General features: G+C 48.1%; 3 protein-coding genes across 9 annotated transcripts; all 3 read left to right on the forward strand.

The window, feature by feature from the left end:
- Positions 1-9,060: 9,060 nt before the first annotated feature.
- DNMT3B (DNA methyltransferase 3 beta) lies at positions 9,061-43,265 on the forward strand. Of its 6 annotated transcripts, none has more exons than XM_070381578.1 (22): positions 9,061-9,377; positions 21,095-21,275; positions 22,021-22,082; positions 23,531-23,638; positions 24,527-24,652; positions 25,304-25,513; positions 26,503-26,661; positions 28,370-28,477; positions 29,271-29,415; positions 31,034-31,159; positions 31,291-31,335; positions 32,459-32,538; positions 32,834-32,946; positions 33,334-33,517; positions 33,958-34,042; positions 34,941-35,086; positions 35,412-35,502; positions 35,820-35,968; positions 36,985-37,070; positions 39,511-39,580; positions 40,271-40,389; positions 41,715-43,265. In XM_070381578.1, the coding sequence occupies exons 2-22, from the start codon at positions 21,101-21,103 to the stop codon at positions 41,854-41,856; spliced, it is 2,529 nt and encodes an 842-aa protein (XP_070237679.1). In that variant the 5' UTR covers positions 9,061-9,377; positions 21,095-21,100; the 3' UTR covers positions 41,857-43,265. The 6 variants fall into 6 exon arrangements, with proteins under 6 accessions (XP_070237679.1, XP_070237680.1, XP_070237681.1 ...); XM_070381579.1 differs by having other exon boundaries at positions 21,095-21,266; XM_070381580.1 differs by having other exon boundaries at positions 21,095-21,257.
- Positions 43,266-48,853: 5,588 nt separating this feature from the next.
- MAPRE1 (microtubule associated protein RP/EB family member 1) lies at positions 48,854-76,881 on the forward strand. 2 transcript variants are annotated; one of them, XM_070381584.1, is made up of 7 exons: positions 48,854-48,969; positions 53,454-53,577; positions 63,570-63,715; positions 65,384-65,591; positions 68,116-68,237; positions 73,026-73,178; positions 75,175-76,881. In XM_070381584.1, the coding sequence occupies exons 2-7, from the start codon at positions 53,457-53,459 to the stop codon at positions 75,229-75,231; spliced, it is 807 nt and encodes a 268-aa protein (XP_070237685.1). In that variant the 5' UTR covers positions 48,854-48,969; positions 53,454-53,456; the 3' UTR covers positions 75,232-76,881. The 2 variants fall into 2 exon arrangements, with proteins under 2 accessions (XP_070237685.1, XP_070237686.1); XM_070381585.1 differs by having other exon boundaries at positions 48,877-48,935.
- Positions 76,882-87,403: 10,522 nt separating this feature from the next.
- EFCAB8 (EF-hand calcium binding domain 8) lies at positions 87,404-134,657 on the forward strand. Its single transcript, XM_070382025.1, has 26 exons — positions 87,404-87,472; positions 90,003-90,171; positions 95,368-95,486; positions 97,019-97,122; positions 97,593-97,728; positions 100,996-101,101; positions 101,333-101,417; positions 101,978-102,102; positions 104,040-104,113; positions 106,230-106,360; positions 110,524-110,591; positions 110,913-111,064; positions 112,943-113,080; positions 114,432-114,545; positions 115,693-115,920; positions 117,130-117,200; positions 118,237-118,441; positions 119,280-119,492; positions 120,454-120,588; positions 123,721-123,942; positions 124,486-124,623; positions 127,022-127,190; positions 131,050-131,182; positions 132,751-132,960; positions 133,044-133,137; positions 134,361-134,657. Exons 1-26 carry the CDS (start codon positions 87,404-87,406, stop codon positions 134,655-134,657), a joined length of 3,705 nt encoding a protein of 1,234 aa, XP_070238126.1.
- The last annotated feature ends 6,568 nt before the right edge of the window (positions 134,658-141,225 follow it).

Raw genomic sequence — 141,225 nt, forward strand, 5'->3', positions numbered from 1 at the left:
TCTCACACAACAGCATCTTGGTTTCAATTATAAATGCTACAAAAACATCATCATAAAATGCGGCATAATATTCTACTGAGTGAGAATATAATGATGCTCATAAGGAATCCCCATTGGTTGCCCGTTCAGGTCTTTACAATTTTTCAATTTTATTAAGAACTTGGCAACTAACAAAGACAATAGATAAAAATTATCTTTCCAATGGTATCCTTCACAACCCACTCAGACAGAAAGGAGTGGTGATCACTATTAATGAGGTAAGTTTGTAGCAGGAAATGCAGACCTGGGGCCAAGCCTCCTTCTAGAGAACCCCCGCCCCCAGCAGCTCCCATTTCAGCCTTAATGAGGGACCTAGCTCCCTCCATTCACTTTAAAATGTCCCCGCAGAGGGCAAAGGAGGCCCCCAACCCCCACCCCTGCAAGTGAAAGGGGTTCATTAAGAAGTCCTTTCTCAGGCTAGAGGATTCCTGCTGGGAATTTCACCAAGGGGCTAGGTTCTCCCCAGGAGAATGGTTGACACTTTAGGCTCTGATATGTCAAAAGACATCTTTTTTTTTTTTTAATTAAACTTTTTATTTTGACATAATTGTAGATTTACTTGCACTTGTAAGAAATCATGGAGAGAGACCACTGTATTCTTTTTCGAGTTTCTCTCTGTGCACAGATCCCATCTTGCAAAGCTAGAGTGAAATCTCCCAAGCCGGATACTGATGTTGGTGCAAAGATACAGAACATCTCCATCACCACAGGGATCCTGCATTTTAACAGAAGGAACAAACTCCAGATCCTCCTTCTGCCAAAACCTAGGGGGAAAATGCTATGGATATTTTTATGTTTCCATTGGTGATTATCCTCATCATACTTTCAATATTATCTTCTTTATTATAAAAACATGTAACAAAAGTCACAAGATTACAGTTACCCTAGACTCTTCAAAACACCTAAGTTATTAAAGTCATCAACAAAGGAAGGTGAAGGAATTTTTCCATATTAAAAGACACTGAAAAAGACAAAGTGACTACATGAATGCAATGTAAGATCCTGGATGGAGGTAAACGATTGCTATAAAAGATATTATTGGCACAACAATGCGAATATCCTTACTACTACTGAACTGTACACATAGACATGGCTAAGGGAGTTTCCTGGTGCTCCAGTGGTTAGGACTCCAAGCTTTCACTGCCAAGGGCCTGGGGTCAGTCCCTGGTTGGGGAACTAAGATCTCACAAGCTGAATGGCACAGCCAAAAAGTATTTTAAAAGAATGAAAGAAGATGGTAAATTTTATGTGATGTGCTTTTCTTTTAACCATAGTTTTTAAAAATGACATTATTGAGACAATTGATAACATTTGAATACAACTTATAGATTGCATAATAATATTGTATCAATGTTTAATTTCCTGTATTTGATCTTTGTGTTTGATTTATGTAAGAGAATGTCTTTTTTTTCTTAATACAAGCTGAATGTATTAAGGTAAAGAGGGATGAAGTGACTGAAGAAAAGAAATGAGGGGATAGTGCAAATATGTCAAATGTTAACAGTTGGTGACTGGGTAAAGAATATACATGGATTCTTTGTATTATGCTCGCAACTGTTTTGTGAATTTCAGTTTATTTACAGAATATATTTTAAAGGAATTTTTCTCACATCCTGTCACATGATAAATTATTTTCTATTTTAACTAATATATCTTTGAGTACTCATTCTGGGAGAGGTGCCTGGCATTTATGCATTTTCTTCCTTAATCCTCTCAGTAACCCTACCAGGAGGTCTTAACTTAACCTTGGTCTTTTTTTTTTTTTTTTTTTGTAGAAGGGGGGATACACTTAGAGAAGAAAGGAGCTAATCAAGGACATTGCTGATTAAGGGTAGGACTGAGGTTGAAACCTCCCAAAGGTGTTCTCAGGATCCTTCTGGAATGGCCTAATAGAATTCTTTCTCCATATATATTTTTTTGAACCATGGACTCATATATACAGAGCTTGCTAGGTGGTGCAGTGGTAAAGAATCAGAATACCAGAATACCAGGCAACCCACTCTGGTATTCTGGCCTGGGAAATCCCATGGACAGAGGAGCCTGCTGGGCTATATAGTCCATGGGATCACAAGAGTCACAGCTTAGCGACTAAACACACACACACATACACACACACAGTTTATAGCACTTAGCATCTTGCCTTTTCACTTAGCAGTACATCTTGCAGTTCCCTCCACATCAGCATTTACAGACTTGCTATTTCCTTTATAATAGCTGTATAGCCTGGATAAATCCCACCTGATCTAACCAGGCTCCTACTGATGGACACTTACGGTTTATCCACGTTTGCACTATTACAAACTTACGAACAAAGCTAGAGGGGACATTCTTACATATACAGATAGTTGTTCTCTAATGAATGGAATTGCTGGGTCGGTACCTTTTTTTTTTTTGGTCAGGCCACTCATTCCCTGTGACCAGGGATTGAACCTGGACTCTGGCAGTGAAAGGGCCAAGCCCTACCCACTGGACAACTAGGGAATTCTCACTGGGTCAGTAGCTTCCATTTGGGAAGGATTTGCCAAACGCCCAGGAAGATTTGGAGTCAGTTTTGTGAATACGTTTGTCCATTCATGGGACACGTCTTTATTGAACACCTATTATGCAGCATGGTGCTGGATGCTGGGACAAAGCAGTGAGCTAGACAAAAATGCCCTGGTTGGGAGGCTATTAAGGGCAGAGGAAATGAAGAGCTTAAAATAGGAAGATTTAAAAAATAGAAAGATAGTAAATCAGGACCAGGTAGGAAGCAAATTCATGAACACATGGGTCCGTGGAGGCATTACTGATTAGTTTTTAAATGGGCTCTGAGCTTGCTGGAAGCCAGGGGTGCATGCGTGCATGCTGTTACTTGAGTTGTGTCTGTCTCTTTGCGATCCTGTGGACCAAGGAAGAAGAGTCATTCCACTTTTAGTTTATCCTTATGCATGTAAATGAATGCAAACAATCTACTGTTAGACTCCCAGGACAGTTCCAGTTTTTTTACTTTTATATAGGATGTGGTGATGTATTAATACTTATTTGTCTGTTTAATAATATTTCTCTAATAAATCTCAAGATTTTTCCTTGAGACAAATTTGAGAAGTGGAATTCCTGGGGTAAAGTTTAAACCTGTTTAAGATCCTTGGCATTAGCTCCAGTGGACATTTACACTGTCCCCTCCAGAAATTTGCTTCTTAAAGGGCCCTTTGGCACTTCCTAGTTTTGAGGGTGGGGGTGATAATGCCTCTACCCTTTCGGAATCTCACTGCTTATTTCAAATTCAAGGTGGGATTCACTTTGCCTGAGAAAATGAGGCCTTGGATCCCTATTGTCTGCTTTGTTTTTCTCCTCAGGATGATTATAAAGTGAATGCCTGGCTTGGGCCCCAATTTAGGGCTGCAATGCAAATTACTGCTGGGTGTAGTGAACACAACCTGGGTGTAACCTTGGAGGAGTCCCTGGGGAACTTTCTCTTCTAGACCACTTTGATTATCTGAAACCTGGAGGAGCCTACTGATTCTTTGAAGTAGCAGATATTCTTTTTTTTTTTTTTTTTAACTTTTTATTTTATATTGGAGTATAGCCCATTAACAATGTTGTGTTAGTTTTAGGCTGACAGCTAAGGGACTCAGCCATACATATACATGTATCCATTCTCCCCCAAGGCAGCAGATACTTATTGAGCACCTACTCTGTGCCAGGCTCTGTGCTAGGTGCCCCGGACACAGCAGTGAACAAGACAGGCTACTGCACTGCCTCCGTGCAGCTCCCAATCTGATGGAGGAGACATGCTGTATTTTTGAAGAGTCACTTTTTATCCAAGGGTCACATTTATCCAAGAGTCACTTCCTGGATAAATGCCAGGAAGAGAGTAGGAACTTGTGGGCAGGTTCAGTGAGGATAGGGGTAAAAGAAGCCAGGCATGAGCAGACAAATGAAAGTTAAGCAGAGTCCTCAGGCCTTGAACAGATGACTTAAACAACCCGATGGAAGTCCTGGGGCCCTAAGCATGTCACCCAGTCTTTTCCCACTACTCCACAACTCACAGTCACTTTCCAAAGCCCAGCCTGCAGGCAGGGTTATTGCCACCCTGTGTATATGGACTTCCTGCAGATTGGAGGGAGAGGGCCTGCCCAGAAGAGATAAGGGCAGGTCTGGACAAGGGGATTCCATCCCTTCTATGCTTATCCTGAAATAAAAGAGGAGGCAGAGTCCAGATCCGGAGCAAACTCAGGAAGTAGAATCCTTCCTTTCCAATCCCTCAACAACAATTGTTATTATTACTACATATCAGATGGTGATGTTCTATATCTTGATAGGGGATGGGTTACACAGGCATGCGTGCATGTGTGTGTGTGTATGAATGTTCAGCAAATGTACATCTGAGATTTCTGTGTATCAGTGTGTGTAAAATTTATCTTGGAGACAAAGCAACTGTAAACAAAAATAAACTCCAGTTAGTGATATGCAGGTTGAAATATTTAGAGGAAGTACACTGATGTCTGCAACTTATATTTTGAAATGCTTCTAAAAGTAAGATGGATAAAAGTATAGATGTGTAAGCTGGGTGGTGGATATAAGTGAAAGTGAAAGTCACTCAGTCTTGTCTGACTCTTTGCGACCCCCATAGACTATACAGTCAAGGGAATTCTTCAGGCCAGAATACTGGGGTGGGTAGCCTTTCCCTTCTCCAAGGGATCTTCCCAACCCAGGGATTGAACCCAGGTCTCCACATTGCAGGCGGATTCTTTACCAGCTGAGCCACGAGGGAAGCTCGGTGGGTATAAGAGTGTTCTTCATAATCTCTTTCAACTTCATTGAATACTTGAACGTTTTCATAATAAAATGTTGGAACATTATAAAAATAATTAATAAATTGTTATATAGTCAAGTCACTTGTGACAATTTAACAGTAATTCTTAAAACTGAAAATGTCTAGAGCTCTCTGGTAGCAAGTCAACAAGGGCAGAAGTCTGGGTGTTCCTGTTGAAAAGGGAAGGTAAGGAACCCACTTTGCAAATGAACGTGGCCTCTAATGACACTACAATTAAGACTGAGTACTTTTCAATGGGGTTCTTTCACATACATGGGCTCTGTGAAATCCCCGCAGTCACTCCTGGAAGTAGGCATCACTATTATTATTATTCCAATTAGAAGGGGAAGAAGACTGAGGCTCAAACTCCTTAGCATAGCACTCGAGGAGTGGGGGTGGGGGGGGTCACAGCGAGTGGGGGTTGAGCTGGGAGTCTAGTCCTGAGCTGCCACCCACCAGCTGTGGCTCAGCCTAACTGCCTCACTACGCAGAGTTTTGTCTGTAAGATGGAGTTCATCCTACTAGATTCCGCTTGTAGAGGTGAACTGGGCTGGCATCAGCAGCTGGGAGCCTAAGGGACTGGGTTGTGTCACCCTGAGGAGGAAGGGTGGATGTTCATCTCTGTACCAGCCAGGGGCCCAGTGTAGCACATACTCATCATTAATAACAAGGTAGTTTTTTAATTTAACAAGCACTTTTATGGTAGTTTATATGTTCAAAATGCCTTCCATCTATTAACCCATACAGATCTCCCAACAACCCTGTGAAGGAATTACTACTTTCATTTTACAGGTGAAGAAATTAAGGCACACAGAGATGAAGTTACTTGCTCATAAAAATACCGACCATAGGGACTTCCTTGGTGGTCCAATGGCTAAGACTTCGAGCTCCCAATACAGAGGGCCCGGGTTCCATCCTTGATCAGGGAACTAGATCCCGCATGCCGCAACTAAGACCTGGTGCAGCCAAATAGCTAAATAAATAAAAATAATATAAAAAAAAATACCGACCATATACGGAGAGCCTACTGGGCATTAGACACTTTCATGTGTTATTGAAAAGCTGCAGCTGCTCTAAGAGCTGAAAAGAGGATGGTATAATTCCACACATATAGAATATTTAATCTCAACACAGGCAAAAATCCATCATCGGTTGATTTATTAGCATGAGGGCATTAAGGGTGTAATAATGCATGTGTATTTTTTTCTTTTTAATGTTAATTTTTTTAGGAGGAGGTTTTTAAAATTTGAGATAGTTCCTAATTTACGGACAACTTGTAAGACTAGCATAAGGAACTCAAGAATGTCTTTTTAACCAGATTTTCCATTTGTTTACATTTTTGCCCCATTTTCTATCCATTCTCCCTCTGCCATATATATGCATATTATTGTTTCTGAACCATTTTATAGGCAACTTGGTGATAACATTGTGCCCATTTATGCTTTAATACTTTCCTGTTTATTTCCTAAGAGTATTCTCTTTATGTTATTTTGTTGTTGTTTATTTTTTTGACCATGCCTCTTGGCTTGCACGATCTCAATTCTAGGAGCAGGGATTGAACCCAGGCCAAGGCACTGGAAGCATGGCTTTCTAACCACTGGACCACCAGAGTACTCCCTCTTATCTATCTATCTATATATCTTTTTGATAACAAATGTACTTTAATCACAGAATTTTTGTTGTATCCTTAATAAATATTGATTGGCATCATGATTATAATGATTGTGATGTGTCACAGTAAATTTTTAAGTAAACACTGTTGCACCAGTATGCAACCAGAGGAAAATCTGAAATCCTACTCAGGTGTGTTTTAAACATGAGTCAGAACATGGCTTAAATGGGGACATATCCACCATGGCTTGGCCCCTGTTACTTTTTCCCTCCTTACTCCCTGTGCCCTGGCCACATTGGCTTCCTGGCTGTCCCTCCCACATGCCAAGCTGGATCCTGACCTGGGTCTTCCCCTGGCTACATCATTCCAGCCTCCATTTTATCTTCTTCCCAGATTTAGCCACCCTCCCCAACCATCAGGTAAGCTCTGAACCTTCCCTTCTGAATTCCTAGTCAGGTAGCTGCCACATAGCAGGTGCTCAAAGTCAGGCTACATGGTTGACTCACTTCACATAAGTCCTTCTAGTCTCTGGGCCTCAGTCACCTAATCTGAAATGAGCACCCAATTCTCCCTGCCTTGATTTCTCGTGGAGTGGCTGAGAGGCTCAAAGGAGGTAGTGAATATGACCAATGAACTTTGGAAACTACAAAGTTCTGTGCCACAGGGAAACATGCCATTTTTGTTTCACTTCCTTTCCAAATGACAGGACAGAGACCACTTGCTTATTCAGATCTTGTCTGTTTTTCTTCCTGGAGTTAGGCACTTTGATGTCCCCAGAAATGTCTGCCATGTCCCCCCGAACCCTACTCTTTGTCATCTTTACTATACCTTCCAGGCATTCCTGGTGGTATACAGACATCCTTTGACCCATGGAGGTCTTAGAGCTTATGGATCAGAAAACAGAGACCCAGCAGCCCTCCCCACAGACCCACCAGCTTCATATATAATTTCTTTCCTCTGAAGACTTACCCCAGATGGTGAGAACAAGCGGCAGGCCCTCTTCAGAGATCTTCTTGCACCAACTGACTGGAACCCAGTTTTGGATGTTTGTGCCAGAAGGTCAAGGAGTTCCTGCCACTCATTTACATGAGGCTTGCCTGGTCACTGAGCCCATCTCACTTTCACACTTCCAACATCAAATAGCTATACGTGCTACAGAGAGAATGAAATAGGAGTGAAGGAGGGGACTATTCAGGTTGCTTGGTCAGAAAAGTCTGTCCAGAAGGTGACACTTTGGGAGAGAACTGAATGGTATAGAGATCTGGAAAAAGAACACCCAGAACCAAGCTTGATGTATTTGAGGAACAGCAAAGATTAGAAGATTAGAGTGAAGTGAGGGGAGGGGTGAGGATAGGCGGTACCTGGGAAGGCAGGCAGGAACCAGCTCAGCTAGGGCCTTTGCAGCCCATCGTGTCATCATTCATTTGCTCTCATTCATTCAACATTTATTTGGCATCTACTGTGTGCTAAGACATACTGAGACACTGCTCTCACAGTTGGATACATAGACACACAATGTTCTGTGCTCAGTCTCTCAGTCGTTCGTGTCTGACTCTTCTGTGACCCCATGGACTGTAGCCCACCGGGCTCCTCTGTCCATGGGGATTCTCCAGGCAAGAATACTAAAGTGGGTTGCCATGCCCTCCTCTAGGGGATCTTCCCAACCCAGGAATCGAACCCAGGCCTCCTGCCTTGCAGATTGACACAAAAATAAGCAGGTAAGTAAGTGTAGATGCCAGGTATGGGAAATATTAGGAAGTGCTGTTTTCCAATAGTTCAGTGCCCCTTTTGGAGAAAGAAATGGCAACCCACTCCAGTACTCTTGCCTGGAGAATCCCCTGGACAGAGGAGCCTGGCGGGCTACAGTCCATGGGGTCACACAGAGCCGGACACGACAGAGCGACTGACACATAATGTCCCTTAAAGGGCAGAAGCCATCAAGACCTGCTAACAGTGGGGCTTCTCCTTCAAGTAATGCCGACTGTAACCCAGAAGCCAGCCAGGGACCTGACTACCTTGGCTCCTCCGCTCTCCCTCCCATCCGCTCAAGATGGCCGACAAAGGCCCAGCAGGGTGGGAGGAAGGGAGAAAGGACTAGTCCGAGGGTCCAGAGCGAGTTGACTGACCCGCGGGGGCACCGCAGCGCCCAGGTGGCCTTGCGGCTGGGAGTTGGGGTAAAGGGGAGACCCGGCTGCTGTGTGACTCTGGGGCGGGGGACGGGGTTCTTCCTTCCCTGGGCCCCCGGCATCCAGACCAGCCCGTGTGTTCTGGGTCGGGGTGGGGATCGGGGAAGAGGGGCCCCGGGAGGAGTCTCGAGAGTTGGGCGACGTCTGCGGGGTCCCCAAGACGCGCCTGTTATCCGGGTGGAGATTTAACCGACCAGTGTGTGTGTGGGGGTGGGGGGGCGGGAGGCGGCGCCTGTGGAGGAGGGGCGGAGGGGAGGCTCCGGAGCGATTTCAAATTTCCCTCGTCCCCGCCCCCCGCCCCTCGCGCTCGAGGCCCTGCTCTGAGTGGCTGCGGCAGGGGCGCCCCCGGGCGGGGGCGGGGCGAGTGCCGGGCCGGGGTTACAAGGGGACTCGGCACCGCCCCCTCCCCACCCACTCCAGCTGCCAGGTCCTGCCCGCGCCGCTTCCTCGCAGCAGCCGCACCCCCTCCCTAGCCCGGCTGCCGCAGCCTGCGTGGACGCCCCGAGCGCCCCCCGACGGACGCCACCGGCTCACTGGCAGGCAGGCAGGCAGGCAGGCAGGCGAGCGGGCGGCCGCGCCCGGCCGGCAGCGCGGGGGTTAAGTGACCCAAGTAAACGTAGCTCGGCGATCGGCGCCGGAGATTCGCGAGCCGAGCGCCCCGCGCGGCCGCCCGCCGGCCTCCCGCCCGCCTGTCCGAACCCGCGGCTCGACCCGCGGAGCCGCGCCCGAGCCAGGCTCTCGGCAGGTGAGCGCCCCGTGGCCCCCGGGGAGGCTTGCCAGCCCGAGGGCTCCGTGGGCTGGTGGGGGAAGGGACCGTGGAGGGGTCCAGCCACCGCAGGGAGGGAATCCCGTTCCGGGACGTCCTGGGGAGGCGGCTCCCGTACGGCTGGAGACCGGGCATGGTTGGGGAGGAGAAGTCCCTGATCTTATTGCGGGGAAATGGGCAATGAGGATAAAATTGGCGACGGGGAAGGCATGTGTATTACAGGGATACGAGTGAAAGGGATACTTGAGGTGTTCAGGAGACCCAGAGGAGGAGAGAGGATCGTCCCCAGGGAGGGTGCTGGACGGCCTTCCTGGGGTCTAGAGCCGAGGGGAGGAGGTCTCCTACTGGAGAGAACTGGAGTTAGTGAAGCAGGGGTATTTTTACCTGGCCTCGGCTAGAGAGAGAGAGTCTACTTGGGAAGGGGAACGGTACAGAAGAGAGTTCTGTCGAGGAGACGAGCGTCCGTCCTTTACGACTTGGACCCTGGGGGTTCAGCCGAGGGACTTTTTTTTTTTTTTCTTCTCTCCCAGGGACGGGGGAGAGGTAGTGGATGGGCGCGGGAGAACAGGTGGACCGGTATGTGAGCGCTTCCCAGGGGCGTGTGCCAGAGGGGCGGGCTCGCGGGGTCCTCCCTAGGGGACCTACGGAGACCGAGGTGCGGCGGGGTTGCGGGGATGCCCTAAGGAGAGGCTGCCTTTACGCTTGTGCACACCTGGCCGGGGAGGAGCCGGCCCGGTGCGGCGCCTCCCTGCCCAGCCACGCTGCCTGCCCTGGGGCCTCACTTTCCATTTTTCCCCCTCTTCCAAGGGTCAGGCTGGTCCCACTTCGCAAACTTGCAAACTGAGGCCTGAAAACCTCCAGCACTACCTCGGTGCCCAGTGGGATTGTTTGCCGCGGGTGGGTGGGTTTTGAGTCCCACTTTCAAGAAGAGAAAGTGGAAGTTAGGGAAGAGCCGGCAGAGGTAGCAAGTTAGCAACAGAGTTGCTCTTCGGCCGGGGTTTTCCTGCTAGAGTCACTCACCTGTGGCAGGGAAGGGCTGCAGGAGTTCTGGGCTCAGGCCAGGTTGTCCACGCTGCCTCCTTCACTTACCTCCCGGGCGGAAAGAGGCTGACTGGGCCCTAATGCTTCCCCACCCCAAGTTGAGAGGCATATGAATTAAAGAGAATTAAGGACAAGGTTATGACGTGTGACTTTCTGCCTCCTGATTTCTGGATGCTGTGAGTTTTGGCGAACTGGTGGCAGTTGTTTTAGGGAGCCAGATCCCTGCTGGCGCCCACATTTCCAGGATCCAGGACACTGACCTGCCTCTGTTCTCCACCAGGACTGCTGTGATTTCTTGCACCCCAGCCACTGGAATCCCCAGGTGCAGACTTGGTTTTTCCAGCTTTGAGATGATGCTACCTATTTTATAGGGCTGGCATACAGTAATCTCCCAATAAAGTCTTGCCACTCCTTATCTATCATGTGGGATAAGTAGGCTGCTTCCTTTAAGGGGGATGCATAGATCTTTGGCGTGTGTTTAAGTCTATCCATGTTAATCTGTGGCCCTCTGTGCCTTATTACATGTGTGAAATAGGAACAGTCATACTAATAACTCCAAGTTGGGTAAGAAGGAAACCAGTTTTACACAATTTAAACTCTAACCCTCTGTGTTCCTCAGATGATGCGATAATTCCTATCACATTAGGCTTGGGTTAGGAGTCAATACGTTAGTGCTTGGTATAGCAGGTAGTGAATGGTATTGTATTAACCATTAGCCCCTCTTTTTAGGGTGGCCATTAATGAGAATTGGGGAGGATGCAGGCCAACTCTGCCATCCCCTCCTTTCCTCCCACCAAGGTACTCCTCTCAACTATGGAAGGTTTTCCAAATCATTGTCCTCGATTTGGGAGTTGGCAGGAAAGGGTGCCTTTGTTCCTTTTTGAAAGGAGCAGGTTTTTGTTTTATGGATTGTGGTCATTTTTACACCCCCACCCAAGTTTGGGACCTGCCTTGAGGGTGCAGAACTAAGGGAGAGCCTTTACTTTTCTCTGTTAGGGTGGAGAAGGCTGAGACAAAGGGGCTGGGGTTAGGGCTGGCTCCATCCTGCTCCTTAAAGCCATAAGCATTACCTCCAACCCCTGCAGTTTGCAGGGAGGGTAGGAGGGTATTTGGGAGCTGCAGGGGGTGAAGGGGAGGAGCCAGGGAGGTGGGGCTGCCAGAGGTTGCTTCCTCTCCTTCCTTTCCTCCTGCCACGTGGGGCCTGCAACCCAGAGGGGCCTGTCTCCCTTTCTCATACTACAGCCCCAAGCTCCTTGATGGAGGGTTTGGGTAAGTTCTTCCCAGAAAAACTTCCCCGGAACTAACTCCTTTGTCTCAGACCAGCTCTCCTGCCTGCTGTCCCTCCAGGCTCAGATACTTTTCCATTTCACCCAAGATGATCCACGCTAAATCTGAAAGGCCGCTTGGTCTGACACCATGGCAAGTGCTTCTACCCCAACCCTCCAGAAAAGTACAGGTGCACTCTTGGTGTTGAGTTTTAAAATCATGAATTTAGGGTGTTTTTAGTTTAGTTTTTTTTTTTTTTTTTCAGTTTCATGGCAGATCAGGGCTGCAGGAGTACAGAATTCCTCATGTCAGCACCCTCTTTGTAAAACGATGGGCTCATGTTCTCACAGGGTCAAAAATTTGCCGCTGATGGAACTCGGAGAGATGCAGGTACTTCGGTAGCCTGATGATTAGTGCTTTACAGAACTTTCACATCTGCCGCTAAAAGGGAAAAAGCCGAGTCCAGGTGTTCAGATGTATCTGGCTGTGGATGGAGGGAAGTGGCCTGGTAAATGCAGAGGGAGCCTGCCCGTGGAGCCCCTGTGCTGATTAATACCTGTATGTAAAGTGAGTGAAGATGTACATACCCCAGTAGAGTTGGTAGGAGGATGAAATGGAATCCTTTTAGGACTTAGGCATTTTCAAAATAAGTTAGGTGGGGGCCCTGAGATATTGTAAAAAGTCTGGTATGTTGTAGGTCATGTTAGTCACTGGAATCAACATACTCATGCAGCCTGGGCTGCCAAATCAAATCAGGATTTATATCCAACTCACTACATTTATAAGCTAGTGACCTGAGCCTCAGTTGCTCCATCTGTAAAATGGGGATGCGTTGTTGGCCAGTTAAGGGAATGTTGAAGTCAGTTGAGATCCTATTAAAAAGTGCACATAATGAGGATTTAATAAATGTCACATTGTGTAGTCAATATTGAGATGATGGCTAATGGTCATTATTTACTTGCTGAGAGAAACAGTTGGCATTCCTGAGGAAATATGCAAAAAGTGAGGAGGATCTGTTTTGTGTAGGGAATTAGAATATTTTATCAAAAGGATTTCCATTGTGTTTGATACAAATGAAAATCAAATTTGCCATGTTCAGATGCAAAGAAAAAACAGATCACGGCCTGTAATCTCACAGGCCCAAGGTAATCAATGTTTTACTTTCATTTGGGGGCCCTTTCAGTTTCTTCTAGAAGTGGAGAAAGCGTAGAGAGGAGCAGCAGTCCATCCTAAGCAAAAAGACAAGAAGCCAGGGCAAGTGCAGTGTGGTGAGGAAAGGCCCTCCGTTGGCGAGGTTTCCCAGTGCACTGGTCATCTGGGGCCAGCTCCCCACGTGGATGGGAGGACCTTTTACAGAACCATTGGCCTCTGCTCATTGCCCAGCTCAGCCTGACCACGTTTTTCTAAATAACTTCACCTGCAGAGGTTTTTCTCTTTTCAGAGTAATTTTTTCTCCTTCATATATATATATATATAAATTTTATTTTGGTTGTTCTGGGTCCTTGCTGTGTGGGCTTTTCTCTATTGTGGCAAGCAGGCAGTCTTCTCTAGTTGGTGGTGTGTGGGTTTCTCATTTCAGTGGCTCTAGAGAGAGTACGGACTTTAGTAGTAGCAGTAGGGCTTCTGTCTCAATGGCCTTTGATAGTCTATGAAATTTGTGGGTAGAGCATTAGTCATTGAGAAATTATGAGCAGGAAATTAGAAATGCCTTGTTAAGAATTGATGGGTGGGAGAGGTCGTGGGGAAATGTTCTTAACCAATTAATTTCCTCTCGGGGACAGATGATGCTGACCAGGTGTGTATGAGGAGCTGGTACTGGAGGAGAAGGGCTCAGTGTCACTGAGGGTTCCTACCCTAAAGTTGAGGGAATAAATTTCCTTGAGCTATTACACCCCTTGTTTTTTGTACTCTGTACAACTCATCAGATGCGGCACCTCCTGGCCTGGTCAATTTGTCCTTAGTTCTGCTTTCTGGTGTCCTCAGCTTTTCTGCTTTGAAGGGTTCCTGTCTTAAGAATTTCACTTGTAATGGTGTCTTCATCTTGTTTTTGGACACATCCTTTATCCCCTTGTTTTAATTTTAGTGTGTAGAGCTCCATCCAATATTTCTAAGTGTCTTTTTTTTTTTTACTGTTTTTGTTTTTCATATTTTAGTTTTGAACTGTACCTCTGTATTCAGAAGGATTTAAAACTGGAGGCTTACTGTGTGGGACATGGACTGGAACTTGTCTCTGGGTCTCCCAAAATCTGAAGGTAGCTCTCTGATATTGGTATGTCTTATTCCCCATTCCCTGGAGCAGAGGGATCGTCCAATGCCCTGCCCAGTGGTACAGGTCTGGCAGCTAGAAAAGGGACTGGGGAGTTATCAGTCTGGCATTAATTTTTCCCCTGAGTCAGGTCTCTTGTGTTGCAGCCTGGGTGGAGAAGTCATTACCTACCTATTTCTTCATCCTTTCCTGTACTTCCACCTTCTGAGGTTAATGGGGCTTCCTAAGCAGCATTTATTTCCAGTTGCATTTGCTTCCAGTTGCAAATGGGCCTGCTGGGGCCAGAGCCAGGGCCTTCCACTGCCCTTCAGCTCCTGGAGAAGGGATGGTGCCTTCCTGGTGGATGTTCCCAGCGGCCAGCATGGTGCTGGGGTGTGTGAATGTGTGCTGGGTGACACCAAAGCAGGCCTTGGACAAACCTGGGTGTCCTGTGGCTGAAGCACTGGAAGCGGAGGAGATACTGCAGGTGAGTGGAAGGAAGCCTCACCTGGGACACAGATGTGCAGTGTTAGGCAGGATGCCTGGATGGGCAGGTGCTGTCCTCAGGGATTTTCTAGGTTACCAGGGAGGCAGCAATAGGATATGGACAGTTCTGAGCAAATGTGCATACAGGTACGGGTGAAATCAAGAAAATCAATGAAACTTTAAGGTTGGCAGGCGTGTCCAAGCAGATATGAGCATTTATTGTTAATGTATCATGATTAAAAGAGGTGTCAAGGGCTAAATACCAAAAAGAGAAGTGAAACCAGAAACATCCCATGTATATAGGGGACATATATAGAAGAGGTAGAGTTGGGTCATACTAGTCATTGTATGTCTGACTTTCCTTATGGAGAAAATTGAGCATTCTACCTTATACCATTCAAAAAACTTCAGATTGACTAAACTTAAATGATCATTTTCAAAAGTGACATTTTAAAGTTGACTTTTTGATTGTAAAAGTCACATGGGGATAGATATGGTTGTCTATTCTTCCACAAGCTACCTTGCTGAGAAGTTAAAAAATGCTGGAGGAACATGGCTTAATATACACAGTAACCTATTAAACGCGATTGTATTGTTAGGTGGACTTTTTCACTTTACATGGTTTCATCTAGAACCAGCTGCCCTATTCTTTGGCTCTCAGTGGTCTCCCCAGTGTGGCTGCATGTAATTTAGACAGTCTCCCATTGATCATTTGTTGGTAGCTTTTACTTTGACAATGAAGGCAGTGCCAGTCTTGCCCACAGGTTTTGGGAAGAACTTTGCGCTGAGTGGATTCCTAGCAGTAGAATTCCTGTATAACAGGATATGGACACTTGGCACTTGAGGTCATACTGTCAGATTGCCATCTTCAATACTGAATCAGTATCCCCACAGCATTGGTATATAGATGGGCTGAGGTTTTAGGCAATGGCAGTAGCAACAGGTGCAGGCTGCTGCGAGGGGCAGAGCTGAGGGAGTGACTTTGAGAATAGCGGTCTCCTTTCTCCATTCCTGCTGGGAAGAGGGCAGAGGACACTTTGGCTGGATTTTGCCTAGGGGAACAAGGCCGCAGGAGTGGGTATAGCAGCTCCCAAATCCTCAGCCTTAGGATGCCCCACATGGCATTCTGGGTGACCCATGGGTTCCGTGTCTTAATCTGCATGACCTTCCTAGGGCTTCTCAAATAACTTTTAGGCAGAAGGGACTAGTTGCTTGCAACTTGTTTCCATAGGGTAAAAAGTTTGACTCCAAACTCCAGTTGAAGCTCTCATTTCAGATCTTTCTGTAAGTTCCTAGGTTTTCCTGTAAATTATCTAGAAGGTAATGGTATATAATTTTATTGAAGTCTATTGACAAATATCCAGATGTACCAATGTTTCTCTATAATTTTGCTATTAATGAGCAATGTTGCAAGGAACATCTTCATAGCCAGCTTCTCTCATACTTGCCCAGACTGACTACTGGAACATCTTCATAGCCAGCTTTTCTCATACTTGCCCAGACTGACTACTGGAGTCAGTCCTTACTAAGATTCTGATAAATGTGCCCAGGATGAACTATTATCGCACAATGACAGTGGTGCATGTAGCCATGACCCAGAGGCACTGAAAAATTCTCCAAACTTGAGTCATCATGGATGAAGGGATGCATCCCTTTGTGAGCCTAAGCTGGGAAATCTGGCACGACAGCACACGAGACTGTGTAATCTCCAGGTTTTAAGGTTTTGCCATCTGCTTTGGGATCTGTAGCACCAACCACCTAGGGAATTAGATGAGGTCACTTATTGCCTAGGCTGTATGACTGAGGCTTGAGAAGGACAAGGAGGACATTTTCTTCCCGTTTCCCTGTGAACCTGATCTTTTTTATGGAATTCACTGGAGATTCCTGATCAGGCATAGGGAACTGGGACCCTGTGCTCTGTCCCCAGCCAGGGGGACAGCTGTTTCGTCCTCCTTGACTTTGTCTGTACTGTGTCCACTGCCTCCCTTCTCTTCACTCACCCGGGTGAGCTGTCCCTCCCCGGCCGTAAACTTGTTAAACTGTTTAAACTTAAAAACTGTGCTTACTGCATTGTTTTATGATGTCTTTAAGATCTGCCCCCTGGACTAAGGCCTCAGTCTCCATCACTCAGTCACTCTGGGAACCTCATCAAGGAAACTGCTTATCTGTTTCCTCTGAGCTTGTTTCCCCATCTACAGAATGGGGATCATAAGAGTGACTAACTCTTCTGTGGTACATGCTGAGTGCTCTAGCTCAGCCATTTTGGGAAACAGCTAAGAATACTTGAGCAGTTCAAGGGGAGGAGTCAGGAGTCGATTCCCCTCCCACAGGCCAAGGAGGAACTTTTTAAATAGGGGAGGTGGGAATGTCTTTCACCCTCTCCCTCTTTTGCTTTACAAATCTCTAAACCCTGGGTGGACAGAGTCGGTCAGGGATGCCCAAGGTCCTCCCCTGCTAACCTTGCCATCAGGCCCACCATCACCCCCTTCCTGCACTGGAAGTTTAATTAATGCAATTAACATTTACAGGGTGCCAGGAAATAGTTCTGCTGCTGGTACCAGCCTGGAGGAAATGAATGACTTTACTTCTCAGGTTTATAGCTGGGTTGCGGGGAGTCCCTGGGCCGCCTCCTCCCTGAGTCTAATTGGGGGTGCCACCCACCCTTCTGTCTGCCACATTGCATTTGGACACGTCTGACCTGGTTCAGTCAGGACACAAGCATCCTGCACTAATGAGGCAGGGTCTTGCAGGGGGAACCTTGCCTGTGAGCCCACCCAGCACCGCTGACCATCCCGAAGTCACGTGCTGGACCCCAGCCTCTGGGAAAGGGTCAGAGTTCACCTGCATCTCGAGGTTGGACCACCACCTCCTGTGAAGGTGAACAGCTGGTGTAAGTCCCTCAGCCATACAGCTCCCGAAGCTCCTGGAACGAATGGTGCATTGTTCATAACTCATCTCAGGCACAACAGTTCCAGGCACGTGCCCTGGATTGCCTGGGCATGAGTTTGGCACTGCCACTTTGCTGGGTGACTTAATTCATTTGAGCCTGTTGAGAGCAGGTTGATGAGAGGACTTGCCTCGGGTTGGGGTGGGGGTTAAGAGGTGTCAGTTCTGGCTTTAGCAGACAGGAGGGGCCTGGGACATGCTAACAGCCAAGTGGCAAGTGTTCTGGAGCTGGTATGTCAGCCCCTCTGGGAAAATCCCTGGGGAAGATGCCACTGCTCAGGATTGGGATCGCTCTAGATAAAGGAGCTGGCTTGTGCTGGGGGCCACATTATCTGGGAAATGCCAATTTTGATTCATTAGAAACCAAACAACTTAGTGAGGGAGATGTATTATCTACCATTACAAACCAATCCCTAGTGCTAAGATCTTCCTGTTGCCAAAAGCAGCTAGTTAAAATTCACGCCTTCTTGTTTAAGTTCCCTGGGAGCATTCTTTTAAGTGAGTACAAACCATGTTGCCTAACCTCAGTTTGCTCATCTGTTATACAGGGATAACATTAATGGTATGTAAGGATTAAGTGAATTCATACAGGTAAAGCACAAGGGTGCCTGGCATATGGTAGTAAATACTGAGAAAAGTGATCAAGATGTGTGGATCTTCATGAGGAAGCCTTTGAGAGAAGCCCTCCTTGTTTTACCTGTGGTTTCTGAAATCTGAATACGTGATAGGGCTTCTAAGTTGAGGGCCTAACAGTAGCACATGCCTGCAGCTGTTTGGGTCATGTGTATAATGTGGAGGAAATATAATGTGTGTAAAATGTCGAGGAACCGAGCTGGGCATCTTTAAATCTTGCCAGTTCTGGACTCTGGTGTGTGTGTGTTGTAACTAGTGAAGTGAAAGTGAAAGTTGCACAGCCGTATCCGACTCTTTGTGACCCCATGGATTATACAGTCCATGGAATTCTCAGAGTCAGAATACTGGCGTGGGTAGTTGGCTCCCTATTCCAGGAGATCTTCCCAACCCAGGGATTGAACCCAGGTCTCCCGCATTGCAGGTGGATTCTTTAGCAGCTGAGCCACCAGGGAAGCCCAAGAATACTGGAGTGGGCAGCCTAGCCCTTCTCCAGCTGATCTTCCCAACCCAGGAATCTGTCATTGCAAATTCTGGGTGGTGAAAACTACAGGGAAGGAACTTGTAATGAAATCACATTGAATGATGCCACTGGAAGTAAGACTATTTTACCTACCTAGCTCACCCCAGGGCACCCAGGTAGTTGGTCATACAGCAGGTTGGTTTCCTTCCCTGAAATCTTCCTCCAGTCCCTGTGGGCAGAATTTTTCTAGGGGCAGAATTTTTCCTGACTGTTGAGATCTGACTTTGGGAAGGAGCTCTGCTCACATCCCTCTAGCAGGCTGGCAGACAAGTTGGCACTGCTGAGGCCCCAGGGAAGCCTGAGGTGGTTAGTCATAGTTAATCATTGTCTGCTTTGGGCTGCAGGCTCCAAATGGGTCTGTCTAGGAGAGAGATTCCTTTTGACCCAGGTGGGGACTGTCTGAGGGAACTCTGAGCCCCGCATAAGAGGGAAGGAAGCCTTGTCCCTTGATTTCAGCCTCTGACCTGCTACCTCCTCCTGACTGTCTTCAGTCTACCCCTCTCCCCTCCCCAGAGCTCCCGTGGAACCTCCTGGTGTCATGTACCCCATGGCCAAGTCTCCCACCCTCTGCCAGGCCATCCAGGTAACTTAGTTCACTAGTCTGGCCTGAGGCAAAACACTGGAAATTAATGATTACTCTGAACCACACTCCAGCAGTTTTCCTGAGATACTGGCCACTTGGACTCACAGGAACTGGCCGTGGGGTCAGATAACCTGTTCTTCCGGGTCAGGGCTTGAGAGTAAAAGGGCTAGAGAAGCTGCTAATTAGGCTGGGTTAGGCATTCCTTCTTTTCCTTGGGGCTGGTGAGATTCCTTAATACGTATTGAGAGAAAATACACTGGGAGCTGTGAACCTGCACACTCTGGACCACGTGGCTTAGTTAAATGCTCTGTATCAGTGTATGCATTTGTGACCCATGCAGTATTTTTTTTTTTTCCTCCTTTTCATCGAACTGCTCAGAATCCAGCTTGCAGAATCTTGGTCAAACCCTGGGCTCCACAGTGAAATAACTAACCACTGGACTGCCAGGGAATTCCAAGGCAGTGTTTCTTTAACTTGCATATTGGTTACCCAGGGATCCTGTGCAAACGTTGATCCTGATTTAGTAAGTGCCTGAGAATTCTGCAGCATGATTCCATGGTCCCTCTGCCTTGTGGGGAGCATCAGAGGTCTACTTATCACACACCCACACCTGGGGGATGGACTGATGCCCAGGGTGGAATTAAGAATCCATAGGACATTGCATACCTGCCGGGATTGGGGGTGTGGGGGGGTGGGGGGGGTGCGATGAGAAGTTAATCACTGAACCCCACAGCGCCCCCTGGTGGGTATGCTGGCAGCATCCCCACTGCAGCTCACAGCCCTGTAACCTAGATGACGCTTCTAGAAGGTACCCTGGGAGGCTTGCTTGGGTCATTGGGTACTATGTGGTGAGTCTGTCTCCCATGATAGGGAACACGGACCAGGAGTGCTCAGCGCCCATAGGCAGCTGTTTGCTGGGGAAACTTCACAAGCAGGGTTCCTGTGGCACCAAATACTTAACCTCCATTTGGGGCTTCACCCTTCCTCTTACATGTGAGATTTTTATTTTTGATGTTGAAGATTGACCAGGTCTGTGGGTTAGTTTTCCTGTTCTATAAAATGGGCCCACATCACATTAAGAGGAATAAATGAGAGTAAGGTACATGTTCTTGAGGCCAATGTTGCAGGCAGTAGGGCCAGGTCAAAGGTCACACAGCCCTCCAATGCATGCCTGAAGACCCTGGCTGGAGCTGGTCTTAGCTTAATAGCCTAGTGATGATGCAGTTACCAGGGTGGGCAGGGATGGGGAGGCAAAGGCCCAGAGGTGGGGTGGGGTTGGAGCAGATGAGGAACATGTCCCTGGTTAACCCGTCCCAGTCCTTCCCCCTGTGTCTCCTCCATTCGTTCCCTTCTTGGGAACTTGGGACTCTGAGCCCCAGCTGGTAAGGGAGGAGGAGAGTGAGCGACAGGCCTGCAGACCAATGGGCCCCCGAGGTTGTGATGGGGCGGGGCTTGTGCTGCCATGGAGAAGAGAGAAGCTGTTCTGTGGGGGAGGAGGGGACGGTGGGAAGAGGACCTGGAGATTGAGGGGAAGGGAGAGAGCAAACAAAGGGGTCAGGAGGGAAAATAATGCACTGACTTCCCGAGGCCCTGCAGAGACTGGGCAGGGAGAGCGCGCCAGGGGCAGAGGGGACCAAGGCTGGCGGCAGGCAGGCCGGCCTTAGATGGCATTGTTTGAAGTGGCCGGCTAATTGCACAGAGCAGCCTGAGCCTCAGACCACGGCCCAGCCCCCTCCTCTGTCCTGGGTGCTGGCTTCTGAGCCTTCGGGTCGAGTGGCCACATGGAACCAAGTCCTGAGCCTCCGAGTTTGGTGAGGGGGGCAGGCTATGGGGGGCGGCCTGGGTGGGGTCCTGAGAACCACTCCCAGGCCCTCTCTTGGCCTGAGGACTTGGTGACATTGGCAGAGGTTTGGGGGCACACTCCCCCCAGCCACCCTTGCATCTCTGCTACCCTCCTCACTCTGGCCTTCCTACAGGAAACAATGAAGGGAGACACCAGGCAACTCAATGGAGAGGAGGACGCCAGCAGGAGGGAAGACTCCGTCCTCACCAACGGGGGCTGCAGCGACCAGTCTTCCGACTCCAAGGACGCACCCTCACCCCCGATCCTGGAGGCTATCAGCACCCCTGAGATCCGAGGTGGCAGAGGTGGCAGAGGTGGCGTGGCCCGTGGGGAGGAGGGGTGAGGAGGGTGGTCACGGTGGACCACAGCTGGGACACAGGCCCCTGAGCAGGCTCAAGGCAGCTGTGGGAGTCTGGGCTCTGACGACCCCTGCCCCAGCCTCAGGGAAGGGAAGAGCTGCTCCCTTTATCCTGGCACCTCCGCTGGGACAGAGTAGGTGACCCCAAGCCAATGAGCCCTTCTGTTCCAGACAAGGGGGTGGGCACAGCATAAGTAGACTGGGGTCTTTGACACTTCTGAGGGGACACCCTCTCCCCTTGCAGCTGGGCCTGTCATTTTTCTGGGAAGAAATAGAGGCAGTGAGCATATCAGGCTTGCTGCCAGTCCCACCCTCTCTCTTCCCCTCTCCTCTGCTGCTCACATCACCTGGGACCCTCCCTGCTGAGATTTTCTGGCCCAGCTGGTTTGGAAACCCCTGTATTGTCTCATCCTGCTGTCAAGAGAACTCTTCAAGTTACACCTTCCCATAGAACTTTCTAGAGGCTGAAAGTGTTCTCTTTCTGCATTGTTCACATGACCGTGAGGAGCCACACATGAGTACTTAATGTGGCTGCGATGGCAGGCACTGGGTTGCTCCTTTGGTGGAGTTAGTGGCCACTGATTTGGGCAGCATAGGAAGGAACTGTTCAAGGGCTAGGATTTAACCCCTGAGGATGTCAGTGGGTTTAGGGAGACCAGGAGAGCCCCTTCTTCGCAACAGACTCTGGTTCCTCCTTCCAGGCCGCAGATCAAGCTCACGACTGTCCAAGAGGGAGGTCTCCAGCCTGCTAAGTTATACTCAGGTACTGGTTCTGTGGTCACATTTCTGGGATTCAGGGGAACTCTATGGTTTGCATATTAAGTAGGGGACCTGAGGCCCACTTAAACTGATGGCCAGCAAATACTTGCTGAATGAGGAATTTGAACACTGCTAGGTACACAGAAGACTTAGAACAACCTCACTTAGAATGGCATTTGCTGCTCTCACATGCTGAGTTTTTGAAATGAATGTTTTTCTCAATCTGGATGATCAATTGAACTGATAAATTTCTACTGTAACAAGATTTTTTTTTTTATCCCTGAAAGGAATCCAGCTTGCTCATGGTATGTTTTGAATTGGATCTATTTTAGAATTTAACATCTATTCATGAGGAAAATAAATGTATGATTTTATTGCTTGTAATATACCTGTGTCTGGTTTGATAGTAAGACTGTGTGGCCCTGTGGCCTCAAGGATTTTTTTTTTCCTTTTGGAAAGAACTTGCCTGCCTTATTAGGGGATTTTTAACAATCATTGAAGTATCTTTTACCAGTGTTGCAATGTCAGGGTTTCTACTTGATTAGTTTTTTTCCAACTTGTAGCTTTTCCGTGTTTTTTTTACTCATGACGCTATTTATGTCTTCTGTTTTCCTATGAATCATATTAGAGTTTTGTTAATTCAGGTCATTATCAGGCACTGGGGACAAAGTCACGGTTGAAAGTTGTAGACAATGAAAACTCCCCCTCATACGGCTTGTCTTGTCCTTATGGAGGACCACAGGTGCGCACCCAGATAATGAGGATCAGGAGCTGAGGGGACCGGGTAGGGACAGCGCTGGAACAGGCTCAGAACAGCTGTTCTGATCTCTTGGAACCTCCTCTGTGCCTTACGTTGGCAAGCATGCATTACTTGATTCTTACTATAACTCTGTTGTGCTGTAAGGGAAGAACCATTGTGCCAGTTTTAAAGAGAGGAATGGACCCACTCAAGACCTTAGTTGGCAAGGGAAAAGTCAGGTTCTTAACACGCTGGCCAGACATCGGACCACTCCCCACCTCTCTGGCTCTCATGCTGAGTTTTGTTGAGTTCAGTGTGCAGCATGGGATGTGTACTCGACACAGGACTCGTGCCATTTCTTCTGGGTCACTGTATCAGGAAGCATCTTCCTCAAGCCTGTTTTCCCCAGATGCTGTTAATTGTGGAAATTGACCAGGTCTCCCTGCTGGGCATGGCAAGTTAGTCTAACCATGAAATCATGATTTTGAATGCAGGAGAAACCCCAGTGGAATTAGAAAACCAAAGAAAAGGTGTCAATGCAAAGGGCATCTGAAGCCTTTTGTGCTCATACCTGTAAAATCTTTTGAACAATATGAGGTTGCAGATCTTTTAAAGTCACTCAGACCAATATTGTTTTCAATATGACTGACTCTTCATTTTTAAACTATCTTGGTTATATGACATCTAAAATTAATAATTTTTCATTTATAAAGGACCTGACGGGTGATGGAGATGGCGAGGGAGAAGACGGGGATGGCTCCGACACTCCAGTGATGCCAAAGCTCTTCCGAGAAACCAGGACTCGGTCTGAAAGCCCAGCTGTAAGTGTCTACCCCTGAGCTGAGGCACTTCAAGCACACCACGTGCCTGCATTAAAAGCCTTGTCTAGGATCTCCCTGGAGGAACTTTGAACAAATGTCCTGAAATTGGAAAATGACAGCAAACCTCATTAATTATGATTGAGATGGTTTTCACATGGCAGTTCTCTACTTTTCTGGGGAGCATTCTAAGAAGTGCCCAGGGGTACAGTTTACAGGTGGCTGACTCCAGGCCAGCCAGTTACCTTTGGGACCAAGTTGCTTCTGTAGGTGGATTCTATGACTAAAATGTCTGGAAATGAGAAGGCAGTTATTGCTCACAGTCACCCAGCCTGCTGTTAGGAAGCAGACTGACACTTGGTGACCGTGGCATATGCCACTGATAATCCTATCCAGCACATGATGTCTATCATCCTGTTTTCACAGATGACAGAAAATGCCAGTAGTTTACCCATGGTTAAGCATTAACTTCTTGCGTGCAGGATTTGAACACGGTCTGCAACACTCAAGTTCATGCCATTTTGAGAAGAAAGCCTAAGGGAGTTCTCATCTATCTTGAAGAATGCAACAATTGTAATAATGCTTGCAGGAAAGAAGTCTTTGGGAATAAATGTGGATTTTGTCAGTTCAGTTTGCAGGTGCCAGTTTCAGCTGTACCAGGCCAAGTAGGACCTGCTGTGGATTGTCAGGCAGCCCTGCCAGCCACACTGCCCCCTTATTCCGCTCGCACTAGGGAATTCAGGGGTGGGAAGTTAGACCAGAGTGACTCAACCACCGCCTTCACTCCTGTTGGCCTGAGGCGGCCTCTCAAGCGTTGATCTCTGGGCCCTCGGGCTGAGCCTCCAGCCTCCATTCACCAAAGGCCTTGTGCTTGTCCTCTCCTGCTTCCAGGTCCGAACCCGAAATAACAGCAGTACCTCCACCCGGGAGAGGCACAGGCCCTCCCTACGTTCCACCCGAGGCCGGCAGGGCCGCAACCACGTGGATGAATCCCCCGTGGCGTTCTCAACTACCAGGGTTGGTTCCCCGGATGCTCAGATCCCTACCCCCCGCCCAGTCTCTTAACTGGAAGCTCTGCCCCTCTCACCACACCAAGTGGCTGCTCTTTATATAACCTGCTTCCTTTCTTCACCCTCCTCTCCCTTTCAGGTTCCTGCCTTTCCTTTCTCTCCTGGGAGCTAGCTAAGCTCTTCCTAAGCCTGATGACTTCTCTCCTGGCCTAAACCCTAGACGGAACCCTGGTGGGAAGTGCAAGAATTCCCTGTGAACTGGGTCCTTACACTTCCTCAGAATAAGCTCAAACCACTGATTTCAGAACTGTCTTGTCTCCTTAGTATCTTCAGTGACTCTTCTAGAGCCAACCCCATGGGTTACAGCAACTCTCAACTCCTACGGCAAGGCTAGGCACCAGGAAGCCCTCTCTGCGCATCACTTGTTATCCTGTCTTGGTCCTTAATTCTGTCCTTGTTCTTCCGGAAGTTGTTTCTTTCCCCACTTAAGGGACACTCACTTGTTCCTGGAAAACTATCCCTGTTGGTCTCTCTTCCATTACCTTATGTCTCTGCTTCACTTCTGCTTGACTGAGAAGCAGTGGGTGCCCCTCTGCCTCTGGTCGCCACCCCCCGCCCCGGTCTGCTGTGGCCCATGCTATGCGTCCTGTGTTCACAGTCCCTGAGGCGAAGGACGGGATCCTCTGCAGGCACGCCATGGCCGTCCCCCGCCAGCCCCTACCTCACCATCGACCTCACAGACGAGGATGTGGTGCCGCAGAGCAGCAGCACGCCCTACGCCCGCCTGGGCCAGGACAGCCAGCAGGAGAGCATGGAGTCCTCGCAGCTGGACGCAGACGGCAGAGATGCAGACAGCACTGAGTATCAGGTACTGCTGGGAAGGGCTGAATACAGCGAAAAGTTACCCAGAGGTGACTTAAGACTTTTGGTCACTTATATCACAATAATTGATTCATTCTCCAAGTGCGTTTTCCATTTGTCAAGTGTCCCTTCCTGTATCCTTATCTCAACATTGACTCAGGCACCAGATTAGTTTCCCTCCTAAGTTTTTCTGAACATTTTGTACTTAGAAATGTATATATAGATAATCCATAATTCTATTCATCATGTGTGTATATACACGCAGTTTTTGATAATTCTATTCATCATCTGTATATACACGCAGTTTTTGATTGGCTTCTTTAACTGAGGAACTGAAGTTGCCCCACTTTCGTGTCTACCCCATCAGGTTTTGTTCATCACCAACCAGTTGAGCTTGTTGGCTTCACTCAGGCTTTGCTACATATGTATTGCTCTATGTACACATACCGTGTAGAAATCTGTTTTCCGAGTACATGACTTCAGAGTAAATCTTATGCATTTTAATAGCTTGCATGATTCCCTTTTACAGCAAGCTTTTTACGTGCAAATGGCCCAATTTTTTTTTTTTTACATTCTAACGACTTGTACTATCCCATTTGATGGCCTGTGGGAATATCCAGGATTTTTACTCGATTCTTCCCATGAGTTTTCAGTTTTTTGTTTTTGTTTTTTTTTGACTTGGCAGCTTAACATGTTTCCCAGATATTACAGGTGACATACTGTAGATCCAACCTATAAAAGCTCATGTTCTTATCATGCAACCAAACCTGCCTATCCTCTGCTCCTTATTTCAAGCAATTCTCCTGAGTTTTCAACCAGGAAGTGTGTTGGCGGGGGTAGGGAATTTCCTGAGGAACTCTGCCTGCACTTGCAGGAAGCCCTGTGCTGGACTCTTAAGGCAATGGCCATCAGGGTTGGTGGGACAGGGAAGGTTTTTCCTCCGTCCAACCAGTCTGTCTCATTGCGATTTTGTTCATGTGGTTTTTCTTCTTGCAGGATGGGAAGGAGTTTGGAATAGGAGATCTTGTGTGGGGAAAGATCAAGGGTTTCTCCTGGTGGCCTGCCATGGTGGTGTCCTGGAAGGCCACCTCCAAGCGGCAGGCAATGTCTGGCATGCGGTGGGTCCAGTGGTTTGGTGATGGCAAGTTCTCCGAGGTGAGTCCAGGATGAGATGGGCCTTACTTAATGGGCTTATGGACAGAGCCAGGGTTTCCTTCCCTTACTTTTACAGTTGCCCTTTAACATAACAGCCTGCTCTCTGCGATGGATGTGGCTCAGTGACTCCGTGTGTCCAGGGGCTCATACCGCCCAGAGCTCTGATCCATGGTGACTTGGCCTCCAGTTTATTTCTCTGTGGCAGAGTCACCAGTATAGGTTCTGAGGGGTAAGAGTGGCCACCTGGGAAAATACTCTCAAAGTATTCCATTTGAGAAGCCTGAAAGAAGAAGAGAGGGGTCTCTGACTTATCATTTAGCCCTGGGGGCCAGGACATCCCTGGCTGGGCTTAGAGATGAATCCAGGGTTGCTTGGTGACAGTTATGAAAGTTCTTTGGAGATTTCAGCATTTCTTGATTTTGATATTAGCCATTTAAAGCTCATCTTTCTTATTGAGAATCTGTGTTGGGGGTGAATCAGGTTGATTTGATTCTTCCACCTTTGAAGACATCTTCTTAGACTCCAGGTTTTGATTAGAATGCAAGGAACAATACTTTTCCTGTGATGTTGTATTTAGCTCATCCAGAGCTAAAGTGTGTCCAGAGGTTAGGTGAGGAACATCCAGTGTGTTCAGAGGTTAGGTGAGGAACAAGTTGTCAGGTTGGCAGGGATGGAGGCAGGTTTGAGAATGAAGAACCAGCTAGTAAGTTGAGACTCTGATTTTCTCATTGGATCTTTCCCATTAGCAACAATGTTCTCAAAGGGTGACAGTAGTATGACCTGGAGTCTCCGGGATAGGGAGAGTTCACATGTAGAGGTCCTCCCTGGCCAGCAGGGGGCGCCAAAGGACAAATATCTGGGGCCTGTGCGCCCCCAGAAGCATCTAATTACAAGAAAGTGGGCAATGACTTGTGTGAAATGAAATGAAAAGAAACATGGAGGGTTTGTAATTTCTTTGGCGAGTGACATAAAATGTGCTTAGCATAACCGTATCTGATTCTAGTAAGATGCTGTTGTCTTAGCATTACAGGGTGTGATTGCAATATGGGGCCTGGTGCTTAGGCTGTAGGCTGTATTGAAACAGTTTGGCCTTGCGATGGCACCTGCATTTCCATGCACAACTGTTGAACCGCAGTTTCTTTTCATCAGTGGGGATGACACCCCTATGGGTGATCAGGCTTAGAAATGTAAATAGAGGTGATCACGAGTGCCATCACTGGGGAGAATGAGACATTACATGTCACTTGAGCTCTGAAACCTGAATGCCCGGTTTCATCTCATTGGCGGCCTGAATGGTTCATGCATGACCTGGGGACGTGGGAATGAGACTTTTACATCGTTAGCCCCAGTGTAATTCATGTATCAACAAATCATAATTACTAAAAAGAGCTTAACTCTGTGCCATGTACTATTCTCTAATCCCATCCCTTAGCTTACTTAATAAATGGCTGAAATAAATAGTAAATAGTAGTCATAGCTATTTGTTATGCTTAGGAAGGAGGTAAGAACATGTACCAAACCCTTTGAAAGTTGGAGCATCCATGGAAAATTGTAAAACTGAGCTGCAAGGGGGCCACACCAGGGACTATTTAGGTCATTTGCTCTTAAAATATCTGTGAACTTGATCCTCAGAGATAAACTCATTAGAAACCCAGGGTACCCCAGATACAGGCTGTGGGTGGAGGTTGATGATAACTTTCTCTTCTAGATTCCAGCAGATAAGTTGGTGGCATTGGGATTGTTCAGCCAGCACTTTAACTTGGCGACCTTCAATAAGCTGGTCTCTTACAGGAAGGCCATGTACCATGCTCTGGAGGTAACTTGGCAGTGGGTGGCTGAAGGAACATACAGAAAGCCAATTCAATCCACAGTGTGGCCAAGAATGACTCAGAGGGGACCTGGGCAACCAGAGGGAGGAGGTTAAAAGATAGCGGTCTAATAGGCTATGCTGAGAAGGGAAGGAAGGGGTTTGAGACTGTCCATAATTTCCCAGTGCCCCACTGATGTCTGTCTGAATTGCCCTCTGAATGATGAAGGAGGACCCCTGGGAAGTAGGAGGCAGTATCAGCATTAGTGAGCAGCGATATTAGCATTAGTGAGCAAGCTTTTGCAGAGCTTGTGGTTCAAAAGGCCAAGACTATGCAGCTGCTGAGGTCAGCTGCTTCCTCCCCTTGTCCACGGGACCCGTCAGGCTCTGTCCGTCCTCTACCTTCAGTTGGGTTTGCAGTGATTAGTGTCATCTGTCCAGCATGTGTGAGACCAAGCACTAGGCTTAGTTAGACATTAAGCCTTCACCGCCACACCTTCATTAATAACTTGGAGCTTTCTCAGAGCCCATGAGACAATGCTGACTGATCTGACCTGACCACTCCAGTTCTCTACAGGGAAGAGATCACATTTGGTGCCTCTGTGGGGAGACTGAACGCTCCTTCGTGGCCTGTCCCTGCTCCTCCCTCCCTGTCACATACCACAGCTCAGGACAGCTGTCTGGCTATGAAAGGGCCCAGTGCGAAGGGGAATGAGGCCCCAGCAAGGGGAGTCCCTGGGTGGGGCAAGCCAGGCAAATACCCATCCTGCCTATTTATCAGATTCTATCTCTGTCTCGGCAGAAAGCCAGGATCCGGGCTGGCAAGATGTTCCCCAGCAGCCCTGGAGACTCACTGGAGGATCAGCTGAAGCCCATGTTGGAGTGGGCCCATGGAGGCTTTAAGCCCACTGGGGTCGAGGGTCTCAAACCTAACAACAAGCAACCAGGTATGAATGATGCCCTGTGGCACACCCATGCCACACTGCTGGTGAGAGCACCCTTGGGTGGTGCAGCCATGCCTGCTGCCTCTCACCTCACCCCGGCTTTCCAGCAGTCAGTTTTCCCTGGCTGACTAGTTAGTTTTTTCCCAAAAAACAGCCCAAACATTTCTAGTTTCACTGGCCGCTTTTCCTGCTAAACGGTCAAGTACAGATAATTGAGATTGAATCTGTTTCAGAACAGATCAGTAAACAGTCAAGGCGGAATGTACACTAGCACCTTATTTATTTATTTTTTTTAAGGGGAAGAAATTAAGCCCTTAATATTGGAGAAAACTAGGAAAGTGTTAAAAAAAAATCCCTCAAAACAACCAAAATCTAGGTCACCTCCATTTAGAAAGGGGCACCATTCATCCTCAAGTTGACCAATATTGCAGTTCCTCCGTGTTTAGACAGCTGCTTTTCTGTTTCTCTCCAGAAATCCAGAATGTCTTCTCATCCTTCCATTTAACGCAGTGTTTTCTGTTCTGTTTTGTCCCTCCCCCGCAAAAAGTGGTTAATAAATCGAAGGTTCGTCGTACAGGCAGTAGGAACTTAGAAGCCAGGAAACACGGTATTCATTCACCATCTTTTGACTATGCCCTCTTTTCTCTGCACTTTCTTTCAATCTGTTTGCACATAAAGTACCCCGAAAAGAATCAAATCTGTTGAAAAGTCACCCTGAACTCTCACCTTCCCCTTCCCTCCAGCCCTCACGACTGCCTTCCAGGTGACTGGGGTTGGGTGTGCACATCCTTCCAGCTCTTCCTGTACACTGGTTGGATTTCTACTTTCCCTTCATTTCTCAATATTTATGGTATAAGCACTGTAAAATGTCATTTTTTCACTAAAGTGTCCTTATTAATGGCTGTGTAATTTTCTCTCCCAGGGACAGAGTCAAATTAAACCATGTCCCTTAATAGATTATTCTGTGTAGATTGAATAAAAATAGAATTTATAGAAATAAAAACAGTAGCCACCTAACATAATTCAGTATTTATTGGCAGCCACATCAAAAAGCTTAAATTAATATTGATCATACACTTAATCTGTTCCCAGCATTTAGTACAAAAAATGATAGTCCTCTTTTCAATATCTTGCTTTAAGTGTCTTAGAACATCTCAATTGGGACACTAAGTGTTCATTACAAACAGTTGATTGGTGTTTTCACCAACGTCCAGCTTGTTCCCAATGGACTAGTTAATGGGATCTATCAAAAGTTTTAAAATGTGCATCGGAATTAAATTAAAACACAGTCCCTCAGTCACAATGGTGAGAGATTGCTGTTCTCAGTAGCTTCCTGTGGCTTTCAGCTTATCAGAGATCTCAGGCAGAGTTGGTGGCATCTGTAGACTGAGCTGGATCTGGTGGATGCATTTTGCATCTATAGCTGTTTAAGGCCCTGTACATGGGTCAGGCACGTGAGTTTCAGATAACGTCGTCCTCATCCAAGTTGTCCAAAGAGGGGCCATGTGACACCCAGCGGGTCACAGCCAGATGCAGCTGGCACCCAGGCCTAGCACACAGGGTCCTGTGCTCCCAGCACCCTCCTCCCACCCAGCCGCGGCTGCCTTCTCACCTTTCACAGAGAATAAGACGCGGAGACGCACAGCTGACGACTCAGCCACCTCTGACTACTGTCCCCCACCCAAGCGCCTCAAGACAAATTGTTACAACAATGGCAAGGACCGAGGAGAGGAGGACCAGAGTCGAGGTGACTGTGGGGTGGGGAGGGGAGGCTAGGGACCCATGCATCCTCAGTTGGCTGTGGGCAGGTAGGGAGGAACACCCAGCACAAGGCTCTCTGACCTTATCTTTTCTCATCACCTTGTCTTTTCTTAACAGAACAAATGGCTTCGGATGTTGCCAGCAACAAAGGCAATCTGGAAGGTAACGCCCTCTCCCTTGCTGGCTTCCCTTCCTCAGTAGTGCTCCCAGCTAGTGCTCCAGTGCTGCTGGTCTGCCCTGCCCTGCAGAGGTTAACCCCGAACTCTGCCTTGACCTCAGGGTGAGGTGTGGACACCTACCTTACTCAGGTGCTACTTAGAATGAGTCACCTGATTTTCACTGAGGGTGATTCCTAAGGTCAGTGGGCACGAAGGATGCTTGGGGACAGGAAGGAAATGACACTTGGGCCAGGAGAGTCACAAACCTGAAACTACGATCTGTGGCCTCTTTAGCCCCCTGAACAAGCACTGCAACTGCCTCAGAGGTGGAAGACTGTCATTCTCAAACCAGCTCTGGTTCCTTTGCCCTGGCTGGGAACCCAGTACACTTCTAATGGATCTCGGGATGTGTGATGAAGGCTGTCTGTTGCATCCTCAGGCCCATGTCTTTAGTCAAAATATGAAGTGGTTAGTCACTTCAGGGTTGGAAAACGGCACAGCTGCTGACCCAGGGAGCCCACATTTGGAGCAGACCCTGACAATCCTCAGGACATGGACCCATGATCTTCCCCAGCTCTCAAGACTCCTTCAGCCATCTGTCTGCTTCCTGGATGGGCGTGGGGTGAGGGTCCTTGGTATTCGGCCCACTTGGTCAGATCTGTAAGACCCGCTGATGGGACGTGAGGCTGGATAGCCTAATAGGAAAAGGACCCCGGCTCTTGAAATCACAGATTATAGTCTGTGTGTAGGATTGGTCACAGTCAAGTCCTATCCTAGGACGACGGGCAAGTTGGCATGACCACAAATTCCTCAGAAGTGCCAGTCTGTGTAGAGTCTTGAAAGATTTTCATACCAGACTCTCCAAGCATATGCCTCTGCTGGTGCAGCTACTTGTTGCCCCCCTGCACACCTAGGTCCCCCCACCCCCCACCTGCCCCAAGCCCCGCGTTCTTCCTTCTGGGCCAATCCTTTGCCTGTCTTGTGGGACCTTCTGCTTGGAGCTGTTGATTTAACCGTCTCCTTGTGGGATCGAGGATGGTTCCAGAGACAAATCGTTGCATAATCCTAGCATGGAGTAAAGCGCAGTAAGACCCAAGGCTTTAGCAGCGGCCTTGTCTTTCTTACAGATAGCTGTTTGTCCTGTGGTAGGAAAAACCCCGTGTCCTTCCATCCTCTCTTTGAGGGTGGGCTCTGCCAGACATGCCGGGTAAGTCCAATCCCCACCCTGAACTTTCCCGCCCCCTGCCTGCTCCGTGACGTCCCGTACTTCCTCAAAAAAAGCCTCCCAAGTGTAGGCAGCAGGAAAGGTTCTAGGGGGGCTAATCACCCTACCCTTCCCTCCCAAGGGTGCTGGCCTGCAGACCCAGGCCAGTGGTCCCTGTAAAGAGCACCAGGCCACCAGCGACCTGCTGTGTGGCTGTGTCTGAGGGCCGACGAGCCCGATGGACTTGGCTGGCTGTGCCCGGCCTCCGGCTTCACAGGCGTCTCTCTCTGGCTGCCAGGACCGCTTCCTCGAGCTCTTCTACATGTACGACGACGACGGCTACCAGTCGTACTGCACCGTGTGCTGCGAGGGCCGCGAGCTGCTCCTGTGCAGCAACACGAGCTGCTGCCGGTGAGCCGCAGGGCTCCCCGGACGGGTTCCAGGCCTGGGCACTGGCGCCTCGCTGACTGGGAACCAGGGCCCGGAGCCAGAATTATTCTGCGGGGGCCTGTCCTTGAAGTGCTTGTACATCCCTACAGTAGCACTAGGATGTATGGACAAGCTCAGGGCATGAGAGAGGAGGATCCATCACCCCCAGAGCTCAGCCAATTCTGGGCATGGCATGGGTCCCCAAGGAAGAGGTCGGTGTTCCCCAAACACAGGCCTTCCCGCCCTTGGGGAGGGGCAGCTAGGGGCCTGAGAAGGTTTCAGCCAGCACGAGCCATCTCCATGGGGAGGGTTGGGTCACAGGAGAGCCATCGGATGACAGGCACCCTCCTCCCCCGCTGCCTGGCACAGGTGCTTCTGCGTGGAGTGTCTGGAGGTGCTGGTGGGCGCGGGCACGGCGGCAGAGGCCAAGCTGCAGGAGCCCTGGAGTTGCTACATGTGTCTCCCGCAGCGTTGCCACGGCATCCTGCGGCGCCGCAAGGACTGGAGTGTGCGTCTGCAGGCCTTCTTCACCAGCGACCCCGGGCTCGAATATGTAAGCCTGGCATCCGCCCCAGTCTGTCAAACAAAGCTCTGCTGTCCAAAGGAGCATCTGTCTCAGGCTGGAGACCCAGGCGGCTCTGGGGTTCTTCCCTCCCCTCCTTCTTGGCTTGGGTTTTCAAGGGCCTGCTGAAGAAATAAGATGGAACTGACCCAGTCTTAGTTTTAGTAGAACTGCAGGGGGGAGGGAAGCCTTTGACTTACTCTCAGGTCTGGCTGAAAGTGGCTTTTCCTGGGCTGCTTGCTGTTGTTTATGGAGGAACACGTCTGGAGTGGTGTCAAAGTCTCGTTGTTCCATGTCCTCAGGGTAGAAGGGTCATGCTCAGGGCATCCCAGCTCAGAAAGGTTAAAACACATGGCTTGTTGCCCCTCAGGAAGGCCAGCCCCACCTCCGCACCTCCACCTCTATGATCTCTATTTTTATTAACCTGGCAGGAAGCCCCCAAGTTATACCCTGCGATTCCTGCAAACCGAAGGCGGCCTATTCGAGTCTTGTCACTGTTTGATGGAATTGCAACAGGTGAGTTTAGAGCTCACCTAGGGATGCTTACCTGCTTCAGGTATCTGATTTCAATGTTAGGAAAGACCCCTGGGGTTACCCATTGCTCACCTGTTCTGAGAAATCCATTGGTTCCTTGTTTCTCTCCTTGAATCCATCATTTCACATAACTGGTCGTCCTCCTTTAAAGGCATGGATTTTATTTTTTATGTGTAGGAATCTTGGGAAATTATTTGCTGTTTCATATCATAGATATATTGGAGATTAATTCTGAACTCATCACAGTTCCTTCCCATTTCCCCCAGGTTTCCCATGTATAGAATTAGCATAGCCAACATGTGTTGCCTCTGGGGGCTTTGCCTGATTCATTCCTCAGAAGTGCCCTATAATATATTGTTAGGAATATTTCCCTTTTACCAGAGTAGGAAGCAGTGAGAATCAGTTGCTGTGTATTTAGCATCACTTGTATTAATATTTACTTTTGTTCACCAGTGTCCACCTGCCTAAAATACTGATAGCTTTAAAAGACTCCAGGTCATCACCAGTGGCTTGTTTTCCCCTCCCTTTGGGGAAAGTAGGTTCTAAAAAACTATTTGTGTTTGTACAATGGCTTATTCTCACTGTAGCTTGCCAGAAATGTATTTGATTGTCCTGGAGCGGATGGTGCTCAGCATTGGCTATGCACTAGTCAGTTTTGATACATAACGGCCAGTGGACACAGCAGAGAGTCTGGGGAGCCCAGTTTCATTGCTGACAGCATGGCTTCCCTTGAGGACTGCCATGATCTTTATGTCTCTGGTCTGAGTTCTAAAGATTGTCTAGAGATGGCTTCTAGACAATCACTGGAAGGATGGGCCCTGGGCAGGACAATCCTGATAGATTTTCTCTTCCCCTTGACAACCACCCCCACCTCCCATAGGGTACTTGGTCCTCAAAGAACTGGGCATCAAAGTGGAGAAATACGTGGCCTCCGAAGTGTGTGAAGAGTCCATTGCCGTTGGCACCGTTAAGCACGAGGGCAACATCAAATACGTGAATGACGTCAGGAATATCACAAAGAAAAACGTGAGGGCAACACCCACTTCTTCTTCTCCCTGAACCCCATACATCCTTACAACCAACTGGTCACCTACCTGCCCAGGGTTGTGGCAGAAGAACAGCTTTGGTTACATCCATCTGTAGTGTTAAGCTCACAACTTGAAAATCCTTCATATGTAAAGCAATCTCAGAGAAGCTTGAGCTTTTGGATTTCTTGGGTCAAAAGTGAAGCTGGGAAATTTAAATGACCAAGCAAGACTTGGAAGTGGGTTTTCTTCTAGCTAGTTACCTGGAATCCAGGCTGTTCATCTCTCCATCCCCAGCCCCAGCCCTGACTGTTTTTCTCCTGCAGATTGAAGAATGGGGCCCATTTGACTTGGTGATTGGTGGAAGCCCATGCAATGATCTCTCCAATGTGAACCCTGCCAGAAAAGGCCTGTATGGTGAGCATCCCTTCTCACATAGACCCCAAGAGACCCTATGTCCCCTGACTGCTGGCCAGGAAGAGTGCCCTGAGAAGGAGCTGTTATCTTCTGGCCAACTGTACTTGCTGGCTCTGTTCATCCCTCATTGTGACTCCTCATTTTCCAGAGATAAAAATGAATCTCGCATGGCTGATGCCTGGCTTTCTAGATGGTGGCAGGGAGAGGGGACAGTAAGTCATCAGCATAGCTAGTCCTTGGGAATATGTTGGTCTCAATATGGAAGAGTGGGCTGAAGGGTTTGAACCTGGCTTTGCCATTGTCTTTCGTGGGCTCAGAGGGCACAGGCCGGCTCTTCTTTGAGTTCTACCACCTGCTGAATTACACTCGCCCCAAGGAGGGTGAAGACCGGCCTTTCTTCTGGATGTTTGAGAATGTGGTGGCCATGAAGGTTGGCGACAAGCGGGACATCTCTCGGTTTTTGGAGGTGAGGACGTCTGGAGTCTTGATTCTCAGGGTAACACAAATGGGAAGGCTTGCTGGCACTGGGGTGAGGGTTATTTCCAGAGTTGGAATTGATGGTTTTCCCGTGGAGGGCATGGCTAGTTGTGAGAGTATGTGGGAAATGTTTGATCTCTCACCTCACTCTAAACCCACTGAAGTTGAGATGATGAAACTAGCATACTTTTGGAGGCACCATGAGAGCGGACCAGACACTTTTTACTTGAATTTTTCTCACCCTTATGCTCAGAACTTCTGCTTTAGGGACCATAAGAAAGATCATTACCTACTGCTTAGTATGCATCAAGCATGGTAGTAAATACTATGTATTTACATGTATGTATGTATGTATATAAGCTTCCCAAGTTGTGCTAGTGGTAAAGAATCTGCCTGCCAATGCAGGTTTTGATCCCTGGGTCAGGAAGATCTTGAGGAAATGGCAACCCACTCCAGTATTCTTGCCTGGAAAATTCCACGCACAGAGGAGCCTGGCAAGCTACAGTCCATGGGGCCACAAAGAGTAGGACATGACTGAGCACAGATACACACACACACATAGACTTACTTCCCCCCGACTTTAAAGCCTCTGTTCTACTAGGGAGGTTCTGGAACTGGTTGGTCCATTCCTCATGCCTTGTGAACGTTGGCTGATCAGTGACAGAAGTCAGATTTTGCCAGCACTGCATTTGCATAACCAGGACCTCATCCATTTTGCTGGGTTTCAGTTTTGAGCTTCCTTTACCACCCGTACCCAGGGCTTCTGTAATGATTTGACATGCCCAGGGAATACCGCCTCTTAAGCAGCAAGTCTGATCTGGTCTCTTTCCCCACCATTAACAGAGAGACACAGGCTTGGTCCTTCAGACAGATTCTTGCGGGGAATTGGTCAGTCCCTCGCCTGGCAGGAGTCATACCTCCCGCACAGTCAGGGACAGCCATGTCCCCAGTGCCACCTGCATTCTGCCCTGAGCTCCCAGCAGCTGCCCTGTTCTCTCCCCACAGTGTAACCCAGTGATGATTGATGCCATCAAAGTGTCTGCTGCTCACAGAGCCCGATACTTCTGGGGCAACCTGCCCGGGATGAACAGGTAACAAGGGGCTCCTGGTGGGACCGGTAACAGCCGAGTTAAATATAATGGTGTGAGCCGTAACCACCAACTCTTAGGAGAGGGGCACATTGGAACCTTGTATAAAGAGCTGCTCTGCTGAGAAAGGCCTCACCTTCTGCTTCAGACCAACCCTTAGTGTTATGGTTGAAGCTTGTTAGGCTGTATAGCAACTGCCTGAGACTCAGGCCAGGATTCCACAATATACTTTACTCCTGCTCTGCCCACGGACCTGGTGCTTAAACCTGGTACTATGTGCTGGAGCAGGCTTTGTCACAGCCAGGGACATTGACGCTTCTCCACCTCCCTGTTGTGGTCCATTGGGAAATGAACTTTTCCCAGTCTCCTTACCTCCAGGATGAAGTGGTGATCCCTGGACCAGGCCTGAGGTGACCAATCAGGTGGCAGAGCTGAGATAACCGTCAGTAGCCCAAAGCCTGTCTTTGGATTTTCTTAACTGAGTTCTTTACCCAACTTTTCATTAGTCCTGTCATGGTGAAAGCCAAGAAAACAAGTGGTATTACTGATGATTAATTACCTCTTTCATGTGGCTTCAGGGAGAACAACCTGCTAATTAAGATACCAAATGTGATGATAATAGGACTTGCAAATAAGTTAGCTTCAAAAAAAGATTCTTTAAAAGGAAGTGTTGGAATTATAACTTTCAGGCATTTAGCAAAGTGTGGACAGAGGTGAGAAGGTACTGGAATAGTTTGGAATTTTTATTGGGTATCTGACATTTTCGTTTGGCTGATCTGCCTGTCAGATGGAGCAGTGTCCACATCTGGACCTGCTTCTTCGCTCTCGCCCTGCCGGACGCTGCACTCCCTGCTGCCAGCTGTGCTGTGACAATGCCAGTCTTGGCTCTAACAGAGCTGACCCTGCCAGTGGGGTAGGCACAGGAAAGACAGAAATTCAGGGTCAGGGCTGGAGAGGGCACTGGAAAAGTTGATGGGGAGGCTCCTTATTCCAGCAGGACCAGAAGAGAAGGAGCAGAGGCATGAAGTTCAGAGGGAAAAGGTCAGGGGTCATAGTCACAGGGTGTTCACAGAGCAGCTCCAAAAACAGTATTTTAGGAGTCAGGGAGAGGAGCGCGAAATAGGCCAAATTACATGAGGCCTGTGGCCATGGCAACAGTTAAATGTACTCTGGCTCAGGGAGTTCAGGTGAGTTTTTCGTGCATGAGATGTGTTTCTGGTTCTCTGGGATTTTTAGTGGAAGAATAGACATGATGAGATGAGAACAGAAGTGGGGAGGCAGCTCAGATGTGGTTCAGAGGAGGACAACTCTGTGCTTGTGTTGGTACCAAGAGGTAGCATCCACATGCACTGAAAACAATGAGCGTGGTGGCTCCAGGAAGGTGTCCTGTGGAATTGCAAAGAGGGATCAGATTCTAGATACTGGGATTTGCAGAACTTTGTCTGAGTTGGGATGAGAAGTGAGCTGCTACAGTCGGGATCTTAGGATCAGTGACTCAACATCAACCATAGGTCACAGACCAAATCTAGCCCTTAGACTAAACACCTTGGTTTTTAAGATTTCAGTCCTAGAATCAACAGAATGTAGGGCAGGGCTGTGAACCCTTAGTCCATGAAAGAGTTGGGAATGGAGAGAGGGTGAGGTCAGTGTGGTATTTTGTGTTCAGTGGCTCCTCTTGTGGGCACCGTGTCCAATCTGACATCTGATTTCATTTTGGCCTCTGAGTTCCTTACCCAGGGATGCTGTGGTGGTCATCAACCCTGTACATTCAGACCTCTTCCTAGTTTTCTGCTTTGGACCTGCTTAACCACTTCAGTATCTAAAGTTCTATCCATCCTCTTTGTCAAGCATCTGTTTGCCTCTCTCTGCATTTGCAGGTTTCAATGGTGAAAGTTACAAGGGGAATTGTAGCCCTTAATGTGAACCACTTAACTACTGTCCTTAACTGGACCCCACTGTTAGAGCCTCCTGAGGCTGCGTTCCAGCAGTAAGCCACCAAATCATGGATTTGATGTACTACTTGTATTGAGTAGACCCACAAAGACTTAATCCAGGCTCCTGAGGCTCAGAGATGGCAGAATTTGCTCAGGGTCACTCATTCAGCCAGTGAGCAGTGGGGCTAAGACTGAAGTGTCTCCTGACCACTCTAATCATGTGCTTCACCATCCTGCTCTCCTCAGTGAAGGAGCTTTGACTACTGTTAGCATTTGGGTAGGGGGACCATTCACTGCTGCACCTGGGGCTTCCTGCCCCAAGCAGCTAGCCTGTCCCTGACTTGACCCCCAGGCTTATGCTCACGCCTGGGCCCTTTTTATCATATTTCTGTAGCAAGTTCATGGCTAGAGCACATTTTGCAGCTTGGGCTCTCACTCCCAGCCTGGGAGGCACCGAGCCAAGGCCCTTTTCCGGGCAGTAGGAAGTAATGGGTTTTGGATGTTCCCAGGCCTGTGATAGCATCCAAGAATGATAAGCTCGAGCTGCAGGACTGCCTGGAGTTCAATAGGACAGCAAAGGTAAGCGGCGCGCTGCCTGGCCCACCACTTGGTGACCTTCCAATGGGACTGAACCTTGGTGTCCTCACCCCACACGACTCCCTGGTGCTGGGCTTCCTTCCCCACACAGTTGTTCTATCCCATCTTCAAATACAGAGGAGGAGGGGTTCTTGATAAAGAAAGTGAGAGAGGGCAACTAGACTTTCCCATTGTGAATGCACACTCCATGGAGACTCCCAAGTGAGAAATGAGTACACTTTTGCAAGAAAAAAAAAAAAATCTGCTATTAAGTCATAAATAATTTATTAATATCTCCAGAAACTTAATTTTCAAAGCTTCCATTAAGCTAAGTTCCATTCAATCCCTGCTTGACCATCCTCTATAATCTGGGGGAACTTTTCCTTTTGCTTAATCTTGCTTCAGCAATAACTGTTTCCTTGATGCCCATCTGATCTCATTCATGGACACTTTTGTTTATCTCTTGTTCTCTCTGAGGCTGGTCCTTCCTGCTCATTAACTTCTTGGCTTTTGTGGGAAGCACAGAGTGTGTCCTTCCGTCTCTCCTTTTCTCGTTCCCTATCTGAGCCTGGCCCTGCCACCCTCTCTCCCACACCTGCCCTCCCTCCTCCTCCACCTTCCTTAGGTGCTTCTGAGCCTTGACCCAGAACCGTTCATTCTGTGCTCACTCCATGATGTCATTTTGTTCTCCAGTTAAAGAAAGTACAGACAATAACCACCAAGTCGAACTCGATCAGACAGGGGAAAAACCAACTTTTCCCTGTTGTCATGAATGGCAAAGAAGATGTTTTGTGGTGCACTGAGCTAGAAAGGTGAGCAAGGCTGTTCGTGGAAAGGGGAATCAAGCAGACAGAGAGAAAGGGGGTAGAAACCATGGTTAAGGCCAGCAGCATGTTCCACATAGTCTCACTGACCTTCTACGTTAGCAGGGCTGGGAGTAACCTTTCCAGTTGGTGCTTATTTCCTAGCAGAAATGGCAAAAGGGCCGGTGGTGAGGAATCTGAAACCTGAGGCCATGAGACAGCACATCTGTCTCACCTGGCTGTGTTTCCCTGGCATTTGCCTGCCCTGACATGCTGGGACCCTAGGATGTGTGAGGATCCAGCTAAAGGAAACTCTACCGGCAAGCCGTTCCTTCTTTCTCAGGATTCCTCCTGCTGAGTTGCTTGTTCCAAAACTCCTTAGCCAAAGTCTGTCCTGCCCCTTATCCATTTATTTGGCTAAGTCTGGATTTTATCTATTTTGAAGAACCAACTCTTTGATTTAATTTCTCCTGTTCTGCATTTAACTTTTTTTTTTTTCTTGTTTTATTTTGTTATTGTGATGAGACTGTAGTAAGGGTTGTGAACATTCCTCTTTACATTTTTGGCAGTGTCTTAGGGTTATTTTGATAGAGTATTTTCCACTCCAGATAGTTTAGTTCTAAAGCTGGATGTATTTCTTGGTTTAATTCGTAGTATGGACTGTAAACCTGGGAAAGAGTGAGGGCCAGTGTATCTGTAGCCTCTTTCCAGACCTGTACCTCTTCTCCTGTGGTAGAATGCCACTCAGGAGGCTGTTGGTATATTTCGTTGCCATCTGCCATTTAAGTCCAGCTTGGGCCTTGATCCAGCAATTTGCTTTGAAGAGGGAAAGAAAATGCAGGATGCTTCAGTTTACTCATGGTCAATTACCTGAGCATCTGATGATTAGACAAAAGATCTGCTTTGTGAGTGTCCCTATTCCTTAGTATGGCAATGGCTTAACTTTCTAGCCTTTTGTGATGTGAAGATAGGTACTTGTCTGCTGACTGGCTGGCCATCTTGGCATTCATTCAGTCATTCATGCAAGAAAAGTCCAGCGAGCATCATGTGGCAGCAGTACAGTGCAAGCGTGGGGCCGTGCACAAGACAAGTACCCTCAAAAGAGGGACTGTGCCCTCATGACAGGCATCTGTGAGCCGAAGAACTGGTGGACTTGACCTCTGGGGGTCAAGAGGGGGCTCACGGGAAAGCCTGGCGGAAGGGACGGGTCAAAGGGCAGGAAGAGCAGAGCTACATGGGCTGCCTCGGCCAGGAGTCTCCCAGAGGCGCTAAGCATGCTGGTGGGAGCGCATCTGACTCCTTGTCTTTTCACTCTGGTACCCTCCCCGACCCAGGATCTTCGGCTTCCCTGTACACTACACAGACGTCTCCAACATGGGCCGTGTGGCCCGTCAGAAGCTGCTTGGGAGGTCCTGGAGCGTGCCTGTCATCCGACACCTCTTCGCCCCCCTGAAGGACTACTTTGCCTGTGAATAGTCCCCTAGGCACCAGGGCGTGTGGGCAGAGCCACAACCCAGGAGGTGCAGCCCGGCTCTGCCCTTGCCAGCCCAGCTGTGCTTGCGGGGTCTCGCCGAGCACCTCGTTGGGAGCAGAGCTGCCTGTCCCCTCCCTGGGGACCCCGAGGTGCCACCTCCTTGTGCACAACACAGACCCGGCCGCTCGGAGCGGCCAAACACGGTGCTCGTTTTATCTTCTCCTGAAACTTTAAAACTTTAAAACTTGAAATAGGTAGTAAGATGGCTTTTTTTTCCCCCCTCCTTTCTGGGTTTACAGCTCAGAGAAACGATGGCTAAGATACCAAAACCACAGTGCCGACAGCTCTCCAAGACTCAGGTTAATGCTGAAAAATCACCCAAGACAGTTATTGCAAGACTTTAATTTTTTAAAATGTCTGCGGCTCCTTGTTTCCAGGAGTGTGCAGCGGTAGACAGGTAGCTAAGGGACCTTTGAAGGGCCCAGTATGGTTTTTTTCTAGTGCTAGATAAGAGGACATGATGTCCATGTCTGTCTTGAGTTCTTCCCTGGCACGTCGTCGTCCCCACCCGCCCCACCCCGCCCCCACCTCAGTGTAAAGGGCTGGGATCTCTGGCCCATTTAGAGTATTTTCCACAAGGATGATGATTTCAGCAGGGATGACATCATCATCACATTCAGGGCTATGTTTTTCCCATAAATCTGAGGGCAGGGCTACCCTTAGCTAAATCCCTCCCAGTGACTGCAATAGAACCCTCTGGAAACTCAGGAAGGGGTGGGCTGGGTTATAAGCTGCCATATATTGGTATAGACAGGTATGGTTTCTCACTGTCTTCCCCCTTTATACCCATGTGAGAGGAGAGGAGGAGGAAGCTTACATGAGACCCTCCCCCACCCTACCCCACACCCCTCCAGGCTACTCTGCAGGCACAGGTCCCCAGTGTAACACCCCATCTTCTCAGCCAGGGGCAGAAGCACAGTCCTCGCACTTTCCCCTTCTCTAAGAGACTGCAGGGGGAAAACTGCAATAAAAGCTCAACCCTCCCTCCCTCCTGAGATTTTAAAGTCCTTTTTTATTCCATGATGAATCAATAAATCTTTTTTTTTTTAGGGGGAGTGGGAGGTCAGACAAGCTGCATTTCAGAAATGCTGTCGTAATGGTTTTTAACACCTTTTACTCTTACTGGTGCTATTTTGTAGAATAAAGAACAATGTTGACAGGTTTCGTGGGAGGTTTTTTTATATACTTTTTTTTTTAATCTCAGACTTCTATTTTTGTTTAAACATTTTCATAATTTTTTTTGTAACTGGAGCCACAAGTATGGGGAAAAATTGTGCCTTGTTTCAACAGTTTTGCTAATTTTTAGGCTGAAAGATGACAGATGCCTAGAGTTTACCTTATGTTGAATTAAAATCAGTATTTCTCTAACAATCTGGTGTCCCTTTTGTTCTTTTGCAGATCAAATGGGTGGGGTATGTGGGGGAAAGTGGAAAGGTGGATGGTTGAAATAACCCCCCTTCAGTAACCCACCAGTGTGGAAGTTTGCCTCAGTATCGTCCGACTCATTTGCCACCCTATGGACGATAGCCCACCAGGCTTCTCTGTCATGGGATCCTCCAGGCGAAAATACTGAAGTGCTTGCCATTTCTTTCTCCAGGGGATCTTCCCAACCCAGGGGAATGTCTTTTGCATTGAAGGTGGATTCTGAGCCACCTGGGAAGCCCTTTTAAGTACCACAGGTGACCCCCAAGTCTAGTACCATGTTCCCCAAACTCCAATGTATCAGCATCCCCTGTAAGGCTTGTTCAGTGGAGAACAAGCCCTACTGCTAGAGTTTTTGATACATTAACTCTAAAGTGGAGCCTGAGAATTCCTTGATGCTCTTCCAACGACCAATCTGTGATAGTGAATGGATTTCTAAACCTTGTTTCCCCAAATAACAAGTTCATTGAAAGCCTTGATGTCTGGATCAGTCATGTCCAGGTCATTTCTCAAAGCTATTGCATAGCTGGTTGAGATGAGTCAAAAATCCCATGGCTGACCGTCCAGTTCCTTGTCCCTTTGTAGGCTTCTCCTGCACTTTGTTCCACCACTCCTAAGTTGTCATGTCATAACTGAGCCATGGTCAGTGAGGGGACTTGGCTCCAGTGAGGGGAGACTCCTTGGGAAAGACCCAGGATCAATTTTTGACAGCTGCCTGTGGCCCCCCAGTTCTTTGGGTGGACTGTGTTTCTAGCCCTTGGTAAGTTTAATGTTGCAACTCCCTTCAGTAATTCACCTGGGTCCACCCAGCCATGTGGCCCAAAGCCCAGAGTCCATCATGTCATAATTCTGTGTCACTACCTCTAGCCTTTGGTCAGTGAAACGGTGCTGATGAAGAATCTAGTAGCTTTCCAGAGGTTAAGATTGGTCATCTGGTTCCTTTAGGGAGAAGGCAATGGCAATCCACTCCAGTACTCTTGCCCAGAGAATCCCATGGACAGAGGAGCCTCTTAGGCTGCAGTCCCTGGGGTCACTAGGAGTTGGACACGACTGAGCGACTTCACTTTCACTTTTCACTTTCATGCATTGGAGAAGGAAATGGCAACCCATTCCAGTGTTCTTGCCTGGAGAATCCCAGGGACGGGGGAGCCTGGTGGGCTTCCATCTATGGGGTCGCACAGAGTCTGACACGACTGAAGCGACTTAGCAGCAGCAGCAGCAGGCTAGAATAGAACAGCCCAGGTGCAAGTCACCATGGTGAGACATTGGCAATTAGCAAGCCAATCCTGCTGGTGCTCTGCTCAGGTGTTCAGGCCCCAGGGGCCTTGGCTGCCTTATTAAGCCATCTCGTATACAGTGCTGCACCAAGTGCCAGGACAGGATGAAGCGAAATAAACAGCCTCGGCCTCGAAACCCCAGGAGAGGAGATGGACTAGCCATCCAGGTGAGGGGCCCTTGGGTCTTGTGGCCTGCTTGGGAGCAGCCTTAAGGGGAGACCTTGGAGGGTCTGTGGGGGCAGTTCTCTGTTTTCTCAAGATGGGGGCCAGGTGGAGAATGTGATGGACATTCTGATCTTGGCAAAGTAGTTGGGGTTTGTACCTCAAGCAGACCTTTTCTGAAACTATCTTCTGGCTGCCTGGGGCTGTATCTGGGGGCTCACATGTATCACCTTGGAACTTTTCAAAAGTGAGGATCATAAATCCTACCTGCTTCCTAGGGCTGCTGTAAATGTTTAAGGCTCTAACCTGGGTAACTTGTTTTGCCTGGTGCCTGGCACACAGTGAGCCCTCACATGTACTGAATGGCATTGTGATAACAAAACCCTTATAGTGATGGTAACATCCAATATTAATGTGTTAATAAAATCTTAAAAAAGGACAGGTAATTTTCATCTAAGTGTTGCAAAAGAGCTGAGCAACAGCAGTATTTGGTGCTGAAATTGTGTCCATCACCCCATCCACAACATGTTGGGGTCCCCGTGCTCCTTGTTAGGGAGAGTAAGTGTGGGTGGCTTTGGAGTCTGGCACCCCAGAGATCTGTGAAAGGGATTTTCCCTGGTGGTGCTTGACTGACCTCTGAACAGTTCCATGGTTATTTGGTGGGGGATCAGCACTGGACAGAGGGGATCCCCCAGCCTACCTCAGTCAATTGGCTCTTGAGTGATTTTCTGTTCCAGGCTTGTGCTTGGCTGGTCCTTAATTCCTTCCTGCACCCAGACGGTATGCCTCTCCTTGCTTTATCTCCTAGCTTGTGACCTTGAATGTGCTCCGTAGCCACTCTGAGCCTCCATTTATGCAGCTGTAAGGCAAGGATAATAACTTCATAAGGCTGATGTGTGGATCACTCATGCAGAGTGCTTGTGGGTAGTGAGTGCTGAGTACACAACAGCTGCTTTATTGTTTACTGTTTAGAGTCCTCCCAGCAACCCTGAAGTGAGGCAGTGGTTACAGTGATCCCAGGTAAAAGAACTGAGACTCAGATGTGGGTATCCAAGGCCACACAGCCAGTGCAAAGAAGTTGTGAATTGAAATCTGTTTTGTGAATCCATTGGTCTCCCCTGCATCTGTGTATGTGTGTGTGTCTGGATTCTGAAGTTACCTGCTGCCCTTTGCAGCCTATGATAAAATTGACCTTTTTGCTTCCTTCTCTTACTTTTTTTCAACTTACCTTCCTTCTCTCCTTTCTGCCTTCTATCCCTTCTTCTGTTTAACTTTATTACTGGATTTGGTGGCTGCTTAACTGAGTCTTTGTGCATGTTGTTCTCTCCCCAGAACAGCCTTCTCCCTTTTGCCTGGTCCTTCAGTTCTCACCTCTTCCAGGAAGACTTCTTTGCCCCCATTCTAGGCAGCACTAAGAGACATTCTCTAATCTGTCCTTCCCTGTGGACTGATAGGAGAATATCTCAGCACAAAGTACTCTGTATTATTTCTTATTTTTGTACCCATCTCTTTCATGAGCTTGTGAGGTGCTTAAGGCAGATGAGCCCTCCTAACACCAGTTTTTAGTTCAATAAGCTTGTCATACATTTGGAAAACTCAGGTTTGAAGTCATAGTTTTTTATTTGTTTTTGAGGAGGAGACTTACAGTTTAGAGATTATTGCATATATTAAAAGTCACTTAAAAGCACATAGTAAAATCTCCCAACTTTGTCCTACTGGATGGAAATTCTTTTTTCTTTTTACCCTCTGGTCTTTCACAGTTAGAGCTTAATGTGACTCAGACAACCTTGGCTTAACCCCCTTCTCAGAGAGGAGGGTGGAGCCTAAGTAGGTCACATGGCCCTTTCTCATCTCTTTGGGGCACTGTTGCCTGGGAGGGCAGATGAGTTTTATTTCTCAGGCTCTAGCTCAGAGACCTATGATGTCCTGTGTCTCCAGAACCAGGTTCGAATGGTAGTCCGACACCTGAGGCCCTTCTTGACTTGACTTTCATTTCCCACACCCATTCCTCCCCGACCCCAAATGGCTTTCAGGTACTGCTGACAGCATATCAGTTGACAGAAGTTGAATATTGACATCAACTGAAAGGGACTTTGAAACCATTAACATTGATTGAGCACATACTATGTGCTGGGAGTGGTCTAAGAACATTACATACATCTCATTTGATTCTAACCCCTAGCAGAGTCAGGATTTGAACCTAGACCTGGTGGCTTTGCTACTTACAAAATTTACTGAAAGCGTTGGAGACTTAACATCCTTGTGTATAAGTTGGGGGTAATTAACACAAATGCCCAAATCACTATGACTATTCAATTATCCATATAGTGCTGCTATTACTACTATTACTATAATCATTTGTTACAGGGTTCTTTGCTGCATCCTTTTGTTTGTCTTTCTACCCTCTCGCTAGGTTAACATCCTATATTTTAGGGCAAGTATCATCTCTAGGAAGCCTTCCCACACTGTTTAGGTGAGGTCAGGTTTTCTCCTGCTGTATACTCTTGGAGCGGTACTTACCAGCAAGACAACCCAGCAGTACTGGTGGTTAAAATATTGAAATGCCTCCAGACCAGTTGATAAAGAGCTCCTGTCCCAGCTCCCTAACCCATTCTTCCCTGAACATCTCCCCCTGCGTCAGCAACTACTTGGATGAGACCCAGCCCAGAAGAGGCCTCTAGGCCCCTTCTCCTTGCAATGCAGGTGCTATCTTTCCTGCCACAGCCCATTCCTGTCTAACGAAGTCTGGTTTGTAATTAAACATGCTCATTGTGCTTAGTGGTGTCTGACTCTTTGCGACCCTCGGGACCGTAGTCTGCCAGGCTCCTCTTGTCCATCGCATTTTCCAGGCAAGAATACAGGGGTAGATTACCATTTCCTCCTCCAGGGGATCTTCCCAACCTAGGGATCAAACCAGTGTCTCTTATGTCTCCTGCATTGCAGGCTGGTTCTTTACCGCTGAGCCAGCAGGGAAGCCCTTGTAATTAAACAGTGATGTGTAATTAGTTATGTGCTTTGCCTTCCCTGACAGATTGGAAACTTTAAGAGCTCAGAGGGTATGTCTGTTTCTTGGTCACTGCCGAATCCCTAGGGTTTGATTAATCAGGGAAAAGAAATATTTGCTGAACACATGAATCAATGATATTTTGACAAGAAAACCAGCTCAAAACTTGGATCAATCTTTGTGATGCAGGGCAACTGATCTCTCTGACCCTCAGTTTTCTCTTCCATAAAGTGGGTGTAACTCATTCTTTGAACAAGTCTCTGCTGCTGCTGCTAAGTCGCATCAGTCGTGTCCGACTCTGTGCGACCCCATAGACGGCAGCCCATCAGACTTCCCCGTCTCCGGGATTCTCCAGGCAAGAACACTGGAGTGGGTTGCCATTTCCTTCTCCAATGCATGAAACTGAAAAGTGCAAGTGAAGTCGCTCAGTCGGGTACGACTCTTAGCGACCCCATGGACTGTAGCCTACCAGGATCCTCCGTCCATGGGATTTCCCAGGCAAGAGTACTGGAGTGGGATTCCAGGCAACAGTACTGAAGTGGGGTGCCATTGATTATCAGGCTCTTGGACACCGTGGGAACAGGATTGAGAAGATTCTTGCTTCCGTGGAATTTATGGAAAAGCAGACAATAAAGGCATAAACAATTAAACGAGATTACTATGCTAAGAAAAAAACGGATGATGAGATTTACAGGGTCATTCTAGAAAAAAAAGTCGCAGAATATGTCTCTACTGTGACTTTTAAGTCCTTCCTCAAAGCGCCTATCGATTTATTTTTTTATCTAATAATCCATTTTTTTATAGAAATTCATTGTAAAACCAATTTTTTGGCTACTGGGGTGGAGAATTTGTAACTGGATCCCGCCTTCTAGGCGGGGTCACATCTGCCCGAGGTGGGATCTCATTGGTTGCGGCAGACCTCGCGCAGTTGCATTGCCCCGGCAGCCGGCGCCCCGCCCCTAGGGCACTCCAGCCGTCGATCAAGCTTCGGGCTCCGCCCCCAGCGCGCCGCTTCGTCCCTCTCTATAAAAGGAGCCGGCGGGCGATGACGAGCCTTTACGTCGGCGCGTAAGGGGGGGGTGCGTGTGAGGTCATCGCGCGGGCGGGCGGGCGGGGTCAGGCGGTTTGAACGAGACGAAGACGGAACCGGAGCCGGGTACGGGTAGCGGACGCGGTCCAACCGAGAGCCGGTGAGCCGGCCAGCGGGCACGGGGCGGTGGCTGGGGGGCGGCTGGGCGGGCCTCGAGCCGAGCCGAGCGCCAGTGGGCCTCGCGGGCAGTGCTCGGGCCGCTCCCCACGGCGGTGCGGTTCGGGCCGGGTGGGGGAAGGGCGGGGCCATGACCCGGCGCGCGCGGGCTGAGGGGCGCGCGCTCTTCGCTCCGCCGGGGGCGGGTGGGGGAGCGGGGGCGGGACGTCGGGCCGGAAGTGGGGGCTGCCCCTCGGCGGCGTGGGGGCTTATGGGCCGCGGCCTAGGCGTGGAACCAGGACAGGAGGCAGGAGGTTCCGGGGTGGTTGGGCCGGGTAGGGGGCGTGTGTGGAGTTGGAGTGGGCCTGCTGGAAGTTCTGAGGACCCCCCCACTGTAGGAGACGGGGCCGCCTGATGATTTAAGAGTCCAGGTTTTGGAGTCCAATCTGTATTGAATTCCCTGCTGTGCGACCTTGGGCAGGTGCTTTAACCTCTCTGGGCCTCAGTTTCCTCATCTGTAGAACGCGAGAGAAAGATAATACTACAAAGGGCTTGTCCCCGAGTATGGCGAAAAGCAAGCCAACTCCCTGGACTTTTTCCTTTCTTCATCAGTATTTGTTGAGCGTCCACGGAGCGCTAGGCACTGTGTTAAGCACTGGCCATACACCCAGGAGCAGGAGGGCAAAGGCCTGCTTTTTAGTAGTCTACGTTGTGGTGGGGAGACCGAAAATGAAAAAATACATGGAAATGAGAAAATTAATATATGGAAATGAGAAAATTAATATATGGAAAAGAATTTCGTATGATCACTGGCGGGACAGTGTAATATATGAACAGTGCTTTTTCAGTACGTGGTTTCACAGCTGACCTGGGGTGCTGCAGGGCAGAGCTGGGCTTCTACTCCATTTTGGGATTGAAACTCCTGAAGTTCATTGAAGGAAGATGCACCAGGCCTGCCATCCACCTCTCTGATGGGGTATCTGTAAGAGTAGTGGTAATAGCAGCTCTTTGCTAATTGGGCACTTGCTATGTGCCAGGTGTTGTGTGGTTTTATGTCATTTAATATTGCACTTGTCTCTTAACAGATTTTATCTTCATTTTACAAATTAGGGGACCGAGACTCTGAGAGGTTATTTGCTTTATGGTGTCCAGCAAGTGGCTGAACCCAAGTCTGTGACTCTTTGAGTCCAGGCCCTTAATCTCTGTATTACGCTGCTTCCCTGAGGTCCGGATCTAGACAGTGTGTTTCCAGTGTGCCCTTTATGATGGTGTATATATGTATACAGTTTTTGTGGTTAAGAAATGTATAGCGGTTTATGACACATAGGGAAGCTTAGGACATGCTGTGTTTTTCACTTAGAGTCTTAGTTAATCCTCACTGCCTCCTCGGGATGAGCAGATGAGCTATTTGTGATCCGGAAAGGTGAGGTATTTACCTAGGGCCACATTGCTTTTTTTGGGGGGGGTCCCCTCCACCCATTCCATAGTGCTCAGTATGGTACCTTGAAAGTGATAAGTGCTCATCAACCAGCCTTGAATTGGAGTGGGTTTGGGAGCCTTTAGGAGAGGCTATATATGGAGAGGTAAGGGGAGGCTTTTTTAAGGAAGTTTAAATGTGGATCAAGGAAGGGTGAGGTTTATATGGTGATCATGGGGTCTGTCTTCCATTGAGGCCAAGCAGAGGAATCCTTATGGAGGAAGAGAATGAGCTGTCGCTAGCTGTAGCTGAGGCTCTGAGAGCTGGTCTCTTTTGACTGCCTGGAAGAGCAAATTAAATAGTTGAGTCAGTGGATGTTTATTGCACATCCACAGGGTGCCTAGCCCCATGTATTTAGTGGCTTCAGAGTTTGCGGAGCACATGGGGCCAGGTATTAATGTGCTGCTAATGAAAGAGTTTTAAATTTATGATGAGGAAAGGCCATTAAGGTTTTCTGAGCTGAGGTGTGGTCAGGAGACACACGTGGCTTTACCAGCTGCTTACGTTTTATGGTAGCATGATACACACAGTACCGGATGGATGTATGTATGAATATCGCCAAAATAGATTACAGGTGCTCACCCTGGGGCTGTGGTGGTTTTTGTTTGCATGTGTTTCTCTTTGATACCACACAGTCTGCATTTCATTTCTTCCTTTAGGGATTTTAAACACAGAAGTCACTTGGTCTGATTTTTGATTCAGAAAATTCTCCTTGGGTGTTGCATAAAAACAGTTTGAGACAGAGACTAATTTGATGTCTGTTGCAGTGGATGGAGGTGAGAGATGGTAGTGACAGGTCTCAGGTGCTGTTTTTGGCACTGGAGATAGGATAAATGAGACAAGGTCTCTCTCCTGGACTTGTTTGTTTAATACCAAACCATTTTTTGTGCCTTACCTCATTTAAACGTCACCTCAAATAGGGGGCATTCACTCATAAGATGAATGAGGTGTATTGAAGTTAAGTAACTTGCCCAAGTTCATACAACTGAGTGAGAGCCTCATGTTCAAACCCAGGCTTCAAATACTCAGCCCTTTGCATAGAGCAAATTTCCTACTGGTTCAGATCCCATCTGGGAATGATTCAGAAATGAAGAGATAATGACAGTTGTAGAGGTTTGAGTGAAATGCTGTGGGAACATAGGGATTAATTTCCCAGTGGAGTCAGGAACTAAATTGTGTTGACTTCTAGTATAATATGGTTTTATCATCTGAGTTTAGGTAAGAGAGTTGATAATTTGCTTTCTGAGACACATTTTTCTCTGCTTGACACTGTCCTGCCAGCCTGAAGACAGGTAGCCTTTCCTGAGCCCACTGTGTGATATGCTGTGCCAAGTCCTCAGGGGAGGGGGATGTGGGGTGTGAGGGCACAAGCCTGAGACATCAGATAAAGAGGAGCTTGTGTGGTAGATCTCCATCATTTCCGGCCCGTTTGACTTGTGAGGTGTGCTGGAGACGCAAGGGAAGACTAGCTAGTCCCTTGGTGGAGGAATGAAGTGCTCAGAGTCCCATGGTGGTTCCAAATTTCCTGAGTTTTTCTTCCCCCATTGATCATATTGATGTCACATGAAATGAGGAAAATTACAAGTGTTGGTCATTGTGAAATTTAGTATTTTCTAGCAGAAGTCCCCAACCTCCAGGATTTAATGCCTGATGATCTGAGGTGGAGCTGATATAATAATACTAGAAATAAAGTGCGCAATAACATAATGCACTTTGAATCATTTGAAAACCATCCTGCCTGCCTCCTCCCCCCTTTCCCCAGTCTGTCCATGGAAAGACTGCCATCCACAGAACCAGTCCCTGGTGTCAAAAAGGTTGGGGACTGCTGTTGCGTAGTCATGAGTCCTCATGGTAATTGCCCAGGAATCTCATTTAGGTCTGGATCCACCTGCCCTTATCTCATATTGAATCTTCTCTTCCCATTATCTGTTCACCAGCAGTCGGTGACCTTTTTCAAACTTAAATGGTGATTCTCCCCCATTTAAATCCCAGGAAGGGATTCTTGAACAGTTAAGAGATAACATCTGAATTCATCATGCCTGCAGAGTCCTAACAGGATCTGGCTTCTTCACTTTTCCCACTTCTGTTGCTCCTTACCCTCCTGCTTGCGGGGCTGTAGCCACTCTGCTTAAGCTTCTCACTTAGCTTAGCCAAGTGTCTGCTAAGCTCCTGGTGCTTAGTAGGCCTGCAGATGGCCTCCTGTCCTCAGTAGGTTCAGCAGAGAATTTTACTAAGGACTCTTCTCTGTGAGGTCATTTGCCACCACCTCAGTAGTACTTAGGTTATAGAAAAGGTTACTTTTTCTATTGTAAAAGTGGACATAGTCTTTAAGAAAATTCGGAGAACTTCGTAGTGGAAACTATAAAGAGAAATTAATAAAAAGCCCACCATCTGAAGAAAACTGGTGTAAACATTTTGATACATTAATGGATAAATGAATTGATGTTTTCTAAGCACATTTTTATCGGAGAAGGCAATGGCACCCCACTCCAGTACTCTTGCCTGGAAAATCCCTTGGACGGAGGAGCCTGGTAGGCTGCTGTCCATGGGGTTGCTAAGAGTCGGACACGACTGAGCGACTTCACTTTCACTTTTCAGTTTCATGCATTGGAGAAGGAAATGGCAACCCACTCCAGTGTTCTTGCCTGGAGAATCCCAGGGACAGGGGAGCCTGGTAGGCTGCCGTCTATAGGGTCACACAGAGTCGGACACGACTGAAGTGACTTAGCATAGCATAGCATAGCAAGCACATTTTTATACCAGTCACATTAAAATGGGGCCTGAATTTTAGGCTGGCTGGTGTTGAGCCGTTCATTTCAGGTTATGTTTACTCCTGGAAATCTAGGCTTGTGGCTGGAACCCTAGGTCTTTGATTTGGTATCTTGGGGAAGAATGGGGGTGAGGCTTCCAAGTTGAGTGTCCCCATACTTCTGCTCTGGTGACTCCAGGAAATGCTTGCGCTTTCTTGCTGCCCAGTAATGCGATCCCTTCTCTTTTCTCACGTGCTGTAGAAGATGGCAGTGAACGTGTACTCAACGTCGGTCACCAGTGATAACCTCAGTCGACATGACATGCTGGCCTGGATCAATGAGTCTCTGCAGTTGAATCTGACAAAGATCGAACAGTTGTGCTCAGGTAAGAGTTCAGTAGACCCCTTTCCCCAAGTAAGCCTGCGGGTCCTTCAGGGATGCACAGGTCGGTCCATGTCTGATTGCAAAAGCCACAGGTTCGGGTTCTGTGTTAGGGCTGCTCTGTTTGTTTCAGCCTTGCCTTGGTTCCACTTGTGAGTGGGACTGTGCTTGAAAGGAGCCTGCTCTCTTCTGGCCTGTATGTCCACCGTCGCCCGCTATAGTGGCTCCATTCTGAGGCCTGCAGCTTACTTAGCCTCAGCTGCTCCGTCTGCACTCTTTGCATCCAGATTTGAAGTGACTTATATTTGAGGACAATAATTGTAATTGTTCTAGTTCTGTATTAGTTTATCAGTGGCATTTCTTACTTCCACATAACTCAAGACCAAAGTCAGGCCGGTTTGCTATTTCAGCCACAACTTTATTGAACTACTGTTTGTTAAGAATATGACAGAGAAGTGCTGATTTAAAACGAGAACATACATTATGTGTTAGGCTTATTAAAATGGATTTACCCCAGATAGGAGGTGGGGTCAAGAATATGACAGTAGAAGGATGAGCTGTATATCCTGCTGCTACTTGAATTCTTATCTTGATCTTTGGGTAGAGAATTAGAACCTTCAGCTTCTCCTAGTAATCATAACAACAGTTATTTAATTGAACACTTGTGTGCCAGGGTTATGTAAATGCTTTCAAATATCTTTTTATCACTGTACCTCTGTGAGGTGGCCTCTTGATGAAAGTGAAAGAGGAGAGTAAAAAAGTTGGCTTAAAGCTCAACATTCAGAAAACTAAGATCATGGCATCTGGTCCCATCACCTCATGGCAAATAGATGGGGAAACAGTGACAGACTTTATTTTGGGGGGCTCCAAAATCACTGCAGATGGTGACTGCAGCCATGAAATTAAAAGACGCTTACTCCTTGGAAGGAAAGTTATGACCAACCTAGACAACCCATTAAAAAGCAGAGGCATTACTTTTCCAACAAAGGTCTGTCTAGTCAAGGCTATGGTTTTTCCAGCAGTCATGTATGGATGTGAGAGTTGGACTATAAAGAAAGCTGAGTGCTGAAGAATTGATGCTTTTGAACTGCGGTGTTGGAGAATACTCTTGGGAGTCCCTTGGACTGCAAGGAGATCCAACCAGTCCATCCTAAAGGAAATCAGTCCTGAATATTCATTGGAAGGACTGATGTTGAAGCTGAAACTCCAATACTTTGGCCACCTGATGCGAAGAGCTGACTTATTTGCAAAGACCGTGATGCTGGGAAAGATTGAAGGTGGAAGGAGAAGGGGGCGACAGAGGATGAGATGGTTGGATGGCATCACCGACTCAATGGACATGAGTTTGAGTAAACTCCGGGAGTTGCTGATAAACAGGGAGGCCTGGTGTGCTGAAGTCCGTGGGTTGCAGAGTTGGACATGACTGAGTGACTGGACTGAACTGAACTGAACTGTGAGGTGGGGATGTTTATTAACCTTTTTTTTACAGATGAGAAAATGGGCTTAGAGAAATTGAATAATAAGTATAGGTTTAAACAACCCAGAATAGAATTGAGGCTTGAACCATATTTGAAATCAAGAGCCCATGTCCTTCAGCCTCTGTACCATACTTGTTCTTCAGACTTTTCTTTGACCAACTAGTGCCATTCAGATCTCCTTAAAATTATTGCTTTCATTTATATGAAAATTTTCTAAATGAATTCAGCTTCTGTACTTCCTTGTTTTGTAGCTGAGTCTTGGTCTTAGTTTCATTTGCTGGTCTTGTTACTTCCTCTGTGAGATTTAATCCCAGTTCTATAGATGGTCAGAGAGGCTCGTTGTGAAGTCGTACAGTGAGGGGGGGCCCAGGAGTCACGCCTACTAAGCGTCAGTTTCTCTGTGAGTCGTAGGTGCCGTTGGATCTGTGCTGCTTTTCCTCTAGTTTCATTTCACCACCACATCCCCTTTTGTTGGAGGCTTTTAAAGCACTCGTTTGCCCCGTGATTAATGACTAATGGGGGGGATGAGGTCATCTTAATTTTGTTTGGAGCCAGCTTTTTAACCAGCAATTTCTCCCTGAAATTTGTCTTTTTCTATAAATACACTTCAAGATGTATTTCACTTAATTAAAAAATGAGATCTCTTTTCATGTGTAGGTAAGACTGTACGTGTGCTCATCTGGCTCCAGGTTTCTCTCATTCAGTCAGGGAGCTGTCGTTGGTAGTCAGGGCACGAAGAGACCCCAGTCTGCCCTAAGCGTGTGACTTTTGATGGGACCCTGATGTTCTGGTTCTTCATCTGTAAACTGGGATAAGTGAAGCGAAGCGAAGTTGCTCAGTCGTGTCTGACTTTGCGACCCCGTGGACTGTAGCCTACCAGGCTCCTGAATCCACGGAATTCTCCAGGCAAGAATACTGGAGTGGGTTGCCATTTCCTTCTCCAGGGGATCTTCCTGACCCAGGGATCGAACCTGAGTCTCCTGCATTGCAGACAGACGCTTTACCGTTTGAGCCACCAGGGAAGCTCTTAAGATCTGGTTCACCTGTTGGGCTGTTGTGAGACTCACCTGTAAAAATAGCTCTCAGATACTGATTCTGTGCCAGCCCCTGGATGTGAGGCTGGGTTTCTCAAGGGACAGGACACATTGTTGTTTTTCAGAGGAGCCTGCATGGGGCACAGCTTATGCATTATAGAGCCTGATTTTGCATCCAGATCTTTCTGGCCACATAGCCTGTACTCTTTCTGCTGTGTACATGCTTTATCTTTTTATTTTATTTTTTTGACTGCACTGGGTCTTCATTGCTGCCTGTGGGCTTTCTCTCGTTGCAGTGAGTGGGGGCTACTGTAGTTGGGATGCACAGGCTTCTCATTGCCATGGCTTCTCTTGTTGCAGATCATGGGCTCAGTAGTTGTGGCACATGGGCTTTGTTGCCCTTGGCATGTGGGATCTTCCCGGAGCAGGGATTGAACCCATGTCCCCTGTGTTGGCAGGTGGATTCTTAACCACTGGACCACCAGGGAAGTTCATCCATGCTATATCTTTTGAAAAGAAGCATTTGGAAGAGAGTTGAACAAATTAAAATATATTACCAATTACAGCGATATTGTTTCATTAAAAATCTGTAAAGAGTTTGAATTTTGCCTGCTGCCTGCCATTTTTCTTATTATAAAGTGCTTTTTCCCAGTGGAACATTCAGAATACTTTGTGATTTGTAAACAAACTTCTGTTCACAGCTTGTTCCCCCCTTGAGAGTGGTGTGGGGCTTTTCTGAGTATGTAGAGGTTGCATTGTGTGCATGTTGGTGTTTAGGAAATGGGGTCTCAACTTCCAAACAGGATGAACTGTAGACACTGTGTCCCTGAAGAAGGTCTGCTTCCAGGGGATTGGAGTCAGAGAGAAAGCCAGGCTCCTCAGATCCTTGTGTTTACTGAGGCCTCAGGAGAATCCCAGGGACCTTTATCACTGGTGCCTGGTCCCTCCTGATCTTACCTTCGTTAAGCAGAGAGGCAGGCACACCAGAATTCTCTGACCGTGCACAAGCTTTGAGAGGTAGGAATAGGTTTTCCGCTCGAGAGGGCAAAGCCCTGAGGTTCTACACTATTCATGTGCTGGCTGCCTGCAAAGTGGCTGAGTTTATCAGCATTGTGTGCTCCCTGCGTCCAACGGTGAAAGGAACCTCTGCTTGGCTCTTGTAGTGAGATAAGGTGCGGAGGACTTCAGTGATAGGGTTGGCTGGTTGTTTCAAGGTTCATTGTGTTCTGTAGTCTCTCTGTTTTGGAGAGTTAGTCATCAAGTATTTTGGAAAGATAGTTATCAAGAAAAAAGACCCTGGTCACAAAGAGTGATTGCGATGAGGGATTGCTTGTGTCAAAAGGGGGATGCAGGAAAGGAAAGAATAAAAGAAGATTTCCCTGGTAGACTAGTGGTTAGGATTTGGGGCTTTCACTGTTGTGGCCTGGGTTTAATCCCCAGTTGGGAAACTAAGATCTCACCAGCGTGATGGCAAGGCCAAAAAAACAAACAAACTGGAGTTGGGAGAGGGGGTGAAGAATGCTGATTGCTTTCCATTCCATTCCTCTCTCCCTTCGGTTCCAGTCCCTGACCAGGCCCCTCTGCACTTTTCTAAGGGCCCAGCATGGTGCTCTGAGTGTGAATGTCCTCAGAGCTCCCTTCTTTGCCTTCTCTTGTCCAGGCCAGCCAGCTTCACAGTTCCTGTGCTCTGCTGAATGGGAGAGGTGTTCAGATGCTCCCAGGCAAATGCTAGATTTCCTTTCTTCTTAGCTTATTGTGGGGCCGTGGTGCCTTTAGTTTATATAACACAGCTGTCAGTCTTTTTCTGGAGCCGTTCTGAGAGGGAGACCTGCCCCTGACCAGGCCTCTCCCATTTTGTTTTCTCAAGTTGACTCCCTTTTCCATTTTGGACCTGAATTCGGCCATTCTTCCAATGTCTCAGGCCTGAGAAGCATCCTTTGAGGCTAACTCACAGAGTTCTGGGTCTTCTGCAGGGTCTTTTGGCTGTAGCCTTTCTCAGTTTGCAGGCTGCTGCCACAGTGGCCTCTGCACTGGGCCCTACACACCTCTCTGCTTGTCCCATGGTTGTCTACGGCCTTTTGAAGAGACCATTTTTATTGAGTCACTCCTCTGCTCACGAAAGTAGCTCTTTAAATTTTTTTTTGCTTAATTAATTCTTCAAATACCTCTTTGTGTTAATTGAAGCAGAAGACAAACTTATTTTCTTCTGAGTATAAGTAATTAGGTCTTCTTTATAGAAATGTATTAAAAAAGAAAGCTAGCTTAAAGCACAACATTAAAAAACTAACATCTTTGCATCCTGTCCCATTACTTCATGGCAGCTAGAAGGGGAGAGATTGGAAGAGTAACAGATTTTATTTTCTTGGGCTTCAAAATCACTGCAGATAGTGACTGCAGCCACGAGAATAAAAGATGTTTGCTCCTTGGAAGGAAAGCTACAACAAACCTATACAGCATATTAAAGAGCAGAGACATCACTTTGCCGATAAAGGTTCATAGAGTCAAAGCTTTGGTTTTCCCAGGAGTAACGTACGGTATGAGCGTTGGACTGAAAGAACACTGAATGGCGAAGAATTGGTGTTTTGGGAAATGTGCTGGAGAAGACTCTTGATCTGTTGAAGTGCAAAGAGATCCAACCAGTCAATCCTAAAGGAAATCAACCTTGAATACTCATTGGTAGGACTGATGCTGAAGCTGAAGCTCCAATACTTTGGCCACGTGATATGAAGAGCTGACTCATTGGACAAGACCCTGATGCTGGGAAAGATGGAAGGCAAAAAAGAAGTGGGTGGCCGAGGATGAGATGTTTAGATAGCATCACTGACTCAATGGACGTGAATTTGAGCTGGGTGACAGTGAAGGACAGGGAAGCCTGGTGTGCTGCAGTCCACGGGGTTGCATAGAGTCGGATGCGACTTAGCACTGAACAGCAACATAGAAACATTAAGAATAAAACTGTAATCTGTTGTACTGTCACAAGTGATAATCACTGTTATCTTTTAATTGTATTTTGAAGGTAAGGTCTGTCATTCCCATGTTATAGAGAAACTGAGAGAAGTTAACTGACTTGTCCAAGGTTACTCATTTTAGCTGTATTTTCAGTATTTTCCATAATTTTAAAATGTAATTGACATACGTTTTGAATAACCAAGTCTCAAAATGGTTTAGAATTCAAAAGAAACAAAAAGATAAACAGTGGAAAGCCTTCCTGTGAAAAGAGCAGAAGTGACCAGTGTTGTCAGCTGGGTGGCCTCCAGGGAGAGTGTGTAGGAGCAGAAACGTCCATCTGCCCATGTTCTGTGCGTGTGCTTCTCTTTCCCCCGTTCTACACGCCCGGGGGCGCTCGAGCACGTCGGGCGTTCTGGGGAGCGTCCACTACCCGTGCAGCGTGCGCCGCGTTCTCCTTCTGTGGCTCTGTAGCACCGTGATTTCTTTGAATCAGTCCCTTGTTAATGGACATTTCATTTATTTCCAGTCTGTTGCTGTTACAGACTGTTGTAGTAAGTATCAAATACAAGCACACAGTGTTGTACAGTTTTCTTTCTTTTAAAATTAAAATAGGGTAGTTTTTCTCATGTTCAGATGTCTTCAGACCGACTTTTAATGTCTGCATTAATGACGCCTCACAGTCTTCTATTTTCAGATTGTTTTGGTTATTTTTTTGATGCCTGGACAGGGACTATTTCCAAATTGTATTCATCCTTTAAAATGACTTAAGCCTCACCTACTTCCAAAGCCTGAACACTTTTGCATTTAATGGAGCGTGTTTCCTGTGTGTAAAACTTTGAGAGTTCTTAATGTGGAGTTTTCTGATAGGAGGGCATCTGTCTTACGTAGAATTCTCTTTTTTGTTTTAATCTGTTTTTCCCCTCACTCTTAGTTATGGTGATGCTCTTGGTCAGAGTCTCACACCTAAACTCATTTTTTAAAAAAATTTATTTTAATTGGAGGATAATTACAATATTGTGGTGGTTTTTGCCATACATCAACATGAATCATTTTTTAAAAATTAATAAATTTTTGACTGTGCTGGGTCTTCATTGCTGCTCGTGGGCTTTCTCTAGTCGAAGCGAGAGGGGGACTACTCTCTAGTTGCCATGCACAGGCTTGTCATTGCGGTGGCTCCTCTTGTTGCAGAGCATGGGCTCTAGGGCGCACAGGCTTCAGTAGTTGTGGTACCTCTCCACATATGGAATCTTCTGGACTGGGGATCAAACCCTTGTCCCCTAATTTGGCAGATGGACTTGCCAACCACTGGACCACCAAGGAAGTCCTGGCCTGTATAGATTGTTGACTTCAGCTTTCATCTAATTCTCCAAGGGGCCCTGGCCCAAGATGGCTGAGAGCCTGTGCACTTGAGATAGTGCAGGCGTTGGGCGCAGGGCTGCACTGTGCCCTGTGTGTTCTCTGCTTGTAGCACAGATCTCCGTAGGACGGCGCTGTGGTAGTCAGCGGAGACCTGGTGGTTGATGTCATGACACATCTGGTCCCACCCTAAGGCTGTCTGCATCTTCCAGCCACAGGTTACGTGAACCTGCTCTCCTGCCCCAAAGCACTGGGATAGCGGTCATCTAAGAGCAGTCCTCTTCTGCACCTTGTGTTGCCAGGCTTTGTTATTAAGGCCGAGACTGGAAGGAAAGCCCCTTTGAACCTCTTCTGTACCCACTTGAGACATCTACAGGCCAGGAGTGTTGAGCCCTTTTGTAAATAACCACCTGACAGACTTCTTCCTTTTAAGCATTTATCTTCTTATTTTGTGTGCTTATAATAAAAGTAATTTTCATTGTATATAATAATATTTTAAAAAATAATATGTTCCATACCACCTCCCAGAGATGGCCACTGTTCAGTCATATTTGATCTCCAAAACAGTAACCTTGTATGGTGTAATACAGTGTGCTTTCTCCCAGTTTTTTTCTATACGTATAAAGATGAACGTTTTTACATATATGAAGACATGTTATAGATAACGTTTTTGTATCTTACGTTTTCTTTTAACATTAAGTCTTGAGCTCTTCTCCCAACCCCCACCAAAAAATGTGCTTTGATTGCTTGCGTAATACTCTCTTAGGCAGTGTTGTACGAATTTATGTAACTGATTGCTCCTGCTGTTGGACATACAGGTTGCTTCCATTTTTTCCTCTCCTGAATGAAGTTATACAACTTTCATGTGTAAGTCTTTGCTAGATGTATTTTTAATGTGTGTTACTTTATTAAATTTACTTTTTTTCCCCTTTCTTCTAAGTTTACTTTTTTTCCTTTTTCTTGGCTGTACTGTGAGTCCTAGCTACTGGACTGCCAGGGAATTCCCCTTGCTATATTTAAAAAAAAGAAATGATTCCCTTAGATCCCTTAGGTTGGATCCCCGTGTGTTTATTAGGTGTTTACATTTTTGTGTGTGTGAATTGTCCAATTGATTTGTCTATTTTTATTGAAGTCCTTGTGTTTTTCTTTGTGTATTATCTCTGTTTCAGCCAGCTAGAGTGTAGCAGCATGGTATATACCTCTTTCTTCCCTGAGCCAGGAAATGCTTTAGTCTGGAGTAGGGTGTTCTAAGAAAGTGCATAATGACATAGGAAAGAGCAGTGGACAGGGAGTCAGAATACCTGGAATCTGGCTCTAAGCTTGGTCTCTGGCCTCTGTGGTCGTGAGCCGCAGTTTTTGGTCGTCAGGTTTTAAATTTATAATGGCTCTAAGGATTCTTCTAGCTCTAAAATAAAAACTGAAAGTTCTTCAGGCAGGTTTTTAAGAGCAGATGACTGATGCTTTTAAGTGGTTTTGAATGGAAAGTCTCATGAATGGCTTGAGAAAACTGTGTATTTAGTAAATGTACTTTATTTTGCTGGTTCAGAAAAAATATCTTTCATGTGTGAAGCAGTGCTGTAGGTATAGATGCTTCATAGATTATGTCCTTGTGTATATGTGTGTTTTAAGTTGGTATGTATGTATCAGGATCCAAACCAGATCTATATATTGCAGTTGGTAAATTATTGCAGTCAACAGAAAGTGGACTTTTAAATCTCCCTTAAAATGCAGCAATCATCACTCTTCGTGCTATTAACTTGTTAAAGAGACTGGGTCGTTGTCTTACGAAATTGAGGAAGCTATTAGTGCCTCTATTTTAAAAAGCATAAATATTGCTAATTCACTGCCTGGTACATAGAATTCGCATAGTATATTTTTGTTGGATGAGTAAATAAATCAAGCCACTTTAGGAATCAGGCTTTCACTTTCTAGTGCTCCTTTCTACTAAGAATGTCACTCTGATCACTGAAGTGCTTCTGCTCTCTTTGCTGCTGCTGCTAAGTCGCTTCAGTCGTGTCCGACTCTGTGCGACCCCTAGATGGAAACCCACCAGGCTCCCCCGTCCCTGGGATTCTCCAGGCAAGAACACTGGAGTGGGTTGCCATTTCCTTCTCCAATGCATGAAAGTGATAAGTGAAAGTGAAGTCACTCAGTCATGTCTGACTCTTAGCAACCCCATGGACAGCAGCCTACCAGGCTCCTCCGTCCATGGGATTTTCCAGGCAAGAGTACTGGAGTGGGGTGCCAGTGCCTTCTCCAGCTCTCTTTGCATCTTCCCCAAAATAACGATAATGGCACTCTTTATGCCAGATCTGGCAGGAAGCCAGTTTGGCCTGATGTAAAATAAGTTGAATATGCTTATTAAGGCTGCCTCATTCTGCAGAACACCTATTGCGTAGTCGCTGGATTTCTCGTCTCCTTTTCCTGAAAAGACAGTAAGTGTACATGGAGCCTGCCCTCTATTAGGAGAGTGCATTTTAGTAGGCATTAGAGAAATGGCATTCCTAAATTTTAAGTGCCAAGAAAACACTTTTGGGGGTAGTGATGGATAAAAATGAATAAGTGGAGGAAGGAATGAAATTGGGGAGCAAATGGGATGAAATATATGCAATAATTTCTTATAGTATTCTTATAATAATTTCTTTAAAATTGAAAAAATTTAAATGGAAAAACTCAAAGATTCCTTCTATTCAATTTTGTTTATAAACTGATAGGTTAATTAAGTTTATTTAGAGATGTAAAAAGCCCAGGGAGGCAGACATCTTAGAAAAAACATGTTTTTAACCTAAGTCAGAGGATGGATCTTTGATCAGAGGACGGATCTTTGCCATATTGGGGAACTCCTCCTCCTGCTGGCATTCATTTTTCTTTTAGTTGTCATTTTATTGTCATTTCTGTTTCCTACAAAGAATAGTCTTAAAATTTCATAGGACCATTCCTTTTCTCTTCATCATGGGATTTCAGGTTGCAGGTATGTTGTAGAACTTAAGTAGAACCACAGTTCTGTTACTGATTTCAAAGTCAAGTGGAAATGATGCTTTGGGATTTTGTAGGTACACTTCCACAACTTTTCAAATTGTACGTGGGTTAAGCGAGTTGGTAACTTTTTAGCCTGTTTCTTTAATAGCTAGTGCGTTTAATGTTCCAGTGTGTGTTTTCTTCTTCTTTTACTCACTCAGGGGCTGCCTACTGTCAGTTTATGGACATGTTGTTCCCTGGCTCCATTGCCTTGAAGAAAGTGAAATTCCAAGCCAAACTAGAACATGAATACATCCAGAACTTCAAAATACTACAAGCAGGTTTTAAGAGGATGGGTGTTGACAAAGTAAGTAAGCTTTATTCTTTCATTTAGGGTATTTCTTAACTCGTCATGATTACCAAGGCTACCAGTGCTGGCCCATGACTTTGGATGTTTTTGTTTTTCTTTTCCCAATTTGTATAGTTATCTTTTCTCGAGTTAACAGTTTACCGGGAGCAATGTGTCCCTCTGTTGTCCTATCCCTGGTTCCCGTGTGGTCGTCTTTCTTCATTGTGAAGTTGGCGGCTGTCTGGAAAACCAGTCTGTAAATCTGTACCCATTTTTTTTTAACTGTAATATATTAATCTGAGATCTAATTCTTTTAATCTCTGAATTTGCTTCTGTAAAACATACCATATGGTAGAATAAGTAGTTCTAATAGAGAAGATTCTAGAACTGCTTGACTTTTTTAGTGAAGTATAAAACCAAAGTATAAATTACAATATTTTTATAGCTAGTAGGTGCTGGAAAGTTCCCTCTTGCCCTCAAGGTTATGTGAAGCTATAAGAAACAGAGTCCACAAAGCTTCATTGGGAAAAAAACCTCTGTTTTAGTAGATAATACGTTATTGCAGTTAAGCAGTCCCCCCCCCCATCAAAAGGGCTTAATCTTTAAGCCATTTTGAGGGCGGGGAACATTTTTCAGTAAAGCTTGTAATCACCCCCTAATTATCTTGCTTCTATATCTGATTTTTTATTTACTTTGAAATCAGTCTTAATTTAATATTGTCTCTGCAATATATAAAATGTGCATTAGTATTGTAAGGATATCATTTAGTTGTCAGGCATGGTTTAAACTAGGTTTGTCTTATTATACACAGTAGTTTTTCTTTTTCTTTTTATGGAATTAATGTTTTGAATAAGGCAGATTCCTAGAGTATATAAAAGTAGAATAGTGCAGGGATCCCCCGTGTACTTCGTGATCATCAACTCAGGGGTGGTCTTATTTCATATTATCTCTACTCCACCCCCTGTAGTCCTGGATTATTTTGAAGTAAGTTCCAGATTTAGCTTTATTTGTTAATGTTTCATACCAAGAAATTTTTTAAAGTTTGCTTGTTCAGAGGGGTGGATAGTTCAGATTGTAACTGGAATCCTTGAGGAGTTAAAAGATAGTTATGCTCTGACCATTTAAAGTAATACCTGATAGCACAATAAAAATCTTAGAGGGTCCTTTAAAGTGTGTTTTAATAGGATTGCAATTACTTGAAAAACATGCCATTTTGTAGAAGTCTATCCCAGGATTGATTCTGTACCTTGACCTATTTTTAAGGTAATGTTTTTTTTAACACAGTTCATCGAGAATACTTGTTATTTTGTGGTCTGGACTTGGTACCTTGTGTCGGGCACTGTGGCCATGCAAGTTCCATGGGAGGTTTACTTTTTACAGTGAAATGACGTATCTTAAAATGTGTTTGGATGTGTGTGTGACTTCTGTATGATACTTGTTTCTTTTGCGTTTCTGATTTCTTTTGATGGAATTGAACTGTGGGGATTGGCTGTTGTTAAGTTCTCTGTGGAAGGTAAATTGAATGAAACTTGCTCTACAACCTTCCAGGGGCTTACTGAACATTTAGTTCTTGCCTCTTTGTCTCCTTTTAGCAGAGCTTTATACTGATTTTGATGAATGTGAACACCTTTGATGCCTGCCAGAAACCTCTTGCTTTGAACTAAAGAATCTTATAATTTTCTGCAGATAATTCCTGTGGACAAATTAGTAAAAGGAAAGTTTCAGGACAATTTTGAATTCGTTCAGTGGTTCAAGAAGTTTTTTGATGCAAACTATGATGGAAAAGAGTATGACCCTGTGGCTGCCAGACAAGGTCAAGAAACTGCAATGGCCCCCTCCCTTGTTGCTCCCGCTCTGAACAAACCGAAGAAACCTCTCAGCTCTAGCAGTGCAGGTAAAAAACAAACCAACCGCGCCCCCCCCCCACCCCCCGCACAAATAATGCCATTTCCAAATAATGGTAGTCTAGTTATTCATTCATTCATTCAGTAGCCATAGGCTTAGGGATCTGAAGTAGCATAATCCCAGCCTTATGGCAGGAGCATGGATTGTGACATCAGGGCCCAGCGTTTGCTCTTAGATCTCTGGAGCCTCTATTAGCGCTTCATCTCTGCCCTGTTTCTTCCTCTGTAAGAGGGGAATTGCAGTACTGGCCCCAGAGAGCTGGTCTTGAAGCCTGAATGAGTTACTGTTGGCAGTTTTGCCAACACTCGTTAGTTGTATGGAATAGAAATCCCTCAGGTTAGCTCACATAAAGGAGAGTTAGTTGGAACACAAGGACATTTCATCTTAGAGCCCTGGAATGGAAATTTGCAACCGGACCTGAACTCTCAGAAACTGAAAGAGCTTTCCAGGTCCCTCGGGGGCTGCTCTTGGTTCTGCATTGTCCTTCTGTCTGCAGACCAGCTGCTTGTGCTTATTCACGGCTTCCCTGCCCTCCCTAGAACCTCAGCTGCTAAGTTCTGTGATGCCAGCAGAATCCAGGAGGCAGGGGCAGGCTGTTTATAAGAGACTATCTTTTGAAGTCCTGGCCTAGTGGGTTTTCCTAAATGTGTTTGTAGTGATATACTCACAGAATGTGTGTGTACCTTGTGAGCGGTGGGTATTCTACAGATGCTAACTCCTCCTTTCCAGAAGGTGGCAAGAACATTAATTAAAGTTGGATAGTACCTTGAGGGAGGGGCTGATCTATCTGGTAGGTAGAAAGGGATGTTGAGTGCTTTGTAATTTTTATAGCTTTATTGAGCTCTTGATTGACTTAAATACAGTTCATGCATTCAGAGTTTTCAAGTGTACAATTGAATGGTTTTTAGTGCATACATAGGTAATATTATTCTATTGCCATAATCAGTTTTAGAACATTATCATTACCCCCCAAAAGAAACCTCACGTGCTCCCGGTAGCAGTCACTTCCCATTTCTCCCCAAAACTCCTCCCTCCCTGATAGTCCTGGGCAACTGCTGATCCTCTGTGGATTTACCTATTCTGAATATTTCTGAATGGAATTATAGAATATGTGGCCTTTTATGTCTGATTTCTTTCATTTAGCATAATGTTTTCAAGGTTCATCCATGTTGTATCATGTATCAGGACTCCTTTTTATGGTTAAATAATATTCCATCGTGTGGTTGTAGCACATTTTATTTATTCATCAGTTGATGATGATTTGAGTTCTTTCTGTTTTTAAGCTATTATGAACAGGGCTGCTATGACCATTCATATGCAAGTTTCTGTGTGGGCATATATTTTCATTTCTCTTGGGTGTGTATCCAAGAGTACATACTCTTGGAGCAGAATTTTTGGGTCATGTGATAACTCTGTGTTTAACGTTTGATAGAACTACCTGACTGTTTTCCAGAGTGGCTGAAACATTTATTTTCCCAAGCAGAGTATATGAGGGTTCAGATTTCTCCAGATATTGAGTACTTTGATTCTTTGGCTTTTTAGAATGGGGAATTGCATAGATAACCCTGTGCATTTCATATTTCAGATGCTGCTAACAGGCATGTGGAGACTTGGATTGAGTATTTAGTCTTCAGTTTAAACATATGCTAGAGATCCTCCAGCGGAAATGCCTGTTACTCTGGGTGGCTTTAAGGTCATATGGTTGTTGAATAGTTCAGAATGTTAGGAAGATGAGATATTTCTAAGCCTGGCATAATATATAAACTTTGCAAAATACTCGCTGAATGCATAACTAAAGTCATGAATGATAAATTTGCCTTGAGGTAGCCCATTCCAGATTATTCTTTATTATTTTAACTTGCCAATAGGTTGGCCCCGTTACTGTTTTCCTCATCTTTGCTTTGGTCATTCTTACTGAGAGAAGTCTGTCTATCCTAGTCACTGTGCTGCTTTTCTCTCCTGACCCTCTAAACAAGGAAACAGGAAGGGGTTTGGAAGCCATTAGTGGTCAGAGCAGTCTCTACCCACTCGCTCATCTTCCTAATCCAAGGAGTGTCAGGTTCTGAGTTGGGAGACACCTTACTTTCCAGATGGGGTGTCATGGGTGCCCCACAGCTGGGGCTGTGGGCTCTTTCCCTCTGCTCCATGAAGCTGCCTGTCTGTGCATTTAGTTAGAGCTGGGTTCAGGTAGTTCATCTGTTTGTACCAGGTTGACTTTGCCTCTTTCAGATGATAGTCCCGTCCACCCCAGCGGAAAAAAGACCACACCAAAAGACTTATTGCCAGCACGAAAGATCATGGCTAAAATTGGTACTTCCCTGTGTTGCCAGGATGCAGAATCACTTTGGGTGATCATGGGGTGTAATCTTGCATGCTGGGCTCTCTGCGGTAGGCCTCTTCACTGCATAACTGTGGAGAGCAGTTGGTCACAGCCTTCTCTTGTTGTCTGGTGGGTTCTTTTTGTTTTGAAATTTCTCCTCTTAAAAAAAAAGCCAACTCTGTCCCCCTCTCAGCTCCACAGAGGCCCATTACAACACACAGAACTACTGCAACCCCTAAAGCTGGCCCGGGTGTGGTGCGGAAGAATCCCGGTGTAGGGAATGGAGATGACGAAGCAGCTGAATTGATGCAGCAGGTAGGCATCTCCTGTGTCCACAACAGGAACCCTTTGGGGGAAGGGGCGCTTGCTGCCCTGACTGGGGAGCTTTGTCTGTGTTCTTGTGGGAAGACCTGCCTTGTCTGTGTATCACAACAGTCCTTGTGACATGTGTCAGGGCTTTGGGACCTGTGTGGGGACTGTGAGCGCGGACATGAAGATGGAAGAGCGGGGTGGGCAGCTGTTTCTAAGCTCCATTGTTTCTATTAGAAACCAGTATCTGTTTGGAAATGCACGCATAAGGTAGAACCTGTTCAAAGTCTCTGGAACACTGTCAGGGTTCCTGGGATTCAGAGACTGTCTCTTGAATTTTGGCTCTAACAGGAGATAATGGAGAGCTCCTTTCTAAATAATAATTAAAAAAGTATTCTACAGTGTCCCTGCTGACATCCTGGCTCACTGGAGAATCGAATGGAGAGTGCAGCTGATGTGCAAAGCCTATGGCTTTTCTCTTCTTAATAGGTAGATGATTTGAAACGTCTTGTTTTGAACCAGTTAAGTATCTGAAAATAATTGGTAGAGGTCTCCATAGATCAGAACAAATTTTCGATTTTTAGACATTTTCTCACTAATTCTTATAGTTGTTTTGTTTGCTTTTGGATGTTCCTTGTAATTAATTCCAGATTTAAAAATCAAGGATGCTCTGTAATTCCTGTGAGTTTAGGAATGAACCTTTTCACTTTCCTGAAAGCCAAGTCCTAAAGCTTGGGGGAAACAGCCTCACTTTAATCCAGAACCTTTTGTGGCCCAGACCAAACTCTGAGGAAGTCAGGACCTAAAAGCCTGTCCCCAAGACCACATTCACTGTTATTTTTCGTTCTCTGATCTGCATGTGCCCCACGGTGTAGGTGCCTCGGGAGGGTGGGAGGTGACCAGGTCAGCATCCCCGTGGTTGTGGCGGCCTCAAGCGCCCTGTGGGCACTGTGGCTGTGAGTGCAGAAGTCCTGGAGGTTGAGGAGGTGTCCCTGGAACTTCTGGTTTCCAGGCACAGGTGTACACAGAAAGTGGTCTCAGAAATAGAGTAAAGAGGTGTCAGTACTGAGACTTGGCAGCCAGCATAGGGTTGGCCTCACGGTCTCCAGAAGAAGATGCGATGGATTCCATGGGACTGCTGCCCAGCTGGTGTTCTAGGTGAGGGAGCACTGGATTTGAGGGGGCTGTAGATTTGCGGCTGGTCCTGGCTCCACTTCTAACTTGGGGCGAGTCAGTTAACCTCTGAACTCGCTGCCTCATATGCGGCAGGGCAGATACTTTACTCTCAGTGGTTGGATGGATTTCACAAGCTGACGTTTTGCCAAGTGCCTGGAAGGGTTTGGGATAAATGGGGTAAGTGGGGGTGGATGAAAGACAGTTGTGATTATTATGGAAGTTCTTGTCTGTGGTCTTGATAGAGTGAAAAAGGTTTTGAAATATGTTTTCAAAGTTCACAGGAGTCAGATTTTTTTTTTGGTGAAATATACAACTGTTAACAGCAAAAACAAAACCAGCACTTTTAGAGTGCAGGCGCCAGTGCTGGATTAAGCGTTTTGCTTTCACTTTTGCAGCAGCTCCGTGAGGGGTTCCAGAGAAGGACAGCAGTGCAGCTCACACCATCCTGCCCAGCCCTGCCTCAGAAATAACGTGTGTGGCCAGCACAGGGCTTTGATTTTTACCATTCTTATTTTCAATGTGAAGGATTTTAGGTTCTTTGCAGGTTGCACACCCTGTTACTAACTCCCATGGCTCGTATACATGATCTCTCTGACCCTGAGAGTATTAAAAGTGGTGCACTTGATGAAGGGATGGAGGTCTGGGAGACAGGACCATATTGGTCATGAAAAGTGGAGCCTCACGGGCTTGGTGGGCAGTGTGTTCTACACAAAGTACCTTTTGGTGTTCATAGCCTTGGGATAGCTTCAGTGATTCCATATTCGTTTTTTTAAATGTAATTTTTATTTTTGACTGCACTGGGTCTTCAGTATTGTGCGTGGGTTTTCGCTAGTTGCGGAGAGCTGGGGCTGTTCTCTAGTTGAGGTGCACAGGCTTCCTGTTGCAGTTGGCTTCTCTTTTGTGGAGCACAAACTCTAGAACATAGGCTTTAGTGCTTATGGCACATGAGCTTAGTCGCTCCAAGCCATGTGGGGTCTTCTCAGACCAGGGATTGAACTGGTGTCCCCTGCACTGCAACCACTGGAACACCAGGGAAGCCCGATTCCACATTCTTACGTCATTTGGGAGAAATGTACTGTTCCAAAGCAACACTATTGAGTAGAAATAAAATGTAAACTGGAAATGTGAGATATACATGTATATAGAACTGAAAGTTTTCTGGTAGTCACGCTGAAAAAAATTGTAATAAGAGACAGGTTAATTCTAATAACACATTACTCAATATATTTAAAGTATTAGCATTCTGATGTGATCATTATAAATAGTTATCAGTGAGATGTTTTACATTTGAACACTGTACTGGGTCTTTGAAATCCAGTGTGTATTTGATAGCTACAGCCTGTCTCAATTGCACTGGCTACATTTCAAGTGCTCAGAACACCACCTGTGGCTCATAGCTACCGTATCGGCCAGTGCCAGGTCGAAAACATTCTCCTTGGGCTTCCTGGGTTCCAGCTATTACTTCGCTGTAAGAGAATTGTATGCTTGTGGATTGTTTCTTGTGGATTCATGGTTGTTGAGGGATGTCAGGGAGGGCTGCTGCCTTGGTCTGTGGGTGGGGCCTGTCGGGCTGGTTTCTGGCGCCCTGGGTGATGTATAGGTGGAAGGAGGTTTCAGTGGGCTTACGAGGGAGGCGCCGGTGTAACGTGCGTGTACTAGTGGGCTCCAGGCTGCCGCGCCGTGCCAAGTGCTTCCCTTTCCTTCTCGTGATTACGGGCCTCTTCTCACTCATGGACCTTGGGCCGAAGATCCAAGCAGCTTTCACTGCTGGGGATAGTCACCTCTGATCCTTTAGTCCCCTTCTCCCCCTCCACTTCGGGAGTAACTGATAGTTTAAGGAAAGGCTACAAACAGCATTTAAAGCAGGGGTGGGGAGAGTGGAGGTGGATGAATTATTTTGTTTTGCAGGCGACTAGGTGGTGTTAGTACTTTATTGAAACTTTCAACTATTTTTATTCATTTATTTTTAAATTATTTGTTTTTGGTTTTGCTGGATCTGTGTTGCTCTGTGGGCTTTTCGCTCGTTTCAGAAGCAAGGGCTACTCTCTTGTTGGGCGTGTGGGCTCCTCAGTGCAGTGGCTTCTCTTGCTGCAGAGCACAGGCTTACTTGCTCTGCAGCATGTAGGATCTTCCTGGATCAGGGATCGAACCTGTGTCTCTTGCGTTGGCAGGCCATTCTTTACTGCTGAGCCAGCAGGGAGGCCCCGCAGTTATTTTTTAAAGTGATTCCTGTGGTTGCTAAATTCCTTTAGTGAGAGTGTCTAGAACCTTGTTTCTAGAGCCTTGATTCTGGATCGGTCTGTTCAGGCCTTTGATGGCAAACATTGAAATTAAGTCTTTGACAAAATGGTCCTGGTGGTTCCAGTCACCTGCTCCTCATCTCTGATGCCTCTCAACTGCAGGTTGTGAGGGAGCAGGACTTGATCCCTTTGGTTGGGCCTGGCTTCTTCATCAGGCTGTGGGGAAGCTGGATGAGCTGTTTTAGTAACTAGACGTTCAGAAGGTGGACTAGGTTCCTGTAGTGCCTCTGGCTCTCAGAATTCCACTACCCACATTGTTCTCAGCAGCTGCACCTTTGATTCCCTGGCTGGGCTTTCCATGGGGCCCTAGCCTGTAAGGCCTGAGAAGATATATTGTACCATTTGCCATGTAATTTGCATTCAGTGAGAGTCATGGTTGAGTATTCTGGAATGAAGACACACTGGACTGTGAGAGTTGTTATGGTATTGTTATTATTATGTTATGATAACATAATAAAAGTTATGACTTTTATTATTCTTGGCTGAACAGAGTCCTGACCCATTCACTGAGATTTGTTTTGTCATTGCCTCTTTGTGGAAATTAGATTCCCTCAGTGAGGCTCCTGGAAGATCCTGTGGCATGAGTGGTGAGCTGATGATATGCTCAGGGAGCTAGGGGTGGAATATGGTGGGGTGTGCCCCTCTCCTCTGCCCTTGTCTCTCCCTTTTGAGACTGTCTTGAGGGAGAGAGTGACGCAGGGACCCTCTCATCAGAGGATGCTTTTCTTTTAGTCATGGATCACACCCTAGCCTCAACATACTGGGGGGAAAAATAACTATTGAGTTTCTATGCCCAGGTGCCCCTCAGTGCTAGCTATCTTTGGCCAGTATTAGTTGTCTTTAAATAGTTTTGCCCTCCTGCTCATCATTTCTATCCTGCTCTCTTGGACCAGACCCTGCCTTACCGTTGACTTCAGCTTGCAGAAAGACCTGGATTAACTGACCAAGTGTCCTGGTGTGGACTCAGTATATAATTGGCAGCCACTCTGCTGGGCCAGGTTGTGGATTCTTTTTCTATATTTGTCTCAGCAGCCATGCCTTTTTCTCTTTGATCTTGTCTTAGTCTCTGAGAAATACCTACATGTTTCCTCATGTAGCCTGTCCTTTTGCAGGAATTGTTATAGTCAGAGTGCCATGAATCAGCCCATGGTATTGATCTGGAGCTGAAGAAAATTGACATCAAATTAAAATGGGAGTTTTGTCCTTGTTAGGGAATTTGATGAAAGACCACACATCTCCTTCCGGGTTGGAGGTTTAATCTGATGTGTTGTTGGTGTATGAATTCCAGGTGTCTGACCCTTTCTAATGTTTTGTGCAGGTCAATGTATTGAAGCTGACTGTGGAAGACTTGGAGAAGGAGAGAGACTTCTATTTTGGAAAGCTGAGGAACATTGAGTTGATTTGCCAGGAGAACGAGGGGGAGAACAACCCTGTGCTGCAGAGGATTGTGGACATTCTCTACGCCACAGACGTATGTGCTGACTTGGGGATGTTTTCTTGCCATTTTGCCACCTAAGAGAAAATACATTTTATGTGGTGGTTTTTGGCAAGCTCAGTACTGATGCTTGTTGTGTTTCAGCATAGCATTCATTTAAAGACTTCATCATTGACCCTCAAGAGTCAGCCAGAGGGGGGACTTCAGCTTCTGCTTTGAGGTCTGAAGGGACAGTGAGGTGGCGGGCTGCCCTGCTTCTGTAGCTTGTGGCCACTGGTAGGTCACGAGTGCCACCAAGTGCTCTTAATCCTGCCATCCCCGCCTCCACCCCACTCAGCGTGGACCCCTTGGTCTGAGTTGCTGCCTCTTTTTCCTATGCCCCAGGTGTGCCCTGGAGGGTTAGGCACATGGCCCTGTTTGAGGTCTGCTGCCCACAGCTGTGAGAGGTGCCTTTTTCCTCCCACGCTGGAGTGTGCCCGCTTCCCATTTCTCCACACTCTCCTGTGGTCAGATCTCTTGGGAGTCATGTGTATTCGGCAGCTGAATAGGGAAGACTCATTTTCCCTGGATTTAGGATTTGACATTTTGCTCTGTCCACTGTTTAATGGCTATAATTATTAATAATTCTGCCATGCCCAGCAGGGTCTTGAGGGTCAAGCTATAGTATGTGTCTTGCCTAAGTGTTTCACAGTATGTGGCCATATACAAATATAAGGTAACATTAATGTTATTAGCACTATCCTCTAAACGTATTAAGTGAATTTGGGGGTGTTAAGACTGATGACTGAAAAGTTGATAATTTGTTCAATAAACCTGTGTTTCAGGCTTGCTATATACCAGATAATGCAGACAGAGTTAATGAAGATACAGGTGTCTTTGGGTTTAGTCCGAGTATTGTTTTAGTGGAGTCATATGTTGAGTAAATTTAGCCATAGAGGTTTAGTTTAAACAATAGATGGTGGGTGAAGGGGGAGTCTAAGTGTTTTAAGAAGGCAATGGCATCCCACTCCACTACTCTTGGCTGGCAAATCCCATGGACAGAGGAGCCTGGTAGGCTGCAGTCCATGGGGTCCCTAGGAGATGGACACGACTGAGCAACTTTACTTTCACTTTTCACTTTCATGCATTGGAGAAGGAAATGGCAACCCACTCCAGTGTTCTTGCCTGGAGAATCCCATGGATGGGGGAACCTGGTGGGCTGCCGTCTATGGGGTCGCACAGAGTCGGACACGACTGAAGCGACTTAGCAGCAGCAGCAGCAGCCATTAGCTCATACCAGATGTCTGGAGTGAGTGTGAGGTGGGAGCCACACATCCGAGGTTTCCCATGCCTCTCATGTTTGGTCAGCCTAGTTAGTTGTGGGTAAACAGACCACCCACAGCACCTGCAGTAGTATGCAGGTTCCTTCTTGTTCAGTCACTCAGTCGTGTCCGACTCTTTGCGACCCCATGGACTGCAGCACACCAGGCTTCCCTGTCTTTCATCATCTCCTGGAGCTTGCTCAGATTCATGTCCATTGTGTCAGTGATGCCATCCACCATCTCATCTTCTGTCGTCCCCTTCTCCTAAAGGGGATGCAGGTACCTAAGTGCAGTCAAAAGAAGGCACGAAGGAAAAGCTGGCAATGTGGACAGGTTATTGAGAGGAGATGATCTGGTACTATTACGGTGACTTCAGGGATTTTTGAGGGTCAGTTTTCTTAAATAGCTTTATTGAGGTTCGGTTGGTTTAACAACAACTTGATGTATGACATCATTGCCATCATCAAGACAGTGGACACATCCATCACCCTGAACAGCGTGCGGGTGAGTTTGTGCTCAGTTTTGTCCTTCTGTGCGATGTGGTTCCACTGCCTAACTAATAGAAAAGCAGTCACTTGGTCTTGTGCCATTCAATGCCAAGTGTGTGGTAGAGACAGGAAGAACCGTTGACTTTGAGAGGCTTTAAATATGAGGAAAGGGAACCCACAGTAGAAACTGGTCTTTCATTCAGCGTTGAATAATAGCTTTCCCCTCCCATTTTCCCATTTCAGGAAGGCTTCGTGATACCTGATGAAGGGGGCCCACAGGAGGAACAGGAAGAGTATTAATAGCCTGGACCAGCCGAGCAACATCTGAATTCTTCACTCCAAATCATGTGCTTAACTGTAAAATACTCCCTTTTATTATTCTTAGAGGACTCACTGGTTTCTTTTCATAAGCAAAAGTACCTCTTCTAAAAGTGCACTTTGCAGAAGTTTCACTCCTTTTCCAATAAGTTTGAGTTAGGAGCGTTTACCTTGTAGCAGAGCAGTATTAACATCTAGTTGTTCACCCAGGGAACAAAGAGGCTGACCATGGGCTTGCTTTGTGGATGCTGGTAGCACTGATAGCTGGAGAAGGTGGAGACCTCAGTAGAGAAATGTAAAGACTGATTTGAATTTTAAGTTAATGTGAAATCTTGGCAGAGAACGTTTTAATAAATAAATGCCTTAAGAGTATTTAAAAGATGCTTCCATATTTCAAAATATAAAATGTGTGTTTGACATTGTGTCTGGGAAGGAAGGGCTGGAACCTGGAGCCTTTGGGACCTGCTGTTCCCAGCCTTCGCAGGACTGCTTGATCCTCATAAGCCCAGACGTTGGCCCAAAAGCAAAATTTGAAAAGTTATTTTGTAAGCCATTTTGATGTCCTTGACCAATAGCATGCCTGTTAAGAAGCAAGAGGCATTGTTGCCTGGATGAATAGAGGGTGTGTTTCAGGCCTGAGAGGTCTGAGTCAAAGAGCTTGATTTTCATTGAGCATTTCTCTGGTGATTTTCCAGTTATCCCTGATAATTCTGTGTACTGTGCGTGTTTTTTTTTTTTTTGAAATGAGGTGTGTCCAGTTTTTAAACCTAACAACTGCTTTTGGGGACTTGCCCACATCTCTGGGATTTGAATGGGGGCTGTGTCCCGTTTTACTGTCTTTTAAGTTTACATTTAACATGTTCCTCTTCTCTGCTCCCCTTGCCCACTGGGGACTCCTCTTTGGCTCCTTAAAATTTGCTGCTTAGAGTGGAAGTTCAGCAGGCAGGTGATCATACTGCAAGTTCTTTTTGGACCTCTGGCAAAGGGAGTGATCAGTGAAGGCCACCACTCCCTTGGGATCTGCAAGGCTGGGTGTTTTCGGTACCTGCTGTCCACAGCCCTCCACTGTTATCGGAATACTTTGCCAGTGCACTAATCTCTTTGGAGATAAAAATGTTAGTGTGTTACTAAATGTTAATTTTCTTTTGCAGAAAATATAGTACCATGTCTGAATTAATTATTAATATTTAAAATATTTCATTCCTTAGCTCCCTCATTTGCTTTGCTCACAGCCGACTCATTTCCTTTGTTTGGCAGAATTCTGCAACGTGTGTGTCACCCACTACTGAGATTGTTCAGCCCCTGATGTATTTGTATTGATTTGTTTCTGGTGGTAGCTTGTCCTGAAATGTGTGTAGCAAGCAGGTATTTTATGATAAAATTGTTGTGTAGTGCATGCTCTGTGTGGAATTCAGAGGAAAACCCAGATTCAGTGATTAACAATGCCAAAAAATGCAAGTAGCTAGCCGCTGTTCAAACAGCAGTGGTGCTGTTTCTCTTTTGTGGCCTTTTCGACTTCTGTTGCCCTAAAATTCCATTTTGTTGGGAACCCATTTTCCACCTGGTCTTTCTTGACAGGGTTTTTTTCTACTTTTAAACAGTTTCTAAATAAAATTCTGTATTTCAAGAGTGTCATGTCTTCTGAAATTTGTCTTGCCCTGGGTATATTCTTTTAGGTTCAAATGATAAGGTAGCCATGCATCTTCCTTAAATTAGGGCTGATCTTTTGAAATCCTTCACTGTTTTTTTCAGACGTGCTTATTTCTAAGGCCGTTTCTTTTTTCTCCATTCAAACAGTATGCTTCTAAGCCTCCTGACATTTCCTCACTTTTGTGTTACTGTGGGAGGGCTTTCAGAAGTGCAGGGCTTGGCCTCAATGCCATGGAGCTACTTCAGGCTGTTTCCTTCAGAGAAAATCTACAGGACAAGCTTGGTGGATACCATGGGGCAGTACTGTTTTATTTTTTCCCCTGAAAGTGTGTTTCAAAGTCAGTAAACACAGCCAATCTGTAACAATCCGAAATCATCTTTAAAAATTCTATACTCTAAGAAATGAGTTCAGAAGGTGAGGTGCTGCTATTTTCAGTATGAAATAAAAGTTAAATGGGCAGAAGGTAGTTTTCAGTATGATTTTTAGGGTACCGACCACAGTTATGGATGATTTGTAAACCAAACTTCATGATTTTCACTAGAATTACTTCCATGTTACTTCCTGTAGAAGTTAACAGTATGATGCCTTCACTGAAATGTTACACACCTTCAGAAGGGATTGGATACCATGTGTGTTGATAATCTATAAGAAGATACGTCCAGGAGTGCATGGAGTTTGTGAATAAAATGTTGAGTATTGTCAGCTGAGAAGTTGCCTTGGAAAGAGTGAAGCTGATACGTGTGTACTTCTGACCTAGTAAGTCCATTGGCCTGGGTATTTCGGCTGAGGCATGTAGTATTGAAATGGGTCTCATTTAGGTTAGGTCATGGGTGCTGTGATCTTGAATAAGCTGCTTGGTTTGCTTGGCAAGGCCTGTGTTGTGTGCAGGATAGGTAAACAGATGGCTGGATTTGGATTTAGGATTCACTCGTGCTGGTGGTCCTCAGACTGATGGGTTTCAGAAATCACCTGTGAAACTTGACTGACATAAAATTTCTGAAGTCCAGTTGGCAGAGATTCTCAGTTAGGTGATTAGAAATTTGCATTTTACTATGTGCCTCAGATGACCTGGTTTAATGTAGTTTTCAGAGCTAATTTTGGTCGTAACACTTATCTCTGTGAGCGCAAATGTAGCTGGCAGGGGGTGTCAGGTTAGAGTTCTTGTAGATTGCTTCTAGCTTTGTGACTTTTACATTATTAATAATTGATCGCTTGTTCTGACTTGCAAAACAAGGATGACAATGGTGACTGCAGCGCCTCCCTCACCTGGTGCTTGCTGGCATCAGAATGAGCTGAGAACCAGAAAAGGTAACCACAGCGTTAGAAAGCACTGCTTGGTTCTTCAGATCCAGTTTGAAGCTTATGGATCAGAAAAGCTTAGGCCAGGGGTTTTTTATCCTGAGAATTCAGGCAGGCGATTCTTCAGATAGGCTTTGAGTATTTTGTAAAATTATATGTAACAAGTACTAATTTTTTTTTTCAGCTTGGGCGATTGATGAGTGCAGCTCCTTTCTTTTGGGACTATCATTTTCATCCCTTTTTCCCCCCAAGTGAAATAATGGTCTAAACACACCTTTCACCTTCTTCTTTTGAATGAAGATTCGGTGATTCAGTAATTCAGATTCATTGATTTAAAGATTAGTGTTTTCTTTAGGATATAATAAGGTGTTGGAAAGGAAGCCGTTTCCTTTTGCTATAACCAAGATAAGTCTAGGGAAATTTTTCTTTAAGGATTGTTTTATGAGATTTGGTATGAAGAACTCCTTTTCTGATGGTTACCCATAGTTCAGCATAGTCTACAAACAAAACCTCAGCTTTAGGCCTGATCAGCTTGATCAGATTAGCTAGCTGGTATGTGGGTGACCCAAATCTGACTGCTGTCAGCAGAGTGGAAGTGATTGCTTTGAGCCAAGCGGAGCCTGAGCCTGAGCCTGTCTGTGGTCAGTGTTCCTGAATCACCAGTCATTTTGCTGGTCTGGCACTGTTGCCATTGATTTAAAATCAGGCCTATATTGTAGTTTTGAATTCATACATTCCAGTTACAACGTTTTAAAACCTGATGAGTTCATGTGTATTTCTGACACTTGCTGCTCTTTTGTCAGTTTTCACGTCTGAGACTTGAGTACGCAGAGTCCTTTTCTGAAGGAAAGCCCACAGAAGTATTCTGTGCTTTTACACTGAACTTGACCGTTACCGCACATGCCTTCAGCCAGATTGTTAAGTAGCTAAAATTTGTGAAGGTCTGTTTCCCTTTTCTGAATTGGAAAGCAGTGTTACCTTAGCCTAGCGCACAGCTTTCTGTTGAGGTTGTGGTCAGGTTGCTTCACTAAATTCATTATCTAGATAAGCAGGTCTAACCTTAGAGTTGGAATTCTGGGCCCTTATTCCAGGACTATGTATATATACATAAAGAAATTTAAAAAATTAAAATAACCTATATTTCTTTTGAATTGGAGGCTCCGAGGTTCTGAAATGTAAAATGAACGTAGCCTTCACAAACATGTTTCTGGGGGTAGGATGAGAAAAAAAAGAGACAGATCTTTATCTTGTGATCATAGGAAGAGCAAAGCAAGTTAGCCATCAAAGCCTAGAACTTCAGAAATGGTATTGAGAGACTTAGAATTACAGAGTGATCTGTTAGCTGTTTGATATTCTGTAAGACATCTTACCTTAAAAATTCAAAAAAAATTTTTCCCTTCTTCCTGGACGACTGAATATTTTTCAGTCTGTAGGAATTGGTGAGGATAGGGTGGATGCAGGTATGAAGGAGAGGAGAAAGAGCAGTTTACTGTATTTGCTGATGTCTTTAATTTTCATTTCTAGTGGGAGAATGAGATTTGGGAAGCCGCTAGTGAGGTTCAGTCCACCAGGCTAGGTCTTAACAAAGCTGTCTTTATGGCTCTTACTAGTTTCCAGCAGGGACAAAGATGGGTTTCTAAGACAACCTTCATGGATGATTCACAAACTGCAGTGTAGACTATTATAAAATTAAGCCAGGCTCAAGCATGCAAGTGGGGGGACTGAATATATAAAGGGAATATGTGACTGGAGCCCTTTTCTGACCTTTATCAAGAGGAACGAAGGAGAAGTGCTGTGATCAGGAGGCCAAGGGCCAGGAGTTGAGACCAGTGTCCTCCTCCAGGCCCTGCATGGTCTGCGGAGCTTTACTTTGCCTCAGTTAGGAGATGAGTGAGGATTTTTTCCCTGGGATCCCTTCTGAGCCAGGAAAAATTACTTGGATCTGTAGAAGCCAGCAGGATACCAGAGCCAGCAAGAGTGGGAGAGTGCCCAGTTCCAGCAACTGTTGCCTCTGGAGGCCAGGTTTCATCAGTTAAACAATTTTGGTTCAAAAAAAAAGCACAATGTTTTTCAGCATCGGTGACATTTTGTGTGTGAAATTTTGAAAAAACTCGCACTGACAATGAAATGGTTTGTAAAGTGTACATCCTTTTGTGTTTTAATAAAAGTTTTCGACCCTGAAAGAAGAGATTTTGACAGGTGAAATAAAAAGTGGCTCAACACGTGAGTTTGGCTCTCTGCTGCCCCCGCCCTCCCCCCATAGGCTGCAAGCTGCAGGGAGAGCTTTGCTAATATGGCCTTTCCTGGCCCGCCATTTAGTGCAGGAATAGAAATGTATTGCTCCCACCAGATCTGTCATGGTTTATCCTTGTCTAATCTTGAGTGACCTTCAGATTTCTTTCCTCTCTTGCTTGCTTCACAGTTACTTTATCACATTCTTATTTTACATTTCTCCTGATCGGGCTCATTTATATATTTTGGAGTAGTTCTAATGATTTTAAGATCCAGCGTACCTCAGGGTCATCTGGGTTTTTTGCATTCTAAAGGTTTCTCACCTGATATTGCTTTTTTTTTTTTTTGTATTTTATGTGTTTTTCTACAAAATAATGTGAGTTAAATATGTGTAATTATATATGACTGCTGTTTTTACTTTGAAATTTAAACGCTACCAAGAAGAATGGAATAAACTTTTTTTTACAGGTAGCTGTAGGCGAATCCCAGCTTGCCCCTGTGTGTGCCCCTCCCTCCCTACTAATTTTAAAGGCGGAGAGAAGAAACAAATACGTTGAACGAAATAAAGTTATTTTAAAACAAATTCCCCGAACATCTGTAGCTCTCTTGACTCAATTTTTGTTTTTCATTCTTTTTTGGAAGGAAGTGGGTAAGTAGATACTAAAACACCCCAAGAAGCTACTGTTTTCTTGAATCATGCATGGTATTTTGAAATCTTTGGTATTTGAACTGTGAATTCTCTCTGGCGGTGGGGTGTGGTGGGAAGAGCATTGTTTTAAGTGACATGTGAGCTGAGTTGTTGGTCTCAACTGAAGGTGTAATCTTAACATTCATTAATCTGGGTCCCCTGCAGTTCCCAGCGGTTACTGGCTTCTGTCTTGTTTATTTGATTTTGAAAAGGAAAAAGCCTCTCCTTAGCATCAAGTTGCACCTTAAAATTTTTGGTACATTTTATAAAGCTGAGGATACAAGTTTTCACTTTTGTTAACTTTATTAAGGAATAAATTTTTAAAAAAAAGTATGTTAGGATACAACTTTTTAAAATTAAAAAAAATTTGGGGGGCCACACTGTGAATCATGAGGGATCGTAGTTCCCTGACCTGGGATTGAACCTGACTGAGCCCCCTGCATTGGAAATGTGGAGTCTGAACCACTGGACCCCCAGGGAGGTCCCAGGATACAATTCTCGACATTTTAAAAACCGCAGTGGTAAAGCTGAAGAGAGCAGAGTTAGTACCACTTCTGAGCAGAGCGGGGCCACCTTCCCTGGATGAGTCAGCCATGTCCTTGAGTGCCCTTGAAGCCTTCCAGCAGCACCCATCCCAACTCCACTGTTAGGGAGCAGAGTAGGGTCTCCTTGGCATTGGCAAGTGATGCCCGAACTTGTAGGCATTGAGTAGGACTTTGCACTTTCTCCAGGATTGTTTTGTACAGAGGTTTTGTCTAGGAGATTTTTTTTTTCCTTCAACACCTTTCCTCCTGCTTCTGTTTTTAAATGAGTTATTGATTATCATGATTTTTTTCTTTTTAGGTGGGGGTTTTCTGAAGTTTTTCTTACCTAAAAAATGGAATACATCTTAATTTCCCTGTTCGGATGTTTCTTCTTTGGGAAGGAAAATGATATTTATTGTGAATGAATCTAGCGTGTTTTAGACTTATGTAAAAAATGTGGATAAACATGGACAGCTGTAAGTAGAAATGATAACATTGGATTGGAAAATGAAAGCTTCAAGTCAAAGAAACAGTGGGGAACAGTCAACTGTAGCATCATCAGCTTTGTTTCTTTTTTTTTTTTAATTTTAAATAAACCCTTCTAGTTTATTAATACCTAGTTTAATAAAACTGGTTTAAAAGACCTGCATCTTTTATGACATTTCATTGAGCCACTCTACTACTCATGTTTTACAATATGATGAAATCTTTTGTCTTCACTGTTGATGAAATGGGAGCAGGAATTTTTTTCTGTCTGTGGGTGGTCTCTATGTGGTGAAGATCTGGGGAGGGTGGTCTTGGCTTAGTGGTCAGTTAACATTTTGGTAACATCTAGGTGATCATGAAATGTGACTCAGTGTGGAATCCATGTCCCTGGTTGAATTCTCCCCCAAGAGATTTACCTTTGACCAACTGACGCTGCTGAATTGTGCCAGGGTTAAGACTGAACAGTGCTGCCTCAAGTCCAGGCCTGCCATGAAGTCTGGGTTTATAAGACCCTCGTGTTACACACAGTTCTCTTGTCACCTTCCTCTGTTTTGGAGCTCAGGATTTCCCTGGTGGTCCAGTGGTTAAGAATCCTCCATGCAGTGCAGGGGACAGAGGTTCAGTCCCTGGTTGGGGAACTAAGATCCCACCTGCCACAGAACAACTCAACCCACGAGCCTCAACTCCTGGAGCCCTCGAGCCACGACTAGAGTTGGTACGCTGCAACAAAAGACCCACCAGTGGCAGTGAGGATCCCGCATCTGCAGCTGAGACCCAGTGCAGCCAGATGAAGACCTGGAGCTTGTGCAGCTCATGTTAGAGGGCTGCAGTGACGATCCCGCATGCTGCAGCTGAGACCCAGTGCAGCCAGATGAAGACCTGGAGCTTGTGTAGCTCATGTTAGGGGCTGCTGTGCCTTCTCCTGTCCCCCAGCTGTGGGGCCAGTTGGCCTTCTGCATTTATCATTAGACTTGCTGGCATTTTCCATGGTTTCCATGGCAGGTGGGTTCTCCGTGCTGCCTTTGTCCTGTGGATTGTCCTCCACTCATATTTGTTCTGGCTCCAAGTACTGGAGCTCCTCCTGTTGGCTGTCTGCTCTCGTTCAACTTCATCAATAACAAGAATGTCTCAGATTGGATGAAAAATGGCCGTGTGGTAACGGTTTGTGGGATGGATTCTGATGTTCCATTTTGTGTTCTCTGTGTGGAATTCTATCTCATTTTCCTGGTTCTAAGTGTGGCCAACTGGCCCCGCAGTCTGTGGAGGCCCTCGGAGTTCCACAGCGACTTCACAGAGGAGCCACTCTGGACTTGGTGGCTGCCAAGATGTCTCAGTCGAGGAGGAAGTTGAAAGCCAATAAGTCTCCGTTAAATACAACGAGCAGTATTAACTGGGGAGAGCATATTGGGTCAGGGTGAGTGAGAGTCTGGGGTTAGTCTCTAAAACACTGGACCCCTGGGCCCTAAGATCCAGGATTCAGTCGTTCAGTTGTGTCCAGCTCTGTCACCCTATGGACTGCAGCACACCAGGCTTCCCTGTCCTTCACCATCTCCCGGAGCTTGCCCAAACTCCTGACCATCCAGTCGGTGATGCCATCCAACCATCTCATCCTCTGTTGTCCCCTTTTCCTGCCTTCAATCTTTGCCAGCATCAGGGTCTTTTCTGATGAGTCAGTTCTGAGACTCAAGGCCAGACAGGAGAGCTGAGCCTCTCTCAGCTGCACTTGGTCTTCAGTCACATGCTGCTACAGATGCTTACAAACAGCAAACCAGTTATTCTCCGATTGCCCGCCTGCTCCCCTAGTGGCAGTTCTAAGCTCCCACTCTTGTTTCCAGGTTTGTAGCACCCCACCCAGCGCCCCCAACCCCAGCCTCCTTCCTCTCATCTGCTCTCATCCTACATGGGTATTTAACTCTCCTGCTGAATCCACTTTTCCTGCCAGTACTTCTCTCTGCTTCTTGTGCTTTGCTCTTGGGTATCATTAATTGTCCTCCACCAGTATTTTTTCCCTTTTGTGGCCTCAGTCCTTGAACACAAACAGCTCCGCTCTTCTGGTTAAACTCATATTTCTCTCATAAAACTTATAGTTTTGAAATAATAAAATTTTAAGTAGTTTTAAGAATAGTATAAAGAACTCCCCTTTGCCCAGTTCTAATAAGCAGGAAACAACATCAATATCACCTAAAAATGTAAAGGCATGTTTAAATTTCACTGATGGTCCTAATGGCCCTGAGACCTTTTGCTTCCCGAGTCTAGGATCCAGTTCAGATCACACATTGCCTTTAGTTGTTACCTCTCTGCAGCCACCTTTGATGTCCTTTAATCTTTGTCCTTCATGACACTAAGATTTTTAAGAGTGAAGCCCACTTACTTAGTAGAACGTCCTTCAATTTGGGATTGTCAGGTTATGGGTTTGTAGTGCAGAAGCAGTGGTCCAGAGTCCAGCACACCGTGAGGCATGGCCTTTGGCTCCCTCATGAGTGATGTTGACTTTAGTTACTTGTTAACCCAGACTTTAAAGCAAAAGAGAAACCCATGCTTGCCTTTTTAATATAAACGGGATGATACATGCGCCTTCTGTTAGTGCAGACTTTTTGTATTCCTTTATTCCTGGCCCACCTTTTTTGCCACACTGGACCCCTACTCTCCATGATGCTGATAGTTTTGTGTGTACTAACAGTACAGGAGCCCCTTAGACCCAGGCCAGAAAGGCCCCTGTTCTGAGCCAGGCAACCTACTCTGTCCCCTGTCTGACCATGTCCCTTTGTACTAGATGAGGGAGGTCCCAGGGGCTAAGAGGATGGCTGGTCAGCCCTGCTGGTGCACTGCCCCTCTTCCCGCACTGCTCTCAATATTGGAATTACCTGCCCAAATCCCTTTGAACCTGATTCCAGAGTCTGGGGGCCTATTCCTTAGTGCATCATTAAAACCTTTTTAAAAAATTCTTTTTATTTTTTGGCTGTTCCTTGCAGCATATGAGATCTTAGTTCTCCAACCAGGATGGAACCTGCATCCCCTGCAGTTGGATGTGCGGAGTCCTAACCGTTGGACCACCAGGGAAGTCGCTCAGTGCATGCCTTGAGGGCAGTCCTGCCTAGGCTTGCGGTGGCCACGGAGCCGTGGAGGCATGGGATGTGTGGGTGTACGGGTGACGGTGGCCATCCACATGCCACCATTTACAAGCTCCACCCCCCCCCCCCCCACCGGCAGGAATGAGAGGGCAGCAGGACAGAGGGCTTGGAGGCCTTCCAGGTCGTTATGAAAAGTATTTGTGGAGGCACGTGAATAGAATGTGTTTTATTTAACAGTATATTGATCTATGAACATTTTAAGTAACTAGACTTGCTGTGTGGACCAGTATTCTTTTGCCCTTGGCCCCGTAACTTAGGGGAGACCTCTTTACAGATGTGTGTATGTGTACACGCACATTCTATGTATCAGCACGCACCTATTCATCATCCTTTTGTAAATATTGGCCTCATTCTGTGCACTCTTCTTTTGAGTGTCTCCTGGAAACTCCCCCTGGTCGTCTGCTGAAGGTCTGGTTCATCCTTTGGCTCCTTGGGTGGCGTCCTGAGTGCAGGCGCACTGACTTACTCAGCATTCGTCTACTGAGAGGCGTCCGCCGTACCTGATGCTGTGAACGACGCTGCCGCCAGCATTCCTGTGAGCTTTCACAGATGACTAAATTGTACCCACCATTCACTCTTTAAATCTTCAAGATTACCATGAATCTTTTCTGAATTAAAAAATAAAGAGAAACGCATGGTTTTATACTGTAGACATTCTCTTTGATCTCACCTGCCAGAAATAGCTGCCATTACTTCTGGAGTATATTTTTCCAGGCTCTCTCTCTAGGCATGTGCCAACACCTCCATGGAATATTCTTAACAGAAATGGACTCATGAATACACCTCTGCAGCTTTCTCACTGGTGACCTTGCATCGCCGTGTTCAGTGTCCTTCCTTATCACCGCGGCTCACTCTGGAGCATCCCAGACTTGAGTTGACTCACCCTGCCTTTTGTGTGTTTTTCCTGCTCTCTCTATCCCCTCAGTGTAGCCATTTTTCAGTCCCCATATTTCTAGGAACTTGCTTTTTATTTCTAATCATATAGCCCAGCATCACGTGCATTAAACCACTTTCCCTCATTATTTCCTTTCCTGGAAATGTTTCTGGCATTTCCCTCAGTTACTTGGTTCCTGGCTTCCAAGTCTCCTTTCCTTTGGCTCTTCTCTCGCCTTCGGTCCTTATATCTGGGCTGTCACCGAGACACGGTTTAGGTTAGGACACCATTGGACGGTCATCTAGTCTTCCTCCTTCTCACTCCCCACATCGTATGCTGGTGAGTTTTCGTAACTGCCCTTTGTCCTGTTCAGACTTCCTGGTGAAGGTATTTAAGATTCTGCTTCCATTTCTCTCCTCCTTCCTCTTGCACTATTCCTCCCCTCCCACCCAGGAGGCCTTTGTCTAGCCAAACTGACTCATTTGCTGTGTCCCCCGAGCTTGTCTGGGACTCATCTCTTTCCTGGCTATCCCCCTGCCGTCCTGAAGTGCCCCCTTGATTCCTGCTGGTGGTACTTGCTGATGGGGTGGATGGATGCTCCTAATAACCCTAACACAACACTGTCTACCACCCTCTGTGGAGGTTCATTGACCCAGGCGGTGTGCCCTTTGTATTCTCAGAGCAGAGCTCCATGGAACAGACCTCTCCCACGCACTCGCACCTGCCCCCATGCTGCGTGCAGGGAGTCCTGTCAGCTCCCTAAAGAAGTCCTTCCTCCAAGGACATCGAGGGCTGGGCGTGGGGGTGCCCATCGTGGAGAGTCAGGGGCTCTTCTTGCCCCACCTTTGATGAATGGAAACCTTTGACCCTCTGGAGACGTGCTTTCCTCGGACATTATTTCCCTAATCTGTGGATTACAGTTGGACCCCCCGCATGACCTTCTAAGCCTTTTCTACTTCTGTAAAATGGGTGACTCCCTTTAGGAAGCTGCTGGCATGAAGCCAGGAGTATAGTAACCTGAGAAGCCTCAGGTCATCAGGAAGACAGCTCTCCCATCAGCGGAAAGAAGGCTTGCAGGTATAAGCTCTGGAAAAGCTCTGTGTTGGAGGAGCCCCAATGGGACGTGGGGTGCTTGTCAAATGCGAGTTGGGGGTCCACAGGCCTGGGGCAGCCACCTTCTCCCTTGACCTTAACTTCTTTTCCATCCTCCTGTGATTCAGCTAGGTCAGCCTCTGCATGGTCCTTACAAAGATCAGAGTTAAAGCCACTATGATTCCCTATTCTAGGTCAAGAGCTGTGTCTTCTGAGGACTTAAGAGACAAGCCTCTGCCTCGAAAGGTAAGCAAATCATCAGAGTTGGTAATGGGAGGGGTATTCCAGAGCTGCCAGACAGCATCCACATCTGTTGATTATCAGGTTATCAGCCTCCGCACCAGGGGTTGCAAGCTTAGATATTTACAAAATGTTGATAACTTAAGTCTAAGCTGCAGTAGGCTGGTTTTGCCTTTTGAAGCACTTCATGGGCCAAATGCAATAAATCTGAGGTCACCGATCTGTAGTATCTACTTGGACTCTACTTAATTTTGTCCAGCCACGTTGCGATAACGGTGGGGTGGGCTGTACAGAGTATTATCAAGTCAGATGAGTATGCAGTGTCCATTGTGTGCGTGGGGCTGGGAAAAGACAACTAGTGTAGATTAAATGAGGATAAATTTAAAATGCCCCGGCCTTCCAAGAGCCCACTTTGGTACTTCGCTGGGGGTATAGTGGTTAAGAATCCGCCTTTCAGTGCAGGGGATGTGGGTTGGTTGGATCCCTGGTCGGGGAACTAAGATCCCATATGTCATGGGGTAACTAAACCTGCGTGTCACAACTACTGAGCCCATGCGCCCAAGGGCTGGTGCTCCACAACTAGAGAGGCCCCTGTGCTCCCAAACAAAGAGGCCGTGTGCAGCAGGGAAGACCCAGTGCAGCCAAAAATAAATAAATAAAGAGCTCACTGTGAGATGGAGAGATATAACAGTTCTCATGGATTGTGTGATACAATGTGGTGGGGCTTCACGTGTGTTCAGATGTCATTTTGTCTCACTACAACCCTGCAAGGTGGGTATTAGGGAGAGAGAGTCTCTCTGTGGCTCAGAGAAGTGAGGTAATAAGCCCACACTAAATGAGCCTGGGAGCCAGGCAGAATCCTAGTCCAGAGATCTGGGACTCTACCGTCATGTTTCCCACCATGCCTTGCTGCTACATGTATGGACAGGCATGCACAGGAGTCATGTATGCATGGCAGATAGGAACAAAGAATTTGGGAGCACAGAGGTGGCGGTGATGACTCTCACCTGAAAGTCACTGAGGAGCTCCTCGGAGGAGGTGCATTTGAGCCAGACTTTGAAGAATGGGTGTGACTTCACCTCTGGAATTGATGGTCTGTGTCGCAGATAGGGAAAGACGCGAGTAGATGTGGAATGTTGGCTGTGATTGTGGGGTGGTGGAGAGCAGTTTGTGTGCCTGGGCTGGGGTGTGTGCAATGAAACTAGAAGCAGGTCAGAGCTGCATGGCAAAGGGCTTTGAGTGCCATGCTCAGGAGTTGATGGGGATGATGGGAGTAATCTGGAAAGCGTCAGCTGGGGTCAAGTCATGATCAGACTTGCCTTCCAGAAAGAAGATTGGCTCCAGTGTTGGGCAGTGGATTGGAAGGGAAGAACAAACTCTGGTCCCAGTTGGGGAAGGGCACAGCACTTGTCCCAGCAGAAGGCTAGGGCTTAAGTTGGGCCAGGGGTCGGGGAGGGGAAGGTTTAGATGTAGGAACTGGATTACAGTAAGAGGCAATATGAAGGTCAGTAAGAATGCAAGGGAGGCAGAGGTGCTGGGATGTCTAATCTGGCGGCTGCATGGCTGGTGAGAGAATTAACCAGCTCTTCTGCTGGGCTCCATGAAGGCAGGTCTCCACTCTGTTCACTGGTGTGTTCACAGTGTCTGGGACTCAACAAATGTGCATAGACCCTGAGTGAATGAGGGCAAGTTCACAGTTGGATTTGCAGGTGGATGAGCTCTGTGGTTGGTGCACTTGGCATAGTGAGAGTGAGTAATCCAACCTCTGCTTGTCTTTGACTTTCTGGACCGATGTCTCCTTGACTGCCCAGCACCCAGAGCAGTGTATTTCAGTGGGCAACACTCAACAGTTATCACATAGTCCACACCTGGAGTCTTCTGGGAGAGGCAGCCTTTGATGACCTGAGCCTCCAGTAACCTGAAACAATGTGCTAAGTGTCAAAATGAGTCTCGTGTAGGGGCTGCAGAGCAGAAGTGTTGTGGAGGGCTGGGGAAGGCTAGGTAGGGGATGTGGGAAGGTGAGCAGGAGGAGGAAGAAGCTGAGAGTCCCTGATGGCAGGGACTACGTGAGCTGGGCTGTGTGTGCAGGTGATCTGATCTGACCTGGCGTGTCTGGTCTGGTCAGGACAAGATCGTGATAGCTGTGGAAGATGGAGCTGGACTCCTTGGGGTCTTGAATTCCGACCACTGAAGATGTGGAACTATATAGATACCAAACTGAAGCACCTTATAAATTAGAGTCCTGTGATGTGTGGGTGGGATCTTGGCTGTGGGCACTAACCTCTAAGCCTCAATCACAGCACATCTGTAAAAGAGGAGCAACAGTTAACTCCCCAGAGTCAGGGGATGCAGTCAAACCTTCCTTGGACTTCTTAGGGCTAAAAGTGGCTCAGACCTACTTGTTTGCATCAGTAAGTAACACACCATAACACTACGTACCCCACAGATGTTCTCTTTCAATAGATGTGCTTAAAGCTGTTCGGCTCTGGAAGTCACCCCTCTCAGAGCCTGGTTCTTGTCATCATCTGCGTTCCAGGTGTCCTTCGCAGGTGGACCCAGGAAGAGCAAAGAGGGTCTCAGCTCCCCAGCACCATCCATCTCTGTTAGCCAGACGTCTGACTTCCAGTATGAATCTCAGCTGTTCACTGAGGCACACCTGGCTGAGATGGAGAAGACGTTTCAAAGTGAGGTCAACTCAACTGGAGGTGAGGCTATGTCATGGGCCCAGCCTTTGGCCTCTGCATAGGGTGGGACCCAGGACCCAGCCTGGGCAGAGGGTGCAGGCTGCATAAGCATTTTTGCATCCTGTATGTCCTTTAAAACTTTTCATCATTATGCTCTGTGAGTATTGTAAGCCCAGTAGAGGCTATTTGGGACCGAGGGAAAAAATACCCCTGATCTAGACACTTAGGTAACCACTGTCAGCATTTCAGCATGTTTGCACTGAACAATTTCATATGCATGACTTCCTGTCTATTGCTGTGTAACGGTATTTCTACAGAATTCATGGCTTAAATCAGCCCACGTTTACTATCTCACCATTTCAGTGAGTCAGGAATCTGGGCAGAGTTTAGCTGGCTCCTCTGCTCAGGGTCTCACTAGGCTGTGATCAAGGAGTCAGCTGGGGCTGCAGTATCAACTAGGCTTGATTGGGAAGGATTCACTTCTTTTTTTAAAAAAAATATTTTATTTATTTATTAGGCTATACTGGGTCTTAGTTGTGGCATTTGGGATCTTTAGCTGAGGCGTGTGAACTCTCAGCTGCAGCACCTGAGATCTTTAGTTGGGACATGTGGGATCTAGTTCTCTGACCAGCGATCGAACCCAGGCCCCCTGCCTTGGGAGGTGTGGAGTCTTAGCCACTGAACCATCAGGGAAGTCCTTGTGAAAGATCCACTTCTAAGTTTATGCAGGTTGTTGGCTGAATTCAGTTTCTTGAAGCTACAGGACGAAGGGCTCTCATTTTGTCCTGGCTATTGGAGGGCAACTGTCTTCAGCTCTTAGAGCTGCCCGGTTCCTGGCCCTCTGGGACTCACCAACAAGGCTGACTTCAACACTCAAGCCAGGCAGGGAGGTAGAAAATCAGCATGAGGTGAGCTGCCATCACATAGTCCTGCGCACACAGTCGCATATAGCCTGTCACCTTTGCCGTCTTCCGTTGGTCAGAAGCGTAGGTTCCACCACACTCAGCGGGGGGTGAATGCTAGGAGGTCTGGGTCACCTTCAGTCTCTTTGCCCCAGATGACTACGTGTGTTTTCACATGTCTGTAACCATACTTTAATTTCACACCCTCCTTTTTCTCTTAATGTTAATTTCTTAAGAGTTTTTTTTTTCATATGTTATGTGATCTGCTGAACCATCATTAGCAGTGAATGCAAGGGCTCCACTGGTTGACTAAGCCATTTCCCTAAATGAAACATTTAGTTTTTTTTTAAACATTTGTTTATTTGTTGTGGCTCTTGGCGTCTCTGTTGCCTCATACGGGATCTTTCCTGGCGGTGCATGGACCCTCTAGTGGTGTGCACTAGAGGGTCCGTGGAGCACACAGATCCTGGAGTACACAGTCTCAGCAGTTGCAGTGCATGGGCTTACGACATATGGGATATTAGTTCCCTGACCAGGCACTGAACCCATGTCCCCTGCATTGCAAGAAGGATTCTTAACTACTGGACCACCAGGGAAGTCCCCAACTTTTAGATTTTTACCAAGTTTAAATAACATTGTGAAGAACATCCTTTGTACATAAGTTTTTGTTTGTTTGTTTTTTTTCTTTTCAGAGCTTGAATTTTCCCCTTGGGAAAATACACATAAAGCTTACTTATTATTCCTACTGGAGTTCTTTAAGGCATCTTTATTTCTATCCAGTAGACTCGGAGCACCAATGCTGGGGCCATGGCTACTTGCCCCGTCAGTTTGAGTTTGACAGCCACACTGTGATGTGGGCAGGAAGGGTAACAAATGGCCTGTTTATAAAGAGCAGAGTGAGGCTGGGGAGGGACCGTTTGTGTCTGACCTGAAGCTGAGATGCTTCCTCCTCTGAGCTCTTTGGGTGTTGGTGTTTGGCGGCCAGGAGGCGCCACCCCTGTCTTGGAGGACCCGACAATCACAGTTTTGGCCACAGGTTTTATTGCATTTTGTTTTGAACAGGTGATATATTCACACAGGTCAAAATTTAAAAAGTGCCATCACCTCTCCCTATTTTTGAAGTAGACTACTATTTTTTTTTAACAATAACAGTAAAAATAACAGTATTTTTACAATGCTGATCCTAGGGAATGTATTAAGGGTAGCCAGGCTTCCCTGGTGGCTCAGATGGTAAAGAATCTGCCTGCAATGCAGGAGACCTGTGTTCGATCCCTGGGTCAGGAAGATCCCCTGGAGAAGGAAATGGCAACCCACTCCAGTATTCTTGTCTGGACAGAAGAGCCTGGCAGGCTACATACAATCCATAGGGTCGCAAAGAGTTGGACACGACTGAGCGACTCTCATTCCCTCCCTCCCTCCCTCCCTCCCTCCCCAGGGACATGATATTTTCACTTTTGTGCTCCAAGAGCTATTTTTAAAAATTGTGTATTTATTTAGCTGTGTCAGGTCTTAGTTGAGTCATGCAGGATCTTTCCTGGCGGCACACAGACTCTCTCAAGTGGTGTCAGATGGGCTTCAGAGCACGCAGCCTTCAGGAGTTGCAGCATGTGGGCCTCGTTGCTCCTCGGCTGGTGGAATCTTAGTTCCCCAACCAAGGATTGAACCCATGTCCCCTGTGTTGCAAGGTAGATTCTTGACCACTGGACCACAAGAGCTATTAATGAACCATTTGTTCATTATACGTGTGAGCTTGGGTGAGTGTTTCTTTTTAGCAGCAATGTGCAGGGGACCTGACTGGTTCCCACAGTGTACCCATCCTTTCCAGGACACCTTTGTGTCTAGTCTCTTCTTATATTCAACAGTTTTTTTCAGTTCAGTTCAGTCGCTCAGTCATGTCCCACTCTTTGCGACCCCATGAACCGCAGCACGCCAGGCCTGCCTGTCCATCACCAACTCCTGGAGTCCACCCAAACCCATGTCCATTGAGTCGGTGATGCCATCCAACCATCTCATCCTCTGTCGTCCCCTTCTCCTCCTGCCCTCACTCTTTCCCAGCATCAGGGTCTTTTCAAATGAGTCAGCTCTTCGCATCAGGTGGCCAAAGTATTGGAGTTTCAGCTTCAACATCAGTCCTTCCAATGAACACCCAGGACTGATCTCCTTTAGAATGGACTGGTTGGATCTCCTTACAGTCCAAGGGACTCTCAAGAGTCTTCTCCAACACCACGGTTCAAAAGCGTCAATTCTTTGGCACTCAGTCCAATTCTTCTATTATAGTCTTCTATTATAATTCTTCTATTCTTCTTTATAGTCCAACTCTCACATCCATACATGACCACTGCAAACACCATAGCCTTGACCAGACGGACCTTTGTTAACAAAGTAATGTCTCACTTTGTAATATGCTCTCTAGGTTGGTCATAACCTTCTTTCCAAGGAGTAAGTGTCTTTTAATTTCATGGCTGCAATCACCATCTGCAGTGATTTTGGAGCCCAGAAAAATAAAGTCTGACACTGTTTCCATTGTTTCCCCATCTATTTCCCATGAAGTGATGGGACCAGATGCCATGATCTTAGTTTTCTGAATGTTAGCTGTTTTTAAGGAGAAGAATATGAAAATAATACGGCAGTGAACAATATATATAGGTTCTTAAACAGCAGTGAAAGGACTCTCCCTGTAGTGCTGTCAAGAGGAGTTTGTTCATTAATTCTGCACAAAGGCATTTTGACTGCCAGCTCTTCCCCGAGGGGATGGCTCTGAGCTCGTGGGCTGACGTCTGTCTGATACACAGAGGGACCGTTACGTGTCACTCAAACGTGTAAAGCTCTTGGCAATCACTTCAGATGAGCAGGCTGGATCTTTCTTTAAGCACGGCACCTTTTCGTTCAGCCTTTCATTTGTTCCTCAATCTAGCCATAAGCGATGACAGTTGTCACTGTAGCACAGAGCTGGTTGTTTCATGAGGAGCACGGAGCAGGGTGAGAGCATGACCCCAGATTGCTGGGAATGGCTCGGTGCCACCACTCACCAGCTATGTGACCTTGGGCTCACAGCCCACCTCTTTGTGTCACAGTTTCCTCATGCCCTGCCCCCCAGCCCCCACCCCCCACCCCCTGCCACCATCAGCCAGTCAGTGTGAATAAACTCAGATGATACTGGTACTCAGTCATCATCATCACATCCCCCAGGGCTGAAGGAAACACTCAGGGAACAAACATCTGCTTCACGTAAGGACTCGGTCATGGAGGGATCAGGCTTAGCCCTGTACTCCCTGAGCTCACGGCCAGGGTGGTAATGAGGAAGGTCAGGGGGCAGCAGAACCAGGCAGGGTGGTGTGCCACCTCCTTAGAGAGTCTCTGGGAAAAGGCTTCCCTGTGGAGGAACCAGGCAGCACAAAGGCCTTGAGGTGACATGGTGGCTGCAGCAGAGAATGAAAGGGACAGTGGTGGGAGGTAAGGTCCTAGAGAAGAGCCTTCAGGCCTAGGTGAGAGTTCCACCTCGGCCTGAAGTGCTTTTTTAAGTGCTTTTTAGAAGCACTTAAATAAATGTTTCTATTTATTTTTTTGGCTGCAGTGTGTCTTAGCTGTGGCACTGGGTATCTTTACTTGCGGTATGTGGGATCTAGTTCCCTGACCAGTGATCAAATCGAGGCCCCCTGCACTGGGAGCTGGACCAGCAGGGAGCACCCCATAGAGTGCGCTTTTTAAAGACCGTGATTATTTTTTAAAAACCTAGACAGGAGTAATTGACCCATCTGCAGACAGATTTCCTTGTAGCCACAAAACCCAGCAGGGGAAAAGGATTTGGTTCTTGTCCTTCTGTTCCTTGCTTCTCTCCCCTTTCCATCTTTCTCTCCAGCCCAACGTCGCATTTTAATTGCCTCTAAAAGATGCACATCTCTTGTCCCTCTATAGCTTTGGATTTATTTATGTCTCTTTGTTGCCATTGTTGAAGTTTTTCTCCTTTCCTATTTATTTATTTATGAGTTTTCATCAGTTTTCTTTGTCTCAGTGCCTGGTCTGTCTTATTTGCTCAGAAATGGGATCTGATCTTGGATCTGATCTTTTTTAGTACCCGTCCCCCCTCACTGCCCTGGGGCCACCACAGTGCTCTCATGCAGCAGGTGTGGAGCCAGGATTTGTGGGTGATTGAATGTTGAACAGATAAGATGGAAAAGATGACCCAGCAGCGTGACCCTCTGTGTGCCCAACCCCCCGCCCCCCAACACCCAGAAGTCCAGGAACACTGTGGCTGGTGATGGGGCCAGGGGACTTGCAATGAAGAGGATGGTGTTCTCCCTTCTCTTTCTTGAAGCCCTGGACATGAAAACTTTCATTAAGGCTGTGAAGAAGATTCTGAGCAATATGTCAGAAGAGATGCTGGAGGCGCTGTTTTTGAAGGTGGACTTGAACTGTAACGGCTTCATCACCTGGGTGAGGAGGGCGCCCCTGCTGCCTCAGAGAGCTGGGGGAGGCTGGGAGGCATGGGCCGTGGCTGGTCAGAGGGGCACAAGGAGGGCTGAGGATCTGGGGGGCAGATTCTGGGGGACTTTCTGGGTAGAGGGAACACTTGGAGTCTTCAAGGGGGCCCTGTTGAGACTCCTGAGAGCTGGACTCGTTGCAGCTTGTTCCCCTCGGGGGGACAGGAGAGTGTGTAACAAAGGCTGGTGACCCCTGCATGAGGCCGGCTATGCCCCCAGTGGTGAGCAGCAGAGGCCTCCAGCTGTCATGTAACGCTCCTGCACACCGGCCTCCCATTTGGCTAAGGGGGTTCCCGCCAGTGCCACAACCATCTCCTGGCCCTTGATGCTCACTCATTTAACAGTGCCTGTTAAATCACAAAATGTCAGAGTTTTAGAGCATATTTATAATAACGCTACTTCCTGCCCCAATTTTAAATGTTCTACAATGAGCATATACAACATTTAACAATGCAGAACACAGTAAAGTACAGAAAAAATCAGTCTGATGTATTGATGTAGCCATGCTGACAACGCCAACTGGCATTTGTAGCCGATATAGACCTAAGCAGTCTAAATATCATTATACTCAAACCTCGCAGGAACCCTACGGGGTAGGTGCTGGTAACGTACCTCTATTTGACAGACTGGGAAACTGAGGCAAGAGAAGAATAAACTGGCCCGAGCTTACAGAGTTACTTTAGCTGAGTCAGTCTTCAGACCTAGGGATTTTCCTCCAAGAGTCCATGTGTAGTCAGCTCTGTCACACCTCCCCCCAAGCATGGATGTGCATTCTGTTTTTATATGCGGTTTTTGCTTTCATTTCTTTTTTTAAATTTACTTTTAATTGGAAGATAATTGCTTTTCAACGTTGTGTTGGTTTCTGCCACACAACAATGTGGATCAGTCATGAGTATACATATGTCCCTTCCTTCTTGAACCTCCACTGCCCATTTCTCTTAACATTCTATAACAAACATGTTTCTAGCACTCTGTCATCTACACCATGATCTTTCTTCATAGCTCCCTGTCTCTTGTTACGGCTTCACCTGGTGGTCCGCTCTGGCCTTGGCCGTATTTTCATGAGGCTGCTCAATAGAGCCTAGAGGTGCCCTTGTGGCTTACGGGTGCTTCTCTGCTATTGACTTGACATATGAGCTGGGGCAACGCATCTATACTTATGTGGGCCTCAGTCTTATTATCTGTACAGTGGGAGGAATGAAGGGACTCTGAGGAGATGCCAGCTGTGGAGCGAGGTGAGGATCATTTGCTTACAGAATGAGATAAGGTGGGAGGTACTGTTGTGCCGTCTTCACTTACATGTGCAAATAGGCCCTCTGCACAGTGTAGATCCAAGAACAGCACCAGTGCTTGGTGGCCTCCCTCCACCAGAGCCTCCAGGGGCTCCCAGAGACCCTTGGAAGGGGCTGGGGAGAAGGGGAAGGCCCTGGAAGCCGGTGCTTGGTTTGGCCGACACCCACCTGCTGGCGCTTCTTCCCGAGGCAGCAGGAGTACGTGGACTACGTGATGCGCGAGTTCCAGGGGAAGGAGAAAATGATGAGGGGCCAGTACCGCCTACGCTTCCACCTTCCCATGAGGATCATCCCCCTGTAAGGAGCCTCTCCCTGGGCTGAAGGGTGTGTCTGGACAAGGCTGGGGCCGGCCTGCACCCGCGCCCCTTCCTGAGCCCCCTCTCCATCTCTAAGCACTAGAGTTGTGGCTGGATACACTTTTATTTTGCAGTTTTCATCACAAGCCCACTCTACTTGCCTTCCGTGGGCTGTTTTTCCCTTAAAAGAACATCTATTCCCTATCTTGTCTGGCCTGTCCCATCATGAGGGAGCTGACTCACTATTTCACAGGTTAAACTTCTGACTCTGGGGTCCCCGCATCACCCCAGCATCATTCGTGGGTCTCTTTCCTTTCTGCCCACCATTGTTAGTGGTGACAGTCCCCTGGGGGAGAGGCAGAGCCCGCATCTCAAGGAGCGAGCTTCTCGGGGTACCGGTGTGGGAAGCTTGTCTGTCCTCTGGGCATTTTTCCGCTTTGGCCTGGGCTCCCCTCTCATCACCTTCCACAGGAATCATGGGTGTGAGATCGTGAAAGTGGAGTTCTTAGTCCAGCGGCTCAAGAAGATTGGCCATTTCCTGACTGTCACCAAGGACGGCATCCTGCAGTTCTGGTCGGAATCCTTCATGCTGACCAGCTCCTTCAGGGTGAGCGGGGCCCACACGGGTGGTTGAAGAGCCTCTGCCTTCACGCCCAGCAGGCTCCTCCTCTGGGCCTGTGGGCTAGGCATCCGTGCTTGCTCTTGGGGGCAGGTCTGGCTTTCCTGTGGGGCCATGAGCCTCACGCTTCTCTTCTGAGACTAGGATTCCACCTGGATGTCCACTGCACTTGTATGCCCAACAGACACCCTAAACCCACTTGGTCCAAATTGACTGTAATTGTAGCCTACCTTGTCCACCAAACTTCCTTGTCCTGTACCCCCAAGGCAGTGAATGGCATCACCATCCACCAAGGTTCTTGTGATCAACCTCCTGTCCCTGTCCCACCCACTCCACCACCAAGTCCTGCTGGTTCAAATCTTCTGCTTGGACCAGGGAGGAAGTCACAGTGACTATGAACATGGGCCTTGGAGCCCAACTGCCAGGCGTAGATGCTGCCTGACTGCAGCATCTCTCAGCTGTGTGACCCCGGAAGTGACTACAGCGCCCTCCATGTAGCAGTTTCCCCATCTGTCAAGTAGGCTTAGTAATAGTACCCCCTACACACAGGGCTGCCAGGAGAATTTCATGACATAACCCATGCCTGGTGCTTGGAGTAGGGCAAGGTACACAGTAAACACCTGACCAACATAAGCTGACATTGTCATCATCACGGTCGTCTGAGCCGTCGGCTCCCAGCCCAGTGCGGTGAATGATAAAACGCTCAGGAACACCCGCTGTGGACTTGGCATTGCCAGGCCAGTCCAGCCTCCTCCAGCAGATGAGGAAGGCTGCTCTTCAGGGGAGGCTGAGTGAGCATGCTGTGTGCCTGCAGAGCGTTTCCTAGTTGCATCAGGGGTCACGTCATCCTTTGGGCTGGGAGGATTCTGGGGCATCCCCCATCCCCGGTGGCTGATGGAGGGACCTGAGGCCTGGAGTTCCAGGAACTCGCTCAGCTGCTCCTGGTAATTTGTCCCTGTGTTCCTGAGGCTGGGGTTTCTGGCACATTCCACCCTCTTTTTCTCTTGTGTGCTTATTGGGGGAACACATTATAGCCTGAGATTCTGCTTGTGGCTCCTACTTGGTCACCTCGGCACTCCCAAGGGCCATAGCCTGGGAGGGCCAAAGAGGACAGAGGGAGGCTCCTGTAGAGGGCCGCAGATGTGGGCCTCCTTCCCTGAGGGGCTGCTTGGGCAAGTGGATGTTGGCAAGAGTGAGCCGCCAAGCACCGGCCTCATACACTCACTTAGGTCCACAGTCGTCCAGACTGAAAGCCCCAGAGTCTGGGCTTCACTTACCAACTGTGCAAGCTTGGGCAAGTCTCTGAGACTTCCCAGGGGTCCATTTCTAGTCTGAACACCAGCATGTGTGTGTGTGTGTGTGTGGTGGGGCGGTAGAGGGGGTGATGGGCGTTACCATCACCTCCATTGTGTGTGGGTGAGACCCTAGCCTGGTGCCAGAGAGGGGCTTCTGGGGCCCTGGTCCAGTGTCCTTACCACCTCTGCTGTCAGTGCAGGCCCCTGCTCTTGGTGCTCTGGGTTCTGATGGGACAGTTCAGAGCCTGCGTGGCATTATTCAGGGAGTAAAATGCAAGTTCCTCCTCTTCCCTGGACAGTGCAGCTCATTTCTGCTGACCCATCTTTGCACGGGTGTCCCCCGCCGGGAATGCCAGCTCAGGTTCTGTCTGTGTAAGAGTTGTGCGAGGCTGGCACCAGGGCGGGAGGCACCCCTGCCTGGCCCAGCTCCCCCTGATGCCAGGCAGCACTCAGATGCTTTATTTGTCATGGTTCCATTCATTCCTCACAACCTGACAGGTCGGTTTCTCGTTAATAAGCCAGGTGACACTGGCAGATGGTAAACAAGATTCAGGCAAAACAAACAGAATGAATACCAATGTTAGGTGTCAATTATATCTCAGTAAAAATCGGAGAAAAAAGATTCAGGCATAGAGGGGCAGGTGTGGAAAAGTCAGTTTCCCTGTCTCTCTCCGACTCTAATTCTGTTCACTGGAGGCAACTGCTGTGACCAGTTTGGGGGTGCTCCTCCATGGACAGCCTGTACACACACCCCACCTTTCTTTCTAAATACACAAGTGGTAGCACATTAGAATGCTGCTTTTCACCTCACTTTTTCACTTAATAATAGATCTTGGTAACTATTCTGCCTTGTATGTACACAGCTCCCTCGCTCCTAATGTCTGGGCAGCAGTTGGTGTGTGGGTTTATGTAGGGCGTCCTTTCCAGGCAACGTCTGGTCTGTTGCTATCATAGCTGGGCAGCAGTGCCCGTTCCTGTTTACGCTTCTCTGTGAATACCTGCAAACACATCCTTAGATGCCTCTTGGAAATGGATCCCAGGATCACAAACTGCACAGTTAAAACTTGGATGAGCTTGTCAAACTGCTCTAAAAAGGGGTTGTGAGGCTAAGTGTTCTGTAAGCCCAATTTGTTTTTTTGTTGTTGTTCAGTGCTCAGTCATGTCTGACTCTTTGTGACCCTATGGACTGCAGCATGCCAGGCTTCTCTGTCCTTCACTATCTCCCTGAGTTTGCTCAGACTCATGTTCACTGAGTCGGTGATGCCATCCAACCATCTCATCCTCTGTTATCCCCTTCTCCTCCTGCCTTCAGTCTCTCCCAGCATCAGGGTCTTTTCCAACAAGTTGGCTCTTTACATCAGATGGCCAAAGTATTGGAGCTTTAGATTCAGCATCAGTCATACCAATAAATGCTGCTGCTGCTGCTGCTAAGTCGCTTCAGTTGTGTCCAACTCTGTGCGACCCCATAGACAGCAGCCCACCAGGCTCCCCCATATTCAGGGTTAATTTCTTTTAGGATGACTGATTGGATCTCCTTGTAGTTCAAGGGACTCTCAGGAGTCTTCTCCAACACCACAGTTCAAAAGCATCAATTCTTCGGCACTCAACCTTCTTTATGGGCCAACTCTCACATCCATACATGACTACTGGAAAAACCATAGCTTTGACTAGATGGACCTTTGTCGGCGCAGTGATGTCTCTGCTTTTTAATACACTACCTAGGTTTGTCATAGCTTTTCTTCCAAGGAGCAAGCATTTTACAGACATGGAAATTGGTTTTTAAATTGGAAGCTTATCCAAGGCCCACTATTGTAGTTCGTGGTAAGGCTGGGCTCCTTACCAGGTCTGTGCCTGGCTCTGGGGCCTCGGGGGACAGGAGAGGGTTTGTGGGGACCCTGTGCTCCTGTGCTCTCCCAGGTGAGCCGCCCCGGACCAGGTGTCCTCTGTCCCCCTCTGGCAGCTTTACCAGATCCAGCCGTCCCACAGCCAGCAGATGTGGGTCATCGACATGGTGTGTCTGCACAACATGAACCTGGTGGCCGTGGCGTCCACAGACCAGAAGATAGGTGAGTCCCCGCCACCCCACAGGCCCGCCCCCAGCCGCTGGCAGCCATGCATTGGCACTGGGAGAGATCTGTCGCTCAGCCAACCATGAGCTGGACTGGAGTCCCTGGGAGGATTGCTGGGTGGTGACTAGTGAGGCTGCTCACTGTCACCAGAGATGACCACCCCCTGCCTCTGGCCTAGGACACGGGTTTGGGTTCCCATGCGGGCCTACTCCTCTGTCTCTTCCCCAGAGTTCTTTGATATCAGTAGCCACAAATGTGCCCGGGTCTTCACCTTCACTGATCTGGACAGCTGCGTCCTGACCATGAACTACTGGTGAGTCTCCTGGGAGAGCGCTGCAGGGTCTCGGCAGCAGCCGCATCACTCAGTGGGGCTGGGGTCTCCAGAAAACCTCTCTGGAAGTGGCTCTGGAGTGACCCCACCCTCTGCGCCTGTGTCCTCTTTCCTCCAAGCCGCTCCTCTGTCAGGCCCCTCTTCGCGGTCACTCAGACCGCAGAGTCGTCATCGGCTCCTCTTCCTTTCCCTCTCAAACTGGGTCAGCCGTCAAACTGGCCTGTCCTGCTGTGGCCTAAGGGCTCTGAGCACATCATGGTCCATTGGTAGGGTGACCTGGCAAAGAGCAGCCGAAGGAGCAAGGAGCCATTTATTTTGCTTTTTTAAAAATGTGTTGATTTCTCTTGGACCTGGTTCCCTGATGGTTTGGGTCCGGGTGGATGGACCCATGTTTGTCAGCTGTTGGGGTCCAGGCTGGAAAGCTGTGTGGGCTCTGCCCTCACTTCTGAGGTGGAGGAGGGCCTCGGGAGCCAGGGAGAGGTGGGCGGTGCTGCCGGACGTGCCCAGCTGCTCCATGGTCTTCTCTGTCTCCCCGTTTCCAGGTCGGACTACCACAGGGCTGTGTTCTGCTATGGGGACACCAAAGGCAATGTCATCATCTTCACCTCTGACGATGTGACCACCGGGCTCTTCAACCCCCGAGTCCTCCCCAGGACCTCCAAATGGGGTAGGGAGACGTGGGGAGTCAGAGGAGACGGTCCTGTCTTGGGAGCTCCTCCCTGTCCCATCCCTGGGGAGGAGGCACACCAGTGCGCTCAGCTCAGAACCACTATAGGGGTAGGGGATGGGTGACCGCGGGGCAGGGACAGGGCTGAGGAGACAGGCAGTCCCTCTGAAGGTGGGAAATTGTGCCTGTGAGGGCTGGTTCGGGGGCTGAAACAGGGAGTCTTCAGAACCCTTCTCATCCTAGGGAGAAAAAACCTGTGGCAGCTGAGTGACCCCTCTGGGCTCTGGGACAAGGGCATGCTTCCTTCATTGTGTGAGCAGAGTTCTGCTCCCCATGGCTGGGAGCTGCCTGTAGGTGGGGAGTAGGGTGGAGCTGAGGGGCTGCCCTGAAGGTGGGCTCTGCAGGGCCTGGAGGAAAGCCCAGCTCCACAGCATGAATCAGCACGTGACCTTCACCGAGCCCTCGGGGGCTGAGCACGTCACCTCCTACAGTTTACCTGTGCCAGGAGGGGCTGATGTTGTCACAGTCTGTTAAGGGAGGAGCAGGGGAGGGTAAAGGGGGTGAAGGCTTGCACAGGCCCCACAGTGACGACTGAGATCCCAGGCAGGCAGTCTGCCCCAGAGCTGGCACCTGAACCTCTTGCTGGGCTGTATCTCAAGCTGACTAAATGTTGGAGGGTGCTGTTTGGGGATGCTCTGCCAAGCGGCAAGGGATCCCACGGCCTCGGAGCCTGGGGCTGTCCGGGCTTGTCTGAGCTGGACCCTGCCCAGGATCGAGGCTTCGACCCGCAGTGGCAGTCCTTCAGGCTGCTCCACGTCCATCTAGAGGAGGCGGAGGCCACTAGGGGCCCCAGCCCCCAGGAACACTGGCTCCCCTCCATCCAGGATTCCAGAGCGGCCTCTTGGCCTTCCGGAGTTTCTGAGCGGGTCTCTCCTCTCTCCAGGGGCTCCCAGGCCTTGGTGACACCTCCTGCCTAGCTTGTTGGGCAGCATTCACTACCAGCCAGGCAGAAGACGGGTCCTGCCCTGGACGCAGAAGGGGTCTGGCACCCCATGTGCCTGCCTCATCAGCCTCTACCCCTGGTGCCCACCCTGTCCTGAGCCAGCCCACCCTGGTCACTATGCCACCCTGCAGATTGGCACAGGAGGCTGTGGTGGTCTTTGAGCTGAGTGGTGGACAGGAAATTGGAAGGGAGGCGGATGAGGCTGGAGTGTTGGATGGGAGTCCTTCCATGTCACATGCTGCCTGAGGGCCGGGGACAAACAAGAAGGGGCATCCAGCAGTGCGCGGACTTGGGAGGGGCTGGACAGACCAGCTCTGTGTGACCTGGACCCCGCGGCTGAACCTCTCTGTGCCTCGGTTCCCTTATTCAAATGGGGATGAGCACATTCAGTTCATGGATTTGCTAGAGGTGGAAGGAGAGAAAGTGGGGGCAGGGCTATGCTCACCATGCAGGCTCCAGACATGCTTGCTTTACGACGCATGCATGCAACTTCTTCTTGGAACTTGTATTTGCCAGACAAGATGGGGCATGTAGTTTGAAGCAGAATGACAAACTCCCAAATGACTGTTTTCAGAATGAATAAGAGCCCAGGATCTCAGTTCATTCTCCGCTCCTGCAGAGTCCGAGCTCTCTAATGGAGACTCAACAGGGGAGAGTTGAGTCTCCAAAATCTGGCTCCAGCTCTGCCAGGGGCTGACAGGGGGACTCTGAGCAGCAGTGTTTATTGGCTCAGGTCTGTTTCCTGGGTGCCAAGTTCAGTGTCTGCACTGAACTTGCCAGGACACAGGGAAGCTTGAGCGAGCATTTGTATGGGAAAGCCTTTTGAGATGCATGGGAGTTGCAAACCAGCTCAAGGGGTCTTGCTCTTGAGGTCTTGTTTGTCCTGCAAATGGGAAGACCTGGTGACCTGGGCCTTGATTTTCTCCCCTATCAGATAACTGGATCAACGTTTCTACCCGGAGGCTTCTAAGTGAGAAGTCCCCTATGTATAGAAGTTACCGGCTGAAGGTAAGGGGGCTCTTTCCTTGGCTGTTTCCATGGTAACTAGCTGTACACATGTACCACTCAGAAATAAATACAGCAGGTGGATCTGCCCTTGGGTCTGTGGCGTTAGGCAATGGTCCCCGGGGAAGGGGGTGGAGGCACCTGCTGGATCCCGCCAGCTCTTTCTGCAGAATCCCCAGGCGAGGCTGGTCTCTCTCAACACCTTCCTTGCGGCCCCTCCTGGGTGGCTTCTCACCATTGCCCAATTCCTTTCTCCATATGGTGCTTTCTGCATTCAGCAACTTAAAGAATCATGAGCTAGAAATACAGTCAGGTCACTCATTTGCTCAAAATCCCAGTAGCTGTCCTGTTTGAACAAAGTCTCAAGTGCACCCCACGACCATCAGGACGGAAGGGCTCTGGCCCCTGGCTTGTTTCTGGTCTTGCTTTCTACCTTGCTTCTCCTCACTCTGCCACAGAAATGCCAGCAAACTGCTGTTCTCTGAGTGCGAAGCCCTTGGCACTGCAGGGCCTTGGCACATGCCATTCCTTTAGGCTACTGTGTTCTCCCCCCACTTACTGTACGCACCCCTCTGTTTGCTTTGGGTCCTAAGCAGCCAGCCTAGCACAGCCCTGCTTGCCATCCACCTCTGCCTTCATCCCTGCGCTGCAGTGCTGATAGCAGTGGTCCCCAACCTGGCATGAGGGAATGGTTTCATAGAAGACAGTTTTTCCATTGACTGGGGTAGGGGATGGTGTCAGGGTGATTGAAGTGCATTTCATTTATTGTGCACCTTATTTCTATTATTATTACATCAGTTCCACCTCAGATCATCAGGCATTAGGTCCTGGAGGTCGGGTACCCCCTGGCATATAGGACTGTGGCGCCTGTCACGATGACTGTTTTTCTCCCATGCCTCTGAGCTGTTCTCTGACATGAGCTGGCTTTCCTACAATTCAGCTCAATCCTAACACTGTCTACCCAAAGATAGCCTCAGACCCTGCAGGTTAAGGGTCCCACGTGACTGCCCTCCACTTCCGATGCCACGTGACTGCCCTCCACTTCCGATGCCAAGTGCAAGTTCAGGCTGTCACCTGTGATTCTGACCCACCGGCATAAGTGAGGTTCCCATGACTGCCCTCCTTGGGTTCGATTAATTTGCCAGAGTAGCTCATAGAACTTCGAGAAACGTTTTACTTCACTAGATCACCGTTGTTTTTGTTTTAAATAAAAAGATGTAATTTAGGAACAGCCAGGTGGCAGAGATGCAGAAGGCACGGCAGAAGTGGGTGTGGAGCTCCCATCCCTGTCTGGGTCCCCACTCTCCCTGTACGCGTTCTCCAGCCCAGAAGCTTTCTGAATCCCATCCTTTTGGGTTTCTATGGCGGCTTCGTTACGCAGGCATGACTGCTCGCTTCGTCAGCCACTGGTAATCAAATCATCCTCCAGCCTTGACCGTGACAGGCACTTGGTGAAACAGCGCATGTGAGACCCAGCTCAGTGCCTGACGACCCCTCCAGTCACCTTGTCCATTTTTGTCCTGGAGAGGAAAATCTCCTAACTGGAAGGCCAAGCATAGGGCCAGACCTCAGAGTGCATCCAGCTAGGCCATGCCCTTGGCCTGTGGGTTGCAGCCTTTTTTCCACCCAAGTTGCACCAGATAACATCCTCGTGTTCTGCATACCTCATCCTGACAAACACAAGGCGGGTGTAGGGGAGCGCTGGTTCCCTGTCGACTAGGGATGAGGGTGGATGACAGGGACTGTGGACTAGGCAGACTTGGACCCATCCTGCCTCCCACCTTGGGATGGGGCCACAGAGAATGGTATTAGTATGCACTTGACCTAGCCTGTCCTCTGATCTATAAATAAGAGTTCACGTGACAGGAGATTTCAGTGCTTCTCACCTGTTCCATTGACAACTGGTGGCCATACTGTCCTGGTCGCATTACCTGGGCTAGAACTGCGGGGCCGGAGCACTTTGCCAGAGCCTTGATCACTAGCACTAGACTCAGGATCTCCTGGCCCTTCCAGCCCCCGATCTCTGCCACTTTCTGGGAGCTGGGCCTGGACGAGGTGGGGCTGGGCCTGGACGACTGTGCTTGAGTTGGGTCTTCCACCACCATCGCTCTCTTTCCAGGCTCTCCACCTCAACTGGTGTCAACAGGTCAAGTTCATCCCCCAGCTGAACCTGGTGGCCTCCTGTTCAGCCATTGACAAGTCCTCTCTGGTGCTGACAGTGTTGCCATCCAAAGTCCCAGACAGCCTCAAGTAAGGGGCACCCATCTCCAGGTGGAGGTGGTGGGTCTGGAGAGGGTGGGTGGTGACACTGACTCTGAGATGCCAGCTTCAGTTCAGCCACACATGGCCGTCCCTGCTGAGAGGTGGCCTGCCTCCAGGACAGTGGCATCTCCTGTGGGCAGTACAGAGGCCTGTGGATCAGGCTGGGTACAAAGAATCACTGTATGTCCTAAGAGCCAACAGTGGGCTGTGGTGGCTGGAATATGGGCTCTGGAGTCTGTTTTTCATTTTTAAAATTTGAGATTGTCAGTTTTGAAAATTGACATATAATATTATATTAAGTTTCAGGTGTGCAATAGAATGATTTGATACTCATATATAATTTGTGAGGGCTTCCCTGGTGGCTCAGTCAGTAAAGAATCCACCTGCAATGTGGGAGACCTGGGTTCGACTCCTGGGTTGGGAAGATCCCCTGGAGGAGGGCAGGGCAACCCCCTCCAGTACTCTTGCCTGGAGAATCCCATGGACAGAGGAGCCTGGCGGGCTACGCTCCATGGGGTCCCAAAGAATTGCACATGACTGAGTGACTAAACACATGTATTGTGAGATGATCACAGTAAGTCTAGTTAACATCTATCACCACACACAGTTACACGTTCCTTTTTTCCTTTCCTGCGATGAGAACTTTTATGGAGTCTGGTTTTAATCATTCTGGCATTGCCACCAGCAGCAAAAATGTAAGGTCTCTTTTATCCACCAATCTATACACAAAATTCAGCACAAAGGCTGGCACGTAGAATGAGACAGTCAGAAAAATGTTTTCTGAGTGAAGGGATGAATGTGGGTTGCTTTACTTCTGTGAACCTCAGTTTCCTCCTGTTCTCAAAGGGGACGATAATAGCCCTTCACTTACCTCAAGGCTTACGTGAGTGAGCACTGTACGTGGCCTGTGTTCGGTAGTTGGCCACACTAATTCTTTGGAGACAGTTCTAATATATTTCCTTCATGTTTGATTCCTTTACCCCAGAGGGAATATTTTCTTCTGTTGTCTTTTTTTTTTTTTGAAAATAAACTGTTAGGAATTCCCTTGTGGTCCAGTGGTTGCTGCTGCTGCTGCTGCTAAGTCGCTTCAGTCATGTCCGACTCTGTGCGACCCCATAGACGGCGGCCCACCAGGCTCCTCCGTCCCTGGGATTCTCCAGGCAAGAACACTGGAGTGGGTTGCCATTTCCTTCTCCAATGCATGAAACTGAAAAGTGAAAGTGAAGTCGCTCAGTCGTGTCCGACTCTTAGCGAGCCCATGGACTGCAGCCTACCAGGCTCCTCCATCCATGGGATTTTCCAGGCAAGAGTACTGGAGTGGGGTGCCATTGCCTTCTCCACGATTTCGCTACTGAGGGCCCAGGTTTCATCCATGATTGAACAGCTAAGATCCCACAAACTGCGTTGTGCAGCCAAGAAAATAAAATCAGCTGTTAGTCATACAGGTATATGTATATACGTAAAGAAGATTCAAACATAAATGAATCTGGAATCTTGTGGGGCCCCCTCCTCTCCCCGCTCCCTTATCCAGTCCTCAAGTCCTGGAACTAACTCTAGGCTGGAGGAGGGGAGCATATGCCTGAGGTGATGGGGAGGCTTCTATCTTGCCTTTGTGCTTTGAGTGGAGTGGTGTGGTGGCATTTTGCTTGGAGCTGGTTTGTCTGTTTGGTTCCTCTGATTTGGTGGGAGTATTACCTCATGTTGGTGATATGTCTTTCATTCAGCTTCTTGTTTTATTGGGTCTCAGTGGCAGGAGGCTGTCATGGGGATTACTGCGTTGTGGCCACGAGGGCCTCGGTGGCTGGCCCTGCTGCCTTCCCACTCTAGCCACACTGGCCCCCTCGTGGTTCAAGCATGTTCCTGCCCCCAGGCCTGCATTGGTCCTGTCTGCCTGGTTTTTTTTTTGTTTGTTTGTTTTGTTTTTGAAACATTTTTCCTTTTATGAAAGATTTTAAACAAATAGAAGTAGAGAAATAGTATAATGCTTTCTAAGTTTGATCCCTAGGTTGAGAAGATTCCCCTTAAGAAGGGAATGGCTACCCACTCCAGTATTCTTGCCTGGAAAATCTCATAGACAGAGGAGCCTGGTGGTCTACAGTCCATGGGGTTGCAAAGAGTTGGACACAACTGAGCAACTAACACTTTAATATTCCTAGTACTATCCAAGTTAATCTTTACCCAAGTGTCTCAAAAACATCTTTTTATTATTATTTGGAATTAGATATGGGCAAGGTTTCTAGGATGGTTCTGGGCAGAGGAATGGTGTGGTCTGACATGCAGAGCATCATTCTGGCTGCTCTGTTGCAAGTGGTGGTCGTGGTGGTATAAGTCGCTAAGTCGTGTCCAACTCTTGTGAACACATAGACTGCAGCCTGCCAGGCTCCTCTGTTCATGGGATTCTCTAGGCAAGAATACTGGAGTGGGTTGCTGTCTCCTTCTCCAGGGGATCTTCCTGACCCAGGAATTAACCCGGGTCTCCTTCATTGCAGGCAGATTCTTTACCCACTGAGCTAAGAGGGAAGCTGTATATGGGCAGGAGGGGAAATAAGGACACCAGTAAGGATGCCATTGTATTAATTCAGGGCACACACGATGGTGGCCTGGAGTCCGCCAGGAGTGGACATCGAGATTTATTTTAGGGGTGGGTTGCAGAATATATAGTTATACACATGTGCACATACCCCGTTTCTTCATGTGTGAGTGCAGTACACACCCTGGCCAGCAGGTGACACCATTGACTGCTCTTGTTCAGTCTCTCAGTTGAGTTCAGTGCTGCGAGCCCACGGACTGCAGCACGCCAGGCTTCCCTGCCCATCACCAACTCCCGGAACTTGCTCAAACTCATGTCCATTGAGTCCATGATGCCTTCCAATCATCTCATCCTCTGTCATCCTCTTCGCCTCCTGCCTTTAATCTTTCCCAGCATCAGGGTCTTTTCCAGTGAGTTAGGTGATGCCCTCTTGGGGCATGGCCTCTGCAGGTGGGGCTGGCACTGTCAACCCAAATTCTGCCTCTGGAGTGGCCTTGTGGACTTCTTCCCTGAGTCATACCCTGACCTTCCAATCTCTTCTCCACACAGAAGTCTCCTGCAGACCTGGTCTCCTCCAGCGGTCTGTTTATTTCCCTGCAGGACTTGCCATGATGTGTACATGCCCATTTCCTTGTCTCTCTATTCTTTACTCTCTCAGTGGTTTTCCTCTAGAAGGGAAGCTCCAGTGAAGGCAGGAGCATCCTGTCTGCTCATCCTGGAAGGGCATAGGAACTGGGAAACCTTCCTTGAATAGATGGGTGAATCAGCCTGAAATAATTTCTAGTAACATTTTGTGACAGTTCTTCCAGAATATTTCTTTGCATACATTCAGTGTGGAGGGAGATATATCTGGTTTGACAACACAGATATTTCATATGCTTTTCTTGAACTTTTGAGTTTTAGAGGAATCCTTCTGGCTGTGGAGTGGGGAGCACAGGGAAGTGGCAGAAAGGCAGGAGATTAAGAGCCCCCCACCCCAGGAGGCTGATACAGAAGTGAAGGGGGCCTGGGCCCTGGTGGGATGTGGGCAAAGAGGATTTGGGGCTCGGCTGAATAATGGGAATTCAGGAGAGGGAGCCTCTACGGTGATAACCAGGCTTAGGCCCCCGGGTAGTGGCAGAGGAGCAGTTCAGGGCCAAGTTTGGTTGAGAACATGCTGGAGTTGAGTTCATTTACTTATGGCTGTGCTGGGTCTTCATTGCTATGTGCGGGCTTTCTCTAGTTGCTGTGAGTGAGGGCTGCTCTTCACTGCAGTGCGGGAGCATCTCGTTGCAGGGGCTTCTCTTATTGCAGAGTACAAGCTGGAGGTGCACGGGCCTCAGTAGTTGCAGCGCACGGGCTTAGTTGTTCCACAGCATGTGGGATCTTCCTGGACTGGGGATCGACCCATACCCCCTGCGTTGTCAGGATGATTCTTATCCACTGTGCCACCAGTAAAGGCCTAGAGTTGAGTTTTGAAGGGAGAGTTTGAATAGAAAGAGTTGGTGGGGCAGGATGTGTGGACATGAGGGAATAGCACGCGCAAAGGCACAGAGCTTCTAGGGCTCTGGGGCCTGTGAGGCCATTGGGCTTGACTTTCTCCCTGACCTTCCCGGAACCCCTGCCTCCTTTGCTGTTGTAGGGTGTCCGTGCTGAATTTGAGAAAAGGGATTCTTTGCTTCGATTACTGCCCAGACAAGAACGTCCTGGGTAAGTAACCTTTGTATCATGTGGAAGGTGCTGGTCTGGCAGAATGAGGGTGAGGGCTGCTGAGGGTGTGCGACCTATTAGAGTTGAGGGGGAGGCCTCGTGGCATCTGGCATCTGGCCTCTGGCAGCTCCGGTGCCCGCTCATGGGCACCTGGGGTGGAGTGGTGACACGGGCTTGCTTGGCTTGGTGGTGGAGGGGATGGGGTGGGGAGGGCAGGTATGGGTCGTAACAGCAGCTGTCATCTGGCCGGAGTCTGAGGCCTGTCCAGGACAAGGTCCCAGCACAAGCCCCTAGTGGCTGATACACGGTTTTCAACTCCAGTGACTGGTGGCTATGACCCCCTCATCCGCCTGTGGAACCCCTTCTTCTCAAGAAAGCCCGTGTGGATGATGAAGGGGCATCAGACTTCGGTGACACACATCGTTGTGAACAGCAAGGACAGCAGCATCCTCCTCAGCGTCTCCAAGGACAAGGTGTCACCCTGGGGGAGCCCAGCCCTGACGCCCCCCGGCCCATAAGTTCCCGTTTCCCAAAGATGCTGGCCCATTGATAATGAGCTAGCTCAGCCAGCCAGGGGGCTGCCAGTTGGAGAGGCTCAGGGAATGGTGGCACCTCCCTGCCCATGGTCCCACCCCTGCCCAAAGGCCTAGAGGGGGGTACCCCAGGTGGCACCATGGGTCTCTGACCACCTCACCCCCCACCACAATAGAAGCCTGAGCCCAGCTCTGAGCAGCCCACTAGAGCTGCTTTCCATGTGGCCCAGCCTGGCTACGTGGTTTGTGGTCCTGGGCGGGGCCCTTCGCTTAACTGGGTCTCAGTCTCCTCATCCAGAGAATGGCTGTTGAGTGGTTTAGAGGAGGGCAGCTGGTAAAGGAGCAGTGGCCGGACTGACACATAGTAGGTGTACAACACAGGTGAGCCTTTCCCCTCCCCCAGACCCAGATTTGCTGCTCTCAGCTCTCCCAGTGACCTCGCTTGCCTGCTCTGGCTGGACCTTTCTCAAATGCCCCAGCTCCTCTGCTCAGGTCCGTTACTCTGCTCCTCTGAGCTATGGGTTCAGGATCTCTCCCCACCTACTGGGGACTGCACGTCAACAGTCCCAGGTGTCTTCCTGCAGGGGACAAGTTTGTGTCTTCTGGGACTCGGTAGATCAGGAGCAGGCAGGGCCCTTGGGTCACCAGGACATGCTCCCCAGCACACCCCACACTTCTTATTGTCTGGAATGCTGCTGGCAGCACCAGGAGCTGGGCATCATCCCCTCTGATGGAGACTCTGAGACTGGAGGGGTGGGGAGATGGAAACAGACACTCATGGTCAGCGATGAGTGGAGCCAGGATGTGGATGGGTCCGTGGATTCAAGCCCCTGCCCTGTCCGGTTTGCTGCCGATGCCCCCGGGTGAGGAGTGTCCCACAGGAACTTCCACGGGCCCTCTGGGGACACTTCCGTAACCTGGGAGGAAGCCAGGGGAACAGGCTGGCCTTTTGGGCAACTAAGTTGGCAGTTCTGTCTGTGCCCTGCCTGGCTTTACTGGAGGGATGCCGGGGTGGGAGCTGCGTGTCTAGGGGGCATGGGCTGCCTGGTGAGGTCTCCATCCTCAGCTGATGAGCAGCAGGTGCTCAAGCAGGGTAGACGTCTGGGGAGGAGGAGACTGGGAGTGGTGTGTATGGCTCAGTTGCCTCATGTGACCATAAGCAAAGACTGATGCTGAAGCTGAAACTCCAATACTTTGGCCACCTGATGCCAAGAACCGACTCATTTGAAGAGACCCTGATGCTGGGAATGATTGAAGGCAGGAAGAGAAGGGGACGACAGAGGATGAGATGGTTGGATGGCATCACTGACTCAATGGACATGAGTTTGAGTAAACTTCGGGAGTTGGTGGTGGCCAGGGAAGCCTGGTATGCTGCAGTCCATGGGGTTGCAAAGAGTCAGACACGACTGAGCAACTGAACTGAGTGACTGAACTGAACCTGAACTGAACGATGTCTCTGGGCTTCCCAGGTGGAGCTAGTGGTAAAGAGCCTGCCTGCCAATGCAGAAGATGTAAGGGATGTGGGTTTGATCCCTAGATAGGGAAGGTCCCACAGAGGAAGGCATGGCAATCCACTCCAGTATTCTTGCCTGGGAAATCCAATGGACAGAGGAGCCTGGCAGGCTACAGTCCATGGGGTCGCACAGAGTCAGACATGACTGAGCGACCAAGCATACACGCACAGTGTCTCTGTCATGGGCTTGTGGTCTGTGGCAGTGACAGCGTGGTGGCTGTGCTCCCAGGAGCACCCCCAGGCCTCGGGCCAGCCGCATCCCTGAGAACCCACTCTTGACCTCTCTGCTGATTTCCCACCCCCAGAATATTCGCGTGTGGGACATGCAAGACTACCAGTGTCTTCAGTCCTTCTGCGGGAAGCATTTTGCCCTGGGACATTGCCCCATCACCAGCATCTACTTCCACAAAGAGGACAACTCGCTCATCTGCAGCACCTATTCAGTGAGTGCTGTGCGGGAGGGAGGCGGGCCACGGCTGCACGAGGAGGGGAGGGGCCATGGTCTGCTGACCCACAGGACACTGAGGGGTGGTCACATCCTGTCCTGACCGAGACTGCTTTATGCCATGAGGACAAAGCTGCTGGGCTCTGTGGCCTGGCCCTCAAAGTGCTATCCCCTGCGATTTCCTGGAGGACTGCTTCTAGGCCCCCAGTGGTCACCCTCTATGTTGCTCTTGCTGCTCTCTTGACCTTTGCCTCCTCCAGTCCTTCCTTCTGGAAGCCCGCCTTGACCCCCAGGCTAGGTTAGAAGCCTTCACTCCAAGCTCCTTTGCCTGGCCTGGATCACAGCCCTTATGACTCTGTCCTGTCATGATTACATGACTGTCTTTCCTGCCAAATCATGAACCCCAGGAGGGCAGGGCCCACACCCACACCCGAGCAGTCCCTGTGAAGGAGAGAACCTGGGGGGACCTGCCGTGAAGCCTGCCTGTGAGCCGTGACTCAGCTGGTGCCCATGTGAGGTCTGCCCTGAACCCCTCAGGGTGGGACAGCCTGGGAGAAGCACAAAGGGCTGACTGTCCATGGTGCCAGTGCGGGAGGGGGCAGCGATGTGACAAGATGGAAGTTAGGGGGCTATAGGGATGCTTGGCAGCCAGTAGAAGAGGTTCGATCCAGAAAGGGAGACGAGGGTGTCACCTGTGGTTGAGAGGAAGTGGTAGCCCTACATGGCTCTTCTTCCCTCTGTTGGCCAGCTGACACACTCAGTGTCCTTGTGCCGTTGGCTGACTCTCCCAGATGGCAGGTGTCCTGAGAAGGGAGTTGGTGGGTTCCTTCCCCTCTGCTGAGTGTCAGGACGGCTGTCAGCGATTGTTGAATTCAACAGACCTTTGAATTTCATTTCAAAGCAGAGAGTATATTAATTAGGCACTGGCCCATCCCTCAAGGAACTCATGGGGGAGTAGCATAACAGATAATTTTAATAGAAAATGCTGTGCATTATATGTAGATGTGTGCTGGGTGCCTCATGGAGCACAGAGAAAGGATCCCGAGCCTGGCTGGAGGCTAAGGCAGTCAGGGAAGGCTTCCTGGAGGAGGGAACACCAGATCGAGGCGTTATGCTTTTCAGAAGTTATAAAAGGGACTTGGATTTGTGCTTTGGGGTTGTAGGAGCTCTAGGGTTTGGAAGCTCTGATCTCAGGAAGTGGGGGCATGGATTTGGGGTGAGCTGTCAGTAAGCCTACATGCGGTTGAGGATGTCTTGGTGTCTTGGTTTACTGGAAGTTTCTCCCTGGGGCCAGTCACTGACAGCGGGCCCTTCTGACTGTCCAACTGTCTGCACCTCCTCCCCTACAGATTGGAATCCTGAAAGGGTACCTGGAGACGCAGGGGCCTGGGAGAGCAGAGGAGAAGACCACGACTTACAGCACGCCCCTGTGCGCCGTCCTCTACAGCAAGGTTTTCAAGCAGGTCAGTGGGCAGCAGCTTATCTCTAGGGCTGGCAGCAGGCACAGGGGGCGGGGTGGGGCAGGACTCTCAGAGCTTGGGTGGTGGTATGGGCAGCGGGAGGTCGGCGAGCAGCTGTCTTGCACAAGGGTTGCCCTGGGGGAGACCGGAGCTCCACCAAGTGGCCACTGGGTCACCAAACTCCTCTGAGCCTGTGTGCCCCTGGCTACCACCCCAGGTCAGCTCTGGGCAGCCTTCTTTCCGCTGTGTGTGATGGAACACGGGGTGTGGGCTGCTCTTTGAGGATCCTGGGGTGGGTGTTGCCCCTGGAGGTCATTTCCAGGGAAACCGTGGTTCAGCTTTGTTATGGAAGGGGAGGGAGGCCCAGGCTGTGGTCCTGAGCAGAGACCTCTGCATTGGGCAGAGCAACTAGGCATGTAGATTCTGAAGTGTGGGGACAGCAGGGGCTCCTGGGCCCTCTGCCCCCTCTCACTGGTACCCATTTCCTGGCTGGGGCTCTGGGTAGGGCGGCTCTGTCTGCTGCAACGTGGCCTTGGCGGTGGGAGGCCAGCACTTACCTCTTTGGGTTTCCCTCTCTCGTTCTGGCTCCTGGCACCACCACTCCTCATACCTTAGGGCTTCTCAATGCCCTTAACCAGTTTTAAAAAAACCCTCCTTATCTAGCTTTTCTAGATGTTCTCAATGGGAAGGTTAGTCTGAAGGAACATCCCCTGTTGCTGTTTCATCGTCACAGTCGTGATGTTGCTTCAGGTTGGGGTGACCTATCTTTAACCAACATTTCCCTGCTTAGGGGGCCTTTAGTGTATTTCTTGTTGTTTTTTTCCTATCCTCCATGTTAATGCTTTTTCAGTAAGTGTCTTTTCTGGATTTGGTATGATTTTCTCTGGAAAGATTCTGATAAATTCCATTTCAGAGTTAAAGGGGATTTCACCAAAGCGGTTCCTTCTAAAAGAACTGTGCCAGTTTGCACAGGGCAGAGGAAGGCCTGTTTTCGAGAGTGGGTTGTCCTGCAGCAGGAGGGCTCAGAGTGCCTGTCTTCTCGGTACACTGAGTGGTGGCTGGGCTACCAGCAGTCATGCCAGCTGGCGGCTGCCCTTGGGAGTGGGGGCCTTCCCCTCCCCAGGAGGCCTGGCTGTGTGCTCCCCCACAGGTGGTGAGCGGCTGTCTGAGCGGCATGGTGAGTGTGTGGGAGGTCGTGACGGGCAGGAGGCTGATGGAGTTCTCAGTGACGGGTGACCAGCAAGTGGAGCTGACCGCCATGTCCCTGGATGAGTCAGAGGGGTGCCTGCTCACGGGTCTGCGTGATGGCACCGTGAAGATGTGGAACTACAGCGTTGGCGAATGCCTGCTGACCTTCCCCAAAGCGGACCAGTTAGAGGTCAGTCTGGCCCATCATCTGGGGCCTGGGGGCCCCTCACAGCTCCTGTGACCCCAGCACATGCTATTTTTCATGTCTCCCTGAAAGGCTGTGCACACAAACTCCCTGGCTTTTGCCTCCCTGAGGCTTTGTGCATAAAATGAAGCTAGTTGAGACTTCCCTGAAGGTCTAGTGGTTAAGACTTCACCTTCCATTGCAGGGGGTGGAGGTTTGATCCTTGGTTGGGGAGCCAAGATCCCACATGCCTTGAGGCCAAAAAAAAAAAACCCAACACATAAAACAAAAGCAATATGGTAACAAATTCAATAAAGACAAAAAATGGTCCACATAAAAAAAATCTTAATAAATAAAATGAAGATAGATAATAGGGCCTGTCCTCCACAAATGTTCTTCAGATGTCAGCTACTCTTGCTCTTTTAGTGTGTTAGCACTTCTCATCTTATATCTTGGGAGGATTTTCCCAGGTGGCTCCGGTGGTAAGGAATCCACCTGCCAATGCAGGAGACTCAGGAGGTCCTGAGTTAGTGGGTTTGATCCCTGGGTCAGGAAGATCCCCTGAAATAGAAAATGGCAAACTGCTCCAGTATTTTTGCTTGGGGAATTTCACGGACAGAGGAGCCTGGTGGGCGCAGTCCATAGCATCGCAAAGAGACACGACTGAGCGACTGAGCACACAGGTGCCCTACATCTTAGGACTTTAGGTGGCATCGTTGGCAGTGGGGTCCTGTGATTCAGAGCCACCCATACCCCTGTTTGGGAAATGCCTGCCAGGGTTGTGAGGAAGATCTGTGGCTGTGGCAAAGTGCAAAGCCAGCAGTTCCTCTTTGGGACTTGAGCCTGTTACAAACTTGTGACACAGTTCTTTAAGAAACTCAGAAGGAGCACTTGGCCAAGAAGCCAGGGATTAGGGACTGGTCCAGATCCTATGACTCAGTTGTGTGACCTTAGCCAGGCTTGACCTTGGCTTCCCTCCTGTCCCCTATGAGATGGACATGGACACTTACCCAATCTGCCACCTCCAGGTCCATCACATGGATAATGGGATGTGAGAGCACTCTGAAAAAAAATATAGTGGTTTCACCGCTAGGGGAAGTCTCATTATCATGGAGAGTTTGGATTTCCTGCTTGGTATGGTTAGGAAGACATTTGGGGCCTGGGGCCATTTTCTCTGAGGTACCTTAGTGTTCTGTTTCCTTTCCTCTTCAATAGATTAGTGGGATTGTCCACATGAACAAAGTGTTCTACACGACTGGATGGAGTAAGAGAATCACTTATTACACGTGAGTAGCCAGGGTACAGGGCTTCCCTGATTTGGCTCAGACAGTAAAGAATCTGCCTGCAACGTAGGAGACCCGAGTTCAATCCCTTGGATGGGAAGATCCTCTGGAGAAGGAAATGGCAACCCACTCCAGTATTCTCGCCTGGAGAATTCCATGGACAGAGGAGCCTGGCGGGCTACAGTCCACAGGGTTGCAAAGAGTCGGACATGACTGAGCGCGGAAATCACTGCCAGTGGCCAGGGCGCACGTGGGGGGTAAGGGCAGCTGGCCCTTCTTTCTTTACTAAAGATGGGCTCCTCCATCCCTAACGTTGCTGGCGGCTGGAACACCAAGCAGGAAATTAGTGCAGGGTGAGGTTTACTGCTTCGTCCTCTCATCTGTCCACTTATTCATCACTCCATGAGGCCAACAGGCTTTGTACTAGGTGCTGGGAATGGATATAAGCAAGAACATGAAGTCTCCATCCTCCTGGAACTCAGACACTAATCAAATAACTTAATTTATAATGATAGTCTGTTCAGTGCTATGAAAAAAACAATACAGGTTTCTATGGGGAGGGGACAAAATCTGATCTAGTGTCAGGGGCCATCAGAAAAGGGTCATCTGAGGTGTCATGAGTGGAGTGGGATCTGAAGAGTGAGCAGGAGAGGTCTTAGAGAAGCAGTGAGGGGCTGGGGACAGGAGCGACATTATAGGCAGAGGAATAGCAAGTGTAGGGTCCCGTCCTCTTCAGAGAGCCTTTCTAGGGTCATGATTTCCCCTTCTTTCAGCCTGAGGTCTTACTCAGGTGTCTGAAGGGGGCGAATCTGTAAGATTAGTGTATGTGAAGCCCCTAGGACCAGGCCTTTACAGCAGGCACATAGCAGATGCTCAGTTAATGCAGTCAGCCGGGCAGAACTCCAACTCTGCTCTACGCCTCCTCTGGAGGGGTCCTCCTCTGGGTCAGAGCTTGGAATCCCAGAGGCTTGGATGTTCTTCTCCCAGGATACCAATAAGGCTGAGCGCTCCACCCTCCTGCCTCCGGGCACGTGTGCAGGTTCCACAAGATCAAGCCGGTGCTCTTATGCCACCACTGGCAGACCTTCCACACGGAGGATGTCCTAAGCATGGCCAAGTACCAGAACCAGTTCATCGCCACCTCCTCCTACAACGGGGACATCCTGTTCTGGAACATCGGCACCTTCAGGCCCATCCTCAATTTCAACGCCTCTCAGAGCCCCTTGCCCTTGCTGCCCAAGAGGGTACAGTCAGCAGAAGCATGCTGTCTTCTTCGTGCTCTCTTAGCTGTGGGCCAGAACCATGTAGGGCTGGGGAGTGGGTCAGGGACACCCTGGGAGGTGGAACGGAGTGATGGTGACTTGTTCTGAAGGAGTTTGGGAGCTAGGGAGGTAGGTGGTAGTTCTTATAATTATTCTCATTTGACACATGAGGAAACAGGCACAGAGACGTTAAGTATCTCTCCTGAGGTCACACAGCCATCAAGTAATAGATCCAAATCCAGGCTGTCTGACTCCAGAGCCTTGTGGCTCTAATCCTAGTCTCCCGAGGAGATTACTGTCTCTTTGAAGGTGGCTCACATTGACCCATCACTACTACAGATTACTGCTCTGGGCTCACTGGGCTCTTGGTAGGACTTGGGAAGCCCCCACAGTCTCTGAATGACTGTATCTTTGTGGATTAAAGCTGGAAGGGACCTTTGGGGTCACCCTGTCCAGTAGTTTTCCAAACTTGTGGAGAGAGGCTTAGAGGCTATTACAGCAGCTTCTCCAGGACGCTTCAGCTTTTTGTGTATTTTACACTTTGGAGTTTCCCTTCAGACTAAAAACTACTTCAAAAATACTTGGGAAGCACTGTCCACTTACAGTTGGGGAGACCGAGTCCTTCCTGGACACTGTCCCCTGCCCGTGGGTGCCCCGGGGACAGGCTTCTAAGCTTTGGTTCAATGCCGTTAAGGGTACAGGGTTTCTGGGAAGCAAGCCCAACACACCCGGAGGGCCCTGTGGTGTTGGCTTTGGGCAGGGAGGCCTCCCTTCCAACCGGGACGCTGCAATGCCTCATGGGGCTCCCTCCCATGCACAGGTGAAGGATGTGAACGACTGTGTGTTCGATAGCCACAGGCCCAGCAAGCCCTGCATCGAGCAGGAGAAGTGGGCTTACAAACTGCACCTACAGCCCCCAGGCCTTCGCACGAGGGCCATGGTCGATGCCAACCTGCGACGGAACCTGATGTCGGCGCCTCCAGTGATGAGACACCCCAGAGACAAGGAGCCGGCCAAGCCGGTGCCCCTGAAGGTGGCCGCCCCATGTCCCCACCACCCGAGGAGGCGCCTTGGCCAGGCCCGGGTGGGGTCCCTTCCGATTAGGCCCATTGCTGCCTCGGGCCTGGGCCCAGTCTCTTCCAGGAGCACGGCCAGTACAGACCTAGTGTCTGCAGGCTCGAGGGTCAAGGGTACAGCTGAAGTTCAAGCCTTTCTCTGTCCTTGGGCTCCCATCACCCAGGCAAAGATGAGCCACCATGCCTCCTGCCCCAGAGAACGAGCTGTGGGGGTCTGAAGCCCAGAGGCAGCCACCACTTCCCTCCTCCTCTGAGTCCTGGCCTCTGCCCCAGGTTAACCTCCCCAGGCTTGTCTGACAGCCCTGTTCTGGAGCGGGGGAGTTGGAAGGAAGAGCAGGGGGTATCTACTGTCTCCTGCTGACTCAGCGTGCATTGGCCTCTGACCCTCAGCCACGAAGACCGTTATCTCCAGTGAGAGGCTTGAGGGACCAGTCAGATTGTCTCAGCACCTGCAGTCTAATTCCCATTCTGGAGAGCTGGGCCTCAGTGAGAAACCCCACCTTCCCCAGACACAGAGAGCTTGTGAGGCACAGGGCAGTCTGAACCTCAACCCACATAATCTGCTGGATACATGCACACCTGTCACTCTGAGGCTCTCAGACCATCCTTGAAGTGTCAGGGTTGTATAACTACATACACAGCCCTTGATCCTCACCTCTAGCCAGAGTGTCTTTCCCAGGATGAAGGAGGGGGCTTCCCCAGAAGCCAACTGTGCTCTCTGCCCTGAAAGCAGAAGCTGCCGGTAACTTAAACCTGAGATTCTCCAGCGTTGGAGTGTCTTTATGCCCAGGATCCTTTGAACACCCAGCTGTATCTTTTGGGGGGAGGTGTCCACTCTTTCAGCATTTGCCTCTGTCTCTGTTCCCCAGAGATTGTCTCAAGCTGAACTGGGAGGCCCATTTTTTTTTTTTTTTCCAGAAACCTCTCAGTGCTAGCAGCCTCAGTCAGTCAAGATTATCCCTTGACAGACACTCAACTCTCAAAGAGGCTGAAAGGAAAAAAGCAGACTTCCAGAAGAAGCTGTTGCTGCAGTCCAATGCATCGGTGGAGAAGGTTGGCCATGTTCAGGCAGGGGCTGGGTTGTGAGCCAGGGGCTGGACAGTTGGGATGCAGACTGGAGATGTGGCACCTGGGGGTCTGGGAGCCCAGCCTCGTTCTCCCAGGACCTGGAGAAGCCTGTTGGACGTGATGGCAGTGCTCAGGATCTTGGCTACAGGGCTGCCATTTGGGGGGTGTCCCCAGTGTGTGGGGCTGTCCAGGGAGGGGAGCAGTGTTCCTTCCTGGTTGGGGGGCTGGACTGGGAGGTAGGAGATGAGGCATGTTCAGAACCCACTGGTGAAATGCCCTCCTGAATTTTGCGTGATGCGTGAGTGGGGATTGGGTTATCTCTGTTCTTCCTCCTCCTGTACCTTCCCCCTTTCTGAGCTTGGACACGTCTCCCTCTGCTGTCACCCCTGGGTAAGGTGACCTCTAAGGCCCCTTCCAGGTTTAATCTGAAATAATAGGGTAATTCTATATGGGTCCCCTAGGCTCCTACCATGAGCCCAATGAGAATATAATTAATAGCTGTAGGTTGCAGCAGGGCTGCTCCATGGCCCAGTTTCTGGGACTCAAGAACAGGGGAGCAGTGTCCTGTGGGACTGGGTCCTGTGGAATGGAGCAGAGAGCTACCAGGGCTGGACCTTCTCTCCTTCAGGTTCTGAATGTGCTTTCCTCTGTTTTTAAAAACATGGCTTAAAAAAACCCTCCAAAACTTAAAAAAGTAGTATTGGTTAAAAAAATAGAAATATGTGTAAAGCAAAAAATAAAAGGTCCATGTTTCTCACTGTGTACTCCGTCTCATCCCCCAACAGTGGTCGCAATCACTATGAAAAGGTTGGTTTAGCTTTGTCTTTTTTTTTTTTTAGGGAAGTGATGTTAAATTATATAGCTACGTGCATTTGCTTTTAAAATTTAACTATATTATGGATATGTTTTCTCCTTAGTGATTTGGATTCAGCTTATTCCTTTGTTAGGTTAAAAAATTATTTTCTTAAATCTACATTTCTTTAATAGTACATGAGTCTGCCTTTGTCCTCACACTAAGCCGGTCCTAGACATCAGCCTTGTCTTCATTTCTGCCAGTTTGATACGTGGAAAATATTGTCTTTTGATATTTCTTTGGTTATTTGTGATGCTGAGCTTTTTGTATTTTTGTTAGACAGTTGCATAGACTGAAGACAGTGGCATAAATGCATATTCATATCCTTTTCCATTCTTTTTTGTGTTAATTTCTTGGAGCTGTCTATATGTTCTGGAAATGAATCCTTTGCCTGTTGTGTCTTGGAGATATTTTCACCTCATCAGCCTTCAGGGTGTCACATTGAGGTTTTAACTTTTTTTTAATTAGTTAATTAGTTTTATTTTTGGTTGCTCTGGGTCTCCATTGCTGTGCACAGGCCTTTCTCTAGATGCAGTAAGCAGAGGCTTCTCACTGCGTAGGCTTCTCTTGTTGCACAGCGTGGGCTCTAGGGCACGCAGCTTCAGTGGTTCCGACTCCTGGAGACTAGAGCACGGGCTGAGTGGTTGTGGCGTGTGGCTGAGTTGCTTCACGGCATGTAGAATCTTCCCGGACTAGGGACCGAACCCTGGCATCTCACTGTACAAATATATCAAGGGGAACGAGTTTGTTTTCTGCATCATTCTGAGTTGAGTACAGGTCTTTAGAAAAATCTTGTTTGAGCCTTCAGTTCAGTTCAGTTGTTCAGTCGTGTCTGACTCTTTGCGACCCCATGAATCGCAGCACGCCAGGCCTCCCTGTCCATCACCAACTCCCGGAGTTCACCCAGACTCATGTCCATCGAGTCAGTGATGCCATCCAGCCATCTCATCCTCTGTCGTTCCCTTCTCCTCCTGCCCCCAATCCCTCCCAGCTTCAGAGTCTTTTCCAATGAGTCAACTCTTTGCATGAGGTGGCCAAAGTACTGGAGTTTCAGCTTTAGCATCATTCCTTCCAAAGAAATCCCAGGGCTGATCTCCTTCAGAATGGACTGGTTGGATCTCCTTGCAGTCCAAGGGACTCTCAAGAGTCTTCTCCAACACCACAGTTCAAAAGCATCAATTTTTCGGCACTCAGCCTTCTTCACAGTCCAACTCTCACATCCATACATGACCACAGGAAAAACTATAGCCTTGACTAGACGAACTTTTGTTGGCAAAGTAATGTCTTTGCTTTTGAATATGCTATCTCGTTGGTCATAATTTTCCTTCCAAGGAGTAAGCGTCTTTTAATTTCATGGCTGCAGTCACCATCTGCAGTGATTTTGGAGCTCCAAAAAATAAAGTCTGACACTGTTTCCACTGTTTCCCCATCTATTTGCCATGAAGTGATGGGACCGGATGCCATGATCTTCGTTTTCTGAATGTTGAGCTTTAAGCCAACTTTTTCACTCCCCACTTTCACTTTCATCAAGAGGCTTTTTAGCTCCTCTTCACTTTCTGCCATGGAGAAGGCAATGGCACCCCACTCCAGTACTCTTGCCTGGAGAATCCCAGGGATGGGGAAGCCTGGTGGGCTGCCGTCTATGGGGTCGCACAGAGTCGGACACAACTAAAGTGACTTAGCAGCAGCAGCAGCAGCACTTTCTACCATAAGGGTGGTGACATCTGCATATCTGAGGTTATTGATATTTCTCCCGGCAGTCTTGATTCCAGCTTGTGTTTCTTCCAGTCCAGCGTTTCTCATGATGTACTCTGCATATAAGTTAAATGAGCAGGGTGACAATATACAGCCTTGACGTACTCCTTTTCCTATTTGGAACCAGTCTGTTGTTCCATATCCAGTTCTAACTGTTGCTTCCTGACCTGCATATAAATTTCTCAAGAGGCAGGTCAGGTGGTCTGGTATTCCTGTCTTCATTCGGTAGCCGTTCATTGATCTATTATGATGTGTCAGGCAGTGTCATATGGGATAAAGTCATGAACAAAAAAGATACAAATCCCAGTCCTTGGGGAGCTCATAGTCTGGCCAAACGTTCCTAGTCACCAACTGGGTAGGTAAGGTGGTATTCCATCACTGTTCTCACTGGGCGTCTAGGAAACTGGGGGACCAGGTGGGTGTGGCTCCTTGCCCAGGCATCTCAGCACTGTGCCACAGGGGAGCTCCGGCTCCCAGCACCCCTGAGCGGGTTCGCCTCTCTCGCACAGATAATCTTCTTACAGACCAGGCCTCGCCTGCCACACTCGGCTGCCTTGCTGAGCAGCTGCATGGACGGTTACATCTATGCCTGGTCCATCCACGGGAGCGGAGGCCTGCTGGGCAAGTTCCCTGTGGACTCTGTAGACGAGGGGGACGTGGTTGTGGGTGCCATGGCCACGGATCAAAATGACTGGATTCTTGTCACAGGGGATTGCAAAGGGTGCATCAAGGTGAGGAAGAACTGGCCCTGGGATCGAGGGGCTGGCCTGAGCCATGCTCTGGCCTCCTCTTTGCCATCGGTGGTCCTCGCCCCATCCCTATGTCCTCTGGGCACTTGATTCACTTGTAACACAGTGGGTGGTGGGGTGGGTTCCCTCAGAGTCCTCTCCTGCCCTCGTGGGCCCAGGGAAGTGAAAGAGGGTTTGATCAGGGGGTCCCCCGCCCAGAAGCCTTCCTGTGGGTCCTGTGCTTTAGAATTCTCTTCCTGCTGCTCCCTCACCCCCAGCTGTGCCTCTGATCTGTGATCAGCTGTCTCAGGAGCTGATTTTGTGCTTTGTGGTGATGTGGGGTGTGAATGTTCCATCACTGGGTCTGTCACACTCTCCCTGTATGCTAGCTAAAGGTCTGGCCTAGAAGATGCCATGGTCCCCTCGGGGGTGTGGGTAAGAACCAGCCCCCTGCAGTGAAGAGAAATGGTCTGGGGGGGACCCTCAGAGTGAGTCGGTGTTGGGGGTCAGGGAGTGCTGGGCTACTAATCCATGCTTTGTGTCTAGATCTGGGACATCAAGGATTACTGTGCACATTCTGACAAGCAGACAAACCATCCTAGTGAGATCAACAAGTTTCGGTTCTTAATTTCTGAACGGATTCAGGTCAGCCTCCCAAACTACAGTCCCCCGGAGGAGAAGAAGGTAGGATGATTACTGGGCAATTGCTGAGAAAAGTGCCTCTGAGCCCCGCCAATGAGTTGGGACCATGGGTCCCACACTGAGATTAGGAATCTTCCATGTTTTCCGTCCAAGGTTGTCTGATTGATGTGGAAAAGGTTTTCTGCTCACCAGAAGTCACTATTAACCAGTGAAACATAAGTATGCACACACCAAACACACTCACGTGCACACACATGTATACACGTACACACATATGCATACCTTCCATGGGCTTTGATCTTTGCAATGAAGGCCCTGAGGTCATAAATTCCTTTAAAAAGTAATGAAAATATTTATGTATTTTCTTGAGTAGGTAATGCATTTGCGTGTGTGCTAAGTCGCTTCAGTCGTGTCCCAGTCTTTGTGACTCTATGGACGTAGCCTGCCAGGTTTCTCTGTCCTTGGGATTTTTTAGGCAAGAATACTGGAGTGGGTTGCCATGCCCTCCTGCAGGGGATCTTCTCAACCCAGGGATCGAACCCACGTGTCTTTTGTCTCCTGGCGGGTTCTTTACCAATAAGGCCATGTTGGGAAGCCCAGATAATGCATCTACGTAGCTCAGAAATCACTGGATATTTCCCCGATGACTAGTGAATTTGAGCACCTTTTCCTTAGTTGTCAGGAAAATGTAAATTAAAACCCAAAGGTGATATCACTGCTTATCTACCAGAATGACTAAAACTGAAATGACAGGCAATGCCAAATATTGGCAAGAATATAGGTCAACTGGTGATAACCAATCTAAAATTGCTTATTTTGATGGTTGTAACTCTGAATATATGAAAAGCCACCGAAGCCAGCACTTTAAATAGGTACGTTGTGTGTGAATTGTATTTCAATAAAACTGTGTTTAAAAGTTATAGAAACAATAGGACAAATATTCTTTTTTGGTTTTGTTTTTTTTTTTAACGAATCTTTGTTTGTAATTGTTTATCTACACATCTGGTAATTTATCCCAAGGAAGTAGTATGTAAAAGGACGTCAATCTAAGGCCTTTAATGCTACTGCCGTACTGCATTCCAGAAAGTTTATGTAGGTTTTCACTTTATTAGTTTGTTTTGCTTTATCCTTGACAGCATAAAGTTTTTATCATTAACAGTATTTATCTGAGTGAGCACCCCCTGATAGATATAGAAGGCATTCAATAAATAAATGTTTAAAGTGAAAAAAAAACCTTTTACTGATTTTTAGATATAAACAGTTTCTTTTGATTTTCTGAAAATATCTTTGCTTATATTGACATCTGTCCTTATTTTATTGGCTATATATATTTTGTGAATTACCTCTTCATGTCCTTGGTCCAGTTTTCTTTTGTGGTGACCATCTTTTATAAATGATGTACAATCATCTTAAAACATATTAAAAGACATTAACTCATTGCCTGTCATATGTATTACAAACATCCCCTCCCCCCAGGTTGTCATTTGCCTTTTAATTTATGATGAGTTTTAAATTACAACATATTTTTTGGTGGTCAATTTTTCTTCCCATTGTGATATTTCCTGTCGCTTATCACTTCCTTATCAGAGATAATAGTCATTCTTTCTCTTCAATATTTTATGGTTTCATTAAAAAGGATTCTTCAACCCTTCTAGTGTTTACTTATAAGACAATGATTTAAGTTTCACTACTTAGTTTATCAGGAATTCCAACACTGTTGATTGAATCCTGTTCTCTATCACCACCAATTTCCTACCATTCTTGTTATCAACGTTTTAAATATATATTTGGGTTGGTTTCTGAGATATTGTCTTCCATTGTCTAGTTTTTATTACTGTGATGTAACATACTCGAGTATGATAAAACATGTCCTCCTTCATTAATTTTGTTTTATTTGAAAATAGTCTTGGATATTTACACTCATTTTCCAATTAAGTAGGATTTTATTCTTTCATAGTACACTGTGATATATCACTCCATTTCTCACTATTCCATGCCTGATGCCCAACTAAATATCTTGAAAGAAAGACCTGGGTTCTTGTCTAGCCCCATCGCTTTCTAGCTGTGTGGTTCTGGGCTGATTACTGAATGTTTCTGACTCTCACTTCTCTCCTCTCTGCAGTGGTGAGACTCATACACATCCCATAAGGTTATTCTGATGTGCAAACGAAAAAATCTGTACACAGGAAGCGGGCAAGCAATACAACAATATGCATTTTTTTTTTTTTAATGATTTTACTGAAGGGACCAGTGAGGGCCAGAGAAGTGCTTGGATTTACGTAAGGTCACCAGAAAGTTCATGTGGGGGTGTATCTAGAACTAGAACTGTGGCCCATGTCCCAGCTCCTTCCAGAAGCCTCTGCTACCTCCATCCCTGGGTGCTCTCTGCTGAGCCAGCGTCTTGGGAGTTTAATTAATTCTCTTGCACTGTCCCCTGTAGGTGGAGGCCGGCCAGACCATTTCCCTGGTTCCACCCCAGCTTCTGATTAGCTGGAAGGCCCATTTGGATAGTGTGGCAGACATCCTATATGTGGACAGCCTCCAGCTGGTTATAAGTGCTGGCCAGGACCGGGACGTCAAGGCTTGGAAACTCTCTGGTGACGCCATTGGTACGGACGGTCCTGCTGAAGCTCAGTCATGCACCATGGCCCTTCCTGGCCCTGACCCTGTTAGAACACAAGCTGGCATAAACCTCATATCCCATGGGGTGGGAGTTTCAGACCACAGCAGCTGTCTTTCCTCAAATAGTATCACAAGGTGTGAGTCTGTCCAATTGTCCATTCAGCAGTCTGTCCATCCGCTCATTCACTCATCTGCTCAACACTATTTGCCTTTGCATATCAGATCATATATCTGATAAGGTACAGTCCATTTACTTTTTAAAAATAAACTTAATTCTTGAGGTATAACATATGTAATGAAAAGCCCACAAACCAAAAGTATTCTCAGCTTAGTGAATTTTCAGGAGGTAAACGTATAGCCGTATAACCATCATTGTATCAAGAAACAGAACATCACCAGGACTCAGGGCTTCCCTCACCTCCTGACCCACTGTCTCTACCAACACCTTTCCAAAAGTAACCACTGTTCTGGTTCCTAAATCCAAAGCTTATATTAGTCTCACTTTGAACTTTGTCTAAATGGAATCATTTGATAGTTTCTCCTTTGTGTCTGGCTTCTTTCTTTCAAACACCATATGTTTGTGCCATTCAGCCATTCGTTGACTGTAGCAGCTCATTCATTCTTACTGCTGAGTGGTATTCTGTTGTTGATACCGTACTTTGTCTATCTGTGCTATTGTTGGTGGGCATTAGGACTATTGTAGGCTATTAAACGGAGAAGGCAATGGCACCCCACTCCAGTACTCTTGCCTGGAAAATCCCATGGACGGAGGAGTCTGGTGGGCTTCAGTCCATGGGGTCGCTAAAAGTCAGACACGACTGAGCGACTTCACTTTCACTTTTCACTTTCATGCATTGGAGAAGGAAATGGCAACCCACTCCAGTGTTCTTGCCTGGAGAATCCCAGGGACAGGGGAGCCTGGTGGGCTGCCATCTATGGCGTCGCACAGAGTCGGACACGACTGAAGCGACTTAGCAGTAGCAGCAGCAGGCTATTAAAAACAAACACTGCTGTGAACACCCTCATACAGGTTTTTTTTTGAACAAGTGTATGCATTTCTGTTAGATATGTATTTATAATGGAATTGCTGAACCACAGAGTATACACATTCAGTGTCAGTAGATGCTTTAAACTATCTTTCAAAGTGCTCACCAGTTTTCACTCTTTCACCAGCTGCATACAGCGGCTCTTACTGAGTCATAACTTTGTGACCGCTTGATATCGTCATTGCATTAAATTTTAGCCATTTTGGTGAATATGTAGTGGCATTTTATTGCGGTTTTAATTTGAATCCCTGATGAGTAGAGGTTGAATATCTATTTATGTATTTATTGATCATATGTTTATTGATCAATTGTATATTTTATAGTTGTCCCATGTCTCTCATTCTCTCTTCTGTTCTTTACATTTTTTTTTTTCCTGTCTCTGCATTCCATTTTGAATATTTTCTACTGACCTGCCTTCCAGTTCGTTAATCTTGTCTCCTATGTGCAGCCTGCTATTAAATCCATCCAGATACTGTATTTTTTAGTTCTAGAACACTCATTTGATTTTTTCTACAAATGTCGATTAATAGTTGAAATTCTGCTTCTTTTCCTCCATTCTATTCATATTTTCCTTTATTTTATTTAACATTTTTACAACAGTTGTTTTAAAGTATTTACCTATTAACTCCAATGTCTGAATTATCTGTGAGTCTGATTCTAATGCCTATTTCTTCTTTTGATTATTGGTTATATTTTCCTGCATTTTCACATGTCATGTATAGAAAAACTCCATGAAACCAAACCGAACAAAAACCCAACCCAAATCAAGCTGAACTTTCCTGAACTTTGTAGAAAAGAAACTGCAAAGACTGAAGCCGATATGATTTTCCTCCAGTGCGTTGCTCTTTCCTCTGCATAGCGCTTCTCGTCTCAGTGCGGTTAGGAAGTGAGCTGGGTTGGGGCTAGATTGTAGCTCCAGAAGCCCTAGTTTACTTCTGGGTTCAGCTGATTCCAGGGTAAAGCCTGTTGTGTTTGCTGTTGGCTTCTTCCTCCAGTGAGACTCTTGACTCCTAGTGAGCTCATTCTGTCTTTCTAGCCCAACCCTCAGAACTTAAGCAATTGCAGGCCCTGATCTTCTTTCCACGTGGCGACCGCTCATTTGTCCTATGATCTCTAAGTCTGTTTTTGTTTGTTTCATTTGTCTGTTTCGTTTTTTAGATTATATAACTGAGATCATGAGGCATTTGTCTTTCTTTAACTTGTTTTACTTAACACAGTACTTTCCAGAGCCACCCGTGTTGTCACAAATGGCAAGACTTCTCTTTTTTTATGACTGAGTCATATTCTCTAAGCTCTCCTGTAGGGAAAACAACCATGCCTTTGGGACTCCACTAGACTTAATCTGTCATGCCAGCCAGATTGGCTCTTAGAAACTCTGCTGGTTTCCCTATCTTTGGGTATCTTTCTTCTGCTAAACGGAGCCTGATTCTCATTCACCATGTGTCCATACTCAGAAAATTGCTCCCAGAGAAAAAAGCAGTTCCCAATTTTAGTTCTTCTGGGAAGGACTCTTTCCTTTCTGTAATTTGGTTTGTCTAGTCTTCTTTGCTTCTATAGCTCTCCAGTGATTTTTTTAAATACAGTTTTTAGAAGTTCCTTTCCATTTACAGTTATTACAAAATATTGGCTGAATTCCCTGTGTTGGGCAGCGTACATCCTTGAGCCTGTCTTACACCTATAGTTTGTACCTCCCCGCTGGTAATCACTAGTTTGTTCTCTATGTCTGTGAGTCTGCTTATTTTTTATTATATTCATCAATTGGTTCTATTTTTTAGATTCCACTTATAAGCGATATAATGTTTGTCTTTGACTGACTGATTATTTCACTAGGTTCATTCTTGTTGCCACAAACGGTGAAATTTTGTTTTTTCTTTATGACTGAGTAGCTTTCAGTCATAAAGTAGCTTTTTACATATCAATTATATGTATTGATATACATACCACATCTTCTTAGGTTGCTTCCGTATCTTGGCAATTATAAATAAAGCTGCTATGAGCATTGGGCTGTATCTTTTTGATTTCTTTTTGCATGTATACCCAGGAGTGGAGTTGTTGGATTGTATGGTAGTCCTATTTTTAGTTTTGGAGAACCCCCTATGCTGTTTTTCACAGCGGCCGCACTCATTTACATTCCCACAAATAGTGTACAGGGTTCCTTTTGTTCCAGATCCTCGCCAACATTCATTATCTGTGTTCTTTTTGATGATCACCATTCTCATTGGTGTGAGGTGATATCTTATTCTTCTCCAGTGATTTGTAAAAATATGACTTTGTAACACATCTGCTTTGGTTTTCTTAATTAAAAAGAATTCTGCAGCATGAAAATGGCCTACAACTCACTATGCCCTGCCCAGAAGTAGGACTCATATTTCTCTATTCTTACTACCTACTTTCTACCCCAGCCCTGATCCTCCACAGACCCATTCCTAATTTCACATCTGATAGGTGGCTGATAGATGCCTGTAGTCTTGCACCATTGCCATTTTATGTGTGAGCCACTTAAAGCCCGTCTGAGGACTATTCAGTCATTGCCATAGAACCTTCTCCATCTTAGCCTATATGTGGGGCAGGATGCTTTAGGCCTGAACTCCAAGTATATCCTAGGCTTAGGGTCTGACTCCTCCAGATATTTGCCAAGTAGCTAGCATAATGCCTGGGATATGTTGGGCATAGTTAGGTGTAGGCCAGGAATAAGGGATTGCTGGCTGCCTCTTGAGGGTGGGTGGTGAGGGACAGAGTGTTTAGAGGAGGGAGTGGCTGGCCAGTCCTTGCTACTGAACTGGGTCTGGTTAAATCACAGGGACGTTTGGCTTGAGTGTTTGGAAAAGGCTGCAGGATACCCCAATGATGACTGATGGCGAACTAAATGAAAGATTAAAGAAGGAGGGTGACTTCTTCGACCCCAATGAGAAGACCTTCCATCTAGAGCTGCAGTGAGTTATCACAATGGTCACTAGTCAGTCACTGGTCAACTGGTTAACTCTGGTCTGGATCCCAGGAGCTCCCCCTTGTAGGGTAGTGCTGGGCATATGCAGGCAGGGCCTTCAGAATGTCACAGGCATGGGAATTGCAGGTGACTTGACTCTACAGGTGGTGGCTGTGGCCTCAGAGCCCGAGGCTCCGTACTAGCCCAGATCAGCTGTAAGATTGAGCAGTGAAAACCAGAAAATATAAAACCCAAGTCCTTAGATGGGGACCCTGCTCCAGAATCAGGGCCCCTGCTGGGACAGCCCAGGGTTCTGGTCTTGACATATGTGTTATTTCTCTGAGTTGGGGGAGGCAGGTTGCTTGCTACCTGTTCTTTCCTCTACAGGTTCCTCCTCCACCTGTGCTCTATCCCTATTCCTGACCAAGTCTCAGATAAATTTTTTGTTGTTCAGTTGCTAAGTCATGTCCAACTCTTTGCGACCCCATGAACTGCAGCACACCAGGCTTCCCAGTTCTTCACTATCTTCCAGAGTTTGCTCAAACTCATGTCCATTGAGTCAGTGGTGCTATCCAACCATCTCATCCTCTGTTGTCCCCTTCTCCTCCTGCCTTCCATCTTTCCCAGCATCAGGGTCTTTTCCAATGAGTCAGCGCTTTGCATCAAGTGGCCAAAATATTGGAGCTTGAGCTTCAGTATTAGTCCTTCAATGAATATTCAGGACTGATTTCCTTTAGGATTGACTGGTTTGATCTCCTTGCATCCCAGGGACTCTCAAGAGTCTTCTCCAGCACCACAGTTTGAAAGCATCAATTCTTTGGCACTCAGTCTTTTGAGAGATGGTCCAACTCTCACATCTGTACATGACTACTGGAAAAACCATAGCTTTGGTTGGGTCATTCAAAAAATATTTATTGACTGCCAGGTTGTGCTAGGTTCTGGACATCCAAAACTATCCAGACATAGGTCCTGCCTCAGAGAACTCCCAGTCCACTGAGGGAGATGAATATGTAACCCATGGCTACAGTTCTATGTGGTAAACAATAGGACTATTAAGACAGGCTTGGCTCAGAGGATAATCACCTGACTGGGTGGAGCAAGTAAGGAAGGCTTCATAGAAGAGAGATTTTGGAGTTGGGTTTTGTCATGTAGGTAAGAGTTTGTCAGGCACCATAGAGTCCTCGTGGCTCCTATGCTCCTGTCAAGGCTTAGGCTTTTACAGTCCTATCAGGATATATCAACAAGACAGAGGCAAGGTTCCCCTTGCAGGGAGAGGAAGTTTAGGTGTTCTACAAGGGGAGGCCCAGGGGAAGTCTGGATGGGGTGTCAGGCCTCCATAGAAGAGTATGTCGGGTGGTGGGAGGTGTCGCAGGACTTGTTGGAGGCCAGGATAAGCAGGGCTTTGTTAGTGTTAATTGAACACTTGCCCACTGATGGGCCCTGGGCTGTACAGCCTCAGGGGAGGGATGAGAAGGTTGGAGAGGATCCAGCCCAGAAAGGAGAAACCTGCCTGGGGAGGGATGTCCCACCACGTGGTACAGAGGGCATCTTGTGAAGGAAAGCCCCTCACATCAGGGAGGAGCGAGATCTTGCTGAGGCCCTGATGTACCAGCGGCGGGAACAGGTAGTCCTCTTGGATCTGCTGAATGGGAAGGCAGACACGGAGGCTAAAGCCTGGGCCAGGCTGCAAAAGATAACCCCGATGTCCCCATGGACTGGAAAGCGCTCCCCGGAAGACATTGAGGATACCTGGTGCAAGTGGGAATCCAAGGGCAAGCAGGTGAGGCTGGCGGGGCACTGAGTGGGTAGGGAAGCCCTCAACCCTCAGCCCTGAGCCCTCGCCCTTGCCTGGGACCCCTGCAGGAGAGCAAAGTCCTGGGAGCAGCATACAAGCCCAAGGAGCGGTTGCGGAGCCCTGGACTCCTGTTCACCAACGTGCAGTATGGCTGCATGAGGCACCAGGTGAGTCAGGGTGGGGTTAGCTCCCTGAGATGCTGGGCCTAGAGGCTGGGGCTCCCACCTCCATCATGCCCACATGGCCCTCCAGTGGGAGTGAGGGGCGCACCTTTCCTTAGCAGGATTCTGGGCCATAGGCAGCTCTGGGATGAAGCTGTTCTGGCTGGTTTGTTTGCCAAGGCCCTGCTTGAGGCCATGGACACAGTTTTTGTCCTTGAGGACAAACCTCATCAAGCCTATGGGAGGAGGTTGTTTGTGGACTTGGAATCTGTTGCTCGCCTTCAAAGCATTTCCCAGAGTCTGCTTGTTTGCTGGGCTTCCCTTGTAGCTTAGTTGGTAAAGAATCTGCCTGCAGTGCAGGAGACCCCAGTTCAATCCCTGGGTCAGGAAGATCCCCTGGAGAAGGAAATGGCAACCCACTCCAGCATTCTCGCCTGGAAAATCCCATGGACAGAGGAGCCTGGTGGGCTGCGGTCCATGGGGTCTCAATGGGTGCCATTCTGGAGCAGACACAGGGCCTCACGGTGCTAGGCACACAGTCAGCAAGAGACAGAGGGAGTGGAACAGGCCTGTCCTTGGGGAGAGAAAGGGACCAGGGACTTTGGACAGACCAGCCTAGAGTCCCATCCTCCCTCTTGCTTGGGCAGATCCCAGCCTCTCTCAACCTCTTTCTCCTCCTCGGGGGAGCTCCCATCCTCTGGGATGTGGACTCAAAGGCAAACCCCTGGCCCCAGGCTGGGGAGAGGCCAGTGCCAAAAAGGAACTTGGCTTCCTTGCCCTTTCCTGGAGATGGGACTCCCAGCACAGCGTGGCGAGTGCTGCTGGGAGAGGTGGGGGCATGTCTGGAGAGTTCCTTGCATTCGAGCCCCATTCAGGGTCCAGCTCGAGGCCTCATTGTGAGATGGGGATGGTCCAGCACTGACCTCACAGGACTGTTGGTAGCACCAAGAGAAGGGCCGGGGGCTGGGCCTGGTGCCCAGTGGGCTCACTGCTCGGCCGAGTGTGGTCATCACTAATGTTGCTGTTCAGTCGCTAAGTCACATCCTATTCTTTGTGGCCCCAACGACTGCAGCATTCCAGGCCTCCCTGTCCCTCCCAGGTCATCAGCAACAGGCGTGCAACTCTGGGGATGGCTCCTCTCTCAAAGGAAGCCCCCAGAGTCCGTCCTCCCTGGGAACCTGCTCTTGGCCCTTGCTGTTCTCCACGCTCCCCTGCTCTGTTCCCTGCAGATCTCACCTCAGATCTACCAGAGCCTGCGCTTCAATGAGCTGGCGTCCACCCAGAACCCTGCCTTTAAGACACAAAAAGTCCTGGACCAGCAGAGCTGGCTCACCCTCCTGGTGACCCAGCGCATCCGGAAGGACCTGGGTCCCTACAGGGACACCGTGCCTGAGCACCCGGCCAGCTCGCCCACCACCACGGCCTCCTCGCCTTCCTCACCCTCGCTGTCAGCCTCGGGCTCCGGGCTCCTGGCGTCTGGCCTGGCCCCTTCCTCATGGTCCCAGCCCTCCCGATCCTTTTTGTAGCCCCCATCCACTCCTGCACCCTGTCCTCCCCCGTGGACCTGTCCCAGGTATCCGGGCACGTCCTGCAGAGGCTGGTGTCTTCCCTGCCCCACGGCCCCTCCCTCAGGCTGCTCTCCAGGCCTCTGAAGGCCCACCTTCCATCCTCCCACATTAGGCTCTGAGGTGGCCCATCCTCTCTCCAGTCCGCCAGCAGGGCCACCAGGCTCATGAGGTCCTGTCTGTCCCTGGCTTACCCTCTGCCAGGCCCAGAGGGTACAGACCTCGCCCTGGCTCTCCCCACTCTGCCATCTGGTGAAGCCAACCTTCTTCGCCAGAGTCCTGGAGAAGAAAAATAAATGTTCTCAGATGTTGAAGCCCCACCGGCCTTGGGATTGGGCTGTGTGTCCCTCACACCTTAGGCACCAGGCTGTGTCTCTGATTTGGGGTTGTGCTCCCCTAGGCAAGGGGACGTGGGGAGGACAGTCCCTCCTCTCAGGACACCTGGTGTGGCTGGCTGGCAAGTAACAGGCCAAAGCAGGGGCAGGGGCTTCACAAGCCCTGGAGGTGCTGTGGTGGGTAGTGCGAGTGAGCGGAGAGGGGGAAGCAGCGGAGGAGAGGAGAGGAGGTCAGCCAGGCGGGTGGGACCTTGAAGACCAGGAAAACACATCTGGAGTGACTCTGAGTGAGACGGGAGCCATTGCAGGGGCTGGAGCCAGAGTGCGACATGATGGGATTGAAGCGGAGCCGAGAGGAGGCTGTTCTGAGCAGCGATGGCGGAGCTGGTCAGAGGGTGAGGGGGATGGTCAGGAGGTGAAGGTGGGGGTGCCGATGTGCAGAGCAGACTGTGGGGGTGAGAGTGTCTTGCCCGACTTGGCTGGTTTTTGTCCTGAGGCCTGTACACGGCAAGTCCTACTGAACTCCCAGGAAGGTAGTCATCTTCTCCCCATTTTACAGAAGGGAACAGAGGCTCAGAGAGGGGAAGTAACTTGCCCGGGGTCATCCAGCATGGAAGCCAGAGTGGGATCCGCACCCAGGCCAGGCTGACGCTTGAGCCCGGCTTCCCTCTCCAGGGTGCCTTTGTGTTCTCGCCCCACACTGGCTGGGTGACCATCTGCCAGGACTAAATCTCTCCCAGTCCTGTCTGAAAGCTAGGCAGACCCTCCTGGTGTTTTAAAAGATTAAAATAAAAGACAGTGTTCTCAGTGGGTGACACTGGATAGATAGTCTAGGGCTGAAGACCTCTCAGAGTGGAGGAGGAAAGAGATACCTCTAAAGCCTGGTGAGAGAATCCAGAAAATCCAGGTCTCTCAATCCTAGTCTCTCAACGCTATCCCACCTGGCTTGCATACCTCCTGGGACAAGGGGCTCAGTCCTTGCAGAGTTGGGGACTGTTAGAACATCCTTCCTTAGGTGGCATCCATGTTTACTTCCTGCTTTGGCCCAGTTCTGTCCAGGAAGGTGATGAGGGAGGCAGTGGGGATGCCAGACCGTGTGCCCCCAGCTTCTTACAGGGGCCACAGGAGAGACCTAGTGCCCACTACGGACCCCTATCACCAGCCCTTCCTTTCCTGGACACCCCGTCAGCAGTGACTGCAGAGCCAGATAGCCAGGCTGGAATTCCTGCCCTGCAACTCTTGAGCTCTGTGACCACATGCAGGCCACATCCCTCTCGTTTCCCAAAGTTGTGCCTCTTTCGAGGGGCTGCCAGGAGAAGAGGGCAGGGGGCGGTACAGTGAGTTCCCATCTACAGGTCCAGCAGGGCAAGCCCTCCATGAAGGGTGCTTATTAGGGTGATTTTTATTTCTCCCCTCCCTTGCGAAGCCCAGGTCTCAGGTATCCTAGGATGTTGCCTGATGTGTCTGTGCTCTTTTGAAGGGTCACCTGAGACCTTCCTTCCTGTCACAGAGGGACCTTCTGGAGGGGATGTCCTCACTTGGCCACGTGGTGGGTTGGTAGCATTGATGGGAGACAAACTGGCAGGTTAAGAAGGGAGAGGGCGCCAGGAGGTCTGCTGTTCTGAGCTCTGGCGGTGAACGAGGCCTCCCTTTCCTCCCCTTTCTGACTCCAGAACCACTGCCAAAGCTGAGGGACTCAAAGGACTTGGGGCTGAGTGTTGGGGACAGACCCCTCCTGGAGCCCAGCCCCAGGGAACTGCCCCAGGGCCAGTGTCTGAGAACAGAACAGAGCAGGAGGCTCTTTACCAGAGTGAGAGGCAGGACCAGGTGGTGTCCACACACCCAGGATGGAGGGGATTCTAGGACCCCAGAGTCTGGGCCAGCCTTCCAGGCTACCTAGAGCTTCCCATAAGCCTGTAGGCCCCATGATGGGGAAGAGGGGTGGATAGGGGCACTCCAGTTTATGCTCCCTGACCTTGACCATGACACATGGTAACCAGCAGTCTCAATCCCTCCTCTGTAGAGATGAGTCATCCCCAGAGCCCTGGGAGGGTGAAAGTGGCCTGAGAAACCACTGTGACCACTGTAGGGCTTCCCACTGGCCAAGCTGTGTGATTCCTCAGAGCTGGCTCTGGTTTGGAGAAGTAAAGGCTGTATTATTTCCTCCACTTTGTGTGAAGGGCTCATAGCCATCATCACAATCGACAAGGGCCTTCCATGCCAGGATTTGGGGGCCTCAGTTCACTCTGGCCTCTGGGAGGAGGTGAGGACTAGTATCTCCTGGGCGCAATATGGGGAAATTGAGGCTAAGAGGGAAACTTTGTCCAGGTCGCAGGGTGAGGGAGCTCAGGGCAGGGGCAGGGCCTAGGATTTTGCCTCATCACTGGTTGAGGCAGCTCTGAGTCTTGCAGAAGGGAGGCCCTGCCCATCAGCCCCAGGCCTACCTGGCCTGGCATTCAGGGATTAGTAGGATTAATGAAAATCCTGGGGCTTGAGCTAGGCTTACCGGAGGCGCCACTCCGGGGACCGTGGGGGATGACTTGGCGCTCTGTACCTCCGGTTCTGTCTTGGTCACTGCAGAGAGTAAACTCCCACCCTGGCTGGCCGCCTGCTCCTCTGCTCCTGTCTAGTGGGTGGGCCGGGTGGTGGGAAGGCGGCAAGCCTTGTGCATTGTGGGCCTGGAATGGGTGTGGGGAATGGGGGTAGGCCGCAAGACCCCTTTGTTCTCCTGCAGGATGCTGCCCCAGAGCCAAGCCCCTTCTGACTAGAGCAGGCCTATGTTGTAGGCCTTGGATTGCTCTGGGTCCCTCTAGGGGTCCATCATGACAAATAGATGGGGAAAAAATGGAAACAGTGACAGACTTTATTTTCTTGGGCTCCAAAATCACTGTGAATGGTGACTGCAGCCATGAAAGTAAAAGATGCTTGCTCCTTGGAAGAAAAGCTATGACAAACTTAGCATATTAAAAAGCAGAGACATCACTTTGCTGACAAAGCTCTGTCTAGTCAAAGCTATGGTTTTTCCAGTAGTCACGTATGGATGTGAGAGTTGGACCATAAAGAAGGCTGAGTGCTGAAGAACTGATGCTTTCGAATTGCGATGTTGGAGAAGACTCTTGAGAGCCCCTTGCACTGCAAGGAGATCCAACCAGTCAATCCTAAAGGAAATCAACCCTGAATATTCATTGGAAGGACTGATACTGAATCTGAAGGTCCAATTTGGCCACCTAATGTGAAGAGCTGACTCATTGGAAAAGACCCTGATGTTGGGAAAGATTGAGGGCAGGAGAATAAGGGGACAACAGAGGATGAGATGGTTGGATGGCATCACCAATTCAATGCACATGAGTTTGAGCAAACCCCGGGAGATTATGAGGGACAGAGGAACCTGGTATGCTGCAGCCGATGTGGTTGCAAAGTGTCAGACATGACTTGGCGACTGAACAACAAGGGGCCCGTCTCCTTGTCTGTGCAGTGGGGTTGTTCAAAGGCTCTGGGGACTGCAATGCCCAACCCAGGGTCTAGTGATTTTGAAGGACGGGTGCTGTGGGGCATGGAAGGGACACTTCTGGGGCAGGTGAAGGGAGGACAGTGGTGAGTAAGGAGGACCTGAATAAAGCAAAAGGCTGAGCTGCCTGCAGTGAGGGGTCCTGGTGAAGAGCAGCCCCACCCCCTCCCCGTGGATGAGAGCCCCCTGGCTGTGCCCTTCCCTGCAGTCTGTGCACCTACTCAGCAGCCTGGAGTGGGCGGGACGGGCAGGCTGCTCTCTGGGGCACAGTGGGGACAGACCCTGGAATCCTGCCCTCCCTTCGGCTTCCATAATCAGTCCACCTGAACCGACTGGAATTTGAAATGATGTGAGAGGGCTTGGGTGGGTGAGCAAGCACTTTGGGCCAGGAAGGTCTGGGTTGGTGTTGCAGCTCCGCCATGGCCCCTTCCGTCACCTTAGGAAATGACTCCACCTCTCGGTGCCTCAGTTGCCCTGTCTGTAGGGAGGCTTGGTCCCTGTGGTGAGGAGGAGGTGGGAAGATGAGTGTGAGCGCACCTGTGCATTATGGAATGTTTGTGGACAATACGCTTGTCCGTCTAGAAAACTCAAGAGGGAGAGGACCATGGCGGAGTGAGGTTGCATGATTTTCTTCCACAGCAGCTGTGACCATAGAGAATGTCCCTGAGGGTAAAGATCCCATTTACAATCAGCCTAAAACTGATTAAAATATCTGGAACTAAAATCTGACCAGAAAGGCAGAGAATTCATATGAAGAAAGCAATGGCACTTCATTAAAGGTGTTGAAGTAGGATCCCATGTTCCGGAAGGAGAAGAGCTGACGTGTGGCCAAGACACTTAGTTTTCATCCACGAATTCATAAAACCAGTGCAAGTTTAGCTGTTAAAAAAATGCAACTTGACAAAGCTGATTCTAAAGTTTGCCTTGACAGACTTCCCTGGTTGTCCAGTGGTTAGGACTATCTTCCAACGGAGGGGATGTGGGTTTGATCCCTGGCCAGAGAACTAAGATCTCACATGCTGAGAGGCAACCAAGCCTGCATCCCATAACTACTGAGTCCACATGCATCAACTAGAGAGAAGTCTGCAGGCTGCAGCTAAGACCTGTTGCTGCCAAAAAAAGAAAAAAATGTTTGCCTTGAAAGAGAAGTGTATGAAAAGCAGAAATAAAGAGAATGGTACTCAATATAGCTCCTGGAGGAGGAAATGGCAACCCAGTCCAATATTCTTGCCAGGATAATCCCATGGACAGAGGAGGGGACAGTCCATGGGGTTGCAGAGTCAGACACAACTTAGCCACTGAGCATGCGCGCACACACTCAGTACAGCACATACCAACACACATTCCAAAGCTGGAGTAACTTGAAGAGTACGGTTTCGTACAGGACAAAGCAGGGAACCCAATGAAGTGATGAAGCCCAGAGGCTCTGCACTGACTCTGTTTCCAAGCTACAGATGGAAGATGGACCATTTAATACAGTATTGTGGTTTCTAGGAAGCAATTTAGTTTTAAAATTAAACTAGATCTCTATCTTACACCAGGAATAAAAATAAATTTCAGATGCATTATAAAGCTTTTACACATTTAAATCTTATATGTGTGCACCAAAGAGCTCATATCTATATCTACAGTATGTAGGTATGTATATACATCATATATAAATTATAAAATTACTAGAAGGAAGTATAGGAATATATTGTTGTAATCTTGGAACTGGGCAGAACCTTCCTAGCAACACATACATCTTAGAAGCTACAAAGGAAAAGACTGATTTGACTTTGTACATAACATTTTCTAAAAAAATAAAATACTTTGAATAAAGTTAAAAGACAAATTTTTGGAAGAAAGTTGTAGGATGACTGGAAGAGTGAGATTGGGAGAGGCATTTGGGGGAGGGAGTGGGGTGTCTCTGGGTTCACTTTTCCCCAAACCTCAATATGGTGTGTTAATAACATTCTTACTAATAACAAGAATAATTTTCATAGAAACTGTGGGATAATACCAGGTTGGATATGTGTGGCTCCCAGGTCCACTGAGTGCTGGGAGGGACAGGGAGTGTCAGGATGCTGTGACCCCTTGAAGCCCCCTCTGACCATGGAGACCATCAAAGGACAGGCCCTGGGGCCATGTGCTGGAGGGTCACCAGGGGCTGGTGAGTCCCCAGGGGCTGGTGAGGAGCCTGACTGATGGCCAGAGGGGCAGCTTCTGCAGTAGGACAGAGGCTTGTCCAGGATGATCTCTCAGGAGACAAGTATGTTTCTGATTTACCTACATTTCTAACGCCCAGTTGAGCCCTTGCCAGCCTCTCCACCTGCCTGTCTCTGGCTTTATGAAGTCCCTCCCTTGAAGACTTCCTGTGCCCTTTCCAACTGGACCAGCCTGCCCCCATCTCGGACAGCATCACCTTGTCCCCAAGGACTGGGCCTCTTATCACCTGCCTGGGGCCAGAGGTTGACAGTGGTCATTTACCCATCATTCACCCAGCACCTACTGTGTGCTATACTCTGTGCTGAGAGCTCCGTGGGAGGTCCATGGCGTTTTTCCATGGATACTCACAGTAGACACTGGCTTTAGCACTTCTGTCAGCTCTTAAGTAAATACCAGAACAGGTGGGACTCAGCTATGGCAAAGATAACACACATAATCTATGAGTGACTGGTTAGGGAACAGAAACAAAAAGCAATTT

The sequence above is a fragment of the Bos mutus genome, chromosome 13, assembly GCF_027580195.1.
Source record: "Bos mutus isolate GX-2022 chromosome 13, NWIPB_WYAK_1.1, whole genome shotgun sequence".
Lineage (NCBI taxonomy): Eukaryota > Metazoa > Chordata > Mammalia > Artiodactyla > Bovidae > Bos > Bos mutus.

Excerpts from the sequence above, each read along its gene's own strand:
- DNMT3B (XM_070381578.1), top strand. The coding sequence starts at position 21,101 with ATGAAGGGAGACACCAGGCAACTCAATGGAGAGGAGGACGCCAGCAGG. Across the intron at positions 26,662-28,369 it reads GTGATGGCAAGTTCTCCGAG|ATTCCAGCAGATAAGTTGGT; the intron begins GTGAGTCCAGGA and ends TTTCTCTTCTAG. Across the intron at positions 33,518-33,957 it reads GCGACCCCGGGCTCGAATAT|GAAGCCCCCAAGTTATACCC; the intron begins GTAAGCCTGGCA and ends TTAACCTGGCAG.
- EFCAB8 (XM_070382025.1), top strand. The coding sequence starts at position 87,404 with ATGATTCCCTATTCTAGGTCAAGAGCTGTGTCTTCTGAGGACTTAAGA. Across the intron at positions 104,114-106,229 it reads ATAGAAGTTACCGGCTGAAG|GCTCTCCACCTCAACTGGTG; the intron begins GTAAGGGGGCTC and ends CTCTCTTTCCAG. Across the intron at positions 110,592-110,912 it reads CCCAGACAAGAACGTCCTGG|TGACTGGTGGCTATGACCCC; the intron begins GTAAGTAACCTT and ends TTTCAACTCCAG.
- MAPRE1 (XM_070381584.1), top strand. The coding sequence starts at position 53,457 with ATGGCAGTGAACGTGTACTCAACGTCGGTCACCAGTGATAACCTCAGT. Across the intron at positions 65,592-68,115 it reads TCTCAGCTCTAGCAGTGCAG|CTCCACAGAGGCCCATTACA; the intron begins GTAAAAAACAAA and ends TCCCCCTCTCAG. Across the intron at positions 68,238-73,025 it reads CAGCTGAATTGATGCAGCAG|GTCAATGTATTGAAGCTGAC; the intron begins GTAGGCATCTCC and ends TGTTTTGTGCAG.